We start from the raw sequence: 144,179 nt of genomic DNA, 5'->3' as shown, positions 1-144,179 counted from the left end.
TGCTTTAACCATGTAAGCATAATGATGGGTTGTATATACATCATATCTCAAATTGTCAACTGGTGGGTACCTAACCCTTGTAGACCTGCGTACACTTGGATCACTACCAGGTATCCTCAAAATAGTCCTCATTCTCCTTTAAACACCAGGAGTAACCACGGATGGAATGCCAAGCTCCTCATCAAGGCTATGCTCAGAGCCGCTCAAGTCACCACCATCGACATATGAGTGACCTACTGATAGATCAATCACAAAAGGTTGATCTACCTTTTTCTCCCCTCTATGTGATACATGTGTACCTACATCTGTCCTCAACCCACCTGCTGACCATGGGCTAACATTGGATCCACTGTTAGAGGATTCTCCAGGTAACTAAGCACCTGTGATTGCTGCTCTACATGTGGTGCAGCATCATCACTTCTTACATCTGCATCTTCTATTACCTTCATCATTGCTGGTGTATACCAGCTGCTCATCTCGTCAAAGACAACATCTCTACTTGCTCACATCTCACGAGTGATAGGGTTATAACATCTATAACCTTTCTGCTCCATAGCATAACCAATAAAGATGCATTTCTCTGCCTTTGGATCCAACTTTGTTCTTACTTCATCGGGAATATGTACATATGCAATACACCCAAACACTTTCAAGTAAGACACATCCGGTCTTATGGTGGTAAACTTCTATTTACGCATCATATCATGAATAGTTGTAGTGAGTGTCATGTTCATAATGTACACAATAGTTACTGCTTCTGCCCAAAAATAATATAGCATATTCTTTTCATCCATCAAGGCACATGCCACTTCTGCAATGTGCCTATTTTTTCTTTCTACAACACCATTCTGTTGGAGTGTACCTGCATGTAAACCATCTCTTGATTTCCTACTTCCTTAAGAAATCACTGAACTCATTGGAGAAATATTCTCCCCAACCATTAGATCTTAGGAATTTGATTTGCATGTCTTTTTCCTTCTCAACCAAGGCTTTATATCTCTGAAAGTGAGTAAACACCTCACTTTTCTACTTCATGAAGTAAACCCACACTTTCCTAGTGTGGTCATCAAAATGAATGTAACATAATACCTACAACTTGTAATTGTTGCAGTCTTGGTTGGTCCCCATACATCTAAATGTATGACATCAATTGCCTTGCACTGACATGCTTTTCATGTGGGAAAGCATGTTTGGCCTATTTACCAAGCTGGCATGCTTCACATACTTTGTGCATACCATCAACCTTAAACTTTGGCAAACCTGCAAAAATATTTTGGGCCTGCATAGACTTCACTCGTTCTACATTCACATGACCAATGTGCTTGTGCCATACATCAATATCTACAATGACACCTATTCCATGCAAAAACATGGCTACCTTTACTTTAGGCATGTTCACATCCAAAGTAAACATCTTGCCATTTCTATTAGCCTTTGCAACCAAGCAACACTGATTTTTGAAGTCTTCCACAAAAAATCCTTGAGGATTAAACCTCACTTGCAGACCCTGCTCAACCATTTGTCCAACATAAACCAGGTTCTTTGTAATATTTGAAACATAAAGTACATCTTCCAAGTACTTCATTTTACCATCCTGCATAGACAATGGAACTTTACTAACATGTGAAATAGGATGCATAGTATCATTACCCGTTTTTACATAACCTGGTTTTTCAATTTTTTGCATATCTCAAAAACCACTCAACATCATTGGTCATGTAGTTAGAGGCACCAAAATCCACATACCATGTATCTTGAGATTATGACACATCTCCTCTTATGGAAATGAGCATGTGCTGCACCACAAACAACTGCTCACTTCTTTCATCACCTTCATGTTTACTAGATGATGCATAGTTACCTTGATGTTTACTAGATGATGCATAGTTACCTTGCTGCATCTTTCCACTTTTAATGTCATGCTACTTTTTATAGCAGTACTTTGCCATGTGCCCTAGTTTGCCACCACAATAATAGTACTCTATGCTATTTTTATTCTGATTTCCTTGCCAACCACGTGAGCCTCTTTGGCTCCCCTTGTCTCTAGACTAGCCTCTTCCACCTATGTATGATTGCTACTATGAAACATTGGACTATTGTTGTCCATAATTCTAATTTCCTTGTTGGCCACCACCACCTTGGCTTCAACCATGATCTCTACCCCTACTTCTACGTGAAGTAGAGTAAAAGACATGTTCTGATGTGTTCTTGCTTTGTGAAGAAGAGTCCTCACTTAGTGACTTTTCTTCTATTATCAGCATAGACACCAAGTCTCGAACATTGGGAATATTCTCCTTAACTGCAATTAAGGTCTTGAAGGGCTTGTACTCTTTGCCAAGCCCATTCAAACAGACACTTACCAAGTCATCATCTTCCATCGATACATTGATAGACCCAAGGGATTCAACAATGCCCTTGATCTTTATTGATAGACATGCTTTTCTTTTCCATAGTATGCAGCTCTTGCTTTAGCTACAATTTTCTTGCCTTTATGTTGGTTTGGAGCATCTACACCAGGTTTTGCCATGCAAGCTAGAGTGTTGGCATCATGTATGCATCCTATCATCGTGTCTGGACAATAATTGAAAGCCAATACATGACTTTCCTTGCACCCTGGTTCCAATCCTTGAATGCCTTTATGTCTGCTGGAGTGGCATTCTCTTCACGGCTCATGAGGCTCCTCATTGTCTCCTCTTCGATATAGTCCGAAAATCCTTTACCCATACGGAAATTTGTCATTCTAAGTTTGTTCTTGTCCAGCTTCTCATTGACAATCTGATTGATTCTGTCAGTAATGTTTTCCTGCAATAATTAAAAAACTACAACAGACAATTTTTGTATGCAACCTGTAACACAATAGTATTTTTTGTGATGACTATTATAGCGGTACTTCACCAGATCTAACCAAAGTACATGTGTATATACCCAATGTCAATAATACATGTATAAACATTGTCTACACTACCAAAATGCACTACTACACTGCAATAACCAGATTTCGACTAGAGACAGTTCCCACCTAGGACTTCCCGAAACTTTCCTACAACAACATACAAAATGGTCGGTCTATAGTGTGAACCCAACTATATGAGCTGGCTCTATAACTATGCCATAACTCTAGTACTCTTTTGAAGTGGTTGTCACACAGCCTATCATCCAGTGGCGGCATATCGACCATAATCTCACCAACCATGCCAGTGACATAAGTGCGGAAGTTGTCACCCAAGCAGGTCTCATCAATGTCCACTGTAGCACTAGTTGAGCTCGATATCTCAACATAGAATCATATCCTTGGAGACTTTAGTTAAGGATAAGCTAGAGACATGTATTAGTGCTGGTTATTTTCCAACCAACACTCTACATATGCTAGAGACACGTACTAGCATTAGTTACTTTCCAACCAACACTCTATCTATGCTACCATCATGGAGCAAAGGAAAAGTTACTACATGACTAGGACTACTAGGATTCTCGTAAATCATCCCCCAAGGAATGTGTGGAAATCTTAAATGGACCTTTCTTCTTCCTTAGAAGTAACTTCCTAAATTGTTTGTGGCCCCTCTATTTCAGGATCTTCAAATAAAACCAATCTCTGGCTTGAAGACTATATCACTGAACTTCTTGATAATTCTTAAACCACTTTGTTGGGGTTAACATGGTTTTACCCACCTAACCTACCGTAGGTGCTTTGCCATCTTAACCACTCAAACAATCACGTATCTTTTGTAACATGGTGTTGGAACATAAAGCAACCTTACTTTAATGTTAAATATTGAAAGTCTACGGACTCCGTGTACATAATTGCTTAAGATTAGTAATAGAGCCAGAACTATTTTTTAGTTTGGTCAGCCTAGTGTAAACTAATCATTTACATATGTCATTTTTTATAATAAGTAATACACAATCATTCCCTTTTAATACACAATCATTCCCTTTTAATAGTTTTCTTATGAGCTCTCCTCTTTTCTCTCTTCTTTCTTGCTTGTATGGTTTGGATTCATGTATGCTAGATGTATGCTCGCTTGAATATGTTTGCTTATAGGTTTCCCTCTTCCATTAGCTTCTTCTTTCCTTGCCTTTTGTGAGAGAGAACGATTACAAAGGACCATCTCTTCTTGCCTCCATCTAGGATTTGAGAGTTCTACCTTCACCCCATTGGCAAAGGAGCATTGTGGTGTGACAGAGATGATGGAGGGGGACGAATTAGCAGCAGACTCACATTGGGAAGTTGTTTTTTTAGCTCTCATACCCAATGACACATGTTTCCATAAGGCTAAGGAAAGCTCTTGACTTGAACATATTTAGCACCACTACCGAGGACTAGCCTAGGCCTAAGCTTCATTTATTTGTCCATTCCAAGCTATTGGGATTACCCAATATTTCCCGGTGTTGATTAGGAGTCACACTCTAAAAAGTTTACAATTTTTGAGCTATTGAATGTGTTTAGTTATGTGTTTTATTGTTATTTCAAGTTCAATTGATAATTATTACCTAATAAGTGCATAATTAAAGTAAAATTATTACCTAGTAAGTGCACCCTCTCACATCATAGTGCTTGTTTCTAGATTTATGTATTCCAAGTAGGCTTATTTCATAAAAGGAAAGTATGTGAATCAAGTTCATACAAAAAATAAGTGAACCATGACACGCGATCCTAAACACATGAGCCTAGAGGTATAACCTAGACACATGATCTTACAGATGTGAGTCTAGAGGTGTGAACTTACATACATGAACCTAAACCTCTGAGCTTACAGACATGAGTCTAGAGGTGTGAACCTAGGGCCATAGCAAGCACACATAATGTAAGGAGAAGTACTTCTTTATACAGGAGCTGATTATAGAAGCACCTTTACCACAGAACCAAGTTCCACTTCTTCTCCGTTTGGACAAGGAACATGGAACACAAGGAAGGGTAAAGAGCCAGTGTGGATGACCTCATCACAAAGGGATCCACATAAGAAAAACATGTCCTTGGTCATAGCCTACAGCCTCAAAGTCATCCCGACAACATAGGGCAAGTGCCATTGGAAAGGGATCGATATAAGCAGAACATGTCCTTGGTCATAGCCTATAGCCTTAAAGCTAGACTGATAGCATAGGACGAACACAACCCAACCCCATAGAGCAAGAGATCTCGTACCCTTGGAAAAGACTTTTGAACAACATAGCACCTCAGGGTTGGGGAAAAACAAAGCCGATTCACATCTCAAGGATAATGACCAAATATGATTGAACTAGAGATCCCATTTCAGTTATCTAGAGAAGTTTGATCAAATTTGCAAGGCCTTGGGAAGGATTGATGATACCACCAAGATATGTTCATTCTAACTTTAGCTTAAAGGCAAAGGAGACCACTTTTGTTTAGGTCTCTAAACCTACAAAAAAAAGGCTAGCTGTGAGGGCTTGAGACACACATTCATTATGGGATTCTCACCTAGTGGAGCCAGATGGAGCCCCATTACACAAATCTATGACCTCAAACAAGAGTGAGGATGAAACAATGCAAGACTACATTGCTAGAACCAAGTATCTCCACATGAGATGTAGCCCTTACAAAAGATTAGATGACTTATCACTCATTCATCAATTCATGATTAGTCTTAAGAGCAAGAGGCTTTTACGACCATCTCTAGAGGTCTACGCACTACATCTTCCGATGAGTATTGCCCATGAGGCAATAGAGCTAGTGTGGATAACCTACAAGATAAGGATGTAGAAGTCAACCTACAAGATAAGGATGTAGTCATCCACTCAAATCAAGAAATATATCATCCAAAGCCTCAATGGCTAAGGGTGCCCCACTATCACACTAGCTAGAGTCCTAATGAAGGACATGAGCGTGGACAGGTTATCAAAAATCTACTAAACTATTTAGACTACCTGCCAGCACCTCAAGCAAGACACCCACACTATTCCCATAAAGAGATATGCTTTAGTGTGTAATATGCTATCAAAACCATACAAGCATGAACCATCCAATGATGTTGAGTCCTAGACAAAAACAATATTGTGCTCATTCAAGCACCATGAGAAACATGATACAACCCATTTTCGATACCAAGAAAACTCGACACCACAACATATTCTCCTAACACCAAAGCAACCACTAGCCTTATTGTCCACACCAAATCGTGTATAATCTAATGCCCATTTATCAGAAGCCTATAGCAAGAGGTATGTACAAGAAATTGCCACCACTGATACCATATCCACCTCTGGTATTACCACCCCAACTGTTTGTACTGGTGCAGTTCCTCTTAGCGCCGTACCAATATAACAAGACTCACAAATGACACTGTCAGAGCAAACTCTGAAAATCTAGACAAGGAGATATATGAGATATATGAGGCAATATATTTCATATGGATATCCTAAACAACCATGTATATGTCTCCTTGTTCAAAGAAGCTATGGTGCAATAAAGGGTAAGAGACCTCAATAACATGTCATGTAGGTCACCTCTTCAATATCTTTCCATTGTAAGGGCCCACATCATGTTGTGAGTGCCCTCTCATAGAATAGTCGTGCAAGTAATCTAAATCCAATGCCAAATACCAATGTTATTACTAATGGAGGCACATGTTGGCAAGTCAAGATTTGATCATGCTTTCAAGGATTGTCCTACCAAAAGACAATCAACCCAGGCTAGAGCATCAGCCACTTTAGCAAGTCTTAACTTATTAATTGTACAAGGTGAATCTATTCATACAGTCCCCCTTGTGAGATCCCACTGCCCCCTCTGCACACCGGAGCAGCGGAAGTAACTTCCTCTTGCGCGGAGCAGGGTTTCCCACTCGGGGCCTCGCCCTCGAATGTCCGGACACGAGACTAGACTGATGGTCATTTCGAAAACCAAAACCGGGAAAATTTTCCTTGTCCGAAAAACGGGGACGATTCTACCTTTTTGATTTTCTTAACGAATTCTCTAACGGGGTCAAGAGACTAAACTATCCTTCACTTGATTGGACCAGATAGAAGGAAAACTATTACAGACTTAACTTGAAGAAATCAACGCTTTTTTCCTAACTGAAATCAGGCACAGCCGTTTTCATTTGAGAAGTCTTCATGTTTTTATTTAACTACTCGAGTTCTAAGCGTATTCCTATTATTCAATTTCATTATTAAAACTCTATTGATTCTAGCCTAACCCCATTCGGCCCATGGGTTAGCCACCGCCCAACCACTGGAATTGGTAGAACCAGACAATTACTCACCCACCCATAATTGAATGCCTTTCTTAACTTTTGCTTTCGAATACAGATACGCACACACTCCTCTTTAAAACTTTAACTTATAATACAATCCATTGACAAACAGTTATTGATTATTACAGATGTCATAACTCAAAATTTTCATCCAATCCTTGTTTCTCAAAAAAAAAATAGTATCACTCAGGACTCTCCATTGAGACCAGCTGGTGAGCAACGAGATCCAGAACAGATTACAATAATCATTGGTCCATCATACAATATCTTATGCATGGGTGTCCTCGGCACCGCGAGCCCGTGCATCGCCTGGTCAGAACCCTCCAGGATCCTCCTTAGGTGTCCTGGCACTTCACTCAGGGACCGCTTCGTCGGCCCTTGTCCATCGTACCGCAAGCGTACCATTTTAACCATACCGAGGCTGGTCAAGACCTAGACAGGTTTTGCCACATGAGCTGTCCTTTGAACACTCCCTGACTGCCAGCTGTTGCAACCGAACTTCCATACCAAATGCTCCCTCCAGCATTCTGGCGTAAGACAGTCCTTTAAGAAAACAGGGTTTCTATGCAAGTTTCCAGTTTGATTTTCTTTTGAATACAATGAGTATCTTAAATCAGTATCCCCAAAACTTCATAATCGTAATACTGAATTTCAAAACAGAATTCCTCGAATTGTGTAACCTTGATCCTTAGATCAATTCGAAGGGTCTTAACTTAGTTTCAGATTTGGTGGGAGATTTGAGTGTATTTTCCCGAATTGGTCACATCTTCTTTCCTTGAAACTAACGAAAGAGTTTGGTCTTGGTCATAGTCTGATTCTGGGTTGTTTGAGTCTGATAAAGTTCTTCTTGAACTATCTTTCTCATTCTCAAGAAGGGGGTGATATTTCAGTTACTATTTTACTGAATTTCATTCATTGAATATTCATTTAACTGATTTCTAAATTAATCACGAATTCTGATGAGAGGAATAAATTAATCGTTTATCTGAAATTCCGACTTCGATGGATTTTCTAAATTTTCTCTTTACAATCTTAGTAAATATGAAACGATAGAAATTTTCCTCTCAGAGTATTTACTTATTCATTTATCAAATATTCATGGAAATTAAACATAGAATTAAAGATAATCTAATTTTGATATAAAAATTTCTTTATACGTCTATTTATGCATAAAATCCAACTTCAATGGAAATAACACTTTTATATAAAAGAAAATCCTTTTATGCATCTATTTATACATAAAATCAATTTAATAGGAATAACACTTTTAAAATAAAAAGAATTTCTTTATGCATCTATTTATGCATAAAATCAATTTTTACAAGAATAACGCTTTTATAACAAAATTTTCTTTATGCATCTTTCTATGCATAAAATTTAAATTCAATGAAAATAACACTTTTATAATTAAAAAAACCTATTATGTATCTTTCCATGCATAGAAATTGAATTCAATGAAAATAACACTTTTATAATTAAAAAAAATCTATTATGCACCTTTCCATGCATAGAAATTGAATTCAATGAAAATAACACTTTCATTAATAAAAAAATTTCTATTATGCATCTTTCCATGCATAAAAATTGAATTCAATTAAAATAACACTTTTTAATTTAAAAAAAATTCTATTATGCATCTTTCCATGCATAAAAATTGAATTCAATGAAAATAACACTTTCATAATAAAAAAATTTCTATTATGCATCTTTCTATGCATAGAAATTGAATTCAATGAAAATAACACTTTTATAATAAAAAAAATTCTATTATGCATCTTTCCATGCATAGAAATTGAATTCAATGAAAATAACACTTTTATAATAAAAAAATTTCTATTATGCATCTTTCCATGCATAGAAATGGAATCTAATGAAAATAACACTTTTATAATAATAAAAATTTCCATTATGCATCTTTCCATGCATAGAAATTTAATCTAATGAAAATAACACTTTTATAATAAAAAAATTTCCATTATGTATCTTTCCATGCATAGAAATTGAATTCAATGAAAATAACACTTTTATAATAAAAAAATATCTTTTATGCATCTTTCCCTGCATAGAAATTTAATCTAGAGAAAATAACACTTTTATAATTTAAAAAAATCCATTATGCATCTTTCCATGCATAGAAATTCAATCTAATGAAAATAACACTTTTATATTTAAAAAATCCATTATGCATCTTTCCATGCATAGAAATTGAATTCAATGAAAATAACTTTTATAATAAAAAAATATCTATTATGCATCTTTTCATGCATAGAAATTGAATTCAATGAAAATAACACTTTTATAATAAAAAAATTTCCAATATGCATCTTTCTATGCATAGAAATTGAATTCAATGAAAATAACACTTTTATAATAAGAAAATTTCTATTATGCATCTTTCCATGCAGATGAAATATCTCATTTTATTGATTTAAAATGGGAAGCAATGATGAGAAAAAAGGTGCCTCCTTCATGAGGGAGAATCTCCACTTACTCTGAGGTGTCAAAAATCGGTTTTTAACTATTTTCTTTGGTCCTTAGTCCACTCTTCATCTTTCTATGCATAGAAATTGAATTCAATGAAAATAACACTTTTATAATAAGAAAATTTCTATTATGCATCTTTCCATGCAGATGAAATGTCTCATTTTATTGATTTAAAATGGGAAGCAATGATGAGAAAAAAGGTGCCTCCTTCATGAGGGAGAATCTCCACTTACTCTGAGGTGTCAAAAATCGGTTTTTAACTATTTTCTTTGATCCTTAGTCCACTCTTCATCTTATGTGAGGATTTACTCATTTTTGGGGGGTTTTTCTTTATTTCTTCAATTTATCTCCTCCCTACATTTGGATTAATCTTATTGGTCCCTCAGAACCTTAATCCAAAATTTTCAAAAAATCTGGACCCTTAGGCTAAGGTCTTTTAAGCAGATTATAATTTATTTCTAATGCACCTTAGGAAATTCTTTTTAAAGTTCTGTTTTGGGGGAATTTAGTTTAATAAGAAAGGATATTTTTCCATCCAAAGATATCTAAAAAGTGAGTTATCTCTCTCTAGAATATTTTCTCTCTCTAGGCCAAAACAGGTAGAACAAGATCTTTTATTATTCTGAAAAGGGGATTGATTACAGGGGGAAGAAACTGGACATCTTGAGGGGATGGGGAGCAATCATACACCCCTTTTAATACCATCAAAAGGCTCTAAACCAAGTCAAGGGAAAGGAAACATCCAAGGAAGCTAAGAAGCATCAATCTCAAGCTTCAACCTCAAAGCCAACAGCCCAAAAATCTATGGTACAAGCCCAAAAAGCTACAATAGCCCTTGAAATGGCCTTCCTTTCAAACCATATCTTCCCAAAGATAAGAAACCCATTGACTATATGGAAACATTTCAAAGAAACTCAAAGAGTACCTTAATCTTGTGTTGGAGAAGAAGCGAATGAAACATGCCCAAGTGTTTATAAGAAAGGCTCGAGGGCTAAACTAGAGCCAACACTTGAGCAAGTGGGTCGAGTAAAAACCATTTACTTTTCCTGAGTCTATCCCTGAACCTATTTGAGAGTTAATTGTAGAACTAGTAAGGGAACCTTAGAGCATTGGAAAGGCTATAGCGCAAACCCATGATGACCATTCTTAAGAAGCCTCAAAAACAGTTGGTTCTGGACCCTTTGCATCTATGGAACTAATCCACCCATATTCTACATTGCTATATAATGCAATAAAGGAGGAATCAATGGGAGGTGAAAGCCTTTCATAGTTCATCATAGAGGAACCATAATATTTTATCCAATGTGATAGGTGACAACGTTGTTTTTTCAACCCCTTCATTGCTATATGATGCAATGAAGAAGGACTTCAAGGTGAAAGTTGGCCTTCCATGGTTCATCATAGTCACCATAATATTTTCTCCAATGTGATAGGCGATGACTTCATTTTGGCCCCATCAAAGGCATCACCTCCTAGGGAATGATTGGTGTACAACCCTTACACATTGCGAGAGGTCCAAGCCCATGCCCAAGTGAGTATGGGCTAATTGAGTGCGAATATCACACAAGGGACATAGCGGGCCTCAGAGCCTTCTTATCCTCAAAAGTCCAAGTCCCAATAAGTTCTCTTTTTTCAAGGAAATTTTCAACTTTGGAGAGACTTATCAGATTGGATTACTAGGAATCTAAGAGCCCATACACTTAAATCTAAAGAGGAGGAGAAGGATAAGCCATGCCACACTAAGCACTCTCCTTCCTTACCTAAGACAAAATGGCAACCAAAAGTGTCCATGTAAAAGTTGGGACACTATTTCAAAAGCAATAAAATGAATGTTGTGTTACCTGTTTATAAAGGCATGATGGTGTCTGTAATCTTAGATGGTGGTTCTAGTGTCAAGATATCACCAAGGATTGTTGGGAGGCCCACCACTTGAAGAAACAAGCCTTGTGGTCAAGTTTTCCAATAGTAACATAGCTAAACCTTTGGTTGTCTTTTAGAATGCAAAGATGAAGACCTTTGGGCTAAGCTTCCACCATACATTCATGGTGATGGATCTTTAAAGAAGAGGGTCATAGGCCATAATCTTCGGAAGGCCTTGCTTGAGGGACGTTAGGCTAGTTCACAATTGGGAACTAATTACATTTACATATGCAAAGATAACCAGTCCTTGAAAATAAAAAAGAAAGTAGGAAAGAATCATCCCATGGGTCGAGGCATTCTCGCCAATGAGTATGAAACAACTACTTAAACCACATCAATTGATATCAATAGAGCTTGTAACAAGATGTGGACAGTGAAGATGAGAACCAAAAATATGAACCCCTCCCAAAAGCCTTTGGACTCTGAGGATTGGATTCACACTTTGGCAACCATGGAAACTCTGAGGATTGGATTCACACTTTGGCAACCATGGAAACTCTTCCATAGAAGCTTTGGACAAGGTTTGCATGATTAGATGATGCCAAATCACACCCATGTCCGTGTTCGACGCATTCAAAACAGAATCAGCACTCAAACCCACTCACTTTGAGCTAGAATTCCCCTAGTAAGACCACCTAGTTGCATGGCCCACCTTGGTTGTGACACCGAGGCTAGCCACAATGTGTTGCCTTGGGAGACGTGGACCTCATTAGTGTTGAGATGTCAAGCTCAACATGAGTTGACACATGACGATGTGCCTGGTTGACCATTCCACCTTTACACCACTGATGCAGTTGGTAGTAGCTGACATGACAGATCTTCGCTCTAGTGATTCTACAGTCGAACTACACCTATCTAGTCCAACTGAGTTATGGCACACTCATCTTGTCATCTCACCTACTTAGTGTGTTTACATTATGGACTGCGTGTACATAGTACTGTAGTACTTATGTTGGTTTCCACTTATCTTTTGTAGACCTCTATTGATAGCAACAAGGAGAAGAAGATTCCAACCTTCCATCTTTGTGTGTGTCCTATCGATTATTGTGAGAGTGTGTGTGCTTTTGTAAGAGCTCAAGCTCTCTCCTCTTCCAATCTTTTCAGGGTATCATAGCTTGGTTCAGGCTAAGGAGCTAAGCAACAAGCAAAGGAAGTAGTACACAGGTAAGAGAATCATCATCTCTTCACCTTCTTGTTTTGGTACGATACCCCTTGGTAAGCTATGAGAGCTACACGTCTCCGATTAAGAAGCTGCCTTCATAAGTACGGCGGTACCTGTGTGGTGTGCAATACTTCATACTACAATTTTATGGGGGCGAGATTTATGTTTTGGCCTCCGTTCGATACTTCTGGGGGAAGTTCTAGTTTGAAGCTATCTATGTCCGAACTCTGGTTATTTACAATGTAGCTGTGCATTTTGGGTATCCAAATAGTGATTACACATGTATTTCTAATTGTGCCTGTATGTACATGTACTCTAGTCATGTGTTGTGACATACAAATTGTACAGAAGTACCGCTACAAGAGATATAACAAAAACTATTGTGTTGCAGGTTGCATACAAAAATTGTCTGTTTGTGGATTTTTGGTTGTTATACGTAAAGGTGTCTCACAAAATAAACCAAATTATGAGCAAGAAGCTTGACAAGAACAACTTCCATGCTTGGAAGTTAAGAATAACCAATTCCCTTATGGGAAAAGGATTTTGGGACTATGTTGAAGGAGACTATGAGGAGCCTCCAGAACTACTTGAAGAGAACACAACTCCAAAGAGATAAAGGTGTTCAAATACTGGAACCAAGGTGCAAGGAAAGTCATGTATTAGCTTTCAATCATCAGTGCGACAGATTCTATGATAGGGCATATACAAGATGCCACCACTTCATCAATAGTTGCATGGCAAACCCTAGTGCAGATCTTCCAGAAAAACACAAAGGCAAGGAAGTTGTAGCAACTAAAATAGGAGATGCATACAATGGAGAAGAAAGAATATGTCCATGAATGAGTATGCATTGAAGATCTCAATGGAAGAAGATGACTTGGTGAGCATCTATTTGAATGGGCTTGGCAAAGAATACAAGCCATTCAAAACCTCTATTGTTGTAAGAGAGAATATTCCCAACTTTTAGAATTGTGTGTCTATGTTAATCATAGAAGAGAAGTCTTTGGGTGAAGAATTTTCCTCCCAAAGCAAGAACACTTCAAAACATGCCTTGTACTCAAATTCAAGTAGAGGCAGAGGTTATGAAGGTGGTGGTTGTTTTGGAAATCAAAATTATGAACAATAATCCAATGATTCAAAGTAGTAGTAAACACACAAAGGTGGAAGAGGGCAGTGTCAAGGCAGGGGAGGCCAAAGAAGCCGAGGCAATTGGCAAAGAAATCGAGATCAAGTTCAAAGGACTGTTTTTATTTTGGCAAATCAGATCACACAAAGGTGGAAGAGGGTAGTGTCAAGGCAAGGGAGGCCAAAGAAGCCGAGGCAATTGGCAAAGAAATCGAGATCAAGTTCAAAGGACTGTTTTTATTTTGGCAAATCATGTCACTTTGCAGCACAATGTTGCTAAGACGCAGAGCGATAAAAATGGTAGGCTGAGCAAAAAAATTATGCATCTTTAAAAGCAAGAAAATTTACGATAGATGTGAGAATTTGTTTATTATGTAACACGTGTTGAATTCAGTGAGACAATAGATGTATCCACAAACAGGTGATGATGTATGGTATGTGGATTCGAGAGCCTCTAACCCATGACCTGTTAGAGTGAGTGGTTTAGGGATGTCAAAAATTAGAAAAACTAGGTTATATAGATGGGGGATGACATGATTCATCATATTGCTCACATTGGGAATGTGCCATTAGCTACACAGTTAGATGGGGGATGACATGATTCATCATATTGCTCACATTGGGAATGTGCCATTAGCTACGCAGGATGGCAAGAGGAAGTACTTGGCTAATCTACTTCATGTGTCTAAAATAACAAATAATTTGGTTTCTGTTGGGTAGATGGTTGAGCAGGGCTTGTAGGTGCGCTTTAATCTTGAGGACTGCTATGTTGAGGACTTCAACAACAAATGTTGTTTGGTTTGCAAAGGGAAAAAGAGTGGGCATAATGTTTACTTTGATGTAAGCATGCCTCATGTGAAAGTTACTATGTTTGTATAAGGGATCAATATCTCGATATCTGGCACAAACATATTGGTCATGTGAATGAGTAGCGATTGATGTCTATGCAGAATTCAAAAATTGTTACATGTTTGCCAAAGTTTAAGGTAGATAGAATGCATAAAGTATGAGAATGCAAGAATGCATAAAGTATAAGAAGCATGTCAGTTTGGAAAGAAAACAAGTATGTATTTCCACATGATAGGAATGTAAGTAAGAGAGCACTTTATGTGGTGCACTCATAGGTATGTGGGTCGACCACAAAGATGGCATCAATGGGAGGTTGTTGTTGCACAAGATTCTGCCATGCAACTATTGGAGTGTTGGTATCATGTATCGTGTCTGTGACACTAATTGAATTGTAGACCCACTTACATCCTATAGCCTTTTTAGCCTTAGGAAAGGCACCAATTTTTATGTCTTATTTGCAGCCAATGCAACCATTTCTTTATCCATGACTTTCTCCCAATGTACATGCCCAACAACACCCTCAAAACATGTGGGTTCAACCTCTTGCACAACCTTTGCCATGTGTGCATAATGGTGAGCTTCAAAACCATCATACATCAATCTCTAAATAGGGTTTTTGGCCCTACTCGACCTGTGTGGTCCTAGATTTGTCCTTGTGGTTGCCTTCACCTTCCTTGCACCAACCTTCACCTTCCTTGCACCAACCTTCAGAAAAATCAAAAGAGCCCATGGACTCGGAGTAGCAAGAGACAACACATTGCCCATGCACAATAACCTTAACCGTCCGCATTTCCATCACGCAAAAGAGCCACCCATGGTGCTAAACCCTAAAGAGAATGGTGCACACACTTCCGTGGCACCACTGAGCAACGCCACAACTCAAAAGGATCTCTAGGACCCCACAACACCTAAGTGTGCCATATTGCAACTCCAACTCGTCTTTGCTGGAAGTAGGAAGAAAACGTTCAGCCAAGCATGCTTGCCATTAAGGCTTTCATCATGGATGGGCAAGCCACTCTCTTCCCCTTCGCTCAATGAGGCCACACAACAACTGAAACCTTAAAACCTTTTTGTACATATGTAACATTGCACACACTTCCTATTGATTATACATACATGTACACGTATATCCGAGAATGATAAAAAAACTCAAAACCTTTAATAAAATAAAAAAAACCATGAATAAAAAACACGTACATGCACCTAGAGCACATACACACCCACATACACGTACGTAAAATCAATCCCCCCCTAACTACCCACTATGCCACCTCATCACATACAAAAAAGCTTGAAAAAAAAGAACCACATCATCATCAGGCTCACGCGTGCCACATCATCACATAGGCTCATCAATGAGCTTACCTTTCCATGTCATCAAAAAAATCTTGAAACAAAAGTCACATCATCATGCAGGGTAATGTGTACCATGTCATCATCATGTAGGCTCACGTTGCCCATATCATCACATTAAAAAAATAAAAAAGTGCCATAACCTCATATGTGTCATGTCATCACGTATGCTCACATTGCCATGTCATTAAAAAAACTTCAAAAAAGGTGTCACATCATCACATAGGCTCTCATGTGCCACATCGTCACTCAAAAAAAATCTTAAAGCTAAAAAGTATAAAATAAAAAGTCATATATATACACACACACACACACACACACACACACACACACACACACACACATATATATATTTTAACTTATTATTTATTTTTATAATAATAATATAAATATAAATAAGAATTACAGAAAACATAGATGCAACAAAAAACAATAAACTTGTTTTTGAAAAATTGAACAAAACACTAATTACCTTGCACCCTAAAGATTATCAACAAAAACGAGGGCCAAAAAGTAGTCGAAAAATCAACACCATTATTCTTGTTTTACACAAAATACAGAAACAACAAACGCAATAAACTTCCTTTTAAAAAAGTGAACAAAACACTAATTATCTTGCACGCTGAAGATTCTTTTTTCTCAAGTGTCAAGAAACTTGAAACTCCTTGAAGGCCCCAACAAAACAAGATTTGCTAAAATTATATATTTGAAACATGAGATAACAGTGAAAATTTTTCTAGCAAACAAAATAGACATCCTTAATATATTAGTTAATGGAGAAAAATTATTCAAAGGATACAACTTGACCATGATTGAGAAATTATATGGATAAAATTTGAAATAAAAAAATAGGTTTAAAAAACAAATAAAGTAATTATACACTTGTATCAAAACAAGTGTATAATTAGACACTTGTATCAAAATAATATATCTTTCTTTTGAACACCTATTATAACAATAACTTGAAACTTCTCTCTAGTGAATGCGTAGGTTACATTATTATCAATTTGTATATCCTTAGTTACTGTTGGAACAGGTGATATTGTTGAAAGAACAATCCATAGAGCACAAGGCCCTACCTTAGAATCTATGGTAGTGTTGGAGTGGAGACTACAATAGCAATATACAAATGCAACAAGTGAGGAGAGATAGAGAGAAGCATAACACTCAAAGTAGATTAATGAGAATGAGTGAAGTACAAGTGACATGATAAGGTCACTTACACAAACTCATAAGAGTGTGTATACATGCTCAGGGAAAAAAACCTCCTAAGGAGGGAAAAAGTACCACGACCCATTATTAGTCTATGTCCACACATCACTACCATATAAATGTCTTCATATCCCTTTTGTAGCACTAGTGTGAACATGTGCAGGGATTATGTGACTAATCAATCTCCAAGCCCAAAGCTTTGTGAAAAGCTTACGACTTCTCTCCTGAGAGAGCCTTTGTGAAAATATCTATCACACGATTATGTAAAGACATAAGCCAAGTTAATCTCTCCTACCAATGAGTCTCTCCCTAACATAATGATAATACACCTCAATGTGCCTTGTGTGAGCATGGACACTAGGTTCCTCGCAATGGCTAATGTACTATGGTTGTTAGTGAACATGGAAGTGTTATCTAGCACCAAGATTTGCCAAAAGGTGTACTACTCTATACTCAACTTCATAGCTTAAAGTGGCAATCATTGGATCCAGTGATGTACATGTTTCACCAAGATGAAAGCAAAGGCCACAAGTCCACTCACGTGTCACGACATCCAACCCAATCAAAGTCACTAAAAGCATGTGTTTAATAGCACCCCTCTTAGCATAGAATAAGCTAAGGGATTGGGTGCCCTATAAATATTGAAATACTCACTTGATGCCTTGCCAATGCTTACTTCAGAGATTGTCCAAAAACCTACTCAATTGGGAGACCCCAAACTAAATGTTCAACCTCGTATTGCATAAAATGAGGCACCCAACAAACTATTAATAAAGTGATGCATCAAATAGTTCACCTACATCCTCAAAATTGAGCCTAGCGCCTGTCTCTAATAGTGTAGCAACAATAGGCTTACAATCTTCAAGACCAAACCGCGTAAGTAGTCTTTGTAGGTACTTTGACTGCAACATCACAACACCATCATCATAGTGCATAAACTATATACCCAAATAATAATGCAACAAGCCCAAATCTGTCATCTCAAATGAGATATGTAATATAGCCTTGAAGATTAAAATTCTCTCCTTATTAGGGTCTATGAGTAGCATGTCGTCAACGTGTAAAACAATGACCAAAAAAATAATATTTACTCCTCTTGACATAGAGGGTACTCTCAGTTGGACTGCTCTACAAAAACCATTTGCAACCAAGTATGTGTTTATCTTAACGCCACATAGGACTTTTCTTAATCTGCATACTTTAGACTCCTATCCCTTCTCAAGAAAACGACGAGGCTGAGATATATATAAATCTCCTCATATAAATCGCCATTCAAGAAGGCAGTCTTGATATTGACCTGATGTACATTCTAACCACAATGCGCTGCCAATACAATAGTACACTTGATTGCAGTCATACAAGATGTGGATGCACATGTCTCATCATAATCTATGCTCTTCTCATGAGCATAACCCTTTGTAATAAACCTTGCCTTGTAGCGATTAACACTACCATTAGCTTTACACTTAAGCTTATAAAAACTACCATTACGTAAATCTACCTAATACCAAGTGTCCTTTTTGAGGACTGTCATGCTCATCCTACATAAACTGCACCCAATGATTATTTTCTTATGCTTCCTCAAAGGAAATAGGTTCCTCTTTATTGCATATACTGACAATAAGCATGATCCACAAAAGAATAAGATGCATGATGAACACCTACCCTGGTAATGGTAACCCTGGTAATGGCAAAGACTAATAGCAAGTTCTTTTTAATGCCTAGAACAAACAAGACTTTTGAGAGAGTGATTGCTACAGTGTGAGCACAACCTTACCAACCTCTTTCACTCGATACAAGGATTTGTTTGCACATGTGGCTCTGCCTCCTTGAGGTGCATACTTAAGGGAGGAAAACAAATCAATCTCAAAAGTAATGTGCTTCCTAGTGCCACTATCAAACTACCAAACATGTTAATCACTAATATACATACATGGATAAAGGGTCATCATTGCAGTGCACAATCAATGTGCAATCATCATGTGGATAGTTTGTTGCCTCCTTTTCAACCCTTGATATTGATACATTAGCCAACAACCATGTGTGACTCTTTCTTCTTCTCCTTCTCTAACCATTTTTTACATTCATTGATATAATGTCAGACTTCTGATAATAGTTGCATTTGCCTTTCTTCTTAGGCTTATCGTTCCTTTCTCAGCATCCTTGTTGCCAGAAGACTTTTTTGTCTTTGGCTTATAGTCACCCTCAGGAAAAGGCTTTGCTTTATCTTTTTGACCGGCAACAAATGCTTAATCTCTGGACGCATACTAATTCGATTTTCCCAAGATTGTTCTTCTCGCACAAGAGCACTGCAATAACTCATCAAATGTAAGGGCATTGAGGTTTCCCTTCATCAAGAACCAAATTGTGGATATAGAACCTTGGTACAAATTTAGTAAAGCTGTGAGAACTATTGAATTGTCCGAATAGACTTCATCAATACATGCAAGCTGGTCTATTTGAGATCTTTAATCCTTGTGAGAAACTCATCCATTAAGTCTCCCTTGTTTATTTTCTCAGACTCTAATTGCTTGCACAAGTAGGCCAACTCTATTGACATCTATGTCACTAGACAGTGGTGTGTGAATACCATAGTATAACCATGGAACTTTGTACTCTCCTTAGGAGGGGTTTTTTTGCCTGTGCACGAGAACACACCCTAAACCATTTGTGTGTGTTACCTTATCATTTCATTGTACTTTCATTTTTGGTACACTCAATATTCATTATATTACGTGCTTTCTCTCTCACAGGCTAATAGAACTATGTGCTTGCATATATATATGTGTGTGTGCCCAACATTTGGTATTAGAGCTTAGGCTACAACTATTAGGGTTCAGAGTAGTTTTCAACAATTCATGGTGGGCTAAACAGCAAAATAGTCGAAGAGCTCATTTTCATTGCAGATCTACCTTCTCTTTGGGAAGCCCCGCGAAAAGGGCCCAACAAAGCATTGCTACGATGAGAGCCTAAGCTCCAACTAGGAGCTTGTCCTATTTAGGGCAACCGCCGTCCAACAAATAGCTTGCACCGCCGCCTCCACCCCCACTACTCCACAATTTCGCCTATAGGAGAAGACTCGCCCAATAGTCAATTAGAGAAGCCCCAAATCAATTTTATGATTTGGGAAACTTCGCCTCCTCCGTCCTAGCATGCACCTATAAAGCATTTTTCTTCTTTGCGACTCCTACAGATTGACGGCCGAAAGTTGTACCGCTTACAAGCTGCCATTGCTTCCGACTCAGAATCCTCATTTGATGCTTTCCTTCTTCGTTGCGGTGCTCCTACAACCTCTGCTGCTTTGACTACCTTATACTGCGAGCTCCTCTACTTCATTACATTCTATTATAGAGACAGTTTGCCTTGTCTCTATCTTTTGAGTTTCTTGCTCACTCTCTAAACTGTTCCTTACATGTTCTTTCATAAGTGCAGACCTTAACCTTTGTTGGTTGCTTCTCAAGTAGAAGCTCTTGCTACTTTAAAGCACCTTCAATGCTGCAAATTTTGTCCTTGATGAAATTTATTCTCCATCGTTGCAAGCTTTATCACTTCAATGTCTCATCACTCCTTTGTGTATGCAACTCCTCTTAGCTGCATATCTATTTGCCTCTTCTATGCCCAAATCCTCCATTCTTAATGGTCACTACAGTCATTAGCAAGATTTTCTCGAGATCCACATCTGCATGCTACTTTCTAGCATGAAAATCTTCAAGGTTTCTTCTTCTTTTGAGGTTTCATTACCATGAAACCAAGGTACAAAACATGTGGAAACTGCCAAGGTTTCAATCCCCTTTTTGCTCTCCTTCATTGAGCAAACTATGAGCCATGCCATTTTCTTGACAAGCTCCAGCATGGACTACAAATCAGCCCATAACCACTTGTCCACCACTTGAACAAATATGTGCACCTTCACATGCTCTTTGTCTATTTGCAAAGAACCATGGAATCCAAATATCCTATCACATAGAAACCCTTCTCATGAGCAATTTCTCATGCTCAAACCAAAAATTAATGAGGCAAATAATCACAAAGTACCTTCTTTGGTAATTTTCTTGGCAGCTTCTTTGTTGATACCAAAGACTCCATAGCCTTCATACTTGTTGAAAATCCTTATTTCAACTTCTTGGATGATGAGCAGGCTCTCCATGTTGCAAAACTCCCATTCGCAACTCTCTTGGGTGGCTTCTTTGATGTTCATGAGATGATGAAGACTTCATAGTCTTCATATTGTTGAAATCTTCATTTTCAGCTTCCATGGCAGCTTTATAATCTCTCCAAATCACCAACAACATAATCTCTCTCCAAATGCAATACTAATTATAACGAGTGCTTAATTTTTTCATAAAATAATAAAATATGCAAAATTATACAATATGCTTAATCAATGAACTCTCACAAACAAGAAAACTATACATAAATATACAGCATGATCAAGTGCCCATCCTAGCTCTGATACCATGTTGAGAAACCCAATATGGGATTGATCATAGTGATTAGACGAAAGATTAAGCATAACTAAGGTGGATTAAACCATACCAAGAGCTTCATGAGAGAGAGAGAGAGAGAGAGAGAGAGAGAGAGAGTAGCACACTCAACACTCAATTCTATTGCATATGCTTAACGAACCATACAATGAGGCTTCTAATATAGATAGCCCTCATCTCACTTTACATGTCTGCATCCATGTGGCACACTCTTTTCCATTCTTTTGGTTAACACTCTTTTCCATTCTTTTGGTTAACACTCACACACCATACAATATCAGATGTGGCATTCTTATCTTTCCACAATATCTTGCACCTCTAGGGTGCTTTCCACACACACTCAAACAGTGAAGATTACATCTCTCAACATGTACATGATTGCAATGATAGGGATATTATTATTACATTGGATACTTTATGTCATGGTCTTTATAGACTTGATAAGTATGAGAATTACATATGATGCACACGTAGTGTCTAGTACATCCAATGTGACAGTGTGACAGATGTAGAGCTTTGGCATCGGGTACTTTATGTCATGGTCTTTACAGACTTGATAAGTATGAGAGAGTTACATATGATGCCCATGCAATGTCTAATACATCTAGTGTGACAGATAAAGAGCTTTGCAATGCTCACTTCGGTCATCTGAACTTTGCTAGTATGCTACGCGTGCAAAGGCATGATATGGTCTCCGCATTGTTGGCACTTGATGCACCTATCAAACATGTTTGTGAGGGTTTCATTTTAGGCAAAATGCATTGGGTACCATTTCCCAAGGATGGTTTAGTGAGGGCTGCTCAAAATTTGTAGCTCATACATAGTGATGTATGTGGTTCAATGAGGACAGTATCTATTGGAGATCATCTCTACTTCATTACATTCATTGATTACCTTTCCAGAGTTTCAGTTGGGTCTATGCTATGAAGAAAAAGTCGTAGGTATTTGTGCTTTAAGCATTTTCAGCTCATGGGCTGAAAATCTCTCGGGACATAAGATTTAGACATTAGGTATAGTCAAAGGGGGAGAATACATGTCCAAAGAGTTCAATGCATATTTGTCACAAGGAAGCATTTAGTATACACCTCAGCAAAATGGTGTATCTGAGACAAAAATTAAATCTCTCATGGAGATGGCATGGTGTATGGCCAAAGGCCAAAGCTTGGCTCACAAGTTTTTGATGGAAATTGTCATGTGTGCAACCTATATTCGTAAACAGATGTCCTACCAAGGCTTTGCAAAACATCACTCCTTATACGAAGCTTGGCATGATAGAAAACCATATGTGGCTCAGAATGCTTGGTTTAATCTCTTGTGCTTAAGCAGCGTGACTGCACACGAAGCTTGATGATAGAAAACCATATGTGGCTCAGAATGCTTGGTTTAATCTCTTGTGCTTAAGCAGCGCGACTGCACACGAAGCTTGATGATAAGGCAATGAAATGCATTTTTGTGGGCTACAGAACAAAGAGCAAAGGGTATCGTCTCTACTATCCTACCTCACAACAGATTATGGTTGACAGAGAGGTGGTTTTTGTGGAAAATAATTCTCGGCCCTTCCTTGAGTGCAAAAAACAGCCACATGTAGGGTCACAAGATACTCTTCTTCCTTTGTAATGGTACATCCTTACCTGTTTTGTTGGGCATTTGGACCCTCATCCTATGGCTCGAAATCATTCCATACATGCTGAAAATCAGCAGCCAAACAAGCCCGATGTTGAGCCCATTGGTCAAGCAAATGTTGATAATGCATTGGCACAAGAAATGACAACCATGCATGAAGCTAAAGCCATACCTCAACTATTAGAGACCTAACCAGACAACCATGTTTAGACTTCCTTGCTAGGGAAAATGCATGCTAGTTCTCGCCATGCATCTGGGTACTTTGTTGATCGTGCTCTCATAAGCACCTTGTGCAATGAAGAGAAGCATGTTTCTTTTAAGAAAGCACATGAAGATGATCAACTCATACATGCTATGCAAGCACATGGTAGCATAGACCATTACAAGAGGCAAGGCTTGTTGCCAAAGGTTATGCTCAACAAAAGGGCATCGATTATGAGGCTTTGGCACCCACATCTCATATAATCACCATTATGTCCATCATTGCATTGGCATCACATCATGGATGGCATGTACACATCAATTGGACCATTACAAGAGGCAAGGCTTGTTGCCAAAGGTTATGCTCAACAAAAGGGCATCGATTATGATGAGGCTTTAGCACCCACATCTCATATAATCACCATTATGTCCATCATTGCATTGGCATCACATCATGGATGGCATGTACACATCAATTGGACATCAAAATTGCTTTCTTAAATGGTGACTTGCACACAAAGAGGTATACATATCTCAACCTCATGGTTTGTACAAAAGAGACAGGAAAGCAAAGTATGCAGGCTCAAGAAGCCTTATATGGCCTTAAGCAAGCTCCTAGGGCATGGTATAAAAAGATACATGTATACTTAGTTACACATGGTTTCTATAACAGTCCTATTGAGAGTACCCTCTATGTACAGAGGAATCATGATAGTTTCTTGATCATTGTCTTGTACATTGATGTACATTGATGACATGCTGCTCACATAGGCCCTAATGAGGAACAAATTTCGCCTTTCGAATCTGAATTACATTCCTCATTTGAGATGTCAGATATGGACCAGTTGCATTTTTATTTGGGCATTCAGTTCTTACAACGTGTAGATGGCATAATCATGATGCAGTCAAAATACATACACATAGTGCTTAAAAGGTTTAATCTTGAGGATTGCAAGCTTATGTCTACACCAGTTGAGATAGTGACACTTAGCATTCTGGACTTTGGAGAGCCTTTTGACCAGACATTATATCAAAAACAGGCAGGTGGTTGGTTGATTTACTTATGCAACACAATATTAATCACACATCTTTTGAGATTGTGTGGAAAAGCTTTGCCTATTCTGGTTATGAGACTTTCCCACAAATCAAAGCTGTTGTGTTGATCAATTCACTATAGACTTTACTCACATTTTGAGTGAGGTATGTGATTCCATTGCTAAATCTTAAGAGCAACATGTCAAGAAAACAAATCGCAAATGTAAAGCTAGATATTTTGAAGTAGGAGATTCGGTACTTTTGAGAATTGAGAAACACAGACTTAAGAGTATTGAATATTTTATAGCTTTGCACCAAGATTTTATGGACCTTTTAAGGTGATTCACAATATTAGTCATATCACTTATAAGTTAGAATTACCTTCTCATTGGTAAATTTTATGGACATTTTTTTAGGTGATTCACAAGATTAGTGATGTCACTTATAAGTTAAAATTACCTTCTCATTGGCAGATTCATAATGCATTTCATATTAGTGTGCTTAAATCTTTTAGGGAATCACTGATCCTGTTCATGAGGAGCCACCTTTTATTACCTTCTCATTGGCAGATTCATAATGCATTTCATATTAGTCTGCTTAAATCTTTTAGGTGATTCACAAGATTAGTGATGTCACTTATAAGTTAAAATTACCTTCTCATTGGCAGATTCATAATGCATTTCATATTAGTGTGCTTAAATCTTTTAGGGAATCACTGATCCTGTTCATGAGGAGCCACCTTTTATTAAGGGTGGGGAATAAGTTTTAATTTTGTATGCTATCATTGACCAATAAATTACATCTACTTACATTAGCAATCAATATATCAAATATTGATCAACTTCTAAAAATCATCATTGTGAAGATGCCAGATGGATGCCTGAGAAATATTATCATGGCCTTCCCTAAGATCCTCTGTTCTTTTCAACAAACCCGTAATTAGAAACTCAAGCAAGAGGGAATGTTATGAGAATGTATTTTAAGCCTTCTCAAAAATATTATGCCACCCTCTTAAATAATTCGGGGATGCTTGGATTGTTTTTGTATCATACCAAATTATGTTAATATCATGGGTGATGCCATTATAAATATAAATGTGTTTGGTGTACATTGCCATATGCTTAGGGCCTCCAATGTTTGTTACAAACGGTTTATATTGCAGGGTGATTCCTAGAGTACTTACGTCGCCTAATGAACATGCACGGTGATGGTTTGCTTGTCTATGAAATAATTTACCAAGTTATTTCTTAGATATTTAATAGGCGAGGACTTGGAAGATTGAGGTAGATGCACATAAATAATTATTTTAGAAGGCATTCACAATTTTGAGCAAGCTTTGTATATATGTGTATGCTTATGCACATTATTTTATTTCTTTCATAAGCTTAGACTCGAAGCATAGATTTTGGCTATTTACTTTTTGATATTTTGTAACGCTTAAAAACTCTGCTAGTCTCAAGTAATTTGATAAACAAAATAAAGCTCTCTGTTTTGAGAAAAGAGAGAGCACAATGCAAAGCACTTTTGTATTTTTGGAGGCTATTGCCTATTTTTTGGAGGCTATGGCCTATTTTTGGCGTTGAATATACATAAATACTCATGTGCAGGGATAGGCCACACATATAAGAGGAGAAGATTGTACCCACTGATGGTGTTGTATGAGAGCTAATTCTTTTTATATGTTTTCATGTGTTCATTCACAAGCTTGATTTTTGTTTTTGTTGAATATGATGTAATTGCTCTATGTTGAATAGATGATTAAATCATTTGCTTGAGAACAAGAATCTATGCAAACAACTCCATGCTAATTATTTTTATATGTTTTCATGTGTTCATTCACAAGCTTGATTTTTGTTGAATATGATGTAATTGCTCTCTGTTGAATAGATGATTAAATAATCTGCCTGAGAACAAGAATCTATGCAAACAACTCCATGCTAGGATCTCGACAAGAGGCAAGGAAGATTTTGACTTGTTTAGGTATGGATGAGTATACTTGTATCCATGTATGTCCATATGTTTGCATTCTCTATTAGGTTGAACACTTGTCTCTTGTCTTGTTTGTGGTGTTTGCATTCTCTATTAGGTTGAACACTTGTCTCTTGTCTTGTTTGTGGTGTTTGCATTCTCTATTAGGTTGAACACTTGTCTCTTGTCTTGTTTGTGGTGTTTGCATTCTCTATTAAGTTGAACACTTGCCTCGTGTGTCGTGTTTGTGATGCAATGCATCTCATTATAGGGATGACATAAAGTTCCTACTAAGTTTTTGAGGCATTTTTTAGTCAACCTTGCATGCAACATATGTTTTAGAGTGAGTCAATTGTGAAGCTCATGATGTGGCATGCAACATATGAGCAGGTCAATTGTGGAGCTCATGATGTGGCATGCCATCGCTCCACAGATGGGACATTGAATAATTCAACAGATTATGAAGCATGGACGCACATTGAGAGAAGATGGCAAGATTTCAAAGATGAGAGGCTTCCTTTGGGGGTGAAACAACTCTCTATCTTACATCACCTTCCTTATTAGAAAGAGCTATTTTTATATATCATTTACTAGATCCCATGCACATATTCAAGAACATTAGGAGTTTTGTTTGCGACATTTGATTTGTAATAAAAACTCAATGAGGGCTAGAGAAGAGGTGGGGAAGATGCATCCCCCCCCCTCTCTCCTCCTCCTCCCTCCCTCCCTCTCCCCCCCCCCTCTCGCGCGAGTGGCTCTATAGACCTCCTATAATAAGTAAGTAATAAAGTAATGCTTCCAAAAGCACCATGGATAATAAGCAGGGTTAAGGAAGATGTAGTGACGGAGATAGTTTCCTTCCGAACTTCGATTGGTCATATGCATTGTTTGAAGGGTGCATTCACAATTGAAAGGACAACCACACAATCTACATAAGTTTTTATAGGTATCTATTCTCATTATTCGTAAAATCTGCCATAATACTTACTTTATTTGTTACACTTGCTTCCTTTCTTTGCAGGATCACGACATATGTAGTACACATCGATAAAGGGTGGTCAATTGAGGAGATTAGAGAAGCTATGTACAAGATGAATGCTTTATTTTAGTAAGGCAACGATATCTTCTTATTATTGTTATTAAGAAATCTTTATTTACACGTAATTTATAAAATTGGTGCTACATGACTATTTTGATCCATGTAAATGTTGCAATGGATATGCTGAAAGATAATAAGAGGAGATGAGCTTCCATAAAGAAAGAAGTATTGACTCCATTAAGGTGGTGTGTGCTTTTCATAAACACTTTCCTTTTAGTATTTTGAGCACTCAAGGGCGGTGGTGTATTTTGAGCACTCAAGTGCAAATCATTGATAAGGTAGTTCTAGCCCTTACCCTCAATGATTTGCACTCAAGTGCAAATAATTGAGGGTGGTAGTTCTAGCCCTTACCCTCCACCATCAAGTCATCCACCAACCCTTAGCTGCCCTCCACCAGACCTATTCTAGATGCACTTACCCTATACACCTCTAGTAAAACACTGTCCTTTGACCATCCCTCCTATTGTTGACTCCCTACAACCTTCAAAATTGTTAATGGTTATTTGAGTAGGTTGCAAAAATATGGCTCCCTATTATTGCATGTTGCTATCACTTGTAAACCTATATCTTGACAAACCATTTCCCAATCTAACAAGGACATACATGATAGATTTCAAGTTTTTACATTCCAAGGAATGATCCCAATGTGGTGACTTCCTACAACGGTCATGGGTTATTAATCTACAAGTTGTTGAAAGATGGCTTCTTGCTATTGCGGGTCTCCATGTGTGAAGGTTGAGGGAGTCAACACATTAGCCTTTTGTTGAATGTTAGGTGTGTGACTTGACACAACAACTCTCGGTGGAATAAAATGTTAAAAACTCCCCATCAATTGACCTCGTTGATTTCATAATCCTGAATTAGCAAAATCACGTACAAGTTTGCAATAGCAGTTGTACTTAAGCAACTTGCAAAAAGTTAATCATTCTCAATTTGTAGGGAGTCAACATACAAGCATTCGGTGGATGTCATTGACCCATCAACCCTTAGAGGATTTTAAAGATAAAAATTAACATTGTACTAAGCAACCCCAAAAAAATTTGACCTTCATGTTAGAGGATCCAAGGAGGAGCTGACTTACCTTACATGCCCATCAACCATTTTTTTCCATGTGTTATTCGTTTTGGTTGTATATTGAGAACCTTTTTCGTTTTGGTTGTATTAATTAAGTGGCCTCTTAATTATTATTATTTGTCTAAGGCTCAATGCGCTCTCCTCACAAGCGTCTCTCTCTTCGGCTCACTTAGTCGCCTCCGTGTTGGCCTCCCATCATTGGCTCGCCTCGCCTCACCCTGCGCCTTCACACTCACCTACCCTGACTCGGGTGCTCGCCTCCCCTCCCCTTCCCTCTTCAAAAGCTACGCCTTCTGTAAGGCCACCGGTCTGCCAAATCAACGCCGACTAGAGCTTAGCTCCCAACTAAGCCTGGACGATCTCCTACGAGGGCTTCGTGGCGGTGCTCACCTCCCTTCCCCTTCCCTCTTCAAAAGCTGCGCCTTTTGCAAGGCCATTGGTCAGCCAAATCAACAACGACCAAAACTTGGCTCCCAACCAAGCTTGGACGGTCTCCTACAAGAGCTTCATGGCCACCGTGCCTGACGCTGGGTAAGAAAGCATCCAAACAATTTTCTCGAAGCATGGAGGGAAGCCACGTGTCACATAGCACCAAAATTAACAAAGATCATGCGAGATTCTTGGCAAAAAAAATATAAAATATTACCTTCCTTACAGAAACCTTCAAAATAACCTTCTGAAACCAAACTAATTAATTAATTGCAACCACCAAAACGTTTTGGGTGCATATATATTGGGAAAACGACGAAAGCATTTACGGCTCCCGCTCTTTCGAAAAAGTTCAATTTTCATTTTATTCCCACCACCACATCGACAATGGTGTTTGTATTCTTGGCTTCAATCTAATCTGCGAGCTCACAATCTTTTGATTTCTGGCTGGCTTCGCAACAGGAATCTTCGCTTCCGCAGTGACCGATCCAAGCTTTTGCTGCAGCAATTTGTTCTGGTTTGGTGCACAGCCTCAACTATGGTGCAGTTCTCATATATTTCAAGCGGACGATATCTGCACGCAAATCATGATTTGGGACAATAGATCTTGGCATTTCTGTGCATAGCCTGCGCTCTCCGCGCAGAGGACCATTAGGGTTTCTTGAGATCACATGGCCATGGCTATGCTCATCGTCAGAAACAGAAATCTCTGACATGGAAGATTTCGAAGCTCCTTCCTTTTCTCTTGGATTGGATGAGATCCATGAAACCTTTCAAGGTCATGCCGTTATCCCTGCTTCCGACCCGTCTAGGTCACGAAGTGAAGATCAGACGATCTCGTCTAATGCTGCAGATACAGAAACCTTGAATGGAGCTGGTGATGCCGATCATGATTCTGATTTTGAGTCACCCACGCCAAGCAGCACAAGCAAGAGCCTTAAGCGGTTGAAAGGAAAATCATTGCAATCTTCTGCCCCTCCCAAATCTAAAGAACAGGTCCAGCATGCCACACTCGCAGGCAAAATCAAAGGACATGGTTTCCAGGGTTTCTTCAAGAGCTCAAATGAGAAGGAGACAAGCTTGCCTGAAAGAAATCATGTAACAAAAAATGCAGGAAGTAAGGTAAATACTCTGCAGAATTTTTGGAAAAGCTTGAATGGCAAGACAACGTCAACCTTGCCTGCAGATTTTCCTGCCAGAAATGGCAATGAAAGCAAGGTAGGGGTTGCGCAGGGATTTGGCAAGACAATGTTAAACTTGCCCGTGGAGTCTCCTGCCAGAAATGGCGGTAGAAGTGTGGGAACTCCTCAGGATTTTGGCAAGACAACATCACACTTGCTGGCAGAATCTCCTGTCCAAAATGGCTGTGAAAGCATGGCAGGGCCTCGTCAGGAATATGCCAAGGGCTCATGTGGCAAGAACGCAAGCTTACTTGAAGAGCTTTCTGTCAAACTTGCAGGAGAAAGCAAGGACGACACCACCCAGAGTTTCGGGAAGAGCACAGATGATAACATCTGCAAAGAGCTTACAGCCAGAAATGCTCGACAGAGCATGGCTAAACCTCTTGAGAGCTTTGTTAACAGGTTGCATGATCAGAGAACAAGGTCTTCTGAAGAAGCTTCTGCCAGAAATGGCAAGGACAATGCTGTTCAAAGCTCTTGGAAGAGTTTAGATGACAAGAATAGCATCTTGCTGGATGAGCTTTCTACTAGAAATGCTAGCCAAAAGAAGGAGACTCCTATTCAGAGCTCTTGGAAGAGCTTAGAGGATAAGGAGAGGAGCTTGTCTGATAATTTTCCTGCCAGAAATGCAAGTCAGTGTAATGAGAAAGCTATTCAAATCTCTCAAAATAGCTTCAAAGATACAACTGTGAATTTGCCTGTAGAATGCCCCGCTAACAATTCAAGCCAGTGCAAAGTAAATGCTATTCAGAGCTTCTGGAAGAGCTTGAATGATAAGAAAGCAAGCCTGCATGAAACGAATGCCAGCATTGAAGAAGACGATATTGAAGACTATTCATCTGCTGATGATTTTGGTGAGATCTCATCCCTGCTTTCATATTTGTTGCAGGCGATGCCTGTTAGCTGTTTGTGGAGAAATTAGGGTGCTTTTGTTTGTTTTCACCATCTGCAGCGGTCTATTCACGTTCTTAGTGACTTTTCAATGTGGTTGCTGTTGTGTGTTTTCACCATCTGCAGAGATCGGTACTACACAGTCTGCCAGAAAGCTCTCACTTAATGGCATTGCGGCAGTAACACGAAGCGTTGCTGTTTGTAACGCATCTGCTAAACTTAGCTCAGATCAGAGCTTTGGCTTTCGACATCCATCTGATGAGACCTCTGCTAACCCCAGCTCAAATAAGAGCTTTGCCTATCCATGGAACGAGGCCTTGGCTAACCCTAGGGTGAGTCCAAGCTCGGCTCTTAGAAGTGCAGCAAATGAATTCTCTTCTTACCCAAGAACAAGTCAAAGCCTTGCATCCGATGAAACCCTTGCTAACCCTCAAACAAAGCAGGGCAGATTTTCAGAAAGGTTTTCTCAGGGAATCCAAAGAAACAGTGATCCCTGGTCTTGTGATGATTACAGTGACAGTGGTGGTGTTCTATTCTTTTCGCATGATTGCAATGAGGATAGGGCATTCTACATGGGGAATCATGGATCTGAAACACCCTACTATGCATCTGAAGCAAAGACAAACTCATTTGAAGGTAATGATAGTGAACCCATTGCCGTTCATGATCCCAGGGTAACCAACCTTCTACGACAAAGGTTTCCACATTTTGTACCTGTAAGTGCATTGCGGCAGGGAGGCTACACTGGCTCAGAGGAAATTTGCATCAATTATGAGTAGGTCACTTATCTTTTTGCACCAATAGCTTTATTGAAAGACACTGCTTTTTTTGCACCAATAGCTTTATTGAAAGACACTGCTTTTTTTACTGTATATCTTGAACCTTATTTGTCATGCTTTTTTTACTGTATACCTTGAACCTTATTTGTCATGCTTGCCATGGGTCACTCCTGGTGAGCATTCTCTTCAGGAATCAATTTGCAGGTGGCAAGAATGCTTCTGGCCATTCAGGATCAACGATTCTTAAACAGCAAGCTCGGCAAACTGCTGCTAGACCAGCTGCGAAGCGGACACTAGCTGCCCGAAAAAAGCAGAAGACTGCCATGGCAGACAATGATGGTTGGATTCAGACAGGCAATAGAACCCCTGTTAGCACTCAGAGTAGAAGAGGAGATCATGGCTGGGGTCAACAAGGCAGTAAAACTCCTGTCAACACTGACGGAGATGCTTGTGCAGGGACTGGTCATTGGGTCACAGAGAAAACTGGCAAAAGGGTAACAACTTTGATTAGCATGTCCTTAAAGTTCTAATATTCACCAAGTTTGATTAGTACGTCCTTGAAGTTCCAATATTCACCAACTTAAACAGAAGGTGTTTCTTTGCATTTCCCATCTTTATTGGGCCATTTTCTTGCAGATTTACATCACGAGAGATGGGAGAAAACTTAGTGGCTTATCTGCATATAAACAACATATCAAGGTTATGTCATCAACAATGCTGCATTGAAATTGAATGACTGTTTCTGAAAGTGATTAGAAATTGCAATGTTATGTTAGGGTATAAGAGCAAATGATATTGCACCTTGCAGTTTTTAAAGAGAGAATCCATTGTCACAAGAAACGTTTTGAGGTTTTTGGGCTTTTGTTTTGAAACATTTTTTCCCTCAGCTAAAGAACCACGAGGTTTCAAAAATTTAAAATTTCACAGTTTGAAATACATAAAAAGCACGTAGAAATCATGCTGTTTGCTTACTCATTTGGGGCATTGATAGTACCTGCAGGTAGTTGGGATATTTGCATTTTGTATTAGAAATTGGTTATTTGCAGGTTGAAATGGCAGGCAATGATGTATTTGGGATGCCTTTCGCAAAGGATAAGCTTGATAGGACCAACTAGCAGTTGTGGTTATATATGATGCGTCATGTATGGTTGCCAAAGGGATTTGGAATGTTGTCCTTGGCATTGAGGCACATTCTATCTCGCTAGCACACAGGATAGTATATGTACTTTGGATGGTGACACTAGTTCAGGTGTTATTGTTGCATCTGTCTCTGCATCTTCCATAGTGGAACAAGCTAGGTGGAATGGTAGTGATGCACATGCATTGGTGGCACTTGGAGCATTATTCGCTCATATAAAATTGCCAAGCAGGCTTGGGATGCGCTTGTTGTTGTGCTTTATTAGGTACGTAATGAGGCACAAGTGGTCTACTTATGCAAGTACTTAGAGTATGAGCATATGAATGAGGGAGATTTAATGGATGAGTTTCTCACAAGGATTAAAGATTTCAGGGAGCAGCTTGCATGTATTGTGATGAGACCTATCCAGACAATTCATTTGTGTCTGTTGTTCTTATAGCTTTACTAGATTTATACTAGGGTTTTGCATCCACACTTCGGCTCATGATGAAGGATAACCCCAATGTCCTTATGTTTAATGAGTTGGTTGCAATGCTCCTGTAAGAGAGCAAGCAGATTACTTCTCAATGTGATTTATTTTTCTCCCTTGAGTCTCCTCCTCAAGGAGGCACAATCACATGTGCAAACAACTCTTCATATCTAGTGAAAGGAGTTGGTAAGGTTGTTCTCAACTGCTGTAAATGGTGGGATGATCAATTTGTTAGAAGTCTTATTTGTGTGAGGCTTTAAAAAGAACTTGTTGTTAGTCTCTGCCATTGCTAGGGTAGGCCTAGTGGTTAGATTTATCGAAGACAGGTGTACGGTTGATTACGAGAGTGATATAGACATCACTATGGTACAGTTGGATAGGTATGAGAGACTGTCACATAATGCTTGTTCAGTTACTACCACACGTGCTATGAGTGACGTGGAGCTATGGCATGCTTGCTTTGGTCACTTGAATTTTGGTAGTTTGTGTGAGGGCAAAAGGACAAAAGGACCAGATGTGCGAGGAATCAGAGCAAATCAACACAACATGAAATGGATACATGAGTGTATGTATAATGATTAATGCAAACTAGTACAAGATGTCCTCTGATGTGAGGTGACTCTGAGTAGTAGACCATCGAAGAAGCAAAGACGAGGTCGGAGGTGAAGTACGGTCGATGATGAAGGCTCGCGTCGATGTGAGGTGAAGGCTCTCCGAAGGTGAGGTGTTGCAGACAAACACAAATTTGCAAGAGAAACACAAATTTGAGGAGCAGAGAGGGTTGTTGTCCAAGGCAGATGGTGTGTTGCCGTCACGAGGTAAGGTAGCTGTCAGATGAGGTGAACAGAGATGGGCTGCTGTCCCAAATAGTAGGTGTCATCAGAGTGATGAGTAGAGAGTAGGTTGTTCCAAGTAGATGGTAAATGAGGAGAGAATGGGGTGCTGTCCCGAAGTGTGCTAAAGGTACATGTATAGGAGCTGCAGGCAATTGGGTACTATGCTGCATATACAGAGAAGGAAGCCGACGGTTGTTGTGTACAAAAGGAGCCGACGGCTATTGTGTGCACAAAATGATGATGATAATCAGTGTGTTGCAAAAGAAGCGTCGGCAGTAGCAATAGGTCTGTGTTGATTATGTGCTATATTTTTATTGAATTATGAAGCGTTTGTATATATATGCTATTGGGTTGTTGGTTGGCCTAGGGAAGGCTGTCGACTAGCAACAAGACAAAAAATATCCAAAATAAATCCCTTTTTGGGCTTGGTAAAATACCAATTTTGGATATGTTTTCACACCCCCCCTCTCAGGCCTAAAGGAGACCATGAGAGAAGATGAGGAGGATGGTGGAATGATGCATGACATGGCATTACATGATGTAGCATGCCATGCCACCAAGTGCGAGGTGGCATGCAATGCAAGAGGTTTTCACATGCATTAATGGCCATTTTTGGGTTTTCATTCATACGTGTGCCCCAAACACAAAAAAACAAAATGTTATGTAAGGGTATGCAAGATGGTAAATGCTATGCAGTGGGTTTTCACATGAGCAGTGCCCTCATGGGGTTTTCACTGACTCATGCACCCGTTACAACAATGATAAATAATTTGAATGGAGAGGATGGTCTCCCTCTCAAGATGCTTAGGGTGATGGTGGAGGACCAATGTTGATCCCCTCGCGAAGACGTTCGAGGATGGGCCGGTTGACGGACTTTGTAAGGATGTCGGCATGGTTGTCCGTCGTAGGAATGTATTGGAGCTTGATGGTAGCAAGCTCAATTTGTTCCCTAGTAAAATGAAAATGGACACCAACATGCTTGGTACGATTAGAAAAAATAGGATTGTTGGCGAGGGCAATCGCACTCTAACTGTCGGTGAAGATGGTAGAAGCGGTGTCAATGGGAATGCGCATCTCCTTAAGAAGTTGACGGAGATACATAGCCTCAGTGCTGGCGTCATAGAGAGTCCGATACTCGGTCTCAGCTGAAGAACCTGCAACGGTATCTTGCTTCTTGCTAGACTAAGAGAAAAGGCTAGATTCAAATGAGTACAAATAACCACCATGAGAACGTCGAGAATCTATATCACCGGCCCAGTAGGAGTCTGTGTAACCACGTAGGGTGATCCACGACTGTAGTAAAGTCCAAACATATAGGCATCCGCTAGATAGCGAACAACCCTCATTGCTGAACTCCAATGTGGCTCCTTCGGAGCATTGAAATACTGACTTAAGATGGATGTGCAATAAGAAATGTCAAGTCTATAGTTTGTGAGTCATGAGTTTCCCAACCACTTGGCAGTAGGCTCGCTCTTCATGTGGCGGTGAGTTCTCTTTCTTTGATAGTTTGATGGTTGGATCCAATGGGGTAGCCACAAGGATAGCACCATCAGGAAAGTAGGAAGTAATGAGTTGAAGACAATACTTTTATTGTGACACAAAAATACCATCAGGATATTGGACCACCTCCATGCTAAGGAAATATGAGAGAAGACCGATATCAGTCATCTCAAATGTTCGTCTTAGCTATGCCATGATATCAGCCACTTTGGCTTGATTTGAACCAGAGATGATTAGATCATTGACATACAGCACTAGGTAGCAAACTATCCCCTGATCTATGTGGATATAGATATTATTGGGATCACAGCGAGATGGTTGAAAATCTTGGTTGCGTAAAAATTTGTCGATGCAATGATACCACACTCGGGGGGACTTGCTTAAGCCCATAAAGAGCTTTATGCAAGGGGAAGACTTTGTTCTCATACTCGGGGAGTGGGAAGTCCGGAGGTTGGTCAACATAGACTTCCTCCTCGGGAATGCCATTTAGGAAGACACTCTTGACATCCATTTGATAGACTGGCCATGTGTGGTGTGCGGCCAGATTGAGTAAGAGACGGATTGTCATCATTCGAGCTGTAGGTGTGAAGGTCTTGTCGAAGTCAGTGCCTTCTTTCTAGCGAAAACCTTGCACCACAAGCCGGGTTTTGTTGGCCAAGGTACCATCGGCTTTAAATTTGGTGTGGAAGATCCATTTGGTTCCAATGACCTTATGACGAGGGCGATGCACAAGGGACCACGTGCCATTACGGTCAATGCTTTCAAGTTCTTGTTCCATAGCTTGTTTCTAGGTTGGTTGTTTGATTGCCTCTTTTCACGATGTTGCGCTATATAGTTTGCTGAAAAAACAAAGGCAAATGAGGCACGATGAGTGAGCTTGGTGGACCGACGAGAACCGTCCAAGGGGGTATCGCGGGGAAGCATGCTTGAATCCCGCATGGTCTGTTGGTACCAGCGGGGTAAAGGGTCCTTGGGTGGCTATCGGGAGGAGGAAGGCTCCTCAAGTGGCGGAGTAGTAGTCGACTGATTGAGTTCATGTGGCACAATCCAAGGTTCTTGTTCGGGTGGTATGGGTAGCGAAAGGCGAAGTAAATCTCGCTCATCAAAGACAATGTCTCGACGAACAAAGACTTTGTTCGATCTTGGATCAAAAACTTTGTAAGTCTTTGATTCAAAAGAGTAGCCCACAAAAATGAGCAACTAACTCCTTGGCTGAAGCTTGTTTCTTATGTCATTTAGAGTGTGTGTAAGCATGACACCCAAAGACACGAAGATGAGAAACAGTGGGTTTTTCGCCATAAAATGCCTCAAACGGGGTCTTGTGAGAGACAATGACCATGGGGCAATGATTCAGAAGGTACACTGCAGTGTTGACCGATTCTTACCAAAGGCGTTCAGGTAGCTCTGCTGCAAAGAGCATGGAATGTGCCATATCCATCATGGTTCGGTTCCTGCACTCAACCACTCCATTTTGTAAAGGGAGTTGGTGGAGGTGAGTTGGCGTTGAATGCCATGTTCTTGCAAGAACTTGGTAAATTGATGGGAGATAAACTCACCACCATTGTCATTGCGAGCAATCCGAATTGAGATGCCCATTTGGTTAGTGACTAACGGAAACCAAACGGGAACCCAGAACAACAATATATAGACACTTCAGATGCCAAGCACAGCGGAAATAACCATAAACAATGCTAAAGAGAACGCAACACTGAGCCGGAACGGCCGGCCCCCCGTAGGAACTGCTTTATTCCAATAGACGGGTTACAATCAAACCAAGGTGCGGGTGCAATACTGCACTGGATTTTCCACAAAGCTTCCTCAGCAAACACTTGCACAGGAATCAAAGCACAAACCGCTCCAAGAACCAATACGAATCAATAGCCCGATGCAGTGTCAAACCCAATGCTGAACTTTGTGCCAAAACAACCTTGAAAAGGTTCTCAAAACAATCCCGGAAAAGCTCTCAAAAATAGTCTCTGATACCTCCAAACACAGCCCTTGAGCCAATACCTAGGAGGGAGTGGTGAATAGAGGAGAAGAAATGACCCAGCTATTGTACCATTGTACAACATGAGCAAAAGAGAGAAAAATCTGCTTCATCACCATACCAGTGTATGGTCTGCAATTCAGGAGAGAGAGAGAGAGAGAGAGAGGAGAGAGAGAAATGAAATGAAATGATATATTAACGTCTTCAGAAGGCCAAAATGACCTATGAGACCAAAAAGGTTACAACAATTGGTGGATCTGATACAATGTCTGTGTAAGAAAAGCTATAAACAACTAAACAACTAACTGAAACTGAAACAACTATGAGGAAAAGTACGGTACTAGGAGCTCCTAATGGATAACATCTGGGAGGAAAACTCCAGCAACAAAGGTAAGCATCATACACATCACTATCCAAAGATGTCTCTCATCGATCGATGGCGGATATCCTCAATGTTCTCCATGGTGAGTACTCTGACTGGACGTCTCCCATGCTGTGCTAGTATGGTCCTGATCCTCTGTTGTAGTCTCCGCCGGTGTCGAGATGGGCCTCTCATCTTGGGGCGCCTGGACCGCCCTAGCTCTATAGCCCGATCAATCAATGTACCTCTGGTGCGGCTATACTCTGGGGCTAGCTGCAATGCCGGCCATAGTAGCAATGAAACGCGTTTCGCATCCCCACTGAAGTACGAAACGTTTCGAAACGTTTCGTTAAATTTGAAACGAGTTTTTTATGCTTATTTTTTTTTTAATGTCAAAATTGGGGATTTTTGCCGTTTGAAAACGTACGGCTCAAAATTTGGGCCTTTTTCAGCCTTGCGCACGCGTTTCACAGAGAGAGAGCTTACGTGCGAGTTTCACAGAGAGAGCGTGCGTGCGTGTTTGCTACAGCCTTGCAACTAGCAGGTTTTACCTCTCTCTCTCTCTCTCCTCTAGCTTTCTCTCTCTCTCAAGACTCTCTCTCTCTCTCTCTCTCTCTCTCTCTCTCTCTCAAGACTCTCTCTCCCTATTGTTGGGTCTCCCCCCCCCCCCCAGGTACCCCTCCCGTTTCATACTTTTGGGTCGGGCAATGAAACGTTTCGAAACGTTTCGAAACGCGTTTCAAAAACCTTTTTTATGAAACTCCTGGCTACTATGATGCCGGCTGGCCTGACTGCTCAATCGTTGGTCGAAAGAAGTCTGTAATCTGCCTCTGTAGGTGTCTCTCCCTCTTTGATCCCCTCCCTCTCAAGAGACCCTCTCTATGTCTACGTAGCTCTAGCAAGTATAATCCAAGGCATCTTTGATCCTGGTATCTCATGACTCTAGAAAGTGGTCCGAAACCCTCTCTAAACAGGCAGTGAAAACGGCCTCGTATCTCATAATATACTGGACAGTGACATATGTAATGTAACTCTGTCTCTGGCTCCATCTGGCACAGCTGACAAATCCTGGCCTCAGCTGGTACTCCTCTGAATCTGCCAGTCTCAATCTCTAGCTGGTGTGAGGATGTGCGCATTTGACCAATAGCACACCGTACCCCATGAGAAAGATGAGTATCCATGTAGCTGGGTCTAATCACAAACCCATCCTCTGTGAGCTGGAGAAGATGATCTGTATAGAAAGCCATCTTCGTACCAAGCTCGTGTGTCGGCTGTATCCATGTCCTCCTAGTGTCCAGCTGAGTCAAGTCCTGCCTGATAAGTCTGGTAATCTCTGCCTGTGTGAGAGAGAGGGAGGGTGCATCCAGGGAGTACTGAAATGGAGGTAGCATGTCCATACTAAAGCCATGTAGTTGGAACCAAGCTGTCATGTGTGCATACCAACATGATCCGTCTCCCTGTGATGCCAATTGTCGTGAAGACTCCAGGGCTAAGCGAGCATATCTGTCTCTAGGGAGAGCCCAAGTGCTATGTATAAAGGAGACTGATCGAGTGAGTGCCTCTACTACCAATGGGGGGGCAGCTATCTCTGCACGGATAATATCATGTGGTACGGAGGCCTTGGCCCTAATCATCCGGGAAATCATAGAAACCAAGGGCCTCTTCATACGTCTCCATCCATCAGTGCTACCAGCTCGGCTGTGGTAATCCACTGAGGGTCCCCATATCTCCACTCCATACAGCATGGCTGAAGTGACCAAAGTGTTAAAGAGCCAGAGCTTTGTTCGAGGTTCTTGAAACTGAACCTGCGAACACATCCTCTCTAGTCTCCCCAATGCTGCATAAGCTTTGGTCAATCTGGTCTCCGCTGCTCTCCTCAAGGAAAATAGTGGGCCACTAAAAACCACACCAAGGTAAGTATATGCATCTGTATACTCCACTGTCTCCTGACCATATGTAAAGGTGGGTACTGACCTCCTAACCCACTGTGCTGTGGTGTTAAACACCATCACCTTGGTTTTACCAAGGTTAACAGACAATCCACTGTCCTGTGCAAACGTGTGCAATGCATCCAAATGACACTGCATCCCCTCTGGAGAATCTGAGATCAGCACAATATCATCAGCATACAATAACAACGGAATCCATGTCCTTGCTAGCTATGCTCCTCTGTCACCCTCCCGCTCTACATAGTCTGAAACCTCATCCACATACATCCCAAATAAGGTGGGAGAAAGGGGGCAGCCTTGTTTCACCCCAATAGTGGAGTGAACCATCTCAGATATACCTTGAGTAGTATGTACTTGCCCCACAACTGTCCTGTATAAAGCCATGATTCCCCAAATCAGTTCTGTGGGCAATCCCATCTCCTGTAGTTTGCGCATCAGTCTGGCTCTCGGTACTGTGTCAAAAGCTTTGTGGAAATCCACAAAGCAACAATAAATCCTCCTGCCATATAATCTGCCCTCCTCAATAATAGCTCTGAGTGTCAAGATATGGTCAAGAGTGGAGAAACCTCTCCTGAACCCTGCCTGTGATGCACGTATGCCCTCTCTCTCTGCCCATCTACTCAACTCCTGCTCAAGAATAGATGCATATAATCTAGCCAATGTGTGACCGATCATGATGGTACGATAATTCCTAGGAAGCATGGGATCCCCTGACTTGAAGATAGGCACAATCGTGGACATATTCCAAGTCTCAGGAAAACCCTCACACATGGCTCGGTTAAACATCATAGCAATAAGCTCTGCAAGCATATCTCTGGCATGAATAAAGTGCTCTGCTACCAAACCATCATGATCATATGCTCTCCCAGTCCTCATCCTGTCAATAGCTTTCCTTACCATCTCAGCAGTAAAGAAAGCACATGTCTCTGGGCATGGCTCCGATGGGTCTGGCAGGGGCGGCTGTCCTGGTGCTGTGTACAGGGATGCTGCATACTCACCCCAAATCTCTGTGGAGGTAATGGCTGGTGATGGTGAATGCTCATGGAATAGTCTCCATGCCTCGCCTGAGTCCTGACTCATAAATAACTGATACAAATCCCTCTCTAACTGAGCAAGATAAGCCCTCTTCTTCCGTCGCACTAGGTGCCGGAAGGTAATCCGTGACTGTCTGTGAGTGGTAACACCCATGAGCACCTCTCTCTGTAATCTGATCCTCATCTCTCTGCACTCCTCATCATACCAACTGTTCTGGGGCATGTTTCCAGATCGTCTCCGTGTAGGCTGACTATGGGGATATGCCTCTGATGCTGCAGCATGAAGCGTCTCTATCAATATCTGAGTGAGCTCATCTAATGGCCGTCCCGGCTCCTCGGCACATAAGCGTCTGTATATCTCATCCGTGTACACGGTGTCAGCCTCCCTCGTAAAGGTATAACGAGTGTGTGTGGAGACTTGTCCCAATGGAGCGGTGCTGAACTGAAATGTGAGAGTGAAGGACAAGATAGCATGATCCATTGCTATTCCAACCGGCCTAGTGCCTACCATAAAATCTTGAAAAGAGGGAATGAGACTGGGCTGAGCCATAACATAGTCCATTGTACTAGCACCATGCCGATGTGGAAAGCTAGTGAAAGCCCGATGTCGGGAATCTCTGTAGGCCATTCAGGATGGCCAATCCATGTGCAGTCCCCATGTTTATCAAATACCGCCCATACACTGTATGTTCCTCATCCTGTGAGAGTCTAGATAGGCCCATATCCCTAACATCAAGCTCCCTCAACATCTCCTTTGAGATATCATAAAATACTGTCTGGTTATGGGCGGTACTGGCATTGAAGTCCCCCAAGAGAATGATGTCACCATCCCTGGAGAACTCCCAAATGTCATCATCCAAAATAGAAAAGGGAGACTGCCCGCTAGGTGATGCATACACTGATGTACTAGGAGCAAAATAGCATATAGCAATGTAGAGATATCTGCCTGTCTCTGCCCTCAGTCTAACCCACATGTACCTAGCTTGCTCATCTCTGCGGACTATATGTATCAGTGGCTGTAGCTCCTCTCTAAACAATACTGCCACTCCTCTTGAGCCCCGTCCTCTATGCTCTGAACGAGTCTCCTGTCTACAAGCTGTCTCCCATCGGTATCCACTAACATGTGGCATGGACTGTCCAGGAGCCTGATGCATCTCACAGTAGAAGATGATGTCCCTCCCAGTGAAACTATCCTCAAAAGCCCCTACATCAAGGTGTAGAGATCCATTACAATTCCAAGTAGCAACTTTGAGTGTAGTCCCATAGGTCTCGCGCCGTCATGAAGAGCGCCTCTCCATAATCACCACTCTACCATCTCTATAGAAGGCCACTTTCCCTTTCTCTCGGGCTGCCCTTATCTCGGGCATAACTTCTTTCATGTGGGCAAGTTGCGAGAGTGTGAGGTCATCTCCAAGAAATATTCCCGTCTTCTTGAGTGTAGGACGTCTCTTCAAGAAGTCCTTCTTCGCTTCCATGGAGGGGAAACGAATGATAAGTGCTCTCTCCTTAGAAGATTCGCCACGACCTTCTCTCTTCTTTCCCACTCTCCATGCCTTTGTGTGCGTGGCTTCAATGCCCATCAGAGAGAAGAGCTCCTTGGTTTCCCCTTCCGCATCATCACGGTCTTTTAGACCGGACACTCGTACATGTAAGGCTCGGGTCTTCCTCCTTTGCTCCTCTTCAAGGGTCATGTTGATGATGGTGGGAGTGGGGATGGGTGGCGATTCTTTACCTTTCCCTTTCTTGGCGACCTCGATCCATTTCTCCGCCTCGTCCATCTTCTTTTGTGTCTTTGTGATCACCTCCACCCATGAAGATCTCTTTATGTTGCTCCTCCTCTCAAATGATCCTCATTTGTTCCTTGATGGTATTCAGCTCTTCAATAAAGGAGGGCTGAAATTTTCCATCCTCAAGCTTGCTTTTTGAAGTGGCTTCCGACTCCTTTTTGAGGGCTGAGATTTCAGCCGCTCGACTTTTAGCATGCAATTTGGCCTCCACTAGTTCCTCCTTTAAGGCTGAAATCTCAGCCTCTTGCTTGGATGTTCTCTCTTCGAGCTCTTGGATTTTGTCAAATCCCTTCTTGAGTTTGGAGAGGCGGTTTATGATTGCGGGCCAGCCCAGGCAGGCGAACAGCGAAGAGAGAGAGAGAGAGAGAGAGAGAGAGAGAGAGAGAGAGAGAGAGAATGTCAAACTGCTGCCCGCCAATCGCCTAGAAGAGGGAGAAGGTGGCTGTCCATGGTGTATCGCGTTGCTATACTTGCCATACAGCGCTGTTGTACCTGCTGTACGGCCTGTACCAGCACAAGAGAGAGAGGGTGAGCTGGCTGTCCTGCTGTCCACAGTACGACCAACGCAAGAGTGAGCTGGCTGGCCTGCTGTCCACAGTACGACCAATGCAATAGGAGGAAGGAGTTGCCCGCAACTATACTTGTTGTACGGCCAGATCATAGAAGAGGATCTGTTGCTATACGGCCAATCACTCAGGAGGGAGAAATAGAGTAGGTCGGCCTGTAGAGAGAGAAAGTGCCCATTTTGCTGAAGAGGGATGCGCATCTTGATTCTTGATAAAACAGCCCAAACTTGCTTTAATAGGGTCGACTAGCTCTATTTTTCCACTTTTTGGCTAAAAGTGGTTAAACCAGCCCAAAATATCCACTTTACACTTTCCTTGGCTTGTACTCAAAGTTTTGGCCTAAAAATATAAACTTTATGCTTTTCCTTGGCATGTACTCCAAGTTTTGGCCCAAAAATATCAACTTTATGCTTTTCTTGGCTTGATGCCCGAGTTTCATCTAGGCGCCTCCTTTTGTCCACTTGTCCAAGCCCAAAAATAATAATATGTCCAGCCCATCATTAATGATATGTGAACACACTGACTTATAAATGTTATAAGTCACTTTGATGAATAAAATCCCATGCTGCTCACGTTGTATGGCCATCTTTCAGGCCAAGCCATGCTAGTAAAATGCTCTAGCTTTCTTCTGTGGAAAATCCTTGTTCACACCTTGGTTCCAGATAGACAATGTGTGAAACACTGTTCAAGACTGGTGAGAGGACTAAATTGGTGACACTAGTCGAACCCATGTGGAAAAGTATTGGAAGGTATCTGATTTATGCTTCAAGAAAAACACCCACATGTACTTCGAATAGTCATCTACAATCAACATATAGTAGAGAGACCCATTCAAGGAGAGGGTTGGGGATTGCCCACTCAAGTCGAAGTGAATCAACTCGAGGTTGGGGTTGGGTAAGCAACATCGTACACCATTCCCACCTCATGCTACTCATCGTGCTTAGGGTTGGTTTTTTTGGCGATTCGAGTTGTTGGTGTTGGGTTTGTTACCTCTATTTTCCCCGGCTTTAATGCTACACTCATCATCAACATGTCCAGATATTTGGCAATGAGTGCAATATCTATTCTTTTTGGGAATATTTTGCCAGTAGGGAGTGGGTGTCGAGGCATGGTTTTTGGGATCACTGTTGTTGTCTTGGGTTTTGCCTTGATTACTTGGGTTGCTATTTCCCTTCCCTTGTTGCCCTTTTTGAGTGGAGGTGGTATGGGACACAAGGGCTCCCTCTTGAGTAGAGGAGGAAGAAGATGACTTCTTGGGGTGAAATTGGTCATGCAACCGAGCAAAGCATAGGAGTTGGCACTCACACTCATATAGGTTAGGCATAGGCTCTAAACTAATGGTCTATGTGAAAAGTAAAGAAACTAGGTGGCAACTTGTTTAGTAATGTGTTGACCTGGTCTTCCTGAGACTTGGTGGAGCCAGTGCTGGCGTACTTCGCGTTAAGGCGCCGGTACTCAACAACCTTGACATTTAGGTCATTCCCCTCTTTGATAGAGAATATTTGGATTTGATGCTCGAGATCAATGCGACGTGTGCGATCACGTGCTGCATATCTCTTGGCAAGGTGTGCCCATCTGTCAGAGACATAGGGAAACTACTAGAGTTGTGAATGAAACAGAAGGCCTTGCATGAGCTCCACTATGGCAGTGGCATTCCTAGCTTTCCAATAGCGGATGACTTCAAGAGGTGCTAGTGCGGGGTGGGGTTTCGGTTTAAATCCCTTCACCAGGTTCCAAGAACCTTGGGAAGTGAAAACCTGTTCCGTAAGGTTAGCCTAGGTGGTGTAATTAGACCCATTGAAACGAGTCTTTTTTGTGAAAGCATTTCTGGACATAGAAACATGAAGGGAAGGAGGTGGTGGGGTCCAGGATGGTCGGTATCTATATCCGGAGTGTAGAGGGTTAGGTGGAACTCCAGAAAATCCACTAATACCCAGCACATGTGTAGGACCTGGCGTGGGTACTCCATAAGATGGGATATAAAGTTGGACACTCGGCACAAGTAGAGTATTGGCTGAGACACAAAACCTTGAGTAGGCACATAAGCTCCTGGGGTAGTGCTTGAGATGGGTTGGTAAACTACTTGATATCTTGGAATGCTGGGTGGCGACACAGTGTCGGGAGGCATAGTGTCGAGAGATCCTTGTGTTAGGTAAAACCCATACGTAGGTCCTTGTGGTGGTGCAACCGGTAATGGCTACATGCCAACACCAGCGGGAAGAAACATGGGTTGGGTGGGAGGGTTTTGAGCTTGTGGTTATGCAGTATTCCAAAACACATTAGGAGCAGGAATAGAAGGTGAACCAGAAGAGAAAATAGTGTTACCTCCTTGTACATCCTTGTACACCAGTAATTTGGGAGCATACTCTGCTCCTAGACCCTCCTCTATTCGGGTTGACATTACTCCAGGGATCGAGGGTAGTTGGTACCATATGCTGAACCTGTGTTGCAAAAGAAGACACCGAGATAGTGTTAGGCACATAAGCACTCAAGGATACATACAAACTTGACGCGGTCTTCGGCTGAGTTGATGATAATGGATCTCCTGACGACCATTGTGATACTTGTCCTCCTTGAGGAAAGAAAGAAAGAAAGATATATCAATGTCTCCTAAAGGCCGAAATGGCCCATGAGACCAAAACAAGGTACAACTGATGATGATGATGTCTCATCATAACAAATCTGAAAGAAAGAATGAAAATAGTAACATCCTAAGAGAGCTAAGAGCTGAAAGTTGAACCGTTGAATCGTCGCGGTAAACTCCTCCGGTGGCCGGCAATGATGGCTTGAATCTGCCGATGGTGAGGGAGTCGTGGACGCGATCCTCGTGGTCGTGGGCGTCTCGCTCTACAGATAATAATGGCTCTGTCCAGGGTGACTCATCTGGAGGGTGGTCTGCCAGGTAGGCCTGTAGATGGGGGAGTAGAGGCTGGTGGGGTTATAGTGCTGGCTCTGAAAAATCTGTGAGGGCTCTCTATCTAGGCGGTTCTGGTCCCACTGCCCTCCTGTCCCTCAAGAGGCTCTCTCTGTGGTGTCTAAGCTCAAGTATGAAGAGCCCTAAGCACCTTTGGTCCTCAAAGTCCATGATCTGACGCAAAGGTCCAAAGCCTTCACGGAACAGGCAGTGGTACCTCCCTTGGATCTCATAGTAGACAGTACAACGCCATATATAGTGTTCCTCCGACTCAACCTCTTGATGGCAAAGCTGGCATATGTGGTCCTCTAGTGATATATCCTCATATCGACATGTCTCTATCCTCAACCGGTGTGGAGAGGCGCGAATCTGTCCAATAGCACTCCGAAATTCGAATACCATGTGAGAGGTGTGTGTCCGTGTAAACATGGCGTATAATAAACCCATCCGAAGAGAGGTGTAGAAAATGACTATGGTAGTGTGCGCAGGATGGGTATCATCCCCGCTCCCAAAACCCCATAGGCACTTGGCGACAAGCAAGTTTTTTATCATTAAGCTCCATAGGGAGTAATTACTCCCATCAAGTTTGTCTTCCTGAGCCAATACACCAAATACATCTCCAGCATTTTGTGCCATTTCAAACTCCAAATGCACGGACAACAATGCACACAATTTCTAAATTCTTTTTATCAACTTTCCCTTGGGAAGGGCAAACACTACAAACTACCTTGTAGCAGAAAAAAAAACAACCTGGAGCTCAGATACCCCTGTTGGGTTCTAAGAAACCCTAATTGTAACTATTTGGCCCTCCTAGCTCTTGTCACAGGACGGAACCCTTGTGCGAACACTAGACAGGTGGAAGAAGGCATGGAGACAGGGACCATAAGGTTTGCTCTAGAAAAAGAGCCAATCTTGATTAAAAAGCATAGAAAAGCAAAAAGTCAAACTAGGTTGAGCATGAGCCAAGAGCACCACTGGCAAGAGGAGAATTTTCGTGCCCAACAGCTGCGGGGGCCTGACCCATGTCCTCTTTGTATCTAGTCTCACAATGTCCATCCTGATCACCCAATTCAGCTCTGAACGGCTGAGATCTACGAATGGGCAGTCCAGGCTGTAAGCAGAAGGCGGGAGTGCATCAATACTCATGCCATGCAAGGCCAGCCATGTGCGCATCTGGGCATACCAACACTGGGTGTCTCCCTCATCTGCAAGCTGTTTGGAGGAAGTGAGTGCTAGGCGAGGGTATTTCTGCTGAGGGAGCTCCCATATTCTATGGAGAAAAGTAACTAGAATATGGAGAAAAGTAACTGCACGGAACAAAGCCTCAGTAACCACTGGGGCAGCCCCCATCTCTGCCCTGATGATCTCATGTGGTACAGATGACTTGCTCTGAATCATGCGTGCAATCATTATCACTAATGGCCTTTCCATATGCTGCCATCCATCGTAATAGTCTCTCTCTGGTCCGTCCTGTCCTGCCAATGGCTCCCTCCTCCTATGGAAAAGACTAGGCCCCCATATCTCTGCTCCATAGAGAAGTGTCGATGTAACCAGAGTGTCAAATAGCCATAGTTTCGTGCGTGGCTCCTGAAATTGTATGTCTGCGCACTGTCTCTCAAGTGCCCCCAAAGCTGCAAATCCTGGTGCTAGTCTAGCCTCTGCTGCCTCCCTCATAGAAAACCGCGGCCCTCTGAAGGTCACCCCCAGGTACACATACGATCTGAGTCCTGACATACTCAACTGGCTCTCCTCTAAAGGTAAACTGCGTCTGTGTTCTAGTCACCCATGCTTGTGTGGTATTAAATGTCATAACCTTGGTTTTACTAAGGTTCACTGTGAGATCTTTGTCCACACAAAGAGACTGCAATGCATCCAAGTGTCTCTGTAGTCCCTCAGGAGTGTCTGAGATAAGCACAATGCCATCTGCATATAGTAGGATGGGTATCAACACCCCAGCTAGGCTCGCCCCTGGGCCACCCAATCTATCCACATAGTCTGAGACCTCATCAACGTATAGCCCAAAGAGCGTGGGTGAAAGCAGGCAGCCCTGCTTCACCCCAATAGTACTGTTCACTGCATCCGACAAGCCCCCTGGGCACGTACTCTGCCTATCACTGACTCATACAAAGTGTATACTCCCCACTGCATCTCCTCAGGGACACCAATATCCTGTAGTCTCCTCATAAGCCTGGCACGTGGTACGGTATCAAATGCTTTGCGGAAGTCCACAGAACAACAATATATCCTCCGTCCTCATGCTCGTCCCTCCTCAATAAGAGCTCTGAGGGTGAGTATATGATCCAGTGTGGCGAGCCCTCTCGTGAGCTTGTCGAAAGGGGAGAGCGAGGAGATGCGCGCGCCGAAATAACCCCCCGCCACCAGCAGATCGACGATCCTTTGCAGCGCCTCCGCAACATCACCCCCCTCCATTTCTCCCTATCTCTCTAGGCGCAGGAGGTGCAGTCGGGCAGAACTCTCTCTCTCTCTCTCTCTCTCTCTCTCTCTCTCTCCACATTGAATTCTCTCTCACGCTCTTGAGAAGGGTGCGGTAGGAGACACAAAGGCGCACAAGCGACTGGCTGATCCTCTCCTTGGGCACACAGTCGGGCTGCAACATACGTGGGTGGTTTTTCTTTGAAAAAGCTGGTCGGCTGGTTGGCTGGGCACACAGGACAGAAGGCTGGCGGGCTTGACTTGTGCGCCTGCTCTATGCGCAGCCAGTTCTCATTTTTGTCCGCTTTTCCCACCCACCCTTGCTCAGGCCCCCAAGGCAGCAATTAGTAGGAGAAAACATGTCTCAACCCCTTGAGGGGGAACAGGATGGTGAGACAACCTTTCACACCCCCACGAAGGCACCAAATGCCTATTGCAGAAGACTGAGGGAAGGAATCATGTCTCCTGGCTCACGAAGGATTACGAAGATGGCCCGACGAGATGAGGCCCTTTATGAGGAGCTATAGCTTCACATAAGGACAGAGATGAACACCATGCGACAGGAGCTTGAAAAGGAATGGACCGAGCAGATGCATGCCCAAAGGAAAGTGATATACGAAACGTTGAAGGAAGAGATATATGTCCAATTGAAGGGAGAAATGCAAGCCCAAGTACGGGTTGCGATGGAATTAGCCCAAGCCTTGATGCACACGGAAATGAAAAAAGAGATGCAGAAATGGAAGGATGACATGCTCCGAGAGATTGGCACAACAATTGCATCGTACGAAGGCACTTTGAAGACATGTATGGCTGACTGCGACAAAGACATCACAGAAATGCAGAACACTTTGGAATCATGTAAGGCAAAAGTGGCTGTAGGTGAGAAGGAAATGCATTCATGGGCTTAAATTGCCAGTGCCACAAAGAAACAAATTGAGGAAGTCAACCCATGGATTGAAGTAGTAAAAAAACAGAAGGATACACCAGTCAGTAAAGTAGAGGTGATGAATGCTACGTTGGAAGAGGAAGCCAAGAGACGGGCACGTGCCTTACATGTACGTGTAGTTGGGTGGGAAGATAAGGGAAATCCCCAAGAGGATGCAAAAGCTCTTGCAACAAAAATTAGAGCCACTGATGTACCCATTACCGGAGCATGGCGAGTAGGCAGAGATGAAACCAGGGCGAAGATATTGATCATCAGGTTTGGTGACTTGGAGAAGAAGAAGGCCTTCCTCTCCAAAAGGATGGCCCTTATGGGGGAAAAGATTTATTTGGATGAGGACCTTACACCGGCACAGATAGCACACCGGAAGGAACACATGCCGCGTGTGCTTGAGGCAAGGAGAGAGGGGAAATGGGCGGTATACAGAGATGGCCGAGTCATCATTACGGAGAGGAGGCCCGCTTGATGGTGCGCGGCCTATGAGACCTTGCGATTCACGGTGTGGAATTGCAACGGAGCCCTTAGAACAGATGCAGGATACTTTGAGGATACTTTCAGACACAGTGATATTGCTATGTATACGGAGACCCATCAGTGCACAAACAAGAGGCTTCTTGACGTCCGGGGTTATAGATGGGAATCAGTTTTCCGCCCTCAGCCACGCACAGTGGGAGGTACCAGAGGATCTGGAGGAGTGGCAATACTTTACAGGGAGGAGCTTCGTGACAAAATACATGTGGTACATAGAGATGCAGATGCGAGGTACATGTGGGTCCGAATATGCAGAGAGGGGCTCTGCGAGCTATATGTGGCGGTATGCTACTTTCCCCCAGCCCACTCCAGGTTTGCACCATCAGGAGAGTCGCCCTATATACCACTATATGATGATATCATGAGGTTTGCCAGCATGGGAGACATATTACTATTCTTTAATGCATGTACAGGCACAGAGCAGACACAGTTGTATGATACTCAAGAGGCTGTGTACAGGGAGATCATGGCAGAGGATGTAGGGTTGCAGAGATCAGCACAGGATGAGGGGGAGATTACAGATTATGGCAGGCATTTTCTCACACTCGGGAGTGCACATGGGTTGGTCATATACAATGGCTTATCGAGATGGCAAGGATTAGATGCTCTCACATTGGAACTCTAAAGGGGGAGCGAGCACAGTGGACTACTTGATGGGATCTCCTTCATTGATACTTGATGTGCGGGGTTTCACGATTTCCAGTAGGCCCATTGGCATAGCAGCCGATCATGCATACCTGAGTTCCACACTAGTGGGTAGATCCCCGAGAGATGGGCCAGCCACTCATCTACCTAGGTACCTGAGATATCAGTTTACACGTGAGACAGTTGGGGTTTATCGAGATGCAGTATCTGATGGCTTGTTCGCTTTAGACCCGCATAGCCCTTTGGACGAGATCACGAGAGGATTGGGAGGTGTACTACATGCATCCGCCTCATATGCGTTTCCCTGCACTATGATCCCTTCCACCCACCCCCGCAGCATTGCCCCACAGAACAGTTGGTATGATGATGAGTGTCGTGAGACACGAGCACAACTACAACGAGTCTTCAAAAAGTTGGACACTACTTTAAGTATGAGTATGGCTTATCATCCGTAGTCTGATGGTTAGACTGAGTATAGCTCATTATCCAGAGTCTGATGGTTAGACCGAGAGAGTCAACCAAGTGTTAGAGGACATGCTTTGAGCATATGTCAGTAAAAAGAAATCCAATTGGGAGGAGCACCTGTCACATTTGGAGTTGCTTATAATAGTTAAAAAAATTCAGCGACTAGATTTAGTCCATTCATGTTAATGTATGGTTTCCAGCTGAGATCTCGTGGCTGTAGGACTACAAAATGAGACGATTTAGTTTGTCAAGGATTTTCTTGAAGACATGCAAGATATGTTAAAAGTAGCAAGAGATAGCATTTGTAGTGCACAAGGTCGTGCAAAAACGTATGCTGACAAGAGCCGTAGAGAAGTGACCTTTGAAGTGCGTGACTTTGTTTTCTTGAAAATCCTTTTGAAGTTGGAGACTCTCAAGATAGGAAAGTGTCAAAAGCTTTCTCCTAGATATTGTGGTCCATTTAAAATCCATTTAAACTTGAGTTGCTGGAGAGATCTCGAGTACATTCTGTTTTTTATGTCAGTAGACTCTGAAAAATCGTTGACCATAAGGAGAACGTAGTTACTCCCTAACATTCTGGTGGAACTTGTTGAACTACCGTCTCTTCCACGTGAACGTGAGTAGATTCTCGAATTTAGAGAACAGAAGACGAGGCATACTGTGTATTGAGAGGATGCTAAGTGGAAGGATAGAGAGTATGAAGCGTCCACATGGGAATGCTTGAGTACGCTTACAAAGAACTATCTAGATATTGTTTTCGCGGACGAAAACTCTTCTTAAAGGGGAGGTAATGTCACGTATGTAATGTGTACGTGGGCTCGAATGGGCTTCGAGTTGGACTGCAAGCGGCGAGTAAGTCCGAGGTTTAGGGTGAGTTGTCCGGGTCGGAGTACCACGGGCAGCCGGGCTAGTGTGGGTAGGCAGGCCATTACATATAGCCCGGCGGAATGGGTGCATGTTGATTCTACTCTATGGCTAGGAGGTGAACATAAGCCTTGTCTTCTCCATCTCCGCATAGTCGGAGTGTATCCTGTGCGTGTTCGTACTGACAGGGACGTCACAGGAACGAACTTGACAATCTTGCTTTTTTTTTTTTGATAGCATGTAAATTGCCCAGATCTGAATCTCCCTCAAGAGGTGTCACCAGTTTGGGATAGTTAGGATCAAGAGGATGTTTTCAGCATGGGACAGTGGACCTTGAGGAGTCCAATTGCCCCGAACAGCACAGTAGCGATGGAGAAGGTGCAGATGGTGAAGCCTCCATTGTATTTGTGATGTCATGCAGTGGACGGCATTTAGAAGACATCGTACAACTCCATAGATGACACACTACAACAACATACGTAAGCAAGGAGAAAAGATAAGCACAAATAAAGAAATATAATGTCTTGTCTGCACATGCACATAGCACTAACATGGAAATGTAGTATCCATGCGCTCATCAACACAAAAATGAAGCAAGAATTGACACGAGAACACAATCACCTGCATGATCACCGAGCAGAGAGCTCCCAAATCAAACTACCAATCAGCGCCCGAACATGAGAAGCTATGTAGAGAAACTGGCGCAGTTTCCATAATTGGAAGTGCATGCAGCAACTTAAAACTAAGGTTGAACCCTTAGTGCAACTCACCTTAAACTAAAGGTAGCACATGTGTACAGTGTATTGTAGGTCTAGGCTGTGGTTAATCCATTAATTTAAAAAAAGGCATTTTGGGTGCCTTTTTTGAGAGAATTTAGTTCACACTTTTGTCTCTTTCTTACGTCTTCTCCCTTTAGTATGTTATAGACTAGTTATATTTTTGTTAAATCTTAACTTGCTAAGCTTGTTGTAATAGTAACGAGTTTTCTTTTTGTTAAATCTTAACTTGCTAAGTTTGTTGTCATATGCCTAGTCAGTCAATTTCGTTTAGAGAGAAGTTTTGAGAAATGAATTGAAGAGGAAAGTAATTGTATCCCGTCCCTTGATCTGCGCAGGCAGTTCTTACTGTTTTCGATCTGAAGGTTTTGCTTTCTTTGTTGAACTACAGGACAGTGGAAAGCGCTCCAAAAAGACAAAGAGACGGAGACCACGAGGCAAAAAGTGAGAGGTTCTTGATCAGCCCTTTGTGAGAGCAAGAAGAACATTGGACTGCAAAAGAGACGGATGCATCTTTTGAGAAATGTTCATCACTGAGGTTCCTTACTATACTGAAGAGCTAACAGCTCGCTATTTCCATTTCCTCGAATGAATTCTTTGATCTAATTGATGGCCACATGGAACTGAATGCAAAATTGCCACCCAAAATCCCCCCTCTCCCCCTCTCCCCCTCTCTCTCTTCCCCACCCTCCTCTTTTCTTCCTCTTTCTTTTGAACATGTTGCTTATTGTAATCACACTCAATACTTGACTTGGTTACCCACCTCAATGGCTTGAGTTTTTACAATCTGAACTTGGCAATATCATGCCACTCCCAATTAAGTCCGCCCAGTGTGCATGATGGTTGTATTTGTAGTGGAAGGAAAGGAAGCATGTACACCAAGGCATGCCAAGGCCCATCCAGTTGGCTCTGGAGTAGTTTCTGCCCCGCAAGGTCTACTTCTTCTGGTTGGCAAATCATGGAGGTCTTGCAATAGGAGCATGGCTTGCCACTAATGTCTCGAGCTGAAGGTGGGGGTTTTTGAATTCTAGTCAACTTTTCTGCTAGTTTTCTATACCATATACAACGGTGTTCACAGATCTCAACTAGATCTATTCATGCACAATCGTGCGGTTATGGGCTACTCTACATGTTCACAGATCTCAACTAGATCTATTCATGCACAATCGTGCGGTTATGGGTACTCTACATGTTCACAGATCTCAAGTGGGCGGCGGGCTGCGGGCGGGGGGGACAGAGAGAGCGCGTTTACATGAATTTGAGATGCTTAAAAATTTACCGTATCAATATTTGAACTAAAATGGTTCTCTTGGTGCTCCTAATTTGTCAAAGAATCTGATCATTGGTAGGGTATGGTACGGAGGATGAGCGAGTGGCAAGCTCTAGAGATGCTTAAACAAATATCGTATCAATATCTGAACTAAAATGGTTCTCTCTAGGTGCTCCTAGTTTGTCAAAGAATCTGATCATCGGTAGGGTATGGTAGGGAGGATGAGCGAGTGGCAAGCTCTGGAAAATGTGTGAATGGAAAAAGCTCTTGCTTGGTGCCTCTGCTCTGTCAAAGCAATGGGCCATTGGCAGGGTATGCATGCCTCGAATAGTTCTCTCGAAGGATCACCTAAATCACGTACAATCTAACCACAAGATTAGTACAAACAAATAGAAGGCTTAAGGCAAGCTCACCACCCAACCACAGCTCTCGTCCACATACCTCCCTTGAGTTAGGGGCTAAGGCTCACTCCCACAAACCCATGCTTGGCATCCCATACCACTAGAGCTTGCCCATTTAAGACTGTGAGCAAGACTATTTGTGATCCGCCATGTCCATGGCAAGAATATGACTACTCTTGGTTGAGGCACATACCAATTGTCAACATCGATAATAACCCATACCTCACTTATATAGTGATTATTGCTACTATAAATAACCATCTCTTGCATATGAGTTAAAAAATCCCTAGCTACATCAATCTGAATACCCTTAAGTCCTAAGGTTATTGGAGATTTAGGTTAATATCCATACGTCAGCATAAACGGATTGTAACCTTTAGCCGAATGCTATTGTAGTGAAACTTGACCATAGGCATGTATGTACCTCTTCCAATAAGAAGCATATCCTCCAAAACTTGATTCACTCTATCTGTTTGCCTGTTTAAGAAACTCATACTTAGTGTAGTCTTCGTTTTTTGGCAAACTAGGTGTCAGAAGTGTCTTGAAAACTTGGAGTCCTCGTCACTCACTATGTCTCAAGGCAGATCCCCCTCCCTTCCCTGTTGATCCTCAGTGTCGAAAAGTTATTCCTTGTGTTCAATTTGGGCTTTCTCGCTCATATTAGCATCATGGCTAATCATACCTCCCCCCCCCCCCTCGTGACCCTCTTTGCGGAGATTGGAAAAAGATGCCAAAATGATCCTTATTGTCGAAATCTTCGGGTTACATCCATCACATCTCTAGGGCCGTGATTGGGTACTTGTGGCATTGCCTTCTGACTTTGCACTCCACTTCAAAGATGTGAGGTTGCTTGGGAGAGGCTTCTTCGAAGTGGACTTCGATGCTAAGGAAGCAGCCTCGGGGGTGTGCTGAAGGGCAGTCCATTCTCTTTGGTCCCGAGAAGACATCTTCCTCAAATATTCATATATAGTGATAATGAAGGTTAATCTTCATAAAATAGGTGGCACCTTGCAACCTATCTATTAAATTATCCGTTTTGGGAAGGGGATACCTATTCTTTACTGCAGCTTTATTCAACTTTTTACAATTCACACATCAGCCAACTCTCTCTCATAGGGCTCAAAGGTTCACTCTCAATTACAATGAGGTTATGGACACTGGGATGTCTACTTAAAGCATATGTTGTAATGTTTCCTCCCCTAATTGATATTGGAACATGGGTTAGAAACTCTGAGTAAATGAAGCCCATTTGATATGTCAATCAAAAATCAAAACTCTTGTAGGTAATGGGGTCAGCATCCTGCATATGTGAACATCACCAAAACCTTATCCATTTACATAAGTAACTACCACAAAGAATGGTCACTTAATATCTGGTAGTCTAATAACGATTCATGCATGAGTCAAAGCCTTCTTAAGTCCAGAAAAGAAATGGTCGTGTCTACTAGTACAGTGAAAGTGTCTAGCTTTATTTAGAAGTTCAATTAATGAATGTGAAATACGTGTAAATTTTATAACAAACTTCATATAACAAATGGTCATGTTTACTAGTACAGTCAAAGTGTCTAGCTTTATTTAGAAGTTCAATTAATGAGTGCAATACATGTAAATTTTATAACAAACTTCCTATATTAGCTACACAAGCCAAGAAAAGATCACAATTCGTGAATATCACGTGATTTGCGCCAAGTAACAATGCTTTTGATCTTTGTAGTGTCCACTCGAATACCATCAACAACAGTACAAGATGTCCTAAGTATTCAATTTCTTCTTATAAGAAATTACACTTATCAAGGTTGACATAAAGCCGATTCTCTCACTTGTTCCAAATGTTGTTCATGCTCACAACAACGATTCTTACGAAAAACTAAGATATCATCGAAAAACACTACAACAAAATTTTGATACTTTAAAAATAATATATTCATCATTCTGTTGAAAGTAGAATGATGCATAGCATTAGTCAAACCAAGTGGCATAACTAGTAGTAGCTGGAGCATTTGTCAAACTAAGTGGCAGAACTAAAAACTAATAGTGGCTAGTTCGGGTTCCAAAGAAGGCAGTCTTGAAACGTCTCCTTTATCTAAATGGATATGCTGGTTTTGAAATCAAATTTGCTAAAGACTTGTGCTCCCTTGAGCATATTAAGTAGATCATCTATTCAAGGTATCGAATATCGATTCTTCACCACAACTATCTTGTTTAAAGTACAATTAGTGATACACATTTGATATGTCCTATTCTTAATTTCTACGAGAAGAATTGGAGCATCGAAATGAGAACTATTGGGTCTAATCAATTCTTTCTCTAGCAATACCTCTCCTTACCTCTAAATCTCTTTCTAGCATGTTACTTGATAAGAATCTTTCCATGGCAAAGAGCTTCTAAGGATTATCTCAATTTTATGATCTTCTAAATGGGCCTTTGGTAAAGTACGTTGTAGGATCATCCATAAAACATTCATAGAAATTAGAAATAAAAGAATCATGAGACACATTTGGTTTAGAGTCAGCCTCAGTATTGACAAGAACCAAAATGTCTTCTCCTTCCTTTCTTATAGCTCTCTTAGCTTATTTTCCCTTTTTTGACACTAAAAATAGATTTCCTTAATATCATCTTTCATTGATCACATTGTATGAATGTCATAATTAATTTGAGGGTTATGTTCATGTCTCCACAGTAAATAATATCAATACCTTGCAAAAGAGCAAAAAAAAAAGTTATCTTTTTCCTTAACTAATTCACTTTCAATTCTAGATCTTAACCTCTTTTGGGCAATTATATCTAGTTACTTGGGATGCAGCTTTGACTCTAACTAAAGGGTAAAAATGCATCTAGGTTAAGTGCCTTTCGAAAATGAAATCATGTAAACTACTATCATCATGAAAAATTGAGAGTTGTTTTTCTTTTATCTTTCCTTGGATTCTTAACATAGCATGAACAAGAACCTTATCGTCATTGAAATAGTTAGGATCAAATTTACCCTCTTGCTTGAGTGAATCATTGTCGTCATCTTCTTCAATCATATTGACATGAGCTACAGGTGCAAGGTTCTTCTTTTCTAAACAAGCTGGTGTGATGTGCCCTTCCTTGTGACATGAAACACTTGATGATACGATTCTTCGGCTTGCCCTTCGAGGGTTTGTTGTTAACATCCTTTTGAACATCTCCTTTGACCACTTCTTTACCTTTCTAGATTTATCAAAATTTCTCGAAGGAAAAGAGGGTATAAGACATTTTGCATAAGTACTATCCTACATTCTAGAATCTCAAGAAGTGGAAGTTTTGCGTTAAGATCCATAGTAGAGTTGAGATGTCGAGGATGGAACATATTAACATCTATCCTAATGGTAGGCTTAAGAATGATATGAATTTCCTTCTTTGCTCTCTTTCTTTGACTTTCTTGATCACTTGAACCTGCAATAAGATAAATTTGTCAATGTATGCATGCAAATTTTCATTCTCCTTTTAGTGTAGAGAATCCCATCATTGATGAGCTTTAATCTTGTATTGTGAAGGAAGAAAATGGTCCTTCAAAAGTTTTTTGAAATTCTTTCCATATACTAGGTTAATGCTTACTGTACTTAATCACATTCCACTATAAAGTAGCACTTTCAATCAAATGATTGCAAGTACACTTAATCTTGCCTTTTTTGCCTGAAAATTTATCATCTAGATGAGGGAGCCATGCAATAAGCATAGAAGCGTCTTTCTTCTCGTCTCATAATTCTAGAAAGCGAATGTCTTTTGGCTAATTTGTGAATCTTTTTAAGATTTTTGAGCACGCAATATAAACACAGATATAGCATCAGTAGGTTCATGAAGATAGGTCAATCTTGTTTCTAATTGTGTGCAGATAACTTTCCTCTTAATGTGCTCTTGCTCTTTTTACTATTTTTTTTCTTTTCTTTTTTGGTATGAAGCTATATATATACATTCCCTTGAATTTGGAAGTTACATGGTCAGGGGAGAAGGTTAGGGAGGAAGCAATAGAATGTCGAACGTGAGTACATGCTCCCCCCTTCCTTGGGTTGATCATTTTTTTTGCAATGATGTTGTAGCCCCTTGGAACCAATTTGTCGAGTGGGTTATAGGTGGTGATGTGGGCAGATAGCTTTTTATGATCCTTGTGGCCACATCAAGTTGCAGAGATGGTAGTGTACGCTCCCATAAACGAACGGAGGATATGGCTTCCCACGATACATTTACAAGGAGAGACATAGACTCATTGGTTTCTTGGTGGGTATTGACAAGGGTAGGTGTAGAGCGTGCAGAAACTTCTATATCAACGTGTGAATGGCATGAGGAGCTAGAAGCTTCCTGTAACTCCCCCCTTCCTGAGCTAGGTGGTATCGATCGATATCGCTTGGGAATCCAAACTAGCTCTAGAAGAAGTGGTGTGGAGTACTCCGCTACCTTTCCCTTACCACAGTCTTGAATTGTCGTTGGGGTGGCAACATTTGGCTTACAAGATTTTACAGGCGATGCAGAGGTATTCAGCTTATGTTTAGGGACCCAAATCTGGTCATTCCCTTCGTAGTACCCTTGGGTTGCTAATAATATTTTAGGAATCCAACGTGATGTTACCTTGCCTTTTCTAGGGCGGGTAGCTACTTTCCTACTACGAGGTTTCTTGTTGTCTGAACGAGATTGGGCAGTAGATGTAGTCGTTAACGAAGCTTTTGGGACCCATTTGTATGTACTCTTCGGTAAAGTAAGCGGAGCCTTGGGGACCACACTTTCTGTCTCCACTCTTGGCGTTGAAGCGTTAGAGGGGTGGCAAACAATCAAAGATGGTGTAGCCACTTGACTTTGTGATTTTTCCTTATTTAGTGTTTTGTCCAGAGTTGATGGCTTAGGTGCGGGACCCTGAGTGGTCAGGTTGAGAGCTGGTTCTTGCGTTGTATCTCACCTGGTTGCCCACTCAATATTGCACTTGGAAGCTAACATCCATTTGCGCCCTAAGTTTACAGTTCCCTCCATGGTACCAACAGGCATAACCAAAAAGCATTGAACCACAGTCCCCTTGTCATAGGCAACAAGAGTGTGCAGAATTTCCGAGACAGTGGTTTTCTTCTTATTGATACCCTTAACTTGGATGGTACTCTTGGATAAGGGTGGTTTTCCAAGTTGACACCACACTCCATATGACAACAAATTGTGTTGAGCTCCCGTATCTAATAATGCATTGTATAGCACCTTCTCGTAAGGACTTTGTAGCTCAATTGGGTATCGTAGAGGCGGGTTAGATTCAAATCTTCCTCTGCCTCCTCGAAAAATGCTTCCGTAATCTCCAAGTTGGCCTCTCGTTGGTGCCTAACACGCTGCTGATGTTCTTTAGCTTCAACTCTCGCTTGTATCTTCTTAAGCTCAGCCTGTTCTTTAGCTGCCTTATTTTGATGGATTGCATGTAATTCCTCTTGGCTTAGGGGGTCATAGTATCTTTTGAATTTACTCCCATTGAGGAATCCAACTTTTTCAACTCCGTCGAGAGTCTCCACTCGGATGGTACCTTGTGGGGTAATTTCACATACTCTGTATGGTCCCTTACCAGCATATTTTAGCTTCTTCTTTTTGTTACGCACTCCATACATCAAGACTTTATCCCCAACTTTGATGTCCTTGTTTTTCAGGTGGCGATCAAACCATTTCTTCCTTCTATCCTTCTCTACAAGGGCATTGTACACCGCCAATTGTCTTTCTTCGTCTAACCGCTCAAGGATATACAAATGCTCTACTAAGGGATTACCATCCTAGCCCTCTTGAGTAGCAACACGAAGACTAGGAATGACAAATTCCCACGTCATGACTGCTTCTTGGCTATATACGATCTTGAATGGTGTGCAATTAATAGCCACTTTGTACGCAGTACGATAGGCCCATAAAGCTGATGTAAGCTTTAGATCCCAATCCGTGCGACGAGCCTCAACTGTCTTTGTCAGAATAGAGATTAAGGTCTTGTTGGTACTCTCGGCTTGGCCATTCGCTTGTGGATAATAAGGAGTAGATTTATAATGGGATATCATGAAATTTGTTGTGAGCTCCTTAATCACTTCATTTATAAAATGCGTACCATTGTCGCTCACAAGTTCAAAAGGACAACTGAAGTGTGTGATTATATTTTCAAAGAGGAACTTGGCTGTTGTCCTTGCATCTGCCTTACGTGTTGCTTTCGCTTCAGCCCATTTGGTCGCCACAATAATATACCAAGATTGTGTGTTACGAGCTGCTGGGCTAATTAGACCTACAGAGTCTAAACCCCACTTTTCAAACGGTTGGTTTACTTTAATTGGATGTAGGGGCATCTGATCTTTCCGCTGGGGTTTCTTGTAGCATTGGCATTCATCACAACCCTTCACAAAAAGTGATGCATCTTGGAACATAGTGGGCCACCAATACCCTGATTGCAATATCTTTCACGCAGTTAAGTCTCCTGAAAAGTGACCACCGGCTACGTCCATATGTGCCTCTTGCAAAATATATAGATACTCATCCTCTCGGGCATAACGCCTAAGAACGTCATCCTTTCCTCTTTTATAAAGAGTCTTGGCCATTAGGTAATAGGGTTCGCATTCCTTGATCACTTTCGAGCTAGATCTTTACGAAGCTCTTTGGGTGGAAAACCATTAACCAAGAAGTTAACAATCTTCTCACTCCATTCAGGCATTGTCTTGACCATGAACAAGGAAGTGTCAGGTGAGTCATCATCAACTCCCGTAGGAGCTTCACCATTAGGTATGCGAGACAAATGATCAGCCATGACATGTTTTTTGCCAGGTCTCACAACAACAGTGAAATCAAACTCAAGAAGAATCAACAACCATCGTGTGATTCTTCCTGTGTGGAGCATGGTTTGTTCACCAGATACAACAATGCTTGATGATCCACATAGAAAATAAACTTGGTGGCAAGAAGGTAATAACGAAATTTCTTTATTGCATATATCATTGCCAACCCTTCTCGCTTCGTAGTGGTGTAGTTCATTTCAGCATCGTTCAACTGGCCGACTGGCATGGCAAAGCTAATGGAGTAGTCTAGTTTCTGTTCTCCAGGTTGAGTTAGTACACATCCAATAGCAAAGTTTGATGCATCAATATGCACATGGAAGATTAAATCCCAGTTAGGCATTCGCAAGATTGGAGCACTCGCCAGGGCTTCTTTAATAACTCATATTGTGCACGGTCACAATCTTCGGTCCAAATAAACTCGATGAGAAGCTTGTACAATGGTCGAGCTATCTCAGCGAAGAATAAAATAAACCTTCGATAATAACCAACATGGCCCATAAAGCGTTGGACTCCCTTATAGTTGGTGGGGGGGGCAATTCTAGAATGACCTTGATTTTACTTGCGTCGGTGGAAATCCCATTTTTGGACACTATATGCCCTAGAATAACTCTGTGTTTAACCCAAAATTGGCATTTAAAAGGATTCAATGAGATGCGATATAATCTACACCTTTCAAATAAACACATCAAGTGCTCATCCCAAGAGGAATGAACACAAAGATCATCTAAGAAGGCTTCACAAAAGTCCCTTAGAAATTCCTTAAAGGCTGTGTTGGAATGTTGCAGGTGCATTGGTTAAGCCGAAGGCCATGACGCGAAAGACAAACACTCCAAACTCCGTTATAAAAGCTGTTTTAGCTTGGTCCTCTACTGCGATTGTGATCTGATTATAACCAGAGTACCCGTCTAAAAAGCTATAAGCCTCCTTGCCTCTACAACTCTTTCAAGCACATGTTCGGAATACGGCAAGGGGTAATGATCTCTTCTGGTGGCTGTATTAACCTTTTTGAGATCAACGCACACTTTGAGTTTCCCATTCTTCTTTGGTACAATGACTATCGGAGAAACCCATTCTGAGTGCTCAATAGGGTATATGAATCCTCATTTTATAAGCTTTTCAATTTCCTCTTGTACAATCTTTGCATACTTAGGATTCATTGGGTAGGGACGTTGCTGGACTGCTTTAGCAGTGCTAGTCATTGGAATTGTGTGTTGCACCACATTGGGTGGAACACCCTTCATATCATGGTATGTCCAAGCAAACATGTCCTTGAATTCTTTAAGAAGCATCTTAAAGAAGCTTCTTCCGTCTTGGTGAGGTCTTGAGTAATAAAAACTGGTTTAGACTCCTCACCTAGATCTGCTAGTTCTATCTCCTTAACTACCGCCGGGCTATCGTAGACACCGCTACTCCCATTGGTAGGCATTCGTTGGGCTTTTGTGTAGACGACTTTACATTCCCCCGTGGTAAAAGATTTGAAATGCTCGGGTGCGGGGTGTAAGTCTACCGGTTCTTGTCGTGCCATGCTTTTTTCTTTAATTTCCGCTTCCTTTTGTTGCTGAGCTAACTCTTGGTTTTGATGCCTTCTCGCAGTACGACTTAGTTTCGGCTTCTCTTCGATTTCTAATTGGGCGATGTCATGAGGTTGCGGACTACACCACATGACACTTTGGAGGTATTCTCCCCAAGTATCCACTAACTTCCGCCGATGAGCGTCATATGCTCCTACATAACTAAGCCATTCTGCACAGTGGATCTCTCTTTGTTTATTCTAGCTCGTACAATGAGCGTCATATGCTCTTACATAACTAAGCCATTCTACAGTGGATCTCTCTTTGTTTATTCTAGCTCGTACATTAGCTCGATAGCGTTGTCACTTATGTCTCGTCTTCTTCTTACCTAGTTTCTGATTTTTGTTTATATCAGATTTAGACTCGCTTGATCGATCTTCACTTGTGTCCCCCTCACTCTCGGATGAACTGCAAGAGGTTAATGTCCTAGGCCTTGAGCACGTGGCTTCCACACTTGGGTGAATATTCAATTCATACCCCCTATCAGGCTCAGAGTCAGTTTCTTCTTGAGATTCAGTCTCAGAGTCGTATTGGTCAGAGTCTTCGCTACCTTCAGTGTCAAGAGAGTTCGCCACTTTCTTGCCATTCAGAAGTCAAGTGCATAACACCTATCATGTTTACAGGCACTAATGGTGGCATATCTTGCCCCTCAGGTGTTACCCAACTTGTGCCTCTATTTCCCCATGTGTCTATGGTGGCCGCTAGGTGTACCCAATCTACGTTATCTGACTCAGTCATGCCCGGTAGGACATCCATATAAGGAGAATCTTTCCCATCATCGGTCTCTTTTTGCATGTATAGCAATACTTTAATGGGGCTGAGTGAATAGTGGTATCCGATCGATTATCAATGATAACCTTTCTTCCTAAAGGATGCGCGCGACCATTCTTAAGATCAACTCGAATGACAGAGTCCTAGAATTGTAAGTAGACATGGTTTTTCGACCAGTCATGCACCATTTGTGCTTCCCTCATGAAAGGACGTCCTAAGATCATTTGATATGACATAGGATGCTTAGAGAAATCCATTACAACAATGAAGGTATGCCTTACCTTGTATCCCAGAATCTTGATCTTAAGGTCCCTTAGCATTCCAATAGGTTTAGCTATAGTTCCGTTTGCCATCTTAACCTATGTTTGTGACTTCTAGGTGAGGTCTTCCCATAGATTCCCAACAATTTTTAGTCACAATGCTCACTCCAGCACCACCATCAAGGATTCTGTTTAGAGTCAGGGTTGCATTAGATTTGTCACCTTCAAAGTACTGTCCCAACTTGTTAACAGGTATTTCAACGACCAAGTCTTCATCTAGGTTGGGCTGTAGATCCAAATGTTCCTCCTCATCTTGAAGCATGTCGGGTCTATCCATATTTGCAAATTGTGGTAACCCTGCCTTCAGTTCTCCATTGAGAAATGCCCGAAGAGCTAAGAATAGCTCTCAGGATCTCCGTATAACTTGGATATGATCATGGTTCTGATTTCAGAGGACATGAAATCCATTAGTTTGGACACATTCAATGGTACTTTTCGAGATATCGACCCTTGACTAGGGACTGGTGAATATGGAATCACTTCCTCTTCGATGGGGTCAGGCATTCCCTCATCACTATAAACATTCTTTCAAGCAAGCAGGGTGTCTGCCCACTTCCTGATGTCCTATCCTCACTTTCTTCCTGAATGATACCAGGTATAGCTAACGGTTTATGGCTCCTGTGAGGCTGAACTCGTGTAGGAAACACTGTGTCTGGGATCTTAATTTTTCTAGGTTATGGCTCCAGTTCTCTTCTTCCACCAAACCCCTTAAGTATTGCACTCGTTCAATCTCCTCTACTGGGTTTGGGTAAGTCCTAATCTTTTTCTTGAGGGTTTTTGGCCCACGTGGCTTTTCTTTGAGAGTCTCAGTCAGTCTCAGTAGTAGCCGAGAGGGTATTAGCTGACTTGGTCGTGGGCAGGAGGAGTTTCTTTTTGTTTCCCCCGATTTATGTCTTTGCTTGATTCTCCTTCGTTGCGCTCCCGAGTGGGTTTCTCCCTTAAAGTAGTGGCTTTCGTCTCCATGGTTTCTATTGAATCGGAATCATTCAGGATCATTCATATACACAGGTCTCCATGGTTTCTATTGAATCGGAATCATCTTCAGGATCATTCATATACACAGGGTCGTCTCCTGTCCCTATATTAGTCTTTGAACTAGGTTTGGAGCTTGTGGCATTAAGCGATCTCTTTCGTCGTGTTTTCTTTTTCTTTTCTCGAGCAATTGATGCAGTATCCCTCTTTGGTCTCCATGGTTTCTATTGAATCGGAATCATTCAAGATCATTCATATACACAGGTCTCCATGGTTTCTATTGAATCGGAATCATCTTCAGGATCATTCATATACACAGGGTCGTCTCCTATCCCTATATTAGTCTTTGAACTAGGTTTGGAGCTTGTGGCATTAAGCGATCTCTTTCGTCGTGTTTTCTTTTTCTTTTCTCAAGCAACTGATGCAGTATCCCTCTTTTCAAGAATGTAGTTTTGATTTTGAAGCATTGGCCATGTGACTACATTTGCGCGTACAACAGGTGTGGTTCCTAGTGCCTCATTGGTGACCTCAACCAAATTCAATGGGGTAATCTTGGGTGCACTTGGATTATGTGGATATTAAGCAATCAAATGATCTATGCCACAACAATTACATGTTGATTTGGTTGCATTTGAGTAGCGATCTTCTGTAGCCTATTAGGGCACTTCGCTACACGATGCGGTCCACCACAATCGTAGCATTGAAGAGGTGGTCTCCTGGCAAAGGTATTAAGGTTTTTTCCTCTTGTGGCAAGAGCAACCGCTTGATATACAGGCTTGACTTGCCCGAAATGATCCTCCATGTAATACTGGGGAGTAATTTCAAACGTATCAATCCCATATAGAACAGTGGGGTCTATATCCTCTTCATAATCCCCACACGCACTATGTGACTCACAACCCATCTGGTTTATAGGGGTAACGCTCAGATGCGGAAGTTGTGGTCCTAGCATTGGCGGTGGTAACGGCACAGACTAGACTAAATTTGGGTTCCTTTTGGAACTATGTGTTGTGTGAGGACGGTTGCTCGACAGGTGGTGCAGGCATTAGTGTTGCGGGTACTTGAGGTGTGTTTGACCAGGCTAGTGGTGCCTGATTCGCCAACATACGCTTAAGTACTAGGCAATCCTTAGATTGATGGCCATACTTACCACATGTATTGCAAGTCCCATTGAATTTAACTCTGAATGTGAGACATTCACTCGTGCTACATTGTCCTAAGCAAACCAAACACCATTGTTGCTCTCTTCTTGGGTACATATGGCTATTTTGAGGAGCTCGATTACCCCTAAAGTATTCTTAGAGAGCTTTAGTAAGGTTAGCTATAGACATTTCAGATATCTTGGGCTCCTTGTTGGCAATAGGTTTTATAGTCATTGGCTCGTGCCCAGATATTTGTGAACTAACAGACTTTGTCTCCGAAGACACCTTTTTACCTGCAATCATGAAGTTGTTTTCTAACTGGATTGCATTGGCAGTGTGACTGCTTCCCACGTCGTAAGACCTCTAATGACTAGGCCATTGTATATGTCCTCGTGGCACAATCCTCGGATGAATTTATCAAGAAGTTGGTTTTGTTATTGAAGCACTCATCGGGAATACAACGAGAATTTAGATGCTTTAGTCGACTAATAAAGTCTCTCATCACTGACTCTCCTTCCTCGCATTCAGCTTTTTGGAGTTGAGATGCTACACCCCAAAGCACACCCTCACGTATGTATTCTTTCAAGAACAATCTCTTGAGAGTGGGATAGTGAGTACGCTCTTCAACCCTTAAAGTTCGATACCAATCTCTGACTTTTCCACTCAAGGTTAAGCCTAAGGCTTTACACTTATGTAGCTCATTGTGCTCTTCCAAGGAATCACACACGTGTTCAAAAACTTCAATGTGCTTCCTAACATCTTCGTTACCACTGAAGTTCTAAGTGAGCTTGGCAACTTGTACCGCCTTGCTTCTAGGCTCTCTCTCAGGTATGCCATGCATGTTTTTCGCAATAGATCGTCCGATCGTTTGAGAAAACGCTGCTAGATCACCTAAGGGAGCAGGCATAGCTGGTGGAGGCACTTTTGGGATGGCTTGGTTAACAGGAGTTGGCATTGGTCTTGGTATGTATGCAACTGACGTAGGATATGATATATGACTATGCATAGCTCCTCTTGGATAAGGGTTCTGATAAGGCATTCATGGAGCATACGCCATTGGCATAACAGGAGGTGTAGGAGCTACATGAGCACGAGTAGCGATATAGGTACATATGGTCGATATGCACTGGTACGCACTGTTGTAGGTACTGTACCACTAGGTAGTGGTGTTGTACTAACTACAGTGGTAACGGGTGCACTTTTCGTCATGCTCATCATCGGAGTAGGCATTGTGGATTCCCTAATGGAAAGTTGAGCCAAAGTTGGAAAGCTGAAGTTACTGCTCGTGGGCTCAACCTGCATTGAGACTCCAGGCGAAACAACATACGAAGGATCTACGGGACTCACCGAGGGAGTCTCCAATTGTGACAGGGTTGGTTGTTTAGTCTTGCCCGTATCCAAAAGTCTCATAGGGCCAGTTGAAACTAGGTTCACTCCCCTATTCTGCCTCTCGAATTGGATAATTCTATGGATAACTTCACATATCATTTGTTGTTGCTCATCTAGATTGGTGGCACTAGATGTAGATAGTATGACTTCTAACCAACCTACATGGTATGTGTAACCTGTGTATAGGTCAGTCAGAGTCTCTATGTGTAGGTCATATTCTCAATTTTCATTGAGAAATATCCCATCCAAACTTGGAGTGCCAAAAGGTTCTCTCGAAGTGGACGCAATGTCACTTCTTAGGTTTCTCAGATGTTTTGCACCCCGTTTTTACTTGTTTTTGTCTCGTTTTTAACCCGTTTTTATCCCCTTACTTATGGTCGAAATTGGACTAAGGCGTGTGATAGCTCAAGACGAGCGTATCGTTCAAGGGGTCCTAGCGTGCTTTACAGCACAGTGTTTGCCTATCCGGAGCTCCCTTGGCCCTCAGAACACTCTATTTGTGCTTGTGGGGGAAACGGTGAAGGCTTTGTCCCACATGCCCACTCCACTCCTTGGGGGGTAGACTATATAGAGAGCTTCACTCCCCTTAAGCTTGCACTTGAGAGAAAGCTATGGAGGCTCACTCTCCTATATATATATAGATCAAAAGATCGAGACCGAGGCCGGGGTCGATTGGGGGTTTTTTCTTTTTTAATTTTTTTTTTCAATGAAAAATTTCTTTTTTTTTCTTTTTCAATTTTTTTTTCAATGAAAAATTTCTCTCCACGCGGGTCGCGTGGGTTGATGTTTTTTTCTTTTTTTTTTAAAAAAATATTTTTTTATTTTTCTTTTTTTGGAAAAAAAATACCTTTAGAGATAAATGGCACTAACTTACTAACTTATTGCTCTAACAGCTAGCACACAGAACTGAAATGTGTAGAAAATGAAGAAAATAGAACAGAAAAATGACTGAAAAATAGTAACAAACACACAAACACGCCTCTCTTTGCCTTTCCTACGAGACAGGATAAAATAGACTTCAAACAGCGGCCCGAGCTGCATCTGGAGCTTGGTGCAGGGCAGTTCCCTAGTAGCGGCGCCAAAAATGTGCGCTTTTGTCGCACGTGTCGAGCTAGGGACTTGCCAAGCACCGTGTGCGAGCCACGAATGGCTGCAAGCACACAACCAGGAAACCAGCAAGCTCAAAACAAGGAGCAATGGTGTGTCACTCACCGCTCAGACCGCCGTCGTGAAGGATTCTCGCGCCGCGATGAAGGAGCCGCCACTGTCGCCCCGCCGCCACGCAAAGCTCGATTGCTACACACACACACACACACACACACTCTCTCTCTCACACACACACACACATGCGCTAGAGAAGGAGATGGAGAAGATGAAGCAAGAGCACTCCTTGTATTCAACACTTATAGAATGAGAGGTTTTAGGTTATATTTGACTTTTATATGTGACCTGGCCATTCACACATGGGCTCCCACACATGGCCGGTCGATCTTAACCCTTATCCTAATGAAATTTGAGGTGCGCCTCTCATCGGCCATCACCCAATCCCTTTACCCTTTACATGTGGTGCCAAAAGCCCGGCCCATGACTCAGAATACGTAAAATAATTATATGACATAAAAGTAATACGTCTCAATGTCCGCCACCATAGGTTAACACTAATGCATGCTAGTGAGTGTATGTGAGTGAAGTGAGGTGAGAGGAGGGAGGAGTACCCATAGTGCAATGCAGCGATGTGACAACGCTCGCGGCGTAAGGTACGTTGGAATTGCTTCTCAAGAAGTTGTAGAGCTTGGAGACCTCGAGGGTTACGAGCTCGGCCATTGGAAAGATCCTCAGGCCAACTTATAGGGGCATTTGGCACACAAATGAGGACCTTGGCAGTGATAGCACTATAAAAGGTTTCTTTTGGCATTACCATTCATGTCCCTTTATTAGCTAAGGAAATAACCCTTAGTATTATTAGTCACTTATACCTTACTTTCGGTAGCTTAGGAATGAGACCCAAATAGTCATGATGAATCATAGGTGATGCTATGTTCCCTCAATTTATGCTATTATGTATTTCACTAAAGTGTTAAAGATTGTAAGAAGAACCATTATCAATATAATCATCATCATCAGAGATCCAGAGAGAAGAGCAACGTACAATTATCTGTGTAATTTATATTTTGTATAATCATGTGATTGTTGTGATGTTTAGTAAATTATACATAGATCGATCTTGAATGTCTGAATGATAGCTTGTACATAATTATTATTGTTTAACTGGTAATTTTTGTGTTGCTTTATCCATTAACTTTTGGTGATCCTAGTGCGATCGAACATGCTTTGGACATTGTTCTGAGCATCATGCAATTTTTTTCATGGATTTTTCTTAGATGGATCATCTTCCCTTGCGAGTTATGTAGCACCTCTGAGGCCATCCTTTAGTTTATCTTTCGTGTTATGTATATCCTGATGATGGCATTTGTCGTTCCATCTTACATGTCGACGTATTCTCTGGTGTGATGTTATTTTGCCTATTTTGCATGTTTTTGTCTTGTTAGCCTATTTGTGGCATCTTGTTGACTGCATCAAAGTAGTCACTCTCGATGGGTGATCCTCTTTGGGTCTTCTAGAATGACTCGTTTTCTGTGTTCAAGCCATTCATTTCACTTCTATGTAGCTAGTAGCATTTTCCAATCCATGCTCAATTCTAATGTGGCGTACCTACTTCTTTTGGAGGGAGGTAATAAAAACATCCACGAGTGACAAAAAACAAGTGAGATATAAAGACCGAGTGATCATAAGAGAAATGAACTGTCTTATTGACACAATGACATGATAACAAGTCATGGTCACACCAAGGGACTTTCTCATTTAATACACAACCACACTAGATATATTAGGATCATACGCTTTATAAATTGTAGCAGATTAGGTTAAGCTGGTGCTTGACATAACACATATATGTATTAAATCTCTATTTTTTTATTAATCTCATTCTACTACATGTTTTAATTTGAATTACCTTGCCTCACAAGTTTCAACCATAATGTAACACACATAAGTTTTGAAAACTTATTTGTGTAATCTAGAAAGAAAAAATCTAAAACCTTATATGGATAATCTAGAAAGCATATTTCAATCATACACTTGATATATTATCTAAAACATTAAAGAAAACTTATTCATATAGTAAAAAAATAAATTCTAGATATAGAATGTTGACATGAATCTCGACATGGAACAATCTAATTTGTAAATTTTAAAGCAACAATCTAAAACCTTATTTATACATGTGGATGCAAGAGGCATTGATAGCAACATCTTTATATTTAATAATTGGTAATTAATGATTTATTTTCATAAAAAAATATAAATACTTTGTCACATCCATTTTCACATTAATCTCATTTTACTACATGTTCTAATTTGAATTGCCATGTCTCACAAGTTTTAACCACAATGAATATGCATAAGTTTTGAAACCTTATTTGTGTAGCCTAGAAAGCAAAAATTCTAAAATGTTATATGTATAATCTAGAAAGCGGAAACATTCACAATGGAATAATGATCATAATTTGTCATAAATTACTTCTAATTCTATGTTTATGAAACATGGATCAAATGCCAAAGAGATTACTGACAAATATCACGAGTCACATTCACACTCATCAACATAGAGGTTTTAACTATGGTGTTGATCATCAATGGGAGCCCTCCCATGAAGCTATTTATGCCCCAAAATGTTGGTCTTAAAATATTCACATTCATAAATCCCTTGTTCCTTTTAATTATTTTATCCTTAAAATTTTGATTAAATAATAAGTGACTTTACAAAACCTGAAAGAATTAATTGATGAATCCACACATAATTTGTACCCTTGCATAATTACTACTTTTGTTGACCCTTTATTGCAATGTAAGCACAATTAAGGAAGGAAAATTGCACACATACAAGCAATTGTTAATTAAAGAATAACAAACACACGTGACCATCCATTAATATGCCATAATTATAAGTATGCGCTTAAAAACTTACAAAACATGTTAAAACATCTAATTATAAGTATACACTCAAAACTTAATGAAATAATACCAAACACACATGATCATCCCTTTAATATGCCATAATTTTAAGTATGCACTTAAAAACTTATAAAACATGGAACATCTAATTCCAACCCTAAAAATAGAAAATCTCATGTGTGTGCATAGTAAATAGGGCAATAAAGATACAAAATAAACACCAAAAAGCTTATAAACTCATCCACCTTGCCCAATATCTCTCTAGACTATTGGCCTACTCTAGCCTTTGCTCTATCCTTGAAGATTTAGATGATATCTCCTTCCAAATAAGGCTTGGAATAGCTCCACTTTAGTCAGTATAGCTTGATGGATGAACTCATGAACCTTGCTATTCAAACCCAACACTTGTAAAGTAAATAAAGTATATATGCTTGTTGCAAGGCATATAAGAACCCCCTATTATCGTGAACCACACAGTCCTCATAGGTGCACCTTGGAAATTCTGATATAGTAATTTATGTCTTTAGCATAGTATTTTATGTCTTTAGCCTTTGAGCCCTCTGCGCTACCATAGAAGATGTGTACTTCATTACATAGAACAACTACCTCTTTAACAATTTCTACAATGATTCTCTCCACCTTTTCAATACATTCATAGAACTCTTTATTCAAATTTTATCTCCATCTGAACTCTTTATTCAAACCCAAATTAGAGAGGCATTCCAAGTGTGTGCAATAGAAGTGTTGCAAAGCCAAATTATTTGTTTAACAATCCCATTTGGATGTTGATGACACCCTTTGAGACATGGTGACTAGAACACCAATAATTGCACTCCTCCCTAGCAGATTTATGGGTGATGTACATTGACAACCTTGATTTGTCAAATATCTAAAGCATGTAACAAGGCTATGAGGCTTTGTCCCACAAATAGCCCACATTGTGTCATGAACCACTCCCTCAAAATATAATGAATGCTCAACCTGTTTGCTTGCTCTTCTTACACTCTTCAATGGATCCACTCTAATAGTCACATATTTTGGGCGATGACTATCATTTTCCAAAATAACCCTTGGGGGATCACATGTTCATGCCTCTTTCTTCTCATGCTCATTTGCTCCTCATATCCCTACTCTATTTGTAGTGATACAACCATGCTTCTTCAATCATAGTGTGTGTCATATCCCTGCTCAATCTCTAGTGATACAAACTATGCCTCTTCAATCACAGTGTGTGTCATATCCATAAGTTTTTCTATTAGAGGTTGTTTCCCAAGAGACTGAACATTTGTGTTCAGAAAAATAGATTTAGACTTTGTAAGGTTTAATGTAAATAGATATGTTAGTGTATAAATTATATATATGTATGTATGTATGTATACACATACATACATAAATTATATAAGGTTTAATGTAATAGATATGTTAGTGTATAAATTATATATATGTATGTATATATACACACACACACACACGCACGCACGCACGCACGCACACACAGAGTTCCTAAAATGAATTATGAATTTGGGTCAGAAAAGGTCTCATTTAGAGTAATTTTTCATATTTAGAGACCATGGATATACCAAAAGCATGCATTTACAAACATGTCACGTTTTGGTCATATATGAACATTTTGGCTTATTTTTGGCCCCATTTTGTTGTTAGATGTATTTTACAAATGTTAAGTACATGGACCTCTATATTATGAGATGGGACCAATTAGAGGCTAATGAATATGGTATTTTTTGTCAAGCAGTTTATAGACAAGACTATCGTTTGGGATCATAGTACTTTAATTATAACATTAGTTGTGAAGTGTGAGATCAAGAAATTGATGTGTGATTATTCATGTTCATGCTTGGGGTTGAACGCTAGTTTATAGACAAGAGACAAGACTATGGTTTGGGTTCATAGTACTTTAGTTGCAATATAGTTGTGACATGTAAGATCAAGATATTGATGTGTGATTATTCATCTTCATGCTTAGGGTTGAACCTTTAACGCGAGGGAAGACTAGTGTGAGTGAGAAAGCTTGAGAGTGGTCAAGAGGTTCAAGCTCCACCATGAAGTGTGGATTCCGAAATCTAGAATTTCTTCACAATCAAGGACTTATGGTGGCGACTCTCTACTACATGGTGTGAATCTACTGTTTCAAGTTATTTTCATAAAAAAACTCTATTTTTATAAATTTCTCTAAATTTTAAGATATGTGGATGAGTATGGTGATGAGAGAGTCATGAGGCCCATTGAATGTCACAAATTATTATATGTAATTTTTGCGTATTTTTTTAAATCATAGGTGAATGGTCCGGTGTATAAATGTAGCATTCTTGAGCATTTTTCTCTTATGGGTAAGAGTGCAAGCTAGCGTTTCTCTATGGGAATAGGTGAGATGCAAGTGAATCCTCTATCTAAGCTCTACATGGTGGGAAGAGGGTGACTGCACAATAACACTCCTTGGCTCAAGCTATATGTGTAGGTGTATGGCAATGCTCTCTCACATCACGTGTGGTGCGCTGACAAGCTTAAGTATCTTTTTAGCTTTATGATTGAAAATATCTTTGTAACAGAGACATTGAAAATCACTTATGGTCATAAGAGGTTTTTTGAAAAACTTTGTAATATCATTTATGGTCATAAGAGGTTTTAAAAAACCTTTGTAATAATATGGCCAATTTTTCACATGTGCGTGCAAATTACATGGCTCTAGTGTGAGATACTTGGTGGTTCCTATGTGACATCATAATATATGGTAATCATTCTTGGTGGTTCAAGTCTTGGAGAAGTTCATCACCTTTTTGAAAGTTCTATGTAATATCTGATGGTTGTTAACCCAAAATTTTGGGTTAACATGACTTGTCACACTACTCAAATAGGAAAAAATGAGAAATCAAAAGCATGTAAGATTAAAATATGAAGCAATGGTGTCCAAATCTACCTCTTGATGGAAATGGTATGATGGAATACTTATAGTTGGGGATTCTCACTCTAAGAGCACGTGGCAACAAGATAGAATGGATTCCTTGTGTGAATGTACCTCATACATGTATTATGAGATTAAGAATTGTATAAACAATATGCCACTTATGAGCCTTGGGTGCTCGGTCAGCCCCACAACTTAAGTGTGCGAACACTTGTAGCCTTGTATATAAGTCACTTTCTCTCATAATGCAACATTCTTTCCCATTGTCTAATAGAGTCTTGCTCTTGCTAATCCTCTTGTTAATTACATTCTCTAATGCATGTTATGAGTGTGTGTGAGTGATTTGAGATGAGAGGAGGGATGTGGACCCATAGTCTAACATGGAGATATGATAACTATTACGGCAAGATGGCACCAAAAATGGCTACCCGTAGAGGTGTGGAGATCTTGAAAAGGTATGTGCTCAGTCCCGGCCATCAACAATATCCCCACACGTCTATTGTAGCGATGGTAAGCTCTTGTGAATATGTTTCTGGTAGTGATCAAAACAGGCCATAACAATGGTCTCTTCTTTATGGTGTACATGGAGGGCTAATAACTCTTTTTTGGAGCCTATAGACCATATCCCCATTACCGATAGTAATAACAACACAAGAAGGGTGGAGCATTAAGAAAATTCTTTTCCAACAACAAGGATAACTGTTGGAATTAGGGTTGCAGGAATGCACACACAACTTCAAGAAGATGAGGAAGCTTGAGCACAACACAGTAGTGTATTATGAGTGCCAAAAATGAAAGATAACAAGCCCTAGAAGATAATGGGCGTATATACAATGCACGGGGGAAAAAACCTCCTAGTGAGGGAAAAAGTGCCCCGGCGGTCCTAAGTGTGTTCACACACATCACTACTATAATATGGTAACAAATCCCCCCTGGAGTGATGCGGTGAACAAGAGCTAGCACTCATGTATAGGGAAGTGTCTAGCTATGTGGACGAATCCACAAAAGGGAGTAAGCCCAAAGCTTTGCGAAAAGCTTCGAACTTCTCACGAGGCAGAGCCTTTGTGAAAAGGTCTGCAAGGTTATCCTGTGTTGGCACATAAGCCAAACTGATCTCTCCTGCAGAGAGTCTCTCCCTGACATAATGGTAGTGCACCTCAATGTGCTTCGTACGAGCATGGAACACTGGGTTCCGCGCAACTGCCAATGCGCTCTGACTGTCAGTGAAGATGGTGGTGGCAGATGGCTGCCCAACACCCAAATCAGCCATAAGGCGTCTGAGCCACACACACTCAACCGTAGCTGTGAAAGCTGCCCTGTACTCAGCTTCACAACTAGAAGTGGCCACAGTAGGCTGCTTCTTGCTCAACCATGATATGCATGAGCTTCCAAGCATGAAGCAAAAACCACTCGTGGACACGCGTGTGTCATAACAACCAGCCCAGTCAGAATCTGAAAAAGCATGTAAATCTGGCGGCAATGATCCCCCCTTGGGATAAAACAACCCAAGATGCCGAGTACCACTCAAATAGCGAAAGATACGCTTCACTGCCTGCCAATGCTTAATGCCTGGGCTATGCATAAATCTGCTCACCTGTGAGACTGCAAACTGAATGTCTGGCCTCGTAATGCATACATAAATGAGGCAACCAACAGCTGTCTGATAGAGTGTGACATCAAAGTGATCTCCAGCATCATGAAGACTCAACTTCAAACCTGTCTCCATTGGAGTAGCAATAGGCTTGCAGTCTTCAAGGCCAAATCTCCGCAACAATGTTTCAACATACTTTGTCTGACACAAAGCAATACCTCCATCACACTGCTTAAATTGTATCCCCAAATAATGATGCAAGTGCCCCAAATCTGACATCTCAAAAGAGGCATTCAAATCAGCCTTAAAATCAGCAATATGACTCTCATTTGGTCCTGTGAGCAGCATGTCATCGACATAGAGAGCAATGATTAGATGTACACCATCCACACGTTTAACATACAAAGTGCTTTCTGTTGGACTATTCTGAAACCCATGTGCAGTCAAATATGCATGTATTTTTTCATACCAAGCTCGTGGAGCTTGCTTTAAACCATATAAAGCCTTTTTTAACCTGCACACTTTGTTTTCCTGCCCTCTTTGAACAAAACCACGAGGCTGCGATACATACACCTCCTCATGCAAATCTCCATTTAAGAACGCAGTCTTTATGTCCAGCTGATGTACATTCCAACCATTATGAGCTGCTAATGCACAGATGCTACGAACAGTGGTCATACGACATGTGGGAGCAAAAGTCTCATCAAAATCAATGCCCTTCTCTTGAGCATAACCTTTTGCAACAAGCCTAGCCTTATGGCGATCCACTGTGCCATCAGGCTTACGCTTCAATTTGTATACCCACTTAGTGCCAATGGCCTTCTTGCCAGGGGGCAAGTCACATAAAGACCATGTACCATTCTTCATAATAGCATCGTATTCTGCTTGCATAGCAGCCATCCAATTTTCTGAACTTTGTGCCTCATCAAATGAAACAGGCTCACTTTCATCGCACATACTAGAAACAGCCAATGCATAACAATCTGACGCATAAGAGGCACCATGAGAGCCAGAACGAGTGCGACTAGACAAAGGGGCATCCAACTTGCTGTCACGCAAAGTCTGCACCAGCCATCTAGGCATATTCCTAGAGCCCTCAATCTCTTGTCTCTCATCCTCAAGTGCATCATGCACATCTGCATCAGATATAGGCTGATCTGTGCCATCATTTAAAACCTGCATAGGCTGAAAAACTGCCTCATGAGGTATTGCACTTGACTGTGCACCACTGAAAAGAGGCAACAATGTATCATAGACATCACGTGAGCTGATATCTGTCTCCTTAGTACATGAAACCAAGGGCTGAACTGCATCTTCCACAAAAACAACATCACGGCTAACCAAAATGCGCTTTGTCTGTGGATGATACAAACGATAGCCTTTGCTCTCAGCACTATATCCAACAAAAATACATTTGACAGCTTTGTCATCCAATTTTCTGCGATGTTGCACAGGCACTAATGCATATGCCAGGCAACCAAAAACACGTAAATGGCCAACAGATGGCTTGCGGCCATGCCATGCCTCATATGGAGTGACAACCTGTAATGCTTTGGTGGGACACCTGTTTAGTACATAAGTGGCACACATGACAGCCTCAAGCCAAAAACCATGTGGTAGACTTTGACTCTTAACCATACATCTTGCCATTTCCATGAGAGACCTGTTTTTTCTCTCAGCCACACCATTTTGCTGTGGTGTATACGGCACTGTACATTGGTGTTTTATCCCACGCTCAGCCAGAAATGCATTAAATTCTGAAGACATATACTCCCCCCCTCGATCTGAACGGAGGGTGCCCATCTTACTTTCTGACACATTTTCAGCCATAACCAAAAACTGTTTGAAGCACAAAAACACTTCGGACTTTGCCTTCAAAGGATATACCCATGCATGCCTGGTAAAATCATCAATGAAAGTCACGAAGTAAAGGTAGTTTCCAAATGATGGAGTTTGCATGGGACCACAAACATCACTGTGAACAAGCTGCAATCTGCGTTCAGCTCTCACTGATCCATCTTTGGGAAAGGAAGCACGCTGCATTTTACCCAATATGCAGCCCTCACAAACATGCTTGACAGGTGCCTCAAGCTTAGGCAAAGAAGACACCATTTCAGATTTCTGCAGGCGCAGCAAACTTGCAAAATTCAGATGACCAAAACGTGCATGCCACAGTTTTGCATTTGAAATAGCCTGCGTATCCATAATAGCACATGCTGAATCCTCTACACATTTGCCATCCATATTGAGCTTATACAGCCCTCGACATAGTGAACCAGATGCTACAATGATGTCACCACAAGAGAGATCATGAACAGTACATCTGTCATCCACAAATTTTACAACCAAACCTGTTTTGGCAAATGCGGAGACTGACAGCAGATTCTTTTTGATCCCTGGCACATACAATGCATCAAAAAGTGTAAAGGTGTTGCCATTTGCAACATTCAGCACAATCTGTCCAACTCCTTTAACGGGATAAGAGGAGTTATTGGCACAAGTGACAGTATTCCCTGTGGGAGCAGACTCAAGGAAAGTGAATAAACTGCGCTGCGAGGTGATATGCTTAGTGGCACCACTGTCAAAGTACCATACATCTGAATCTACTGCAGACATACATGTGTCATGCAAAGATGGGTCATAACTGCACTGCGCATTGAATGCCCATTCTGTATCTAGCACAACATTAGCAGATTCATTGTTAGAAGGAGAGGCATCTGCAACAGCCATACCAGCCTCTTTCTTCTTAGCCTCTTTCGCAGCCAGCTTAGGACACGCTTTGATGACATGATCATTTCCCTTACAGTACTTGCAAAATGTCTTCTGTTTGTCACCCTTCTTCTCATCTTTGTTTTCCTTCTTTGGTTGCGCAGCATTTGCAGATTTCTGCTTACTAGAAGAAAAGCCAGCTTTACCTTTCCCGCTTCTCTGACTAGCACCGAAAGCTTGATCTGCGACACGCATACTATTCCTGTTTTGCCTTGACTGGTCTTCTTGCAGCAAAACAGAAACTAACTCCTCAAATGATAAGGCATTGGGATTGCCTTTCATCATCAAGCGAAGAGTGGAAGCAAAACCCTGATAAGAATCTGGTAGACCATTCAAAACAGTCTGCACAAGTGAACTGTCTGACAGGATTTCATCTGCAGAAATGAGCTGCTCTTTGAAATCTTTGATCTTTGTCAAAAAGCTATCCATAGAATCACCTTCGTTCATATGCTCATTCTCCAACTGTTTTCGGAGATAAGCAACACGAGCCTCATTTCTTGCCTGATACAATGTGGCAAGTACATCCCAAGCATCCTTAGAAGTCCTGCAGGAGCGAATATGTGGGATAATGGTACGTTTGACAGACAGCGCAATCAAGGCATGAGCCTGCGCATCTCTACCATCCCAACGAATTTGCTCTGCTGAAAGTGGTGGTTCTCGAACAGCTGCTACAGCACTTGTGCCTGCACCATCATCAACAGTACCTGTTTCTGATGTGTTTGCAGCATTCCCAGCCACAATAGGACGTGCATCAATACCCTGCACAATATTCCATAACCCCTTTGCTACCAATACATGTCGCATCATATATGCCCACAATGGATAGTTGGTGCCATCCAACTTATCCTCAGCAGCCAACATGCGGAATACATCATTGTTGTCAGCCATGGCCAATGACTGTACTACTAGATGTAAATGCTGTCTGGAAGAGGTAAACCTGTATAAAATCGACCTGTGCTATGTAGCACAGCCCAAAACAGACGAATGGGCACCTGTCCTGCAGATTTTAATCTTGACAGAAAATCTGCACAGTAGGACGGTTTTGCCTGCGCAGTACTTGGAATGCAAAAACGGAGGGCGAAACGACTTCAGATCAAAATTCTGAAAAAAACAAGCCCTACGGGCTCTCCCACGGCATATACTAACCTGCAGACGCTCGTGAAACCTCGTTGCAATCGGAGGAGATGAAGCGGCAGGTGCCGGTGATGCTGCCCGGGAGGAGGAAGCCTGCTCTGATACCAATTGTTGGAATTAGGGTTGCAGGAATGCACACACAACTTCAAGAAGATGAGGAAGCTTGAGCACAACACAGTAGTGTATTATGAGTGCCAAAAATGAAAGATAACAAGCCCTAGAAGATAATGGGCGTATATACAATGCACGGGGGAAAAAACCTCCTAGTGAGGGAAAAAGTGCCCCGGCGGTCCTAAGTGTGTTCACACACATCACTACTATAATATGGTAACAATAACCCCCTTTTTCTTAGTGGGATAAAAAAAGTGAAATCCTCATTTTTCTTCAAAAAACAAGGGGGTTTAATGAGAGCACATGGGTGAAATAGAGCACCATTTTGTTAGATGATAAAAAAAGAGAGGAAAAGGAAAGTCCTAAATAGGGGTGCTAAGGAATGTAAGATTCCTCCCTCCAGCTTTTGAGGTGTAAAGATGTAAGAACCTCCCCTTCTAATCTTGTAATTATTCCCCTCTCTGAAATAGAAGAAAGATCTTGTTTTACCTTGTTTTGGCTTGGAGAGAGAAAATGTCTAGAGAGAGGTAATCCAAAATTGAGATATTTTTGGATATAAAAATCCTCCTAGTGTCTAAAATGGTTTCCCCTGAAACATAAATTCAAAAAGAACTTTCCAATGTGCATTTGGAATTAATTGAAAATATATATAAAGGACCTTAGCCTAAGGGTCTAGATTTTCAAAAAATTTTGGATTATGGTCCAATTAAGGTTCCTATGGGCCAATAGGATTGATCCAAGTGTGGGGAGGAGATAAATCCAATGAATAAAAGAAAATACCCAAAAATGAGTAAATGCCCACATAAGATCAAGAGTTGACTGAGTACAAGGTTTATTAGTTAAAAACTATGAGATATTACTAAAAAAATGAGATATTTTGGTATAATGATACATTTTTGACACCTTGGTAAGGAGGGGGGGAGACTTCAAGGAGGCACCTATTTCACACATGTGGTGGAGTTTTTAACTCAAAAAAATTGTGATATTTTTATCTCTCCTCTCTCTTGGATCAAACCAAATCAAAAGGGAGCCAAACTAGGTCCAAATCTTATCCAAATTCAGCCAAATGGAACCTGGAAATTTCTAGAACCTAGTTGACTTGGTTAGAGTCCTCCCTCACCTATAAATAGATCCTTAGTCTTTTGTAAAAAAATTTGTGAACTATACCATGCTAGTATTACATTAAAATAATGATATTTTTTTATTATCCCTTAAAAATCCTCTACTTTTGGAGAGAGTGGAGTCTCTCTCTCTCTCTTCAACCATCCTTGGAGCTTTCCTTTCAACACACTAACCAATTGATTGGTTGGGGGCTTCTTCTAAGATAGAGAAGCAAGCAAAAACAAGAGGTAAAGTGTAATTTTATGTTTTTTCTCTACTATTCTTAATGTTTGCACTTCTCAACCCCTCTCAAGCTTGAGAAGTTCCTAAATTAAGTGTTTATAAAGCAAATATAGCTTTTTTTAAGAGTTGTAATGAACAATTAAGAAAAGTTTACATTTATGCTTAATTAGGATGCTTTTTTATGTTTATCTCTCTCTCCCCCAAAGTCATTCCTATGACCAATTCTCTATTCAAATGATGCTTCTCATGGAGAAATTCTCAATTCACAAATCAAACTCTAGGCTTGTGAAGCTAGAGGTTAAGAAAATGGTTTTTTATACTTATATGCTAGTAAATTATGGTAATCTTATGAGTTAAATCCATAAATTGGATTTAAGGTTAAAAGGTAGTTATACTATCATAATTACATTACTAAGTCTTATTCTTTTAAAAAATATTAAAAATTATCAGTAATAATAGCGGAGCTATGGTAAATTTTTTAAGAAATTGATACATAATTCATTCTTATGCATAACGTGAAAAGATAATTTTCTACCATATTCTAGGATTAAATATCCTAGGCTAAAAGAATGATTTTCATCACATTCAATGGATTTCCCATGACATTTGGAATTCAATCATTTAAATAAGAAGAGTGGAATTCTTAGCATATTGGAATTAATGGATATTTTATTTAAATTTAAAGAGAAATTTTAGATAAATTTATTTTTTGCATGAGAAATATTTAAATGATAAAAGAGAAATTCCCATGACATTTGGAATTCAATCATTTAAATAGTAAAAGTGAAATTCTTGGCATATTGAATTAATGGATATTTTTATTAAAGAAAAAAGAGAAATTTTAGATAAATTTATTTGATGATAAAAGAGGAATTTTCATGTCATTTAGAATTCAAGAAATTTAATGTAAAAAGAGGAATTCCCATGATATTTGAGATCCAAGAAATTAAATGGAAAAAAGAGAAATTTTTAGTATAATTCAATTTATGAATATTTATCAAAAGTGAAAATATGGATAGAATTGATTTTTGTAAATCCCATGAATTCTTTTATTCAAAAGAGGAATATTTAATATAATTCATTTGAGAAATTGAGAAAGAATATGAAAATAGTCGTCGAGAAAAAGAACCTTTATCTAAGCCAAACAATTGGTAGAAATTTAGAAAAGGTCCCATTATCGGTGTATTAAAGTAGGAAAAGCTACTAAATGGGAATAAGATGTGAATGGGATGTGATAGGATGTGAATAGATATAAATGGGATGTGATAAGATGTAAATGGGATGCGATAAGATGTGAATGGGATGTGAATAGATGTGATAAGATGTAAATGGGATTTCATCCACATCCACATCACATTCACATCCACATCTATTTTCAGCACATCACATCTCATCCACATCCACATCACTTTCACATCCACATCCCTTTACATTGCATTCATCACATTCTTTCACATACACATCCATATCCATTTACATCACATTCATTATAACTTTTCTTAATTATTCATTACAACTCTTAAGAAAAGCTTGATTTGCATTATAAACACCTAATTTAGGAACTTCTCAACCTTGAGAGGGCTTGAGAAGTGCAAACATTAAGAATAGTAGAGAAAAACCATAAAATTACACTTTACCTCTTGTTTTTGCTTGCTTCTCTGTCTTAGAAGAAGCCCCCAACCAATCAATTGGTTAGTGTGTTGAAAGGAAAGCTTCGAGGATGGTTGAAGAGAGAGAGAGGCTCCACTCTCTCGAAAAGTAGAGGATTTTTAAGGGATAATAAAAAATATCATTATTTTAATGTAATACTGGCATGGTATAGTTCACATATTTTTTTACAAAAGACTAAGGATCTATTTAAAGGTGAGGGAGGTCTTTAACCAAGTCCAACTAGGTTCTAGAACTTTCTAGGTTCAGTTTGGCTAAATTTCGAGATAAGATTGGCTCCCTTTTGATTTGGTTTGATCCAGGAGAGAGGAGAGATAAAAATATCACAATTTTTTTGAGTTAAAAACTCCACCATATGTGTGAAATAGGCGCCTCCTTGAAGTCTCTCCCCCTCCTTACCAAGTTGTCAAAAATGTATCATTATACCAAAATATCTCATTTTTTTTAGTAATATCTCATAGTTTTTAACTTATAAACCTTGTACTCAGTCAACTCTTGATCTTATGTGGGCATTTACTTATTTTTGGGTATTTTCTTTTATTCATTGGATTTGTCTCCTCCCCACACTTGGATTAATCCTATTGGCCCATAGGAACCTTAATTGGACCATAATCTAAAAATGTCTGAAAATCTAGACCCTTAGGCTAAGGTCCTTTATACATATTTTTAATTAATTCCAAATGCACATTGGAAAGTTCTTTTTGAATTTCTGTTTCACGGGAAACCATTTTAGACACTAGGAGGATTTTATATCCAAAAATATCTCAATTTTGAATTACCTCTCTCTAGACATTTTCTCTCTCCAAGCCACAACAGGGTAAAACAAGATCTTTCTTATATTTCAGAGAGGGAAATAATTACAAGATCAGAAGGGGAGGTTCTTACACCTTTACACCTCAAAAGCTGGAGGGAGAAATCTTACATCCTACCCCACTTAAAAAACGCGAGATGTCCTCATATCTCACAGCTGGAGGACAACTCTTTCTCTTAAGATCCAACTGATTCTAGGGTTCCTTATAGTATGGTCAACCCAATAGAATCCTGAGATAAAGATCCCTTCTACGAGAAGAGCATATAGAACTCATTATCAGATAACAATTCATTCAAAACATATCATTCATATCCTTGACACAATAAGGGTCCATCAAACCGGAAATTCCATCTGAACATTCCTCCACGAGAATTTCAGTTATGCAGGTTTTCAATTTGTCATTCCCTTTACATTGCATTCTTTCACATACACATCCACATCCATTTACCTCACATTCTTTCACATACACATCCACATCCATTTACCTCACATTCTTTCACATACACATCCACATCCATTTACTTCCCATCTCATCCTTTCACATATCCTCTCATCTCATCATTCACATCCACATCCATTTACTTCACATCTCATCCACATTCATTTTCATCACACCACATCCTATCACATCCCATTCACATCTTATCACATCCATTCACATTCTATCGCATCCCATTTACATCTTATCACATCCTATCACATCCCATTCACATCTTATCACATCCCATTTACATCTTATCACATCTATTTACATCCTATCACATCCCATTCACATCTTATCATATCCCATTTACATCTTATCACATCTATTCACATCCCATTCACATGACTTTTTTTAAATTTCTACCAATTGTTTGGCTTAGATAAAGGTTCTTTTTCTCGATGATTATTTCCATATTCTTTATCAATTTCTCAAATGAATTATATTCAATATTCCTCTTTTGAATAAAAGAATTCATGGGATTTACAAAAATCAATTCTACCCGTATTTTCACTTTTGATAAATATTCATAAATTGAATTATACTAAAAATTTCTCTTTTTTCCATTTAATTTCTTGGATCTCAAAAATCATGGGGGAATTCCTCTTTTTACATTTAATTGCTTGAATTCTAAATGTCATGGGAATTCCTCTTTTATCATCAAATAAATTTATCTAAAATTCCTCTTTTTTCTTTAATAAAAATATCCATTAATTCAATATGCCAAGAATTTCACTTTTACTGTTTAAATGATTGAATTCCAAATGTCATGGGAATTCCTCTTTTATCATTTAAATATTTCTCATGCATAAAATAAATTTATCTAAAATTTCTCTTTAAATTTAAATAAAATATCCATTAATTTCAATATGCTAAGAATTTCACTCTTCTTATTTAAATGATTGAATTCCAAATGTCATGGAAATTTCTCTTTTATTATTTATATAAAATTATCTTAATTTTCTCTTTTCTTTATTATTTAATTATACATAAACCTTAAAAATTAGCTTTCCATTGAATGTAATGAAAATCATTCTTTTAGCCTAGGATATTCAATCCTAGAATTTGGTAGGAAGTCCTATTTTCACGTTATGCATAAAAATGAATTATGTATCAATTTCTTAAAAAATTTATCATAGCTCCACTGCTATTACTAATAATTTTTAATATTTTTTTAAAGAATAAGACTTAGTAATGTAATTATGATAGTATAACTAACTTTTATCCTTAAATCCAATTTCTGGATTTTACTAGCATATAAGTATAAAAAACCATTTTCTTAACCTCTAGCTTCACAACCATAGAGTTTTATTTGTGAATTGAGAATTTCTCCATGAGAACATCATTTGAATAGAGAATTGGTCATAGGAATGACCATTTTTTGGGGGAGATAGAGGTAAACATAAAAAAGCATCCTAATTAAGTATAAATGTAAACTTTTCTTAATTATTTATTACAACTCTTAAGAAAAGCTTGATTTGCATTATAAACACTTAACTTAAGAACTGCGTGAGAGGGGTTGAGAAGTACAAACATTAAGAATAGTAGAGAAAAACCAAAAAATTACATTTTACCTCTTGTTTTTGCTTGCTTCTCTATCTTAGAAGAAGCCCCCAACCAATCAATTGGTTAGTGTGTTGAAAGGAAAGCTCCGAGGATGGTTGAAGAGAGAGAGAGAGAGGCTCCACTCTCTCCAAAAGTAGAGGATTTTTAAGGGATAATAAAAAATATCATTATTTAAATGTAATACATGCATGGTATAGTTCACATATTTTTTTACAAAAGACTAAGGATCTATTTAAAGGTGAGGGAGGCCTCTAACCAAGTCCAGCTAGGTTCTAGAATTTTCCAGGCTCAATTTGGCTTAATTTGGATAAGATTTGGACCTAGTTTGGCTCCCTTTTGATTTGGATTAATCCAGGAGAGAGGAGAGATAAAAAGATCACAATTTTTTGAGTTAAAAACTCCACCACATGTGTGAAATAGGCGCCTCCTTGAAGTCTCCCCCCCTCCTTACCAAGGTGTCAAAAATGCATCATTATACCAAAATATCCCATTTTTTTTAGTAATATCTCATAGTTTTTAACTAATAAACCTTGTACTCATTCAACTCGATCTTATGTGGGCATTTACTCATTTTTGGGTATTTTCTTTTATTCATTGGATTTATCTATTCCCCACACTTGGATTAATCCTATTGGCCCATAGGAACCTTAATTGGACCATAATCCAAAAATTTCTGAAAATCCAGACCCTTAGGCTAAGGTCCTTTATACAAATTTTCAATTAATTCCAAATGCACATTGAAAAGTTCTTTTTAAATTTTTGTTTCAGGGGAAACCATTTTAGACATTAGGAGGATTTTTATATCCAAAAATATCTCAATTTTGGATTATCTCTCTCTAGACATTTTCTCTCTCCAAGCCAAAACAGGGTAAAACAAGATCTTTCTTATATTTCAAAGAGGGAAATAATTACGAGATCAGAAGGGGAGATTCTTACACCTTTACACCTCAAAAGCTAGAGGGAGGAATCTTACATCCTACCCCACTTAAAAAACGCGAGATGTCCTCATCTCACAGCTGGAGGATAACTCTTTCCCTTAAGATCCAACTGATTATGGGGTTTCTTATAGTCTGGTCAACCTAATAGAATCCTAGGATGAAGATCCCTTCTACGAGAAGAACATATAGAACTTATTATCAGATAACAATTCATTCAAAACATATCATTCATATCCTTAACACAACAAGGGTCCATCAGACCGAAAATTCCATCTGAACATTTCTCCACAAGAATTTCAGTTATGCAGGTTTTCAATTTGTCATCCCTTAATTGGATCCACTGGGTCAAAGGTCAAACAATAGCAATCTGTCAGCACAATCCACCACATCACATTTACATCCACATCTCTTTACATTATATCACATCTCACACACATCCACATCACATTCACATCCACATCCCCTTACATTACATCACATCTCATCCACATCCACATCACATTCACATCCACATCCCCTTACATTACATCACATCTCATCCACATCCACATCCCTTTACATTGCATTCTTTCACATACACATCCACATCCATTTACATCACATTCTTTCACATACACATCCACATCCATTTACATCAGATTCTTTCACATACACATCCACATCCATTTAAATCACATTCTTTCACATACACATCCACATCCATTTACTTCCCATCGCATTCTTTCACATATCCTTTCATCTCATCATTCACATCCACATCCATTTACTTCACATCGCATCCACATTCATTTTCATCACATCACATCCTATCACATCCCATTCACATCTTATCACATCCATTCACATCCTATCACATCCCATTTACATCTTATCACATCTATTCACATCCTATCACATCCCATTCAGATCTTATCGCATCCTATCACATCCCATTCAGATCTTATCACATCCTATCACATCCCATTCAGATCTTATCGCATCCCATTTATATCTTATCACATCCATTCACATCCTATCACATCCCATTCACACCTTATTCCCATTTAGTAGCTTTTCCTACTTCGATACCGATAATGGGACTTTTTCTAAATCTTTCCCAATTTTGGCTTAGATAAAGGTTCTTTTTCTCGATGACTATTTCCTTATTCTTTCTCAACTTCTCAAATGAATTATATTCAATATTCCTCTTTTGAATAAAAGAATTCATGGGATTTACAAAAATCAATTCTACCCATATTTTCACTTTTGATAAATATTCATAAATTGAATTATACTAAAAATTTCTCTTTTTCTCATTTAATTTCTTGGATCTCAAATATCATGGGGGAATTCCTCTTTTTATATTTAATTTCTTTAATTCTAAATGTCATGGGAATTCCTCTTTTATCATCAAATAAATTTATCTAAAATTTCTCTTTTTTCTTTACTAAAAATATCCATTAATTTAATATGCCAAGAATTTCACTTTTACTATTTAAATGATTGAATTCCAAATGTCATGGGAATTCCTCTTTTATCATTTAAATATTTCTCAAGCATAAAATAAATTTATCTAAAATTTTACTTTAAATTTAAATAAAAGATCCATTAATTTCAATATGCTAAGAATTCCACTCTTCTTATTTAAATGATTGAATTCCAAATGTCATGGGAAGTTCTCTTTTATCATTTAAATAAAATTACTATAATTTTCTCTTTTCTTAAATTTTTAATTATACATAAACCTTAAAAATTAGTTTTCCATTGAATGTGATGAAAATCATTCTTTTAGCCTATGATATTCAATCCTAGAATATGGTAGTAGGAAGTCCTCTTTTCACATTATGCATAAGAATGAATTATGTATCAATTTCTTAAAAAATTTGCCATAGCTCTGCTGCTATTACTGACAATTTTTAATATTTTGAATTGGTCATAGGAATGACCATTTTTTGGGGGAGAGAGAGATAAAAATAAAAAACCATCCTAATTAAGCATAAATGTAAACTTTTCTTAATTATTCATTACAACTCTTAAAAAAAGCTTGATTTGCATTATAAACACTTAATTTAGGAACTTCTCAAGCTTGAGAGGGGTTGAGAAGTGTAAACATTAAGAATAGTAGAGAAAAACCATAAAAGATGCGGACGTGATGTAATGTGGATAGAATGTATGTGATGGAATGGGGATACAATGAATGTGATGAATGGGAATGGATGTGATGTGATGTGAGTCGAGATAAGTGTCAATGGGTGATATGTGATGTGAAATGGATGTGATGTGATATGATGTAAATTGGGACAGATGTGAATGGATGATATGTGATGTGAATGGATGATATGTGATGTGAATCGGGATAGATATGAATGAATGAGATGTGATGTGAAATGGATGTGATGTGAATTGGGATAGATGTGAAGGGATGAGATGTGATGTGAATGGATGTGATGTGATGTGAATCGGGATAAATGTGAATGAATGAGATGTGATGTGATATGAATCGGGATAGATGTGATGTGAATCGGGATAAATGTGAATGGATGAGATGTGATGGGATGTGAATCGGGATAGATGTGAATGAATGAGATGTGAGGTGAAATAGATCTCGGTCGCCAAAGATACCCACGCATGCGTCGAGGAAGATATTGGAACAAGGAGAAAGAGTTATTTTCTGAATTCAGGCATGGATTTGGTTGATTGACCCTGCTGGTCCTCAACAAATGAGTCCATGGCTCTTTTATATGGATGTGTTGGTTGATCTTGCTGATCTTCAATGGAGAGTCCATCTGGATTTTTATAAGTGAATATATTTCCGGGTACTATGAGCTAGGAACTATTGAAAAGGCCCCTGGACAGGTGGTGAGCATTCCGATTGCCAATGATGCCATAGGTACACCGATGAAGAGATGATTGGAAATTAGAATTCAACCGGATATTTTGGAGGATTATGATCACTAATACTATGGTTTCATTAAAAGATTGTTTTAAAGTCAGCTGAATCTATAAAAAACATGCAATTTCATATTGGGTGTGTAAGTGGTGTGACTATCTTGAAGTTTGCATGAAGCGTTGGCTAGGGGGCCTGGGAACTCTTTTCCCTGGTACCCGGGACAAAACCTATCCAAATTCCTAATTGGATCCCATCACTACATGGTTGGGTGGTTGGCTAACCCATGGGACTGGATGGGGTTAGGTTGGACTGATGGATCCCTAAAATAAGACTCATTTCTATTATGGCATGATAGATGAAGTAAATCTCGGATAGTAATTGTTCTATGGAAAAGAATCAATGGTTGTGTTTCTCGATGAGGAAAAAAGGGTTGGTCTCTATGATCCAAGTGCAAGTTTCTTCCTTGATCTGACCAAGTGACTTACAGGTTCGATCGGATCAGTTTGGTTAGTTAAGGCTCTTGACTACGTTAGAATAAAAAATATCCTAGAGGAATCATGCGTGCTTTCTGGGCTAGAAAGATGTTTCCGGGTTCGGTTTTTGGAAGAACCTAATCCCTCGGTTTTTGGAAGAACCGAGAGATTAGTCTCTTGTCCGGATATCCGTGGGCAAGGCCCTGAGTGAGAGGCTCTGCCCTGCGCAACAAGTGCTACTACCGCTGCTAGCACCCTCGAATTCATTGCGCGGAGGGGCAGGGATCTTTTAGTTGGTATCAGAGCAAATTGGCTAAAGTGGATCAACTGAGAAGCCAGAAATGTCAAAAATTTATGAAGTAGCAGTAAAAGGTTGTAATTGTGGTGATGAAATTCATACAAATTGATATTTAGAATGAAGATTCATAAATTTGTAATTGGGTCTTCAGATGGAAGTATCGCAATTGTATGGAATCCCTGACTTGTTTGAGGCCTAGACATGATGGTATTTACCTTATAATTCCAAGGACCATAAGACCTTATAATTCCAAGGACCGTGACTACTCATATATACCGTGGGTATATATGCATCTCTTTACTAACAGTATATACGAGTAAATCTAAGACCTTGAAAATATAAGCAAAAATGCTATCCAGATGATGAATTCGAATGCTGGTTGATATGATTTTAAAATTCTAGTTGAGAATTGATGAGTTGATTTGGATTCTGATTGAAAGATGATGATTCCTGAATTCTGGTTGTTGAAAGAAGATAAGTTGAATAAAGCCATAATGAGGATGAATGGGATGAATCCCAGTAATGATGTTAATATCTGGAATGGCGATAATGACTTCAGCAAATCACTATGAGATTAGTGGATTGTGCTGACAGATTGCTGTTGTTTGACCTTTGACCCGGTGGATCCAATTAAGGGATGACAAACTGAAAACTTGCATAACTGAAATTCTCGTGGAGGAATGTTCAGATGGAATTTTTGGTCCGATGGACCCTTATTGTGTTAAGGATATGAATGATATGTTTTGAATGAATTGTTATTTGATAATGAGTTCTATATGTTCTTCTCGTAGAAGAGATCTTTATCCCAGGATTCTATTGGGTTGACCAGACTATAAGGAACCCCAGAGTCAGTTGGATCTTAAGGGAAAGAGTTGTCCTCCATAGCTGTGAGATGAGGACATCTTGCGTGTGATGTGGATGTGTATGTAAGAGAATGTGATATAAATGGATTTGGATGTGTATGTGAAAGAATGTGGTGTAAATGGATGTGGATGTGTATGTGAAAGAATGTGATGTAAATGGATGTGGATGTGTATGTGAAAGAATGTAATGTAAAGGGATGTGGATGTGAAAGAATGTAATGTAAAGGGATGTGGATGTGAAAGTGATGTGGATGTGGATGAGATGTGATGTGCTAGAAAGAGATGTGGATGTGAATGTGGATGAGATGTGATGTAATGTAAGGGGATGTGGATGTGAATGTGATGTGGATGTGGATGAGATGTGATGTAATGTAAAGAGATGTGGATGTGAATGTGATGTGGATGTGGATGTGGATGAGATGTGATGTGATGTAAAGAGATGTGGATGAAATGTGATGTGATGTGAATATATGTGATGTGGATAAAATGTGATGTGATGTGAATATAAGTGGATGTGAAGTGATAGATGTGAATGTATGGATAGATGTGGATAGTCGTGCATGTGAATGATTGGATGGATGTGGATGAAAAAGATGGGATGTGTATGAATGAGTTATGATGTGGATGTGATGTAATGTGGATGGAATGAATGAGATATGATGTGGATAGATGCGGAGGTGATGTAATGTGGATAGAAAGTATGTGATGGAATGGGGATACAATGAATGCGAACAGATGTGATGTGATGTGAGTCAGGATATGTGTGAATGGGTGAGATGTGATGTGAAATGGATGTGATGTGATATGATGTAAATTGGGATAGATGCGAATGGATGTGATGTGATGTGATGTGAATTAGGATAGATGTGAATGAATGAGATGTGATGTGAAATGGATGAATCGGGATAGATGTGAATGGATGAGATAGGATGTGAATGGATGTGATATGAATCGGGATAGATGTGAATGAATGAGATGTGATGTGAATTGGGATAGATGTGATGTGATGTAATGTGAATCGAGATAGATGTGAATGGATGAGATGTGATGGGATGTGAATTGGGATAGATGTGACTGAATGAGATGTGAGGTGAAATAGATGTAATGTGATGTGATGTGATGTGGATCGAGGTAGATATGAATGGATGAGATGTGAATGAATGTGATGTGATGAGATGTGGATATGGGTAGATGCAAGTGGATGGGATGTGATGAGCATAAATGTGGAAAGATGTGAGAGATGGAAAATGATGTGATTGGATGAGAATGGATGAAGGACGATGGAAAATGATGGATGAGAATGGATGAAGGACGATGGGAATACATATGGATTAAGTAATGTGGATTGATGTGGAACAATGTGGAAAGACGAGAGTTCGTTATAGAAACTGTATTTATGACCTATTTTTGAACGATTGTTTTATGTCAAGAATGCTAGGGAAGCATTTTTACCGTCTTGTGAATGAGGTCGTGGAGACCTAAGTGAAAAAGTTGCAACAACTGAAGAGTCAACGGAGGACGTCTTGCATAGCATGGTTAGCCGAGGTCTTGACAAGCCTCGATTTAAATGGTGAGCTTCGGTACGGTGGATAAGGGACCAAGGAAGCGGCCTATGAGTGAAGCGCTAGGTGACCTGCGAAGGATCCTAGAGAGTGCTGGACCATACGGTGCTCAGACTCTGGGTCGCCGAAGATACCCACGCGTGCATTGAGGAAGATATTGGAACAAGGAGTAAGAGTTGTTTTCTGAATTTGGGCATGGATTTGGTTGATTGACCCTGTTGGTCCTCACAACGGATGAGTCCATGGCTCTTTTATATGGATCTGTTGGTTGATCTTGCTGATCTTCAACGGAGAGTCCATTTGGATTTTTATAAGTGAATATATTTCCGGGTACAATGAGCTAGGAACTATTGAAAAGGCCCCTGAGTGGACAGGTGGTGAGCGTTTTGGTTGCCAATGATGCCATAGGTACACTGATGAAGGAATGATTGGAAATTAGAATTCAACCGGATATTTTAGAGGGCTATGATCAATAATACTATGGTTTCATTAAACGATTGTTTTAAAGTCAGCTGAATCTATGAAACATGCAATTTCATATTGGGTGTGTAAGTGGTGTGACTATCTTGAAGTTTGCATGAAGTGTCGGCTAGGGGGCCTCGGAACTCTCTTCCCTGGTACCCGGGACAAAACCTAACCAAATTCCTAATTGGATCCCATCACTACAGTGGTTGGGCGGTTGGCTAACCCATGAGACTGGATGGGGTTAGAGGCTGGAGTGATGGATCCCTAAAATGAGACTCAATTCTATTATGGCATGATAGATAAAGTAAATCTCGGATAGTAATTGTTCTATGGAAAAGAATCAACGGCTGTGCCTCTCGATGAGGAAAAAAGCGTTGGTCTCTATGATCCAAATGCAAGTTTATTCCTTGATCTGACCAAGTGACTTACAGGTTTGGTCGGATCAGTTTGGTTAGTTAAGGCTCTTGACTACGTTAGAATAAAAAAAAACCTAGAGGAATCGCCCGTGCTTTCTGGGTAAGAGGAAAGTTTTTTCGGCTTCGGTTTCTGGAAGAATCGAGGGATTAGTCTCTTGTGCAGATATCCGTGTGGGCGAGGCCCCGAGTGAGAGGCTCTGTCACCCTGCGCAAGAAGTGCTACTCCCACTGCTAGCACCCCTGAATTTGTTGCGCGGAGGAGGCAAGGATCTTTCAGCTGGTATCAGAGAAAATTTGGCTAAAGTGGATCAACAGAGAAGCTAGAAATGTCAAAAATTTATGAAGTAGCAAAAAAGGGTTGTAATTATGTGATGAAATTCATAGAAATTGATATTTAGAATGAAGATTCATAAATTTGTAATTGGGTCTTCAGATGGAAGTACCGCAATTGTATGGAATCCCTGACGTGCTTGAGGCCTAGACATGATGGTATTTACCTTATAATTCCAAGGACCTTGATTACCCGTATATACCGTGGGTATATCTGCAGCTCTTTACTGACAATATATACGAGTAAATCTAAGACCTTGATCATGAATTCGAATACTGGTTGATATGATTTTAAAATTTTGGTTGAGAATTGATGAGTTGATTTGGATTCTGATTGAAAGATGATGATTCCTGAATTCTGGTTGAAAGAGGATAAGTTGAACAAAGCCACAATGAGGATGAATTGGTCGAATCCCAATAATGATGTTAAGAACTGGAATGGCGATAATGACTTCATCAAATCACTACGAGATTAGTGGATTGTGCTGACAGATTGCTGTTGTTTGACCTTTGACCCGGTGGATCTAATTAAGGGATGACAAATTGAAAACCTGCATAACTGAAATTTTTGTGGAGGAATGTTCAGATGGAATTTCCGGTCTGATGGACCCTTATTGTTGTGTTAAGGATATGAATGATATGTTTTGAATGAATTGTTATCTAATAATGATTTATATATGTTTTTCTCGTAGAAGGGATGTGGATGTGTATGTGAAAGAATGTGATGTAAATGGATGTGGATGTGTATGTGAAAGAATGTGATGTAAATGGATGTGGATGTGTATGTGAAAGAATGTAATGTAAAGGGATGTGGATGTGAAAGTGATGTGGATGTGGATGAGACGTGATGTGCTGAAAAGAGATGTGGATGTAAATGTGATGTGGATGTGGATGAGATGTGATGTAATGTAAGGGGATGTGGATGTGGAGATATTTGAGGTAAAATAGATGTGATGTGATGTGGATTGAGGTGTATATGAATGGATGAGATGTGAATGAATGTGATGTGATGAGATGTAGATATGGGTAGATGCGGGTGGATGAGATGTGATGAGCATAAATGTGGAAAGATGTGATGAGATGGAAAATGATGTGATTGGATGAGAATGGATGAAGGATGATGGGAATACATATGATTGGATGATGTGATTGGATGAGAATGGATGAAGGATGATGGGAATACATATGATTGGACTTGGATTAAGTAATGTGGATTGATGTGGAACAATGTGGAAAGACGAGAGTTCGTTATAGAAACTATATTTATGACCTGTTTTTGGACTTGGATTAAGTAATGTGGATTGATGTGGAACAATGTGGAAAGACGAGAGTTCGTTATAGAAACTATATTTATGACCTGTTTTTGAACGATTGTTTTATGTCTGCGGAAGCATTTTGATCGTCTTGTGAATGAGGTTGTGGTGGAGACCTAAGTGATAAAGTTGCACAACGGCTAATGGAGAGTCAACGGATGACATCTCGCATAGCACAGTCGGCCAAGGTCTTGACCAGCCTCGGTTCGATTTAAATGGTGAGCTTCTGGTACGGTGGATGAGGGACCAAGGAAGCGGCCTATGAAGCGCTAGGTGACCTGCAAAGGATACTAGAGGTTGCTGACCATATGGTGCTTGGCCTTTGGGTCGTCAAAGATACCCACGCGTGCGTCAAGGAAGATACTGAAATAAGGAGTAAGAGTTGTTTTCTGAATTCGGGCATGGATTTGGTTGATTGACCTTGCTAGTCCTCAACGGATGAGTCCATGGCTCTTTTATATAGATCTGTTGGTTGATTTTGCTGATCTTCAACGCAGATTCCATTTGGATTTTTATAAGTGAATATATTTCCGGGTACTATGAGCTAGGAACTATTGAAAAGACCCCTGAGTGGACAGGTGGTGAGCGTTCTGGTTGCCAATGATGCCATAGGTACACCGATGAAGGAATGATTGGAAATTAGAATTCAACAAGATATTTTGGAGGATTATGTTCATATGGTTTCATTAAAAGATTGTTTTAAAGTAAGCTACATGCAATTTCATATGGGGTGTGTAAGTGGTGTGACTATCTTGAAGTTTGCATGAAGCGCCAGCTAAGGGGGCTGGGAACTCTTTTCCCTCTGGTTCCCGGGACAAAACCTAACCAAATTCCTAATTGGATCCCATCACTACAGTGGTTGGGTGGTTGGCTAACCCATGGGACTGATGGGGTTAGGCTGGACTGATGGATCCCTTAAATGAGACTCAATTCTGTTATGGCACGATAGATGAAGTAAATCCCGGATAGTAATTGTTCTATGGAAAAGAATCAACAGCTCTGCCTCTCGATGAGGAAAAAAGCGTTGGTCTCTCTGATCCAAGTGCAAGTTTCTTCCTTGATCCGACCAAGTGACTTACAGGTTCGGTCGGATCAGTTTGGTTAGTTTCTTCCTTGATCCGACCAAGTGACTTACAGGTTCGGTCGGATCCGTTTGGTTAGTTAAGGCTCTTGACTACGTTAGAATAAAAAATATCGTGGAGGAATCGCCCGTGCTTTCTGGGCGAGGGAAGTTTTTTCCGGCTCGATTTTTGGGAAGAACCGAGGGATTAGTCTCTTGTTCGGATATCCGTGGGCGAGGCCCTAAGTGAGAGGCTTTGCCCTGTGCAAGAAGTGCTACTTCTGCTGCTAGCACCCCTGAATTCGTTGCGCGGAGGGGGAAGGGATCTTTCAATTGGTGTCAGAGCAAATTGGCTAAAGTGGATCAACCGAGAAGCTAGAAATGTCAAAAATTTATGAAGTAGCAGTAAAAGGTTGTAATTGTGTGATGAAATTCATACAAATTGATATTCAGAATGAAGATTCATAAATTTGTAATTGGGTCTTCAGATGGAAGTATCGCAATTGTATGGAATCCTTGACTTTCTTGAGGCCTGGACATGATGGTATTTACCTTATAATTCCAAGGACCATGACTACCTGTATATACCATGGGTATATATGTAGCTCTTTACTGACAGTATATATGAGTAAATCTAAGACCTTGAAATTATAAGCAAAAATGCTATCCAGATGATGAATTCGAATGCTGGTTGATATGATTTTAAAATTTTGGTAGGGAATTGATGAGTTGATTTGGATTCTAATTGAAAGATGATGATTCTTGAATTTTGGTTGAGAGAAGATAAGTTGAACAAAGCCACAATGAGGATGAATGGGATGAATCCTAGTAATGATTTTAATAATTGGAATGACGATAATGACTTCAGAAAATCACTACAAGGTTAATGGATTATGTTGATAGATTGATGTTGTTTGACCTTTGACCCGGTGGATCCAATTAAGGGATGACAAATTGAAAACCTGCATAACAGAAATTCTCGTGGAGGAATGTTCAGATGGAATTTTTGGTATGATGGACCCTTATTGTGTTAAGGATAGGAATGATATGTTTTGAATGAATTGTTATTTGATAATGAGTTCTATATGTTCTTCTCATAGAAGGGATCTTTATCCTAGGATTCTATTGGGTTGACCAGACTATAAGGAACCCCAGAATCAGTTGGATCTTAAGGAAAAGAGTTGTCCTCTAGCTGTGAGATGAGGACATCTCGCGATTTTTAAGTGGGGTAGGATGTAAGATTCCTCCCTCCAGCTTTTGAGGTGTAAAGGTGTAAGAACCTCCCCTTCTGATCTTGTAATTATTCCCCTCTCTGAAATATAAGAAAGATCTTGTTTTACCCTGTTTTGGCTTGGAGAGAGAAAATGTCTAGAGAGAGATAATCCAAAATTGAGATATTTTTGGATATAAAAATCCTCCTAGTGTCTAAAAGGGTTTCCCTTGAAACAGAAATTCAAAAAGAACTTTCCAATGTGCATTTGGAATTAATTGAAAATATGTATAAAGGACCTTAGCCTAAGGGTCTAGATTTTCAGAAATTTTTGGATTATGGTCCAATTAAGGTTCCTATGGGCCAATAGGATTAATCCAAGTGTGGGGAGGAGACAAATCCAATGAATAAAAGAAAATACCCAAAAATGAGTAAATGCCCACATAAGATCAAGAGTTGACTGAGTACAAGGTTTATTAGTTAAAAACTATAAGATATTACTAAAAAAAGAGATATTTTGGTATAATGATACATTTTTGACACCTTGATAAAAGGAGGGGGGGAGACTTCAAGTAGGCACCTATTTCACACATGTGGTGGAGTTTTTAATTAAAAAAAATTGTGATATTTTTATCTCTCCTCTCTCGTAGATGAAACCAAATCAAAAGGGAGCTAAACTAGGTCCAAATCTTATCCAAATTCAGCCAAACTGAACCTGGAAAATTCTAGAACCTAGTTGGACTTGGTTAGAGGCCTCTCTCACCTATAAATAAATCCTTAGTCTTTTGTAAAAAAATATGTGAACTATACCATGCCAGTATTACATTAAAATAATGATATTTTTAATTATCCCTTAAAAATCCTCTACTTTTGGAGAGAGTGGAGCCTCTCTCTCTCTTCAACCATCCTTAGAGCTTTCCTTTCAACACACTAACCAATTGATTGGTTGGGGGCTTCTTCTAAGATAGAGAAGCAAGCAAAAACAAGAGGTAAAGTGTAATTTTATGGGTTTTCTCTACTATTCTGAATGTTTGCACTTCTCAACCCCTCTCAAGCTTGAGAAGTTCCTAAATTAAGTGTTTATAATGCAAATCAAGCTTTTTTTAGAGTTGTAATGAATAATTAAGAAAAGTAGAAAAGTTTACATTTATGCTTAATTAGGATGCTTTTTTATTTTTATCTCTCTCTCCCCCAAAGAATGGTCATTCCTATGACCAATTCTCTATTCAAATGATGCTTCATATGGAGAAATTCTTAATTCACAAATCAAACTCTAGGCTTGTGAAGCTAGAGGTTAAGAAATTAGTTTTTTATACTTATATGCTAGTAAATTATGGTAATCTTATGAGTTAAATCCATAAATTAGATTTAAGGTTAAAAGATAGTTATACTATCATAATTACATTACTAAGTCTTATTCTTTTCAAAAATATTAAAAATTATCAATAAAATAGCAGCGGAGCTATGGCAAAATTTTAAAGAAATTGATACATAATTCATTCTTATGCATAACGTGAAAAGAGGACTTCCTACCATATTCTAGGGTTGAATATCCTAGGCTAAAAGAATGATTTTCATCACATTCAATGGAAAACTAATTTTAAAGGTCTATGTATAATTAAATAATTAAGAAAGGAGAAAATTATGGTAATTTTATTTAAATGATAAAAGAGAAATTTCCATGACATTTGGAATTCAATCATTTAAATAAGAAGAGTGAAATTTTTAGCATATTGGAAGTAATGGATATTTTATTTAAATTTAAAGAGAAATTTTAGATAAATTTATTTTATGCATGAGAAATATTTAAGTGATAAAACAAGAATTCCCATGACATTTGGAATTCAATCATTTAAATAGTAAAAGTAAAATTCTTGGCATATTGAATTAATGGATATTTTTATTAAAGAAAAAAGAGGAATTTTAGATAAATTTATTTGATGATAAAAGAGGAATTCCCATGACATTTAGAATTCAAGCAATTAAATGTAAAAAGAGAAATTTCCATGATATTTGAGATCCAAGAAATTAAATGGAAAAAAGAGAAATTTTTAGTATAATTCAATTTATGAATATTTATCAAAGTGGAAATATGGGTAGAATTGATTTTTGTAAATCCCATGAATTCTTTTATTAAAAAGAGGAATATTGAATATAATTCATTTGAGAAATTGAGAAAGAATATGGAAATAGTCGTCAAGAAAAAGATCCTTCATCTAAGCCAAACAATTGGCAGCAGAAATTTAGAAAATGTTCCATTATCGGTATCGAAGTAGGAAAAGCTACTAAATGGGAATAAGATGTGAATGGGATGTGTTAGGATGTGATAAGATGTAGATGGGATGCGATAAGATGTGAATGAGATGTGATAGGATGTGAATAGATGTAAATGGGATGTGATAAGATGTGAATGGGATGTGATAGGATGTGGTGTGATAAAAATTAATGTGGATGTGAATGATGAGATGAGAATGAGATGAGAGGATATGTGAAAGGGTGAGATGGGAAGTAAATGGATGTGGATGTGTATGTGAAAGGATGTGATGTAAATGGATGTGGATGTGTATGTGAAAGCATGTGATGTAAATGGATGTGGATGTGTTTGTGAAAGAATGTAATGTAAAGGGATGTGGATGTGAAAGTGATGTGGATGTGGATGAGATGTGATGTGTTGAAAAGAGATGTGGATGTGAATGGTGGATGTGGATGAGATGTGATGTAATGTAAGGGGATGTGGATGTGGATGAGATGTGATGCAATGTAAAGAGATGTGGATGTGAATGTGATGTGGATGTGGATGAGATGTGATGTGATGTAAAGAGATGTGGATGAAATGTGATGTGATGTGAATATATGTGGATGTGAAGTGATAGATGTGAATGTATGGATAGATGTGGATAGTCGTGCATGTGAATGATTGGATGGATATGGATGAATGAGATGGGATGTGTATGAATGAGATGGGATGTGGATGTGATGTAATGTGGATGGATTGAATGAGATATTATGTGGATAGATGCAGACGTGATGTAATTTGGATAGAATATATGTGATGGAATGGGGATACAATGAATATGATGAATATGAATGGATGTGATGTGCACATCACATCACATTCACATCCACATCTCTTTACATCACATCACATTGCATCCACATCCACATCACATTCACATCCACATCTCTTTACATAACATCACATATCATCCATATTCACATTCACATCCCCTTACATTACATCACATCTCATCCACATCCACATCTCTTTTCAGCACATCACATCTCATCCACATGCACATCACTTTCACATCCACATCCCTTTACATTACATTCTTTCACATACACATCCACATCCATTTACATCACATTCTTTCACATACACATCCACATCCATTTACATCACATTATTTCACATACACATCCACATCCATTTACATCACATTCTTTCACATACACATCCACATCCATTTACTTCCCATCTCACCCTTTCACATATCCTCTCATCTCATCATTCACATCCACATCCACATCCATTTACTTCACATCTCATCCACATTCATTTTCATCACACCACATCCCATTCACATCTTATCACATCCTATCGCATCCCATTTACATCCTATCACATCCCATTCACATCTTATCACATCCTATCGCATCCCATTTACATCTATTCACATCCTATCACATCTCATTCACATCTTATCACATCCCATTTACATCTATTCACATCTTATCACATCCCATTCACATCTTATCGCATCCCATTTACATCTTATCACATCTATGCACATCCCATTCACATCTTACAATAGTGGCCACCAATTCACTTTGGAAGGATTGGCCAAAAATAATTGAATTATTAAAAAATTCAATGTAGATGGCTCCAAGACAGGAGTACAGTAACAGTGCATAAACACCATTAAGCTTTTACAAAAGGGGGAGGCTTCTATTTATAGGGAAAAGTGAGCCTCTAACCAAGCAAACTCATTCTAAAATTTTCCAAATCAGTTTGGTCAATTTTTGACCATTTTTGGGTCAGTTCAGCTTACTTTTTGGATCTAGATTTGAAATAGGAGAGATGAAAATATCTCATTTTATTGATTAAAAATTAGGGATAATGATGAGAAAAAGGCGCCTACTTCATGAGGGGAGATCCCCACACTGAGGTGTCAAAATTCAATTTTTTAATTCTTTTCTTTGGTCCTTAGTCCACTCTTCATCTTATGTGAGTATTTACTCATTTTTGGGAGGTTTTTCTTTTATTCTTCAATTTATCTCCTCCCTAGTAGATTTGGATTAATGTCACTGGCATGTCAAACCTTTGTTTGGACCTTAATCCAAAATTTTCTGAAAACAGGGATCCTTAGGCTAAGGTCTTTTGTGTACATTATAATTTATTTCTAATGCACCTTAGGATTTTCTTTTTAAACTTCTGTTTTGGGAGAATTTATTTTAATAATAAGGGATATTTTTCCATCTAAAGATATCTAAAAACTAAATTATCTCTCTCTAGAATATTTTCTTTTTCTAGGCTAAAACAAGTAGAAACAAGATCTTTTATTATTCTAAAAAGGGGATTGATTACAAGGGAAGAAATTGGACATCTTGAGGGGTTGGGGAGGAATATTATATCCTCTCCCACTTGAAAAATGCGAGATGTCCTCATCTCGTAAAATTGGGGATTGGGGGTAATCGCACATCAGTTCGGCTTCTTTCTCCCAGGTGTGGCGTCTTCAAAAGGATAGAACTTCCATTTGACTAATAATTCTCTGAGAATTCTGTTCCTAAGAACCTTCTCTCGAACATCAAGGATTTCTTCAGGTTGGAGTTCCATCAGCCCTTGGGTTGAAGAAGTTAAGAGTTCATCATCACTTTAAGCACATGATTCGGGCTCGGTACATACTTCTTAAGTAGGCTGACATGAAATACATTATGTACTTTGAGATGAGGAGGCAAAAGAAGTTCATAGGCTAAGTCACCTACTTTCTTTGTAATCAGATATGGCCCACAGTATCTGGGGGATAACTTCTTATACTTCCTAGGAGATAGAGAACTTCTTTTGGGGCATACTCGAATGAAGACCATATCTATTTCTTCGAATTTTTTGCCTGACCTCTTCTTATCTACATACTTCTTCTGTCTATCTTGGTGGGCAGCTTTTATATCCTTGCGGATTGACTGCATCTGTTGCTCCATGTCGTCAAGCATCTGTCTGGACATCTCGACCCTAATCAATGGGTCGGACTTGTTGAGATATCGAGCTCATCTAGTGAGGCGGTGGACACTGACGACTTGCCTGAGGGGGATAGGCCCCAAACTTACACCACTGGCATGGTTGGTGAGATCATGGGTGATATGCGGCCAGTGGGATGACAGGCCGTGTGACAGCCATTCTGGAGACTGGTATAGTTATAGCACCAGCTCATTTTAGTTGGGTTCACACTATAGAGAACCCTAGTATGTATTTGGTTGAGTATAGTTATAGCACCAGCTCATTTTAGTTGGGTTCACACTATAGAGAACCCTAGTATGTATTTAGTTGAGTACCTTTTCATATGTGTGTACTCTTATCTTTGTATATGGTGTGTTGAGTGAAGAAGAAGAAGATTTTCAGCCTCTCACCTTGTGTGTTCTCTATTAGGGTTTTGTGAGTGTGTGTGTGCTTGCAAGAGCTCAAGCTCTCTTCTCCCCTGTATCTTTTCATGGTATCAGAGCCTGGTTCATACTAACGGCTGAGCTGCTGCAAGCAAAAGAAGCACAAGAAGCGGTACGAGGGTAAGAGCTTCAACTACTCTTCCCTATTTGTATTGGTGACTACACCCTTGTCGGGAGCTCTATGGGAGGCACCGGCAAACGATCTCTGATTGAGGAGCTTTCTTCGCGGGAGTAAAGCTATAGGGCAACTATATTTTCCTATCGCAAAACATCATTTTTGGAGGCGAAAAAGCGTTTCGGGCGTGTCAGGACCTCCGTTTTTTAGAAAGCAAGCGATTTCGAGCACTACGGGTAAGTCATCGATTCTTTGCAGAACTCTGTTTTAAGAACTGTAGAAAGACAGATTGGCTGTGCAAACACTGTGTGTGCTACAAGGAGGTCAACAGTTGCCATTGGGTGTATGTATGCACATTGAGGTCACTCGTTGTGACATTTGAGTGTACTATAGTACCGCTACAGAAAATACAACAGTTTGTGCACGACAAACCAGAGTGCTGTTTCTGGTAAATTTGTGTGTTTGGCTATTGGAATTAGGGTTACAGGAAAGCACACAAAGCTTGGAGAAGAAGAAGCAAGAATGCACACAACACACAACACACAGTGTATTAGATTGTGTCAATGTACAAAGATAAGTTAGCCCTAGAATAATGGGTGTATATACAAGCCGGGGGGAAAAAACCTCCTAAAGAGGGAAAAAGTGTCTCGACGGTCCTAAGTGTGTTCACGCACATCACTGCCTATATATATGGCAACAAATCCCCCCTGGGAGTGATGGTGTGAATGAGAGCTGGCACTCATGTATAGGGAAGTGCCATGGCCGAAGTAGATCAGTTCACAAAGGGGAGCAAGCCCAAAGCTTTGTGGAAAGCTTCAAACTTCTCACGAGAAAGTGCCTTTGTGAAAAGATCGGCGAGGTTGTCCTGTGTTGGCACATATGCCAAGCTGATCTCTCCTGCTGAGAGTCTCTCCCTGACATAGTGATAATGCGTGACCTCAATGTGCTTTGTGCGAGCATGAAAAACTGGGTTTCTCGCAACTGCCAATGCGCTGTGACTGTCAGTGTAGATAGAGGTGGCAAACACCCAAGTTAGTCACCATAAGCCGTCTGAGCCACACACACTCAACCGTAGCTATGAAAGCTGCCCTGTACTCAGCTTCACAACTAGAAGTGGCCATAGTAGGTTGCTTCTTGCTCAACCAAGATATGCATGAGCTACCGAGCATGAAACAAAAACCACTTGTGGACACTCTTGTGTCATAGTAACCAGCCCAATCTGAGTCCGAAAAAGCATGTAAATTTGGCGGCAACGATCCCCCCTTGGGATAAAACAACCCAAGATGTATGGTGCCACTCAAGTAGCGAAAGATGCATCTAACTGCCTTCCAATGCTGAGACCCTAGGCCTTGGGATAAAACAACCCAAGATGTATGGTGCCACTCAAGTAGCGAAAGATGCGTCTAACTGCCTTCCAATGCTGAGACCCTAGGCTATGCATAAACCTGCTCACCTGTGAAACCTGCTCACCTGTGAGACTGCAAACTGAATGTTCGGCCTCGTAATGCATACATAAATGAGGCAACCAACAGCTGTCTGATAGAGTGTAACATCAAAGTGATCTCCAGTATCATGAAGACTCAACTTCAAACCTATCTCCATTGGAGTAGCAATAGGCTTGCAGTCTTCAAGGCCAAATCTCCGCAACAATGTCTCAATATACTTTGTTTGACACAAAGCAATACCTCCATCACACTGCTTAAATTGTATCCCCAAATAATGATGCAAATGCCCCAAATCTGATATCTCAAAAGAGGCATTCAAACCAGCCTTAAAATCAGCAATATGACTCTCATTTGGTCTTGTGAGTAGCATGTCATCGACATAGAGAGCAATGATTAGATGTACATCATCCACACGTTTAATATACAAAGTGCTTTCTGTTGGACTATTCTGAAAACCATGTGCAGTCAAATATGCATGTATCTTTTCATACCAAGCTCGTGGAGCTTGCTTTAAACCATATAAAGCCTTTTTCAACCTGCACACTTTGTTTTCCTGCCCTCTTTGAACAAAACCACGAGGCTGCGATGCATACACCTCCTCATGCAAATCTCCATTCAAGAACGTAGTCTTTATGTCCAACTGATGTACATTCCAACCATTATGAGCTGCCAATGCACAAATACTACGAATGGTAGTCATACGACAAGTGGGAGCAAAGGTCTCATCAAAATCAATGCCCTTTTCTTGAGCATGACCCTTTGCAACAAGTCTAGCCTTATAGCGATCAACATTGCCATCTGGCTTTCGTTTCAACTTAAAAACCCACTTACATCCAATGACCTTTTTACTAATAGGCAAATCACACAAAGACCATGTACCATTCTTCATTATAGCATCATATTCACTTTGCATTGCAGCCAACCCATTTTCTGATTTTTGTGCCTCATCAAATGAAAGAGGTTCTTCCTCTTCACACATACTAGACACAGCCAAAGCATAACAATCTGATGCATAAGAGGCATGCTGAAAACCTGAACGAGTACGACTAGAAATAGGTGCATCAATTTTACTATCACGCAAGGTTTGCACCAGCCATTTAGGCATACCTCTAGCCTGTTCATTTTCAGCCCTATCCTCATAAATTACATCCTGTAAATTTGCATCAAAAATAGGCTGATCTATGATGTCGTTTGAAATCTGCATAGGCTGAATATTTACCTCATTAGGACTTACATTTGAATTCCCACCTCTAAACAGAGGCAATAACGTATCAAATACATCCCGTGAGCTCACACCTGTCCGGTACATGATAACAAAGGCTGCACAACATCTTCCACAAAAACAACATCTCGACTAATCAAGATACGCTTTGACTGCGGATGATACAATCTGTAACCCTTGCTCTCAGCACACTGCAACCAACAAAAATGCATTTGACAGCCTTAGCCTTATCATCCAATTTTCTACGTTGTTGCACAGGCACTAAAGCATAGGCCAAGCAACCAAAGACACGCAAGTGACCAATAGAAGGCTTCCTGGCATGCCAAGCTTCGTATGGAGTAACAGACTACAAGGCCTTAGTGGGACACATGTTGAGTACATATGCAGTACACATGACAGGCTCAAGCCAAAACGCATGTGGCAAAGCTTGGCTCTTGACCATACATCGTGCCATCTCCATAAGTGACCTATTTTTCCTCTCAGCAATACCATTTTGCTGAGGGGTATACGGCACTGTACATTGGTGTTTTATCCCACGACTAGCCAGAAATACATCAAACTCTTTAGACATGTACTCCCCCCCTCGATCAGAACAACGGAGGGTGCCCACAGTACAATTGGATACATTTTCAGCCACCATAAGCAAAAATTGTTTGAAGCACAAAAACACTTCGGACTTTGCCTTCAGTGGATATACCCATGCATGCCTTGAGTAATCATCAATGAAAGTCACGAAGTACAAGTGATTACCAAATGACGGAGTTTGCATAGGCCCACATACATCACTATGTACAAGTTGCAATTTGCGAGTGGCCCGCACGTACATCACTATGTACAAGTTGCAATTTGCGAGTGGCTTGCACAGAACCATCCTTTGGAAACGCAGAATGCTGCATTTTGCCCAAAATACAGCCTTCACAAACATGTTTCAATGGTGCCTCAAGAGGGGGCAATGAAGCAACCATATCAAATTTTTGTAAACGCAGCAAACTAGCAAAGTTCAGATGACCAAAACGAGCATGCCATAGTTTTGCATCTGAAACTGCCTTTTCATCAGAAACTGCGTTTGCTGAATCTTCCACACACTTGTCATAAGAATTGAGCCTATATAGCCCACGAAACAAGGTGCCAGATGCAATAATCGTATCACCAGAAGTCAAATCATGAACAGTACATCTATCATCCACAAATTTGACTACAAGTCCAAGTCTAGCAAGCGCAGAGACGACAGACAATAGATTCTTCTTTATCCTTGGCACATACAAAGCATCTGAAAGTGTGAAAGCGCTGCCATTTGCAGCAGTAAGCATAATTTTACCAATGCCCTTCACTGGGTAAGAAGCATTATTGGCACATGTGATAGTATTCCCATTAGAGACAGCCTCAAAACAAGTGAACATATCACGATGCGAGGTAATGTGCTTTGTAGCACCACTATCAAAATACCATACATTAGAGTCAACGAAAACTGCCAAACATGCATCATGTACAGATGGGTCATACTGGCAATACACGCTAAATGCCCATTCTGTATCCTGCACAACATTTACAGAATCTGCATTTGTAGAAGCATCCGCTATTGTGGCTGCATTTGACTCTTTCTTCTTTGCCTCTTTAGCCTTTAGCTTAGGGCAATTCTTAATGACATGATCAGTTGCCTTACAATAGTTACACCTGATCTTTTTCTTGCCTTTATTAAGAGCCTTCTCAGACCTATTGTTGCTACCTGTGGAAGGAGAAGAAGTTGCAGACCTACTAATAGGAGAAGAAACAGTGGAAGGGGCAGCCTTACCACTTCTTCTCTGTTGGGCAACAACAAATGCCTGATCAACTGCACGCTGCCTAGCCCTATTTTGCCTGGACTGCGCTTCTTGCAAGAGCTTGTTGACTAAAGTATCATACTTGACAACATCAGGTCTATCCTCACTAACAAGTCTCCACGTGGAAGCAAAAGTCTGATATGACTCAGGTAAAGCATCAAGAATAGTCTGCACAAGAGAATGATCAGGAATAATCTCACCTGCAGAAATCAACTGTTCCTTGAGATCTTTAATCTCAGCAAGAAAAACACTCGTTACGACCTGCATACAAACCAGCTAGAATATCCCAAGCCTGTTTTGTTGTTTTAGCTGAACGAATATGTGGAGTGATGTTACTTTGACAGAAAGTGCAATCAAGGCATGAGCCTGCGCATCTTTACCATCCCAAAACGAGCTTGCAGCAGTGGGTAAAATAGCAGCAATAGTAGAACTGCTAGAACCTACAACATCCTCAATAGATCCTACATCCACAGAACTTGGACGTACATACATACCCTGCACAATGTTCCACACTCCTTTTGCAACCAAAACATGCTGCATCATGTATGCCCAAAGTGGGTAGTTGATGTCTCCATCCAATTTGTCATCAGCAGACAACATGCGAAATACATCATTGCTGTTATCAGCCATGGCCACCCACCACTGACTGAAACTGATGCAAAAGCTACTTGTAATGGAGCAAATACTGAACAAAAAACAACTCGTGCTATGTAGCACGGTCCACAATAGAATACGTATGCCTGTTTTGCAGGAAACTGCACTCTCAAAATTTCTGTACAAAATGACGAAAACACCTGTATAAAACTTGTAATGCAAAAACGGAGCCCGAAACGACCTTAGATGCAATTTTTGAGAATGCTAAGCCCTACAAGCTTAATTGCAGAGTATAGGGACCTGCAAGCGCTCGTGAAAGCTCACCTCAATCGAAGAACGTGAGTCGCAGGGTGCTAGCGGCATAGCCCTGGGAGCCGATGCCTGCTCTGATACCAATTGTTGGAATTAAGGTTACAGGAAAGCACACAACACACAGTGTATTAGATTGTGTCAATGTACAAAGATACATTAGCCCTAGAATAATGGGTGTATATACAAGCTGGGGAAAAAACCTCCTAAAGAGGGAAAAAGTGCCCCGGCGGTCCTAAGTGTGTTCACACACATCACTGCCTATATATATGGCAACACTGGCAAGATGTCAAATGATGGCATAAACCAGATTGTTGCTGAGAAGCTTGATAAGAATAACTTCCATGCTTGGAGGTTCAGGCTGACAAATTTCTTGATGGGAAAGGGCTACTGGGACTATATAGAAGGCGAGCATGAAGAGGCACCGGAGATACCGGACATCAATCCGACTGCTGCAGATGTGAAAGAGTTCAAGGATTAGAACTAAGAAGCCAGAAAAGTTATGTATTGGCTCTCTATTAGTATACAAGACACCATGATTGGGCACATACAGGATGCCAAGTCCCCTAAGGAGGCGTGGGACACCTTGGTAAAACTCTATGAAACAAATACCAAGGCACAAAAGATACAGTTGAAGAATGAACTTCATACTATGGAGAAAAAGAGTATGTCTTTGAATGACTATGCATTGAAGATAAAGGGTATTGTGGAATCCCTTGCATCTATTAGTGTTTTAGTAGATGATGATGATAAGGTGGAAGTCTGTCTACATGGTCTCGGGCCACAATACAAGGCGTTCAAGACATCTATTCAGACTCGGGTAAACATTCCCAATTTTACAGACTTGGTGTCTGTTGATTATAGAAGAGAAGAGCTTGGGTGAAGACCAACAGTCTTCATCACAAAACAAAAACAGTTCAGAGCAACAGGCCTTCTACCCAAGTTCCGAAAGAGGACGAGGTAGAGGAGGGCGTGGACGCGGTCAAGGAGGTGGCCGAATAGGTAATCAAAATTATGGCCAGCAGCAACAACAACAACAGTCCCAGAATTCACAACAACAACAACAACAACAACAACAACACACAGGTGGAAGAGGCCAATTCAGAGGCAGGGGGAGTCAAAGAGGTCGTGAAAATTGGCAAAGGTAATATAATGATACACGTGGATTCTTTTATTGTGGTAAGCCTAGACATGTGCAGGCAGATTGTTATAAGAAGTAGGCTGACATGCAAAATGGGAAATTGCAGCAAAACAACTATGCATCCTCAAGCAGAAACAATGAGGATAATGAAAGGTTGTTTGTTATGCACAGCATGTCGTTAATGCCATGTCTGAAAATGTTGAAGCAGCACATAAAGATGATGTATGGTACATTGATTCAGGTGCTTTGAACCACATGACAATTCATGGGGAGTGGTTCAAGGAGATGAAGAACCTTGAAAGGTTGTTTGTTATGCACAGCATGTCGTTAATGCCATGTCTGAAAATGTTGAAGCAGCACATAAAGATGATGTATGGTACGTTGATTCAGGTGCTTTGAACCACATGACAATTCATGGGGAGTGGTTTAAGGAGATGAAGAACCTTGAAAGACCAGGTTTTGTGGAAACAGGGGATGACACTGCTCATCCAATTGCCCATGTTGGAGATGTGCCATTGTCTATGCAGGGGATGGCAAAGTGAAGTACCTTGCAGATGTACTTCATGTTCCGAACATAACAAAGAATCTAGTTTCAGCTGGCCAGATGATTGAGCAGGGTTTGCAGGTTTGGTTTAATCCTGATGGTTGTTATGTTGAAGACTTTAAAGACAAGTGCAGGTTGGTTGCAAAAGGCAACAGAGTGCCTGAAGTGAGTGCTATGATGTTTGCAAATGGTTCAAGAATTGTTGCAGACACAGACATTTGGCGTAAAAGAATTGGACATGTGAATGTGCAGAGAATGAAGTCTATGCAGACTAAAGGAATTGTGACAGGGCTGCCAAAATTTAAAGTTGAAGGTATGCAGAGAATATGTGAAGCATGCCAATTTGGAAAGCAAACAAAGCATGTATTTCCACGTAACAGAAATGTGAGCAGAAATGCACTAGATGTTGTGCATTCAGATGTATGGGGTCCTACGAAGACCATGTCTATGGGAGGCTGCAGGTATTATGTGACATTTATTGATGACCACACAAGGAAAGTGTGGGTATACTTCATGAAGGAGAAGGGTGAGGTGTTCACTCACTTTCAGAATTTCAGAATTATGGTTGAAAAGCAAACAGGGAAATATGTAAAGTGCCTAAGGTCAGATGGAGGGAGAGAGTACTTCTCCAATGAGTTCTCTGAATTTTTGAAGAAAAATGGTATTCGGAGACAATTTACATGCAGATACACTCCATAGCAAAATGGAGTTGCTGAGCAAAAAAACAAGCACATTGCTGAGATTGCGCAAGCATGGATGGAAGAGAAGAATATGCCGCATAGCTATTGGGCTGAGGATGTTTCTACAGCAGTTTACATCATGAAGAGGACTCCAACTACAGCCATACATGATGTAACTCCAGAGGAGAGGTTTAATGGCAAAAAACCTAATTTGTCTCATCTAAAAGTTTTTGGATGCATCGCATATGTGCATGTGCCAGATGAGCTAAGAACTAAGCTGGATCCAAAAGCTGAAAAATGTGTGTTTATTGGATATTCCCTTGAGCAAAAGGGATACAAGTGTTATAACCCTGTTACACGTGAGTTGAGGGTAAGCAGGGATGTTTTTGATGAGATGAGCAGCTGGTATGCTGCTGAAAAAGAAGCTATTGAGGCTGATGTGAGTGGAAATGTGGTTGCACAGAATGCAAGTCAGCAATCACCGTCTTTGAGTAGACCAGGAGAGTCCTCATCGAGTGGTTCAGTTTCTTTGATAGACCATGGAGTGGCAGGCTGCGTAATAATACCAGTCCTGCAAATGTGATTAGTACATCACATAAAGGCAAAGAGAAAGTGGTTGAGCCCCTTAGTATGCCTAACATTTTTGCAGGGCATTCTCATGTTGATGGAGAGTCTAGTGGCTCAGAGATGAGCCTTGATGAGGAGCTTGGGATACCAGCTATGAGAACACCTGGTGTAAAGAAGGCTATGGAAGCCATGAATGCAAAGCTGCGAAGATATGAGAGAGTGAAGAACATTGTGCAGAGGTTTACCTATGATGGTTATGTGGCACATCACTATGCATACATGGCAAATGTTGTGCAGGTTGTAGAGCCCACATGCATTGATGAGGCTATTGGAAATGTGTGTTGGGAGAAAGCTATGGATGAGGAGATGGATGCACTATATGGAAATGAGACTTGGGATTTAGTGCAATTGCCTAAAGGAAAGAAAGCCATTGGATGCAAGTGGGTGTACAAAGTAAAACATAACAGTGATGGAAGCATAAACAGGTATAAGGCTAGATTGGTAGCCAAAGGATATGCGCAGACATATGGCATTGATTATGAGAAAACTTTCAGCCCAGTTGCCAAGATGGCAACAGTGAGAGTTGTGATAGCAGTGGGCTACGTCAAAGCAATGGTCTTTACATCAAATGGATGTAAAGAATGCATTCTTGCATGGGGATTTGCAGGAAGAGGTGTATATGTTGCAGCCACCTGGTTATGAGGATGTGAGTCACCCCCCCGAGCATGTGTGCAGGTTGAAGAAAGCCTTGTATGGCTTAAAACAAGCACCAAGAGCATGGTCTGACAAGATTTTTGAATATCTTATCACTATTGGCTTTCATGAAGCCAATGCAGATTTCTTGCTGTATGTGAGACACACTGATAGAGGAGTTGTGCTTGTTGTCATCTATGTAGATGACTTGATCATTACGGGGGACCATGATACAGAGATCTTTGATGTAAAGATCTTGTTTAGACAGAAGTTTGAGATGAAGGATCTGGGGGAGCTCAGATATTTCTTGGGCATTGAGGTGATTAGGTCACCACATGGTATTAGATTACTGCAGAGACAGTATGGATTGGACATGTTGTCCAAGTATGGTATGACAGGATGTAAGCCTATCTCAGTGCCATTGGATCAGAATGGCAAGTTGAGTGCAGATTCAGGAGAGATTTTGGAGGATCCTACTATGTATAGGTGCATAGTAGGAAGCTTGATCTACATGATGATCACCAGGCCAGATTTGAGCTATGCTATTGGGTTGGTGAGTCAGTTTATGCAAGTTCCTTGGAAGCCGCATTTGGATGCATTGAGACGCATACTGAGGTATGTGAGGTCTACTCTACATTGTAGACTATTTTATGGAACTAGGACAGAGATATGTGTACATGGATACATAGATGCTGATTGGGCTGGTAGTATCTCAGATAGAAGATCTACTAGTGGCTTCATGTTGTCTTTGGAGAGTGCTGCTGTGACTTGGAGCAGCAAGAAGCAGCCTACGGTTGCTCTATCGACGAGTACAGAGGAGTTGCCATGGCAGCATGTGAGGTAGCTTAGTTGAGAACGCTACTTGGTAGATTTGGGTCTGTCAGTGGATAGACAAGTTTCCATGGCAGCATGTGAGGTAGCTTGGTTGAGAACGCTACTTGGCAGATTTGGGTCTGTCAGTGGATAGACAAGTTGTCATTTTTTGTGACAACATTAGTAGTATACAGTTGGCCAGGAACCCAGTTTTTCATGCTCGCACGAAGCATATAGAGGTCCACTACCATTTTGTCAGAGAGAAGTTCTTGGCAAGAGATGTTGACCTTGTTTATGTCAGCACACAGGATCAGGTAGCTGACGTCTTCACCAAAGCATTGGGTACACAGAAGCTCTGCAGATTCAGGGCTTTGCTTGGTGTACATGAGATGGATTTGAGCTCGAGGGGGAGTGTTGAGATATCGAGCTCATCTTAGTGAGGCGGTGGACACTGACGACCCGCGCCTGGGGAATAGGCCCCACACTTACACCACTGGCATGGTTGGTGAGATCATGGGTGATATGTGGCCAGTGGGATAACAGGCTGTGTGACAGCCATTCTGGAGACTGGTATAGTTATAGCACCAGCTCATTTTAGTTGGGTTCACACTATAGAGAACCCTAGTATGTATTTGGTTGAGTACCTTTTCATATGTGTGTACTCTTATCTTTGTATATGGTGTGTTGAGTGTTGAGTGAAGAAGAAGAAGATTTTCAGCCTCTCACCTTGTGTGTTCTCTATTAGGGTTTTGTGATTGTGTGTGTGCTTGCAAGAGCTCAAGCTCTCTTCTCCCCTGCATCTTTTTAGGACCAAGTTAATGGTGTTAGGCAGTCATGTCCATACAGAGCTTTGAAAGGGCTCATCCTGATACTTCGATGATAAGAAGCATTGTAGGCAAATTCGACTAGGTGCAGATAGCTTAGCCACTTCTTGGGTTCCCTGCCACCACAGCATGACCGAAGTATATCTTTGATTACTTGGTTCACCCTTTTTGTTTGACCATCGGGCTCGGGGTGGTAAGCCGTGCTGAGATCCAAGAAAGTTCCTACTGCTTTGAAGAATGCAGTCCAGAATCTTGACGTGAATTTGGGATCTCGATCACTTACTGCTCTCCTGGGTAGGCCATGCAATCTGAAGATTTCATTGAGGAATACTCTGGCCACATCCACTGCAGTGTAGGTTTCTTTTACTGGAATCAGATGGGCAACTTTGATTAGTATGTCAACTACCACGAAGATGGAGTTGTAACCTGATTGCACTGAAGGTAGTCCAGTAATAAAATCCATACTAATACATCCCCACTTCATCTGGGGGATGTCTAATGGATGTAACTTTCCAGGCATTTTTACTCTCTCGGCTTTGACTTTCTAATATATCAGGCATTGACGTACATGATTAAGTACATCCTTTTTTAGTCCAAGCCAAAAGAGCTTTTCTTTACAGACATGTAGGTCTTGATGAAACCTGGATGTCTTGTTATAAGGCTATCATGGGCTTCATTCAGAATTTGACCCTTAGTTCCCTGATCATTGGGAATGCATAGCCTGCTATTATAATACATAATTTCTTCATCCAGGCTGTACCCTTGAACTCGGTTCAACTCCTAAAGAGTTTTGCTTTCCTGTATAAGTAGGGTAGCAATAGAGCCAAAGAATCTATCCTGCATGATCTTCTCTCTTGCTTCATTAATCAATGGATTTGACACCACTGTGATTGCAAGCAAGGAGGCTTTTTTTGCTAAGGGCATCTGCTACCACATTTTCTTTGCCTGGGCAGTACTTGATTTCAAAATCAAATTCCTACAGGGTCTTCATCCACCTTCTTTGGCATATGTTGAGATCCTTCTGAGTGAAGATCTACTTTAAGCTTTGATGATCTGTCATCAAAGTGAATCTTTGACCTAGTAGGTAATGTCTCCACAACTTCAGGGCACAGACTACTGAAAGTAGCTCCAGGTCATGGACATCGTAATTTCTCTCATGCATTCTGATTTTTTGGGATTCATAGGCCACTGCATGACCTTCCTGCATGAGCTCACCTCCCAGGGCAAAACTACTGGCATCAGTTTTACTACCTCAAAGGTTAGAGAGAAATTTGGCAACTTTGGAACATGATTGGTTACCAAGGTGGTCTTTAGCTTATCAAAAGCGCTCTAACACCTAGCAGACCATTGAAATGGGGTATTCTTCTTGAGAAGATTAGTTAGGGGGGAAGCTATGAGAGCATACTTAGGTATAAAAATTCTATACCAACTAGTTAATCCCAAGAATCCCCTGACTTCTTTCACTGTCTTTGGTTCAGGCCAATCTATGACTGCTTGGACTTTTGCGAAATTTGGAGAAATTACGTCTTTAGATACCAGAAAGCCCAAGTATTCAACATGGTCGATAGAGAAAGTGCATTTGCTCTTTTTTGCAACAGAGTTGGTGCTTCCTTAAAATCTCAAGAAATTTACGGACGTGAGCTTCATGGTCAGCTGCATTCTTTGAGTAAATCAAAATATCATCAAAGAAAACAAGAACAAAATCATTCTCTGAGAATGTTGTGCATTAGGCAATTGAATGTAGCTGGGGCATTTGTCAATCCAAATGGCATGACAGTAAATTCATAGTGCCCATAGCAAGTATTGATGGTGGCTGTCTTTCGGATATCTTGATCATTAATCCTGATATGGTAATACCCTGATTTGAGATCTATCTTTGTGAAGATCTGGGCTCCATTTAGCCTGTCCAAAAGCTCATCAATTCTCGGGATAGGATACTTATTCTTAACTATCAGCTAATTGAGACCTCTGTAATCCACACAGAGTCTTAGCGTTCCATCCTTCTTTTTCTGAAAGAGAATTGGCGCTCCCCAAGGTGAAACACTGGGTCTTACAAACCCTTGTAATAACAGCTGCCTCAGCTGTTCCTTGAGCTCAATGGCTTCAAGGACTGGCATTTTGTACGTGCGCTGGGCTACTGGCTGAGCTTTGGGGGGGGGGGTCAATTCTATCTCATGATCTACTTCTCGAATCGGAGGCATCTCAATTAGCTCAGCTCTGGGAATAAATCATCGTACTCACTTAACCATTTTGGTCCTTTAGCCTTTAACTTTGTGTCTATTGGATTTATTTTGACAACATAAATGAGCGGCTTCTTTCTAAGTCCTTTAGTAACCTAGAAGCTTTTACTAATTGCAGATCTGGGAATCTGAAAATTCCAGTTCCTTGAACTTTGTTCCTGTGAAGGTCACGGAAGGAAATGGTTCCATTGTGACAATGAATGTCAGCTTGATTTTTGTGGAGCCAATCCATTCCAAGGATTCCGTCAAAAATTCCCAAAGGTAAGACTCTGAACTGGTAGTCAGTTACATTCCCATCTAGATTAAATTGAATACAATTTGTCTCATGGTGAGTGAAAAGAATCTTCCCACTGGCCAATTCAACTTGCATAGGTTTCCCTGATTTCTGTTCTAAGACTAGCTTACGCAAGCATCCTGGGGAAATAAATGAATGAGTACTGCCGCGAATCAATCAAAAGCTTAAATGGCTTACCCTTATACTCAGCTGGAGCATGGATGACAGAGAATTGACGATTTGGCCCTTGGTTTTCAATCGCGGCGTAAATCTGACCTTTTTCCTCTTCAACTACTTCTGCTATCGTAACTGCTCTGGTTGCTCAGATTGGGGCAGAACTCTTTCACTTTGGTTACCCTAGTTCTGGCAGGGAGTTCTGAGATTACTCTGAATAGAGGCAGATGGTTGAGTTAGAGTCCTCTTGGGCTTGCCCCGATTTTGACTGATACGAAGGGGCTGGTCTCTACACTCTGGGTCCTTGACTTCCTTGTCCTCTTGACATGGCAGGAGTCGGGAAATCTTTAAGTTGGTGATCAAAACCTTTACACCCAAAACACCTGTTCTCACTTCTAAGCTCATCCCTCTGAATCCTTGAAAGAGATGAGGCTCTTGAGAAAGTGTTCTGAGGGAAGGGTCTTCCTTCACTTTTAAATTTCCTAGCATCTTGATTCTGATTAGAGCCTTGCTACCTCTTTGGGGGTGGAAAGTTTGAAGCACTTCCCGGGGTTTGGAACCTTTTAAAGTTTGAGGGTGCAAGCTTTGGCGAGATCTTAACAACAAATGCCTTGGTAAAGTCCTTTTCCATTCTGACAGCTTCTGCCATTGAGACTGGTTTGGCATTTTTCACTAAAGTGTCCGATGGCTCGTTCATCCCTCGAATGAATCTGGCCATCAGGTGCTCTTCATCCAAAAGTGGAGAATATTTGAGGAGAAGGGAAAATGCCTGATGGTATTCTTCAATCGTCCGGCTATCCTGCTTCAGTTTCAAGAACTTATTCATTTTGGTTTCCAGGAAGCCCGGAGGACAGAACCTCTTCCTGAGGCTTTAAGATTTGACCAGGTCTGGGTATTTTGGTCGAGACGGTTTGTCTCACAATGGTTCCTCCATGCGACCCTGGCCATTTCCATAATTTTCAATCTGGTGAGAGCCATCTTGCTCTTCTCGTTTATAACTGGTTACATCAAAATACTCTTCCATTGCCTCGATCCATTTTTCCACTACTTCTCCTAACTATTCCCCTTCACCCTTGAAGGGACCAGGTTGGGATCAGTGTAGGGCTTTACGAACGTCCGGATCTAACTCTTCATCAACATCGATAAGAGGATCTGGCTGCCTACCACAGCCCGCGCGCCTCATGAGTCTGACAAAACGATATTTTTGTCAACTTAACTCATCAGATTTATGACTATTTAATTTTTGAGATTTATTTCTTAAACAAATAAATATTCCATCATAATTCTTGAAAACAAGATTCACTCTGATAATTTTATTAACCAATATTCACAACCATGAAAATAATTTGGAATCTTTTGCAAAAAATCTTTTATTATCAAAAGTTTTTGATATATACATAGAGCGTCTCGACTCCTAAAGTCATCGCCTCAATCGCGTACGCATAAAAAGGCGATACTGCGATGGAGACATGCTATGATATACACGATTCATCACTGATAATGGTGCTGTAATTCTTCTCCTAGGAATAAAGTGGCTAAGAAGTCTAAAAATACAATAAGAAATTCTAAAATTCTGGGGTAAGTGATTATAGAGTTGTATATAATGAATAACTCCTAGCCTTAACAAGATCATGGCTAGCGAGACATTCTGTCTGGGTCTCTGTCGTTGATTGGTATTGATGCAAATACTTTGCCCTCCAGAGAACCACATATGCTGATGTCGCTCTACTGGATCATCAAGAAAGTATAGATTCTCAAAGTGACGAGCGAGTATCACTCTGCTTCCTCATGTTGTAGCGGAGTTGATGAGATTTTCAAAGGCAAAGGCGATCATATCCTGACTCTGGAAGAGTCCAAGAATGCTAGATAGATTTGGGGTATCCATCTAAAAATCCAGTTCAATTTATGAGTTTTCAATTTATGAAGTTCATTTCAAACATAATCTTAACAAGTGAAAACATTATTTCCTAGATTTACTTTGAAATTCTAGGCAATTTTTGCTGCTGTTTCGACAGCGCTTTGAAACCAGCTGTGAGACCCCTCTGCCCCCTCCGTGCACCGGATTCCCAGTTGCTAGCAGCAAAAGTAGCTTCCTCTCGTGCGGGGCACGGTTTCCCACTCAGGGCCTCACCCTCGAATGTCCGGACACGAGACTAATCTGGTGGTCATTCCAAAACCAAAACCGGGAAAATTTCCCTTGCCTGAAAAATGGGGATGATTCCACCTTTTTTATTTTCTTATAATGAGTTTTCTAACGGGCTCAAGAGACTGAACTATCCTTCACTTGATTAAACCAGATAGAAGGAAAACTATCACTGACTTAGTTTGAAGAAATCAACACTTTTTTTCCTAACCGTTGATCTAATCATTTGAGGAAATCAATGCCTTTTTCCTAACCGAAGTCAGGCACAGCCTTTGATCTACTCATTTGAGAAATTATTCAGGTTTTTATTTAACTAATCAAATTCTAAGCGTATTCCTATTATTTCAATTTAATTATTTATTAAAACTCCATTGATTCCAGCCTAACCCCTGTTGAGAAAACGTGGTGCTCATGCTAGATCAAGTGTGTGGAGGAAAAGAGCTCACAAAATACAAGAACAATATCTTGCTTATTAAGTTGTTTATGAATACAACTAGGCCTTGCTCAATACAAAATGCCTCATAGCTCCACCTTTAAATAGGTGAGCTAGTGGACCTTAAGTCCATTCACACTCACACCCTTATCTTCCCCTTCTACATAACCTTAGTCTCTTAATACCCCCCCTCAATACCAACTATGAAAGGATGGAATAGGTGGTATTGGACATAGGATGCCTTTATAACATTAGGCGTACAAGGTTTGGAATATAGGTGTGATTACATTGAGAATTAAAACAATTTCTCAGCAGAGGTAGAGGCTGATACAAAGTTTGCCTCTGACTTTTTGTTAGGACATTTAGAAGTGATATGTCCCGTTTGTTTACACTTGTTACATTTCATTTTGTTGGGATATTTGATCCAAAAATTATTTGCCAAATGACCCACCTTTTTACAATGGGCACATCTTACTTTGACCACTTGATGTGACAAAGCTTGTTCGATAGTCAATGAAGTGGTTGCATTTGAAGATTCAGTTGCTTCCTTTGGCCTCTTTTCTCATCAAGACAAGATTGCCTTTGAGGGTGGGATTAGGTATGTTCTTCAGGGTGGTGACTAAGGTGGGGTACACCTTCTTGACTGCTTTGAGCAAAACAGCCACTGCATCATCTTCATCCATTCTCGCATTCACTGATGCAAGTTGAGCCATAAGGCCCTTCAAGTGAGAGATGAAGTCTCCAATGCCATCTCCCTCTTTGAGTTCCAAGCTAAAAAATTCGATTTTGAGTGAGATCTTGGAATTCTTACCACGAGCTCCATAGAGCTTATCAAGCTCATCCCATTTCTCCTTTGTAGTCAGAAGCTGGTCCACATGGTGGATGAGTGCCTCATCAAGATGAAGCATGATGATGGCTTGTGCCCTCTCATCATCTTCAACATCTTCAGCCTTTGTTCGATCAATAACCTTGGTGCCGAAGATGAATGGCCAAAAGCCTTTGGACATCATCTTGTACTTGACAAGGACTTGCCAAGTGTGGAAGCCCTCTCCCGAGAACTTCTTGATTTGAGTGTTGTCCTTTGACATTGGGTATTGAAAGAGATTATGAGAGAGTAATGGGCTGATTATGAAGAAGAAGAAACCAAAAATTTATGATATTTAGGCTTAATTAGAAAGAGAGAGGCTTATGAGAGTGCAACAACCCTAATCAAGTTAAGAATGTTGCATAAATAGGAGATTAAAATAGTAATTTTTATGGTTTAGCACTTAGGGTTTGTGTTTAATTACTAATTTTGATGGGGATTAGCTGCATTAGTGTTAAAGAACACTTTGGTTGGTGATTAAGATCACCATTAGTGTGTAGAAAACACAATTAGTGCTTAAAAGCACATTTTTAGTGTCTAATGACACTTATTTTGGTGATTAGTTTACCATTAGTGTTTAATAACACTCTTAGTGTTTAAAAACACTTTATAATAACTTTCCTTTGCTGGATTAATAGCTTAATTAGTGTTAAACAACACTATTAGTGCTCATAAGCACATTTTGAAAACTTTGAAAGCTTGAAAGTTGATGTTGATGATGGAGCTTGATGAGAATGAGGTTTATGGATACCTCACGTGGTTGGCACCACTTCAAACTCAAGAGAAAGATCAGCAACAATCATTCACATCATCACTTGGATGATTAGAGTAAGGGAGAAGGTGATTAGAGCAAGGGAGAAGGTGATTAGAGCAAGAAAAAATCACTTATGAAGCTTTAATGAAAAGCTTCATGGAGAAGATGAAGGACGGCTGGTTTTTTGTCTGCAACAGTCGCGTCAGGCCGCCATTCGGAGTGACAGTCGAGCTGGATGCTCCTGAGGCTATGGGCTTCAAAAGCCCTAAGCCAATGTTGCTAATGATGGGCTGTACGAGGCATACAACTGTACGACATCCGGTTGTGCAGAAACCAGGCACCGACGCACTCAGAAGACAATGCCGCAGCAGCGCAGCGACGATTTCGTCAATTGGCCATACGTCCGTGAATGCCCACACCTCCTCTACAAGTTCCTTGAAGAAATCTTGGCGAGTTATGGCTTCTACAAGTTGCTGGAAGGCCTCCACCAGCAGAGGGTTGAGCTCCACACAAGAGAAGATAAGAAAATGAAGCAAAAAGTAACCTAATCTACACCACAAGGGGCCTAATCAACCTAGGCTCTGATACCATGTTGTTGAGAAAACGTGGTGCTCATGCTAGATCAATCTTTCTATACATAGAAATCAATTTTAATAAGAATAACACTTTTATAATAAAAATTTTCTTTATGCATCTTTCTATAGAAATCAAATTTAATAATTAATATCAGTGATATCCATGCATATTCATAGGTGAATATGTACATGGAGTAATTAGAATATTTCTTTAAGATGCAAAAATGGTGGGAATTACTCTTTTGGAATAACATAAAAACAAACTTTCTTTTTCACAAAATTCTAAAATTTTTTACCATAACCTCCTTTGTATGGTTGACCATTTCTCATTTTTTATCTTTCTTCACTTAACTTAATTAACACAATTTAGAATTATAGAACTCTAATCTACACAATTTTCTAAATTCAAGAGAGTAAACAATAAGAAGAGTTTAATTAATCACTTAGTTAATCTTTCTAGGATTAAGAAAGGTTGGAATGTAAAGAAGAGAAGGGGGTGGCCTTTTCATCAAAGGCATAGCATTTGAATTTAATTCAATCATTTGCAAAACATAAAAATCAAGAAAACCATAGATTTTTCATTAAAATTTGTAAACAAAGTAAGAAAATTAGCTTACATGGAGCTTGTAAGCTCTCCTTTGGCTTGAGGGATTGAGGGTTCTACTCTTGTTTGAAGCAATAGTGGCCACCAATTCACTTTGGAGAGGATTAGGCCAAAAATGATTGAATTATTAAAAAATTCAATGTAGATGGCTCAGGACAGGAGTAGAGTAACAGTACATAAACACCATTAAGCTTTTACAAAAGGGGGAGGCTTCTATTTATAGGAAAAAGTGAGCCTCTAACCAAGCAAACTCATTCTAGAATTTTCCAGATCAGCTTGGTCAATTTTTGACCATTTTTGGGACAGTTCAGCTTACTTTTTGGATCTAGATTTGAAAGAGGAGAGATAAAAATATTTTCCAAATCAGCTTGGTCAATTTTTGACCATTTTTGGGACAGTTCAGCTTACTTTTTGGTTCTAGATTTGAAAGAGGAGAGAGGAGAGATAAAAATATCTCATTTAGATGCTCTTACCTCTAGTTGATGATAATGAGTTAGTATTAGTCACACACTGAATGGGCTTTAGATAAGATTAGGACCAGTTTCTGACATCTATCAAAACTTAAGAAAAATTTCTTAATTTTCATGACCTTATAGCCCCTTTTCTTAGTGAGGAGATGAATGTCACGAGTAAATCATGCTCTGAAAATATGTAAGACAATGGGCTTTGAAAAAGATTAGGACCAGTTTCAGACATCTATCAAAGCTGAATAAAAATTTCTTAATTTTCCTGACTTTATAGCCATTTTTCTTAGTTTGGAGATGAATGTTGGGAGTAAATCATCCTATAACAATACGTAAGACAAGGCCTATACTCTGACACATGTATAGGAAAAAGGACATCTGCATCTACATGCCAAGATGAAAGTCGATATGGAAAGGACAACAACATGATTTTAATTCTTAAATTGGATTTAATTCATATACAACAAGATTCCAATTCATAAATAGGCAAACAATCCACTCTAGAGGCAGGAAAGCCAAAGAGACAAAAGAAGCCACTCTAGAGGTAGGGGAACCTTGAGTGGCCAAGCTGCATGGCAAAGAAAGCAGAGTGAAAATAGCATAGAGTGCTATTATTATGGCAAACCATGTGTTCACCTAAATGAACATTCAACTTACATGGGAGGATAATAAAAAGAGAGAAGACGCAAGGGTTGATTCGGGGGCATTCACTTAGCCAACCCTATGAGAGTTAACTCCTCGATGTGAAGTTGCTAGGATCTCACTCCACCACCACTTGTGTCACTAAAGTAGAGTTTCCATGTGCTAGGTAGAGAGAAAATAGGGAAGGAGCTATGGAAAGCTCAACCTCTACCTCAATACCTTCATGTGTGCAAGGAGAGAGAGAGAGAGAGAGAGAGAGAGAGGGAGAGAGAGAAGGGAATAGAGGGGGAATGGAGAGCATCACCTACAAGAACACATACACACACAATCAAGCAAGCAAGCATGCACAAGCAAACAAACTCACCACAATCACCACACAAGAGATTAAGAGAGAAGACAAAGACTCAAATGTGATAATGGGATTGTATCCTTTTCATATTTCTTCAAGTCACTTATATATAAAAGCTCACTTTTTACAATGGCTAGTTGCCCATGTAACACTTGGGGGCCCAAAACTAGTTATCTAGCTCTATGCACACTTAGTCTTTCTAGCTCATGAGACTGGCATTACACATGTCATAAGCATGGTCATCCCATATCTTTTTACATGAAGCGCTTAGCACGGTTTGACATAAAAACATGTTACATGAAGTGCAACCGCACTTTTAATCAAAAAACAATAGGAATAACGTTAACCATTGTTGTTAACATACCCCCCTCTCTAATCCGGATTCCGTCCTCGGAACTGACAATGAAACTTAGTGGTGGTAGTAGAGGGAGTAGGTGTGGACAAAATCGTACTGTGATTTGCTGGGATATTGAGAGGAATGGTGGAAAGCTTTGTAGCTTGTCCACCAGAACACTGCCTCCATCATGTCTTCAAAGGTTTGGAGTCACCAAGTTGGCATCCAATCAATGCGCTCATAATACCTGAAAGGTTACTTGAGGGTGGGGCCCTTGTTGATGTTGAATATGAGGCCTTTGTTTCCTTCATCATAGTGATGCCATGTTTGAAACTTGGCCAATAGGGTGATGATGATGAGGCTATCATCTGGGCGATAGGGTGATGATGATGAGGCCAATAGGGCGATCATTTCTTCTGTGTAAGAGCCACCAGAAGGGGGGGTGAGAACCTTGGGAAGTTGAATTGGATCTTCGGGTTCTGTTCTACTGTTCTTGGCGGAATAGGTCCCATGCCCATCGTCAGTGGGAGGTATGCAGGGTTGGTGCAGATATGCCACATGGCTTTGCAATACTCCCACCAGAGATATGTTGTTTTCCTATAATGTCAAGAGTTATTGGCCTTGTGTTTGGGTTGGGTCGCATGTATTCCCCTCTCGTTGCCTAGATGGGTGCTACTTCTTTGAGGCATCCTGCTTGTGGTGGCAGCGTCAATGTAGATATTGAGAATGCAAGCTCATTGGGAACTGGTGGATAGTGGTAGCATATAGACACCAATTTACCAGTGTGTGTGTGTGGATAATAATGGCCGTGCCCAAGTGGCTAAGTGGCTGGACATTAGTATTAGGTTATTTCAGTGTGAACTTATCATTAGAAAATGTGCTGTGTTTTGTGGAGGGAAATGAAGGAAAGCTATAGAGCTTCTCTACTTGGTGTGTTTTGATGAAATGAGAGCAAGTATGGTTTAGGTGTGTCTCATGTGTTTTTCTCTACTCTCTTTTCATAGTATCAAAGCTTGGGTAGCTCTCATTAGGGTATCTTGAGTGAATTAAAGAGGAAAAATTTTGGTTGTTGGAGCTCTCCATTAGAGCTGTGGAGCATGCTCAAATGAAGCAGATTTGAAGCTTGGCCTAACTGGTTGAGTAACCCTAGAAAGTCTACTAAGGATTGCAAGTATTTTGAGAGAGATTGAACTCAACAAGTGGCTGCCCCAAGTAATAGAAATTTCTAGTTTTCAAGATCTCCATGGCTTGTGTGTGAATGTATGGCATTGTGGAGCCTTGTGTGGTTGATGTAATTGATGTATATTCGATTAAACAAGAGAAGGATTGCATTGGCAAGCGATTGAGACAGTTTTAAAGAAGTGAGATAGGTTTGTAGGCAACCGATACATTGCATTGAAGATATGGAAGCTCATATGTATGGAACATGCAATTGTTGACTCTTTGCACCGTTGAGGTGTATGGTGTGTGGCCAAGACACTTATATAACACTCTAATCAATTACCTAGCTCAACCCAACCTTCATGAAGGTATTGCAATAGGAGGCGTCAGCCTGAATTCTATGCTAACTCTTTGTGAAGAGCTCCAGTCTGAGAATAGTAGTTGCTGAGCTGTAAGTTGGTGTTAATCATCATCATCAAAGGATAGTATTAAGCATGTGTATGAGGTTTTACAAGGGCTGTGAGTTTGGTACTCTCAGCAACGACATGAACATAAGGAACAAAGAGTGACCTACAAAATTGCAAATTCATCACACAGTGACAAGATGTTTGGACTGGTTCTCTAGTACTATATGTGATGGTGATGTTGTACATGTGCATGGCATACAATAGTGTGTTATGTGATATATGTGGAGCTTATACCTCATGATTGGAAGCTAGAAGGTATTGTAAAGAGAATGTTACTTGTGGACGGGTTTGAAATGGAGATGTATGTGATGCAAGCATATGGTATGCTCATGTGACGTATGTATGTACCATATGTGATTGAGCTTATTCTGGAAAGTGGAGGATTGTTTTGAGTTTAGGCATTTGAAACCTCTATCCGGGTTAGAGGTAGAGATCTCCCATATTTTGATGATTTGGTCTTTTTGCTTATTGTGTAGGAGATGAAACTTGGCTTAGGTACTTCATTAGGTACCCATGGGCATGTAAGGGACTAGGCATTCTACACTCATAGAGGTGCTAGAGGCAAGGGAAGATGTAGTTTAAGAGGATGTACAGGTGGATGTGGTTGGCATAATAGGCCACCACAATAACAACAAGATTCATAGCCATTTGGTGCACGTGGTGGTAGAGGTTTTTACCCTCATGCTAGAGGGAGATATGGATCTCATGGTAGAGGTCGTTGATAACCATAACATTAGAATATGCATGGCATTGAGTGTCATTGTGGTAAACTTGGACATATGGCTAGAGATTGCTACAAAAAGCAACACGATATTCGTGGTGGTAGAGTGCAACATGGTAATTATGCATCATCTAGGAATGAAGGACATACAGATCATTTATTTACTATGAAGCATGTGATGGGTATTATGATGTCACACAAAGAGAGTGATGAAACATGGTATATGGATTCAGGTGCATCAAACCACATGACATGCCATGGAGAGTGGTTTGATAACATGGTGCCTACACAAACTCAGGGTTATGTTGCTACATGTGATGATACTCAACATCCTATTACACATGTTGGCAGTGTACCATTGAGGATGCATGATGGCAAACTAAAAAATATGTCTGAGGTTTTGTATGTGCCATCTATTATTTTACAGTTTGGCATTTGTTGGTGAACAAGGATTACATGTGAGATTACAAATGGTGAACAAGGATTACATGTGAGATTCAATGAGCATGGATGCTTTGTTGAGAACTTTACGCATGGCTCCAAATTGATTGCCAAAGGTAAAAAAGAAGGGAGATTATTCAAGCTAGATGCAAGCATACCAGAATTGAAGTCAGCCATGTTTTCTCATAGTCGTGGGATAGTCATACATTGATATTTGGCACAAAAGGATTGGACATGTGAACATACAAAAGGTGAAATCTATGTAAACAAAGGGAATTGTTGGTGGTCTACCAAGATTCAAATATGATGGGAGGACACATGTTTGTGATGCATGTCAATTTGAGAAACAAGCAAGGTTGCATTTCCCAAGGATAGTTAAATGAGAAGAAGACCACTTGAGGTGTATAGTGGCATTTGGGGTCCCACTCAAACCCAATCAATAAATGGGAGTAGGTACTACATTACATTTATTGATGATTTTAGTAGGATGACATGGATTTACTTTTTGAAAGCGAAGAGTGAAGCATTGGGCAAGTTCAATGAATTCAAAGCACTTGTGGAAAAGCAATATGGTCATTGGATTAAATGCTTGAGGATAGATGGTGGTGGTGAGTATACCTCACATGTATTTGATGGATTCTTGAGAGGGCATGATATTAGATGGTAGCTCACATGCGGGTATACTCCTCAGAAAAATGGGTAGCTCATATGTAGGTATACTCCTCAACAAAATGGATTCTTGAGAGAGCATGAAATTAGATGTAGCTCACATGTTGAGAGCAAGAATCGAGTGATAGGTGAAGTGGCAAGAGCATTGATGATGAATAACAAGAGTATGCATTTGTATTATTGGGTAGAAGTATGTGCTATAGTGGTGTATATCTTGAATAAGACACCTACAGCCACGTCATACATGAGAGTACTCCTAAGATTAGGATGATAGGTTTTAGGCTTGATATTGGACATTTGTAAGTTTTTAGATACATTGTTCATGTGCATGTGCCAGATGAGAAGAGGGGCAAGTTAGATCTAAAAGCTAAAAAATGTGTGTTCATTGGGTATGCACATGATAGAAAAGCATACAAATGCTACACACGGTCAAGATCACTTGAGCCTTGCACGAGGGAGAGAAGAAGATGAAGAATGTAAGGGTGTAAAAAGAAAGTTGAAGGCATTGGAATTGGGAATGTAGGTTATGACTCATCAAGTTCAAAAAGTCTTGATGAAAGTCTTGATGAGTTAGGAATACTCCAGGTGTGAGGAATGATAGGTATGTACCAGCACATGCTAGAGCTTAGGGAGCTTGAAGTGACCCACAACCATTAAGAAGGTCACAAAGAATGAGATATCTAGTACAGAGAGTGATATAGGTGGTTGTTTAGACACATTATTTAAGTCTTGCCCTTGCAGTGTTGCTACTACTGCTGCTAGGTATACAAGGTACATGTGCCAATTTCTATATTGTTAGAACCACCTTCCCCTCCTCGCCTTCTTTGAAAATTTCTATCAAGGGCCAATTGGTGAATTGGGGTCACTCACGATAGAGGAGGTTGTGATGGAAGCTAGTGGTGGCAAAGGTACATCAGGTACCCTGAGAATACCTTGCTGGGCCACTTCATGGCTAGGTTGAGGTACATTGTTCTGATGTTGTGCAGGCAGCACTGGTAAGGCCAACGGTTGCCTAGGATTAGGTAGTAAGGCTTGTGGTAAAGGCCTAGCTTCAAAAGCTCTTTGGTGGTAGCAGTTTTATGTTTTGTGGTTTCCCCAATAAGCACAGTAGAGAGTTGGCCTAGGTCTCAGATGTGGACATTCCATATTGGTGTGGTTTGCTCGACAAATACCAATTCTCTCTTTGGGTAAAGATGAGGTTGGCCAGATTGGTCGTGGCCTTGATCTAATCTCCATTGTTAGGTTGTTTATTGCATCGATGAAGCTACCAATTGCTCTACCTATTGCTGTGAAGAGGGTTCCTTTCCCTTTCCTTCAAGTTTTGTGCCTATGGTTTTAAAGGAAGCTTCAAAAGTACCTTTATGCAATTCTCAGGAATGAGTTCCCTTGAAATTGTCTTCAAAGTCGATGGCACTTCTACAACACTACTCAAAGGAGGTGTGCCCCAGAGCATATAGGGAGTTATGTAAAGCCACATTGTGAAGCCCTCTAGGAATCGACCAATCAAGAACTTATCCCTATCATTAGAGCGAGAATAAAGATATCTTACCCGATTGATGTAGTCCTAGATAGATTCTCTTTCCTTTTGCCTAACGTTATGTAACTATTTAATAGGACTCCATCGAGTTCCTTGTGTTGAATACCCTACTTTGAAGGCCTCTTTCAAGACATCAAAGGTAGCATTGTCTTCTATTTTCAATAATCAAAACCACTGACCGCTTTACCATTAAGCATGAAGCCAAGCCACTCACCACCGTGTCTTGATCTTCTACATGGCCAAACACTTCATAGATCTGATTAAATAACTCAAAATGAGGAATGGGATCCCCCGATTCATCAAATTTGGTAATAAGTTTGGAGGTATGAGCTGGTTTGTTCCCTTTGTCTCAGGATTGGCATTGGCTACATGGGTACTGGTGGTATAATCTCCAAACCTACCCCCTCCCTATTTCCATTGCTAATCTCAACATTTTAGGGGTCAGTCCTACCACAGTAGTCGAAGTCGGTGCAGGTGGAGGTATGGTAGGCATGAAAGCATAAACTGAGAGGATAATATCACATCTATGGATCATGCCGGTGTGCACTCCGTAGGGATCCATATAGTATCCAAGGTACACCCCTTGAGGTGGGTAATTATTATACATGGGAGCTCCATGTTGGATGTGTTGAAATATACAAGTGAATAGGGTGTGTGCGGGAACAAGACCTTGGTTAGAGGCTATAAAAGAGAATGTGTAAATGTGAAAGAACCTGTGAAAAGGTGAGAAGAATCTACTGGGAGAGAATAAAGGGTAGCATGAGAAGATTTAGGAAGTGTGGAGATATTCTGGGAGATATTCTGGGAAAAGTGAAGAGGTGGAGAGAATCAAGCAAAAGAGGTGGAGATATTCTGGGAGAGGTGGAGTGAATCAAGGAGAAATCAGTGGGATTTGATGCTTGGATGTAAACTCTATAAATTGAGGCATTGGCCTAATGAGAATTTGCTGGTTTTTGATTATCCATGCCTACATTAAGCTATTTGCTAATTACTCACTAATTACATCTTAATTATTTGCTAATTACTCACTAATTACGTCTTAATTATTTGCTAATTACTCACTAATTATGTCTTAATTATTTGCTAATCACTTTGTTAATTATGTTGATTCTAGTATTTGATCTACCATAGCTCATCACATTGCTCTAATTTCAACATGGTATCAAAGCCATGCCTAGAATCCATTAGGTTTATGAGCCCATTATCTAATTAATTAGGAATAGTAGATAATTAGAAATTAATCAAATTTTTAGTTATTTTTCAACTCACCTCTTTACCCCCAGCCAGTGGAGGAGCTCTAGCTCCTTGCACACTCAAAATTAGGCCTATTGCTTCTAACCCTAGCTAGCCAACTCATTGCTACTCCAGCCAGTGCAGCAAACCGCCGTCGGACGAGGGAGAATTCGCGAATTTAGCAGGCACCTATTTCTGGGAGAAATTTGCAGATCTCTTCTTCCTCAATTCAAATGGGTCTAATTCCTCTTAGCCCTAAGTGTTTTCAAGCATGCTCTACAAGCTGGTGAAGTCAAAATTCAATTTGATCAAGTCTACAGTGAGATCCAAGCTCTTCATCAAATCTGCACAGGTGACTTTGGTAAGGTGACTTTGGTAAAACAGAGATTAAGCATTCAATATTTGGTCAAATCTTGTGTTTCTTGGCTTAATCCTCTGCTAGACTCATTGTTGCTATTGATGTCTTTTAAAGCATTTGAGCTCATTTGAAGTCTAAGACACCAGATCTGGACTCCCTGCATACTCTATTTTTTGCACACAAAACAGTGGATTAATTTGCTAATCAATGCTAATCACTGTATTTTGGTATAATTGAGGGTTCAAATTAACCATTAGTTATCTGATACAGATCCCTATAACTTCAGATTGCAATTCGGAGTTGGTTTGATACTCCAACCATTCCATACAAATTGGTTACCCTGGATTTAATGTAATTTTTGGTGATTTTATGCTGATTGTTGTAATCATCTCTTAAACACTAGATTGAGTTGTAAACGGGTAGACACTGCCCTTGAATCTTGAAATTGGATCAAGAGGTAAGACCCCCTTCACATCACCATGAATACAGCACAAGAAATAGTCAAATTTAATGGGGAGCAGTTTTACACATGGTAGACAAAAACCATGTATTTGCTCATGAGGAAAAATCTGTGGGGGCTAGTTGAGGGAAGAGATGAATGCCCAGAGACAAGAGGGGAAAATGAGTGGAAGAGCAGGAATGAAAAAGCATTGGGTCTTATTGCACTCAGTTTAAATGATGAAATCATTCATCACATCATAGGGATACAATGGGCAAAAGATGCATGGGATGAACTCAATAAATTATTTGGCACACAAGCTAAAAATTCAAAGATAAATCTGTTAATGCAATTCTACAAATTGGACATGAAGGAAAGTGAACCTTTAATCACACACTTGAACAAATATAAAAGCATTAAGCAACAGCTGGCAGCTATTGGCAAAAAGGTAGAAGATGATGAGGCACTAGCAGTGCTTCTGAAGAGTGTGGACAAAGGTGAATATGAAAATATTGTAGCAACACTAAAGAATGTACCTGAATTGAAGCTACACGAGATAGAAGCAGCTCTTCTAGAGCAAGAGAGCAGAGACAAAGAGAAGAAATGGCTCGACTCAACAGCAGGAGAAGAAAAAACATTCTTCACCCGAGGAGGATTCTCTCGAGGACGAGGATGAGGAAGAGGCAGAGTAGGAGGAAGGACCTTCACTTGCCACAACTGTGGAAAGCTAGGGCACATGGCAAGAGACTACTACAGCAAACCCAGTGGAGAAGGAACGACATCGGCAAACTTCATGGAGGCTCCAAAGGAAGTGGAGTTGGATCATCTTTTCTAAGAGAGAGAGACCCACAACCCAATGTAACCTGCCCCAACAAAGTAAAACCACCTCTGAGCCACGGATGATGTAGGCCACGTGGTAGATGTATGTGTGAGCACTTTAGTCAAGGTCGCGGGCACTTGTAGTAGCCTTGGACACATAGAGAGAGAGAGTATCAAGGACTATGAGTTTAGGAACTTGAGGCACTGGTCGCGGGCTATCAAGTAAGAGGGAAACTTGGTATAGGGTCCAGGTGTGATAGAGAGTATTCACTTGAGGGGAGGTGTTGAAATATACAAGTGAATAGGGTGTGTGCGGGAACAAGCCCTTGGTTAGAGGCTATAAAAGAGAATGTGTAAATGTGAAAGAACCTGTGAAAAGGTGAGAAGAATCTATTGGGAGAGAATAAAGGGTAGCATGAGGAATATACAAGTGAATAGGGTGTGTGCGGGAATAAGCCCTTGGTTAGAGGCTATAAAAGAGAATGTGTAAATGTGAAAGAACCTGTGAAAAGGTGAGAAGAATCTATTGGGAGAGAATAAAGGGTAGCATGAGAAGATTTAGGAAGTGTGGAGATATTCTGGGAGATATTCTGGGAAAAGTGAAGAGGTGGAGAGAATCAAGCAAAAGAGGTGGATGTATTCTGGGAGAGTTGGAGTGAATCAAGGAGAAATCAATGGGATTTGATGCTTGGACGTAAACTCTATTAATTGAGACATTGTGTTAATGAGAATTTGCTGGTTTTTGATTATCCATGTCTACATTAAGCTATTTGATAATTACTCATTTACTAATCACTTTGTTAATTATGTTGATTCTAGTATTTGATCGACCATAGCTCATCACATTGCTCTAATTTCAACAGGATGGGGTGCTCTGGGTGGAGTCTCTCCCCTTAGAATGAAGTTTCTGAGCCTAGCTCAGCTAGTTCTCTACCTAGGCCTAGTACTGGTTTGGGTTCTTCAAACAAATACATTGGCACAAAAGTTGGTATAGCTCTCCAAACTATTAGATCAGGTTGGGCGAGGTTATTTGGACCTAGTCTCACCGTCAGCAATCTTGGATCTATCGGGGGTGTAACAGTTCTCTCTGGTTGATGGTTGATGCTTGTTTCCTAGGGATGAGGTTCTTCAGATTGCATATTTCCCAAGATAAAGTTATTAGTTTTAAGGAAAGACTCCTTTGTGAATGTGTAGGGGATCCTGGTTAATGGTCCATGCTTATTTTCTAGGGATGAGGTTCTTTTGATTGTGCATTTCCTCGGATAAAGTTCTTAAGTCTTGAGGCATGACTCCATTGTGAATGCCTAGGGGATCTTGGTGTTTGCTCTTGAGACAATGGTCTATCCATGCATTGGGTGCTTGACCTACCAGCCTCTAAATCAAAGGTGGTCCATCCTGTTCTCAAGTGCTCTTTATGCCCACTGGTGCTATCAAAGACCAATACTGTCTGGCTCCACACGACGGTGTTGACCGATGGGTCGGATCTAGACAAATATTGCACGTAGGAGGGTTTTGTATCATTAAATAATGGATTATTTTGCACTAATCTCCATGACCCATCGGTGTTGACCGATGGGTCGGATCTAGAAAAATATTGCACGTAGGAGGGTTTTGTATCATTAAATAATGGATTATTTTGCACTAATCCCCATGAGCATACATCTACATGAATGTGATCTAGAATAGGAACATTTCTGCTCTCTGGAAGCTAGAGTACATTTGTTTGTTCACAAAGGAACAACCATTCTCTATGGAGGTACGAATGTGGCTTAGTAGCGATTGTTTAACTTCATAAGAGCTCTCTTGGGGAGGAATAGGCTCTCGTAAAAAGTGAGATGGGAGAAGCCATAGATAGGTTGAGGAATGGGCATTCTCTCATAGAGGAACGGATGTTCCATTTTGGAAAGAGTGTGGTCATTGGGTAGTAGGGGATGGGTGGTAGAGGAAATGGAGATTTGCTCATAGAGGAACGATCGTGGGCTTGGTTCAGGAACATGCATTCTCTTGGGGAGGAACAAGAATTTATTTGTTAAGGTACGGATGTTCACTCACAAGCTGACAGTCAGGTGTCTTAATAGCATCGACACGATGTATCTCTGATAGTCGCCACCACCAAACATTCCCATGATAGAATTAGCTATACAATTGTTATGCTCCTAATGCCCATTACACCCATTTATGGAGTAGATTTGGAAAGATTCTCAATCTAAAAGTGAATGGGTATAGCTTAGAAGAGTATAGCCATACCTTTATGAAGGAACGGACGTTCACTTCTTAGAAAAGCAACCCGAGAGTGAGTTACACAATTTTTTTCTTGGTTTTTCCTAGATTTTTCCCCTTACTGATGATTTTTTTGTGGTTTTCTTTTTATGCCTAGATTAAGCTAGTCCTAAACTACTTAATGATGTAAGGAATGCGTACGCAAAATTCGAGCACCTACTTGTTGCTCCTACATTCGATGTAGCCTTCGAAGCTCCTATTGCTCCTCAAGCTCCATTGAAAACTCCATTGATAAAAAAGAAACAAAAAAGAAACAAAGAACAAATGTCAAATAAACAACTCATGCAAACCTCATACAATCGGTGGATTTGACATAAAAAAATGTTCCATGAAGTGCAACCACACTTTTGATCAAAAATATTAGGAGTAACCATTATGGTTAACTTTAGGGCATATAACAAAGGCCTTTTATAAAAAGTATGGTGACATAAAAAGTGGGAAGTTACAGCAAGGAAACTATGCATCGTAAAGTAAGCATGCTGAAGGAGTGAGCAACTTTTGCAATACAGTATATGCTTAGTTCCATGATTGAAGAAGTGACAACTTTTGCGATATAGTATGTGCTTAGTTTCATGACTGTAAATGAACCAAATTTAGGAGATTTATGGTATATTGATTTAGGTTTCTCTATCCACATGAACAACCATGGTGAGTGGTTCTTCAGAGAATTAAGGGATTTAGAAAAACCAGGTTGGGTGTGATGATGATACCAGGTGATAATAAAATGCACCCTATTGCACATGTTGGTAAAGTCCCTTTGTCTCTTAGGTGTAGGGCATTTTTATGTTTATGCATTTTGATGTTTGGGACCAACAAAATCGACATCAATCAAAGGATTCTATTATTATGTATCTTTCATTGATGATGAAGACACTAGGAAAGTGTGGAAAAGTGAAGTGTGTACTCACTTTTGGAGCTTCAAAGCTATGGTAGATAAAGCAAAGGCATGCACATGAGATGCATATAAAATTCCTAATGTCAGATGGTGGGGGAGAATATTTCTCCAATAAAGTCAAAGACTATTTGAGAGAGCATGGGGGATAAAGAGGACATTTACAGGTATACTCCACAGGAAAATGGGATATTTCTCCAATAAACTCAAAGACTATTTGAGAGAGAATGGGGGATAAAGAGGCTATTTACATGTATACCCCACAACAAAATGGGGCATTAAGAGGCTATTTACAGGGTATACCCCCACAACAAAATGGGGTATTTCTCCAATAAATTCAAAGACTATTTGAGAGAGCATGGGGGATAAAGAGGCTATTTATAGGTACTAGTATTGCACCCGCGCGTTGCTACGGGGCCGACCAAGGTTCCAGAAAAGAACTATTCCCTCTCTACAACCATCTCTCTCTCTCTCTCTCTCTCTCTCTCTCTCACACACACACACACACACACACATGCCCTCTCCCTCTCTCTGTCACGTACACACACTCTCAAATGTTGAAACTCTCTCTCTCTCTCTCACACATGCACACACATATACACACCTGCTCTCTCTCTCTCTCTCTCTCTCTCTCTCACACACACACACACACACACACACATGCACACACTCCCTCTCTCTTCTTACACTCTCCCACACATAGAAGCGCTCTCTCTCTCTCTCTCTCTCTCTTTCAGCCTCTCTCTCTCTCTCACTTACACACACTCTCTCTCTCACTCTCTCTCTCTCTCACCTTACACTCTCTCTCTCTCTCTCTCTCTCTCTCTCTCTCTCTCTCTCTCTCTCTCTCTCTCTCTCTCACGCACACATACACATATGTAAATATATAGTATATACAATATTATGTTTTAGATACATAAACCTATACATAGACACATATACTTATACATATATACATGTATTTAAAAATATAAATACAAACATCGACATAATTTAATTAAATTTGATTAAATTTTAATGTGCGGAGATGGGTGATAAGTTGTGGTCACTTTTAAATATATAGATAGATATATCATGCACACATCTAAACACACACACACACACACACACAAATATATATATATATATATATATATATATATATATATATATATATATATGTATGTATGTATGTATGTATGTATGTATGTATGTATGTATGTATAAATGTAAATAAAAACACACACACACACACACATGTATACACACATATACATATATGTTTTCTATTTAATTTATATTTTATTAAAAGATACTTTTTATTCTCTATCTCTCACTCTCTTTCTCTCTCTTTTCACCGTCCCTCATTACATCTCTCTCTCTCTCTCTCTCTCTCTCTCTCTCTCTCTCTCTCTCTCTCTCGCACATTCTACACATAGATGTAGATGTACGCACATGCATGCATATACTCTCTCTCTCTCTCTCTCTCTCTCTCTCTCTCTCTCTCTCTCTCTCACACACACACACACACATGTACACACCACACATACACTAATCTAAATGCACACTCTCTCCTCCCACACAAACTATCTCCTACGTAGAAATTATCTATCGTCTCTCTCTCTCTCTCTCTCTCTCTCTCTCTCTCTCTCCTCCCACACAAACTATCTCCTACGTAGAAATTATCTGTCGTCTCTCTCTCTCTCTCTCTCTCTCTCTCTCTCTCTCTCACACACACACACACACACACACACACACACATGTACACACTGCACATACACTAATGAAAATACACACTATCTCCTCCCACACAAACTATCTCCTACATAGAAATTCTCAGCCTCTCTCTCTCTCTCTCTCTCTCTCTCTCTCATGCACACTCTCTCTCTCTCTCTCTCTCTCTCTCTCTCTCTCTCTCTTCACGCACACTCTCTCACATAGAAACTCTCTCTCTCTCTCTCTCTCTCTCACACACACACACACTTAAATAGATTTACATACATATATATAATTTTAATTAATTAAATTTTAGATTAAATTTTAATGGTAGGGATGAGTGGTGAGGTGTGCTCACTCTCAAATAAATGCATCTTACATGTAATCTCTCTCTCTCTCTCTCTCTCTCTCTCTCTCTCTCTCTCTCTCTCTCTCACACACACACACACACACACATGCACATGCACACTATTTATATATACATGCTTACATACCTATAGATATACATACATACATAATATATATAAGTGTGTGTATCTATAGGTATGTAAGCATGTATACAAAGATTTCATTGAAAGATGTGAGATGAGATCTTCTTAGATTCAAATTCAAAATTGCATTGGAAGATGTGAGATTTGGCTCCTCCTCACGCTTGCAGGAGGAGTGGTTATTTTGAAATAGTCCCACCTCCTTTGCCCATGTGGAGGGAGGTGGGGTTGTGGGTGGTTAATCCTGTATAGATACCCCACAACAAAATGGGGCATAAAGAGGATATTTACACATAAGTATACCCCACAACAAAATGGGGTATAAAGAAGGTATTTACATGCAAGTATACCCCATAAAAAATGGGGTTACATAAAGGAAAAATAGGGATATTGCAAAAGTTGCTTGTGCATTGATGAATGAGAAAGGAATGCCTCTTTTTTTGGGCTGAAGTAGTAGAGTAGTGCAGTTTATATCATGAATAGAAACCCACTACAACAACATCATTTCATGATGTAGAAGAACAAACATTTATTGGGAGAAAACCAGATTTGGCATGCTTGAATGTGTTTGGGTACTAGATGAGGTGAGAAGTGAATTGGATCCTAAGGTAGAAAAATATATATTCATTTGTTGTTATTCCCTTGAGAAGAAATGTTATAGATTTTATAACCCCACTACGCATGAGATGCAAGTGAGTAGGAATGTTGTGTTTGATAAGATAAGTAGCTTAGATATTCCAGTGACGGATTTTAGAGAGGTTAAAGCAAAGAATAATATGGGTGCCTTAAATGTTGAGTAACAATCACATACACTTAGTGCATCAAGATATTCCTCTAGTAAATAGGTCTATTGTGAGACCTTGTTTAGGAAGGTTGAGGTAGAATGTTAAGCATTTTGAGAGCATTTTGAAGTGTCATATGGTGGTATTAAAGGTGCTAAATATTTAGAAAGTTCATGTGGTGGTACTACACATGCTAAAAATTCAGCAGGTTCACATGTACTACAGAAGGGAAAAGAAAAGGTGAATTAATTTTTTATATTTTTTGATGTTTCAGTAGGTCAATCTTTTATTAATGGAGATAGTGGCTAAGAATAGAGGCTTGATGAAGATTTTGAGGTCTTGGCTATTATTACGCATGGTGTATAAAGATGCAAAGTAGTGTTGAGAACATCTAGCAATGATCCAAAGTAGTGTTAAGAACATTTGGCAATGATTGAGGTGTACACATGTCTACTTGAGTCACATATCTAGTGATAGGTTGAGATATGATGGGCATACAACCCATCAATTTGCATATATAATCAAAGCTATACAAGAGGTAGAGGCAGCATATTTTGAGAAAGCACTTAGACACAAGCATTAGGAAGATGCCATAGATGAAGATGTGGCTATTGGTTATTTGGAGCTTCACATCTATGTCTATCTTGTGTGTAACAATCCTATGTATGTATGAGTCCTTATTCATATGTATGTGTGTGTGACCTTGTTCATATGTATATGTATGTGAACACACCCTTATATTTGGATAAGATAAGTGTGTGTGCCATGTGACATTAGTCTATTGTAGTGTGTAAATTGATTGAGTCAAAAGATAACCTATAAAAGAATGTACTTGGTGTACTTCAATCATATCAAGAGAATCATCATTGAGTCATGCATATACTCTCTCTCATCAAGTGTTATCTTTCTCTCTCTACCTCTCTCTCTTTCCCTATCTATGCACATAAACACCATGGAATAATTTCATCTACCTTGACTCTAGCCTCTGTTTTGTGTAAAACTAATACCTATAAATGGTATTAAAGTTGTTTTAGCTCGCCCTATTATTGCCCTGGGTTATTCCTTCAACCTCTAATAGCTATGGAAATGGCTTCCCTTGCCTCCATCTTGGCATCTACATAGCTTGGTTACCTCAAATCAAACCTTGCCTCCCCCTAGTCCAATGGCCTCCATCCCTGTGGCCTCAATCAGTGTGTGTGCATCCCCTCTTCCTTGATCTTCCAATGCCTTCCTAAGCACTGTCAGACTAATAGCTGCCACCAACAAACATGCATCAACCAAGAGGGAGAGAAAGGCTTCAATAGCTGATAGAAACACCATCAATACCCAACCCAAAATTACATTTAGTTGTTGGCATCATGAGTACAACAGTAGCTCCAGTATTGACATCAGCATCCCTCAACCCAACATTGGCACAGTGATGGCCCATCAACGTTAGAGGAGAGGGAGGTGGCGCATGCTGCTGCTGCCTGTCGCACCCACAACAAAAAAAGATTTTAGATAAGGCTTTTAAAACCTTACTTCGTTAGGGTTTTTCTCTTAAGGTTTTGAAAGGGAATGTTCCACATGGAGGTTTGTATTCAGACCTGGGCATTGTGTGCTTTTGCACTAGCATGGGCTTCATCAAGCATTGGTTTGGGAGTGTGTTTTGGCATTCATTGATTAATACTTGCTTTGCTCTAATCAATATCATTTTTAAAGGGATTAGACAATACCTCTGGTTAAAAACTAGCTTGGTAAGACCTTCCCTCTCTCTTGCCATGGCTACCCCCACCAAAATTGGTAAATTTGAGGGTCATTCATTCCATACATGGTAAACCAAAGTAAAATTTACACTTATGAGAAAGAGGTGGGGAATATAGCATGCGAGAAGGAAAGGAAACCTCCAACCAGGGAAGTTAAAGTCACATGGGTGTCCAAAGATGAGAAAGCTCTTGCCATAATAGCTTTGGGTCTTAGTGATCAGTTCATTCATCACATCGATGGAATGGATACATCCTTTGAAGATTGGGAAGAGTTGGAAAAACTCTTTGGAGTACAAGCCAAGAGCTCCAAGATTAGCTTTAGAATTCAATTGTTTGAGCTCAACATAATGAAAGAAGACTCTTTTGCTGCACATCTTAACCAGATGAAGAGTCTCACAGCTCAACTTGCAAGTATTAAAATGAACATTGATGAAGATATTTGCATTACTTTGTTGCTTAAAAGTCTACCATAGGAAGATTATGGAAACATAATCACTAAACTCACGAATCTACCATCTCCAAAGTTGGTCAACATCATTGCATCCTTGATGGAGGAAGAGAAGAAGATAAAGCAAAAACATGGAAGAAGTCACTGGGAGCTGAGATGTGTAGAAGGTTAATGCTTTGGTACGGCAGATGTGGTAAGTGTGATCCCACCATTGAAGCATAGAGACCCCAGTGGCCTGAGACACATGGTGAAGAAATTGTACAATGAGTGCACCATGGAAGTTGGTCCCCAAAAATATGTGCCATGCTCCATAGACCTAGCTCCTTCAATTTATCTTGCACAAAAGGTTCCTTGGGCACCAAGAAACACTCTAGAGAGTAGTATTATAAATTGTACATAATGCTATCTTGTACTATTTTGTTGGAGACGACAACCATCAAGCTTGTTAGTCATCACCAAGATGGTCTTCTTGTGGAGATCCAAAGATTCCCCTAAGGATTCCTCCTACGCGGGTGCATGTGAAACTTGTAGCCATCTGCAAAAGTTTAGTAATTAGTGTGTTTTTTTTAATGGAATTGAAAATATATTTTAAACTTGAAGGATATTGCAATGTGAGCATAATTTTAACAAGTTGTAATGAAATCCTTACTAAAAAGGGTCCTTTGATGTTATTTGTAGTTATAGGTTGTAGACATATCTTTGTTTGGATTTGGCGATACTTATCAATTTTGTCAATTTTTGGATTTATTGATTTAGGAAAATGGAGGTTGAGGCCACCCCTATGTAGGGTTGTGGTGGTGGCTTAGATTCTGTTGTCAAAGGCCAGGATATTGGAATCCAGACAAGGTGATTACCCTGGTAGTATCCTTGGGCTCTTAAGAGGCTTTTTGGGACCCAAATTTGTCACAATTTCCTCTTTGTTTGGATTGTACTTATAGGTGATGTATACCTTTTTTGACGATCTGTGCATGGGTTTTGTGTTTTCTCTGTGTTGGTCGAAGCTGCGCGGACAACAAGGGCCAAGTGTTGTAGACTTGGATACCCAGATGTTTACAATTGGGGGACATTTTTGGACTTCCAAAAGCCATTTGGGTAGCAATCATTGAGAGGCTTGGGCTTGTGATTATTTGATTGGTTGTCTTTTTTTTGGTGGATTGTGTTTTTGTGGGCATTTATTGGAATTTACCTCTGTTGGTAAGAGGAACAAGTATGGGGGTTGACTCAGTTTGGACTTGTTTCCCCTTGTCATGAGGTGTGGACCAAGGTAATGCAAGGAGGGAGTTTTCGTCAGGCCAGGTTACGGTTTCTTCATCCTCTGTAAGAAGAGGGTGGATTTGCTGATTAGCAATCCTTAAAGCTACTGTCCATGCATCCTAGTGGATGGTGCATTGGTGATGTCCCATTTAATTTCTCCCTAACAACACTTCTTCGGATAGTGTTGAAGGAGGTGTAACAAAGAACTTTCCTTCAACATGTATGTCGGCTATAGAAAATACAATTTAACATGTGCCAACATAGTCCACTAAGCGATTGCCCATAGCCTGCACTTGAACAGTCGTAGGAGTTAGTTCAAGTTTGCCCAGAGATGTCCAGGATTCATAGGACATAAGATTATGACTTGCGCTACAATCTAAAAATCCTAACTTTGTGAGGGATGTGTGGCTCGTGCATGTGTAACCATAGTCTAGCATGCCTTACTTCCCACACTTCCTCATCTTCGGTTTCCACAACTCGTGCCATGTTGACTTGTAACACTTGGCGTCTACATTTGTTTTTTTCCTCGCATTCTTTAGCTTCCTTGTTGAAAGCTTGTCTTTGCATTTCTTTTTTTAGTTTCAATTGTTCTAGTGCAGCACGTATGCTTTTCAGTTGTTCCTCTTGTTAATGGCCCAAAATATTGAGACGGAGTAAAGAAGGATCACTACAAATAGTAGTGACTGTTGGCAAATGTTGTTACATATTTGAATAGAAATAGCAATATGCTTTCTTAGAATATAGGAAAGCATCTTCCTAGAAACAAACAAGGATAGAATAAAACTAATCTAAAACATGAGTCCACTCAAATAGACACCTCGAAGCCTTAACCACTTAACATTCCATCTAATGTTTCCAATCGAACTACACCACTTTTGGAGAATTTAAGAATTTTGTAAAGTCCTAAGTCTCAAAGCTTTAGTTTCTTCCTTCCTTTCTTAATGTTATACATCAACACACGAGGTCACCGATGTGGAACTTATGCCTTTTGATATTGGCATCAAACCAACATTTCCATCTCGACACGTCTCCATCCACATTCCAATAACCGCATATAACCATGCTTGATCCAACTATTCCAATTCAATTAATTGTTTAGAAAGATTGTGGGCTGCAAGACTTGCAAGGTGGGGTTCATCAATTCAACTCGAGTGATAGTATCAAGACCATGTACCAAGTAAAAAGGTGTCATGCTAGTAGCTATTTTGTAAGCCATTCGATAAGCCCAAATAGTAGTTGGAAGTTTAAGTTCCTAGTTGGAACATGATACCTCTATAGTCTTGGTCATGATTAAATAAAGGAATTTGTTGGTGCTTTTAGCTTTCCCATTTGCTTATGGATAATAAGATGATGATTTCCTTTGGATCACCATGAATTCGTTCAATAGGAACGTCACTGCCTCATTCAAGAAATGGGTCTATCACTTATAATTTCTAGGGGACAACCAAATCTTGTGATAACATGTTCGTTCAAAAACTTGGAGTTGAACTAGCATCAACCCATACTATTACTTTTGCTTCTACCCATTTTATATAATAGCAAGTGGCTACAATGATGTAGCAAGCTTACGTATAGCGAGCTATTGGACTTACCGGTCCTACAAAGTCAATGCCCCATTTGGCAAATGGTTGCAAGGACATGACAAAGGGTAGGGGCACACGGTCCTTGTTTTGAGTCACCAAAAATCTTTGACACACATTGTATCTCTTGAAAAATTCAGCTACGTCACTACTAAAAAGGGTAGGCCACTATATCCTGGCTTGTAAAATTTTGCATGAGATGATTTCTAACAAAGTGGGCTTCTTTCATAATTTCAATATAATGGTCCTCATGAATGCATAGCCTCAATATGTCATCCTTGCCTCACCGATACAAGTTGTCAGCTATAAGATGCTCCCTTGATTAACTTACGAGCTCGGTTAGGATGATGTCTTCATCCCATTGGTAATCCAATGGATAAGAAGTGAGCTATTTCATGGCTCCAATCTGGTATCATGCTTAAGTAAAATAGGTATGCATTAGGAAAATCATCCTCCACTCTTGTGGGAAGTTTTCCATTTGGAATTCTGGATAAATAATCAGCTTTAGAACATGCTGGGAGCCTTTTCTTAATATCTCTCTAAAATTAAATTCCATAAGAATTAGTATGTTTTTAACATCACTCTAAAATTAAATTCTATAAGAATTAGCAACCATCGAGTGATCTGCCCAATAGCATAAGGCTTGTTTCACCAAATACAAAAGTGGTTGATGGTCAACAAAATACACACTCTTATTGGTGATCTGCCCAATAGCATAAGGCTTGTTTCACCAAATACAAAAGTGGTTGATGGTCAACAAAATACACACTCTTATTGGTTGAGAAGGTA

At 40.2% G+C, this 144,179-nt stretch overlaps 1 protein-coding gene and 1 pseudogene across 2 annotated transcripts; one reads left to right on the top strand and one right to left on the bottom strand.

Annotated features, from left to right (window-relative positions):
• The first annotated feature begins 28,927 nt into the window (after positions 1–28,927).
• Positions 28,928–54,043, top strand: LOC147605082 (Rho GTPase-activating protein). 2 transcript variants are annotated; one of them, XM_086794006.1, is made up of 6 exons: positions 28,928–29,328; positions 29,689–31,261; positions 31,425–32,073; positions 32,268–32,571; positions 32,714–32,776; positions 53,667–54,043. In XM_086794006.1, exons 2-6 carry the CDS (start codon positions 29,941–29,943, stop codon positions 53,721–53,723), a joined length of 2,394 nt encoding a protein of 797 aa, XP_086650132.1. In that variant the 5' UTR covers positions 28,928–29,328; positions 29,689–29,940; the 3' UTR covers positions 53,724–54,043. The 2 variants fall into 2 exon arrangements, with proteins under 2 accessions (XP_086650132.1, XP_086650131.1); XM_086794005.1 differs by lacking the exon at positions 28,928–29,328 and having other exon boundaries at positions 29,556–31,261.
• A 6,080-nt stretch (positions 54,044–60,123) lies between these two features.
• Positions 60,124–139,957, bottom strand: LOC147605081 (uncharacterized; annotated as a pseudogene).
• Between the last annotated feature and the right edge of the window lie 4,222 nt (positions 139,958–144,179).

Source organism: Cibotium barometz, chromosome 60 (genome assembly GCF_041138505.1).
Source record: "Cibotium barometz isolate CiBa-2024 chromosome 60, ASM4113850v1, whole genome shotgun sequence".
Classification (NCBI taxonomy): Eukaryota; Viridiplantae; Streptophyta; class Polypodiopsida; order Cyatheales; family Cibotiaceae; genus Cibotium; species Cibotium barometz.
Note: the sequence above shows the minus strand (reverse complement) of the source record. Positions and strands in the feature narration are given on the sequence as shown.

Excerpts from the sequence above, each read along its gene's own strand:
- LOC147605082 (XM_086794006.1), top strand. The coding sequence starts at position 29,941 with ATGGAAGATTTCGAAGCTCCTTCCTTTTCTCTTGGATTGGATGAGATC. Across the intron at positions 32,074-32,267 it reads GAAATTTGCATCAATTATGA|GAATCAATTTGCAGGTGGCA; the intron begins GTAGGTCACTTA and ends CATTCTCTTCAG. Across the intron at positions 32,572-32,713 it reads CAGAGAAAACTGGCAAAAGG|ATTTACATCACGAGAGATGG; the intron begins GTAACAACTTTG and ends ATTTTCTTGCAG.